We start from the raw sequence: 115657 nt of genomic DNA, 5'->3' as shown, positions 1-115657 counted from the left end.
GAGGATTTTTTTTTTTTTTTAATGCTTTTTAACCGTTTCCCCTATTGGACGCCTACTATGGGTTTCTTTTCTGATGTGAGTGGCTTCTTTCATATTTCGGGCCTGTTTCCTGAACAAAATGACTTTGTGTGCATCAGAAGTTAGTGAGGTTGATCTCTGCCTACACAGTTTACTGGGACTATTCTAGGAAAAACCCAAAACCTGTTCTAATGGCTGTCAAAGCACGTCTTTTCTACTTTAGTTGAGCACTCAAAGCAATTTATAAAACATTCCCCCAATAACAAAAGCACCTTTTTCTACCCAAGAGCTTCTTACCTAACATTCACACACATTTACGCTCTGATGGTATTGGAGAGGAACTTGGGGTTCAGTATCTTGCCCAAGGATAGTTTGGCACGCAGGCTGCAGCAGCCAGTAATCAAACCACCAACCTTACAACCTTAGTAAATGACCTGCTCTACTTCCTGAGCTACAGCCACACCAGTTGTGTGACCTCTGTAGTACAAACCTGTTGCAGTGCTGCATCTCATAGTACCATCCACATAGAAGTAACTCTCAGAAGTTCTAATCTTGATTTTGTGGCTGATTAGGAACGTACTCATATCAAGATCGTCAATCCTTAAACCTGTGAACATGTAATATTAGGTAAGATTGCTTAACAAATGACTTCAAAGTAACTGACAGACCATCACAGTGCCACATGATTGAGACAGTTTGGAACAGAGGAATCTACAGTAATGCAAAAGAGGAAGAACAATTGAAATCTAACACAGAGTTCCGATGTGGAATGATTGTGCTATTGTACAGTAGCACTTGGGATTAGACGTGATTAAATCCACTTAAATCCGCTGTTAAAACGATATGGGCTTTTTTCTGTATGTTCCACGGTTGAAATATAGGTCACACAGAGCCAAGCAGAGATGCAGAGTTGATGCACACACATGTGCAGGAGTGTTCTGTTCCCTACAAAGAAAGCGCGTGCACAAAATCCAACTACCACCACCACCTCCATCACCACTTTACCCGTCTCCCAGGGCAACAAGAGCGGAATCTACCAAGAGGCATGTTGAGAATGAAGGAGAGGAGAGGGGAGGAGAGGAGCAGGAGGAGGAAGAAGAAGAGAGAATGAAAGAACGAAGAGACCGACACAAAAGACAACCCAATCTACCAAGACTTATTCTAATAAGCTGCTAGGAGGAGGATACTATAGGGGTAATCCCTGCTGTGGGAGACCCGTCTATGGGTGAGTGTGTAAAGAGGTGGATAATGTGGCTACCGTCTGATGGATACAGATAATGGAGCACATGCTCAGACAGTTATATCTGCCCTTGGCATGTGTAAAAGAATGATGTCTGGTTTATTTGCATACAAACTACTGCCTAAACTCTATGTGACAGTTGATGCAATGACACAAACACATGTTTGCATGTAGGTTTTCATGTCGTGTCCTCCTTCAGTGTTGCACACATGAAAAAGTATTTCCTGCTTCCAATTTGTTCAGAAACCAAATTATGCAATCTACTTAGCCAACAACCCTCCAAGCTCGAGGAAATATTGATGTTTGAGGTAAGTTCTCCATAATAAACGGTTTAAATCTCATGCAGGGAAACTGAGAACAACTAGTCCCATGTCCACACAATTTTACACAGTATCATTTTTTGTACAGAGTATTCTTTGGCTAATTTGCCATAAAAGAAATCATGTCGAATTACCAAAGAGCACTAAAAGGGTTCTTTGTGAATAAGAGTGTGTTAAAAGACGCCTGTACCCTGTTTAGCCTATCCCACCACCATGAGTGACAGAAAAGTTTATTATTTGGCTTCGCTGGGTTTATTCTTCCCACAACTGTGCTCTTCACCATGCTGCGCCCCCCCGCCCACTCTACAAAAATTACTTGCTTCTATTTTCCTTATCATGGCTGCCCTACAGCATCCTGTTCCTCCCGATCAAATCTGCCCCTCCTCCTCCCCTTCAACCACCACCTCCCCCTCTCCATAGGGCTCTTGCTGGGTGGGGAGGCAGCAGTGGCAGTGCTGGCATCTGTTCGAAGGGCTGGTGCGTTGCCAGCCACCGAGCATCACTCCAGCAGCCAGAGTCACACTGTTGGATTTATCTCCAACCAACCTGTCAGCTGATGCTTTTTGTGGGCGTTAAGCTGGGCAGGCATAACCTTTTTGGGTTTTTTTTTGGGGGGGGGGGGCATTCGCAATGCCAAAGTGGCCACAAGAGACTTTGAAAATGGGGGGGGGGGCCTTCAACGCTGAGGAAGTGAGAGAAGGGAGTGGCTTTTTATTTATTAACAAAAAAAAAAAAAAAAAAAAAAAAAAAAAAATCACTTCCAGCACAAGCTGAGGGCTGAAGCTGTTAAAGAATAGAGCATAAAGCTGTTAGGAAGGGAGAGAGCAGGCAAGGGATGAAGAGTATATAAGGCACAGTGAGAGGGGCTTGAAAAAGTAGATAAAGGTAGAGTCTGAGCAGGAGAACAGATCAAGAGAGTGACAGAGAGCCCAGGAGGAAATCAAACCCACATCTGACACTTACAGGAGCACATTTCTGGTGCAGACAGAGCAGCTCAGTTGAAAGGTCAGTCTGTCACCTTGTGGCTTAAGTACCATTCTAATGCTTTTTAAAAAAAAAAACCCAAAAAAAACAAACCAACAACCCCGTACTGAATCAAAAAGTAAACCCAACCTGTTAGACTGAAGCGGAGCTCATTAAAATCCAATTCGGCTACCGTCGAGTATTGCCCACTAAATGTCCGATAATCCCAATCAGTCTCCGCAGTCAGCGACACGCGCCTGTAAATGTCACGGCATTCCTGCATGAAACTCTCGAGACAGTCAGAAGCGACTAGCATGCCAGAGGACGGAATCATGCGCTCGGTGTGCTGGTCCCTGCCATCAGTGAAGAATCAATTGGCCGCTAATGGAACCATTCAAGCAATTAGTACCATGACAAATTCATAAGCGATGATTAGTAAAGTTGGTTGTCAGTGCAATTTCCTGATAGGATCCAGTTCAGAGGCATAAACTACCAGCCCCCATTCCTCTTCCCTAACATAACACTAATACAATAACCGAAGGCCAGAAAAGCAGAAAATTAGTGGTTAGCCCCATCAAAGAGCCCGAGTACTTCAGAAGAGCCGGCATTACTCAGCATTTAGATGTCATGTAACATAACCCTGAAATGCTATCGCTCCCTTTCTAAAAGGACTCCATCTGTGAAACCACGCTAGATGAATTATGAGACTGTAAATCGCTGAGAACTGATAACCAGACTGGCATTATCTCCACACAGCCAGAGAAAGATAAAAAAAAAAAAAATCATCTTTTGAAAAAAAAGTCTGCTTATGTCAGAGGTTTGCTTAGTAAAAAAAATTCCTGTGGCCATGTGACTTTGATCCAGGATCAACAGTTTCTGCGCTCTATTGTGTAGAACAACTGAATGGGAGATTCCAGAGGGGCCCCAAGCAAAATGATTAGGAGCCAACTCTTAGTGCAACTTCATTCATTCAAAAGTTATATTTGGAATTTAATCGGTTATCTACAGCATCATGTGCATGTCTTGTCCTGGATTAGTTTCCTAGTTTCCTGGAGTTTCCTCCAGATTGCAGTATTTAGACACTGACGCCTGCCGCTGAAAATCCAGAGTTCATCCAAAGGCGCCTGCTCCTATGGAAGCAGGAACGCAGCTATACGTCACGGCAGGTTCAAACTCCAGGAAGCAGCGAGCAAAGGCATCATTACGTTTAATCAGCCAACACAAAAGACTCTGTACGGGCTACTTACGACAATTTTCCTCGTCGCTGCTGTCGGGGCAGTCATCATCTCCATCACATCTCCACACGATCGGGATGCACGCTCCACTCTTGCATTGAAACTGCCCGGTCTCACACTCTGACTGTGTGTGAGTTCCTGTGTTTTGAGGGGAATATTTAAAAAAAAAGAAGGAAGGAAGGAAGGAAGGAAGGAAGGAAGAAAGGAAGAAAGAAAGACAAACTGTCCATCACTTTCATTTCTCATTTAGAGATCACATTGTGAACGTCACAGGAGTGAATCAGAGTAACAAAAATACAACAAATTACAAATAACTTTGGGAGGTTAACTGACAAACTGGCAAACTTTCATTTCTGACTAATGAAAGTGGAAAATTGGTAAAGTTGCCCCAGTGAATAATGTTGCTGCTGTAATCAAGTATTAATTCAAGTGTTGCTCAAATGCCATCTATCCCTTTTTCCACCATGATTGTAATGGGCATGCTGTTGTTTATGTACCACTATGCCACCTTTGGTAAACTTAGGTTGCTGCCTACTACGAGTGCCCTGCTGGCACTTAAACACTAAGACCAATTTCAGGCTATTTCATCTGCTCAAAATGTTAGCTCCAATTACAAAGAATGCATCCAATGCACACCATTACAATCTCCACTCAGCGATCACATCACCACTGACAGCCTTTTTCCATCATCCAGCGAGAGCATGTGCTGCCCTTTATTTCATTCATTGTCACCTCCTACCGCCGCTCATAGCAGTCCAAATGCGGACATAAGTATGTACGCACGATGCACACAGCACATTAGCTCGGCACTTAAGAAGACGCCGATCGCACTGACAGACAACTCGTTTGTTTTGGGTTTTTTTTTTTTTTTTTCAAACAGGCAACCCAGATCCCCAGAGAAAGCGTTGCCAGTGTCCGCGCTGCGATGCAAATTCACCCCCCTATACCTCGAAACAAGTCTCCTACCTTTAGCGCAATGGAGCTCCAGGAGTAACAGATGTAATAGCACGAGCTTTCCGACCTCTGTCCACATCGTTAGATCCTGGGGGGCTCCGCGGTTGTCCGCATGTAAGTAAAATTTCCTCCCCACCCACCCAAAAAAAAAAAAAAAAAAAAAAGACAGTGTGAAGAATCTCCAGCGAGTGACTCGCTCCGTGCTGCTCTGCCAGCCTGTCTGCTCGGAGTGTGTGAGTGTGCTCAGCCCGGCTTGCTGCTTTCTCTCCCTCTGCCTCGGCTGCAATTTGAATCAGTGACGCTTATGGGCGGGATACTTTCAGCGTGTGATGGTGCCTGCGGTTAAAGTAGTAGGTAGGAAAAAAAAAAAACTACGTGGTTGGCTGCTAGCCAAAGGAGACACATCTGCAGAAAGAGCTGAGTCACAGTCATTTTTTTTATTTCCTATTGAGCACTTTAGTTGCAAACCGAAAGTAAACTGCTAAATAAATAGTTCTGTCTTCCTCATCTTGAGTTAGCTGGAATGATATATATGCCGGTAAGCTAGCCAAAAGCTTAAAAATGTAGCCAAAATTAAGGAAATGTTACAAGCAAGAGGAAGTTGCCCACCTCCACGAAACAACGGAAACCCCAGACAGGTTCTCTGAAACGTGGTTCACTTTTTCTGGAAGGGGGCGTGTTCTGTAATGCAGACCGTCTTATTTCACTAGTCATAACCCGGTAGTTTTGTGGTCTTAACCTAGCGGTTTTTTCATTGGTGTATCAGCAGGTGAAAATACAAAGGTGGCTGAATATAAGAGTTTAAGGGCTGCTGCGCAAAAACTGGAAACAAAGAACGTTCCTCAGTGACTATACAAATCCCTGAAAAATTATAATGTCCTTAAAGGTACAAAAATGCATTTTATTTATGTTATTCAACAGAAAAAAAGGATGCTGTGCTCATAAATATTCACTGTTTAGTGTGTAATTATGTCTTCCGGTCACTTGATGCGTTCTCATAAACTTAGAATTTAATCCATTAAACAGAAGCGGGCGCCAGTTTGTGAAAGCCGCTATGTTGTCACACCATCTTCAGTACAGTGGCTGAGATGGACGTCGAAATGCTGCCTAATCACGTTTCATGTATGTAGCTAGAAAATACTCGCAATTCCTCCACATTTGCTGACATCCTCTTCCTACTCACCTCAAACCTCATCTTCTGAACTGAAGTCAGGACTCTACCACACAAAAACTTGCATAAATATGCTTATTTATTCCGATGTTGTCACTTACTGTCAATTATTTTCAGCACTTATTGTCAGAAGTTGCTGTTTATGAGATTACAACATTAAGCCAATTTACGCCAGGTTCGATGTTCTAAAAAAATACATCACACAGTCGAAATAGTTTGATTAGATTCTCACATGGTATGAATGTTTATTCTTTAAGTGTTCAAGTCCAAAAGTTAGATCCATCTCAAAGAAAGTTTCACAGTTTAACCCCTGTGCCTACCAACAGAAAAGTTCAGATTTTTCATAACAACTCACTTCAGTATCGCTGTCATGGGACAGAAGTGAGCATCGATGACTCATCGACTCCTATCGGACTCCATTCACAAAGTTTTACAGCCTCCTCCAGAGTAAACAGACATGGATACCCGCCATATTGACACTGCAGCCATCTTGGCTGCTTAAGTAAACAGCAGACTGACAGTCTACAGACGATCTGATATCCTCATGTTGGCGTTGTTCCCACATCATCATAATTAATATTTTTCCAGGGTCCACATTGCAAGTGACCAATCACCCAAATGTTCTTCGAGAAACCGCCTTCTGTCCGCCGATCCAACGATCCAGCAATTTGAATTCCTTTCAAGATACTTTTCCCTTGAAATGGCTAGCTATTTGTTTGCTAGTGATAGGCAACTTCCTAACCAGTGTTCTCTAGACAGAGAATTGCATGTCAATGTATTATGATTCATTATGAAAGTACAGGTGAATATAGCTGTCATAAAAATGTTGTCAGGCAAAATTGCAGTAGCTTCCCTGATCATTTTACAAATATAAGTGAAGAGAAATCGATCTAAATAGCCTAGCCTAATGGTTGTGTGCTGAATCTATGAATCAAAATATCACCTGGAAACATAATTAACTGGCCCATAGCTGTGAAACTGGACATGAGTTCTTGATTCTATGGAGATAAACAGTAACCAAAAATTTACAAATTTGGCCTGCGCCATCATGTTAAAGTTGGCCCAGGGACATCATGTAACAGTTGTCCCTGGGCCATCGTGTAAATGTTGTCCCTGGGACATCGTGTTAAAGTTGTCCCTGGGAGATCATGTTAAAGTTGTCCCAGGGACATCGTGTTAAAGTTTGTCCCTGGGACATCATGTTAAAGTTGTCCCAGGGACATCGTGTTAAAGTTGTCCCTGGGACATCATGTAAATGTTGTCCCTGGGCCAGCATGTAAAAGTTGGCCCAGGGACATTGTGTAAAAGTTGGCAGAGACACACCATATGAAAGTTTAGGCATTTCTTTTATCCCCTGTTTGTTCAAATTTAATATTTACATTGTATTGCGAAAAAACCCAAAACAAGTTAAAATGAATTAATGAATATTGACTAATTAAACCTCTGTTATTTTTCCACCAGAAATGGACGATATAATTAGAAGAAATGTCCTGAATGATGAAAAAAAAAAGAACTGGAAAAGATACACAACTTTGTGCGCATGTGTCACAATGCCAGGAGGACCCATTCAGTGTTGTGTTAGAAAAATTGAACTCATTAACCCTTCATGGACATTATAAATGTTTCAATGTGGCCTCAGGTAAAGACAAGCAAAGAGACTATTACAAATTCAACTACATCAGAACTGGAAAAAAAAGTCAAAACAGCTACAGAGCAGTGGGCTGTAAGGCCTATGTTTCATTTAAAATACTCAAATGTTGGAAAGACCACACAGTCATCGTGCAGCGTATATATGATAAGCATGATGGGCATGATCCTTCGGACCCAAAAGACGCACATTCCAACAATATTTCCAGTGATTTGAGGAGGAAGATTGAGGAACTGCTTTCCCTTGGAACTAAGCCAGCCATCATACTAACTGAATGTCATAAATGGGCCAAAGAACATGGACACAGAGATCTTCACAACAGAGAGCATTTTGTCACAGCATAGTGTTAGAACCTGCATGATGAGGAAGAAGCACTTTAACTGTAGAGACAGTCAAAGTGTACATACCTTACTTAATGGAAAACATCAAGAACATGTTCTCTTCTATCAACCATACACATCTGACCAGGAACTAATGATTGTTTTGCAGACACCTTTAATGAAATCAAACATGGAGAACTATGCAAAACAGTTAGTATTTGTTGACACCACCCACTGTGTTAACCAGTATTCATTCCCCTTATTCATACTTGTAAGAGATGATCATGGGCGTGGAGTCCCTGTGGCCGATGCTATTGTCAGCAACGAAAGTCAGAAAACCCTGGAAAATGTTCTTGGAGTAGTTTGTGAGCATTTCCCAACTTCCCCGAGGTAAATATCACATTGACAGCTATTAATTTCAAAATAATTCCTTTTCAAAAAGCAATGCTAAAGCTGCAGCATGGGCTGCTAAAAACATTCCTTTCCATTTCTTAAAGCTATTCCTATAGGCTGTATGTAGTATTTCTTATATCTACTTGTGAGTTGAAATGTTTAATTTGGCATTGAAGTGGTGCTCTGAGATAGCAAAAACATTTTCATACTGTTTAATCTCATTTAGTGTTTTCTTTTTTTCTGTAGAGCATTTATGGTTGACAAAGACTTTGCTGAAATAAATGCTTTGCAGAAGGTTTTTCCAGAGTCAGCTATCCTTCTATGCTGGTGCCATGTTTTCTTTTCACCTTGTCTAAGATGGGCCTGAAACACATTTTTACAACTGGGTCACTGTTGTTATGATTTCCCTCATTGTGATATTCACTTACTCAGGTTAATGAATATAAAGGGATAAAATGTTGAGTGACTATGTCCATCCATTTAAGACCACAGTGCACTCATCTTCTCATCTTCTGAGGCTGCACTCTCCAGTGCAGCCTCTTGCTGAAGCAAATGAGCTGAGAGATCGCAGTTATTACAAGTAAAAGCATATAGAGAAATCAATAACCACGTTCGGTAACGATTTCAATTAAATTAAATATGTTATGTTATGTTGATCTCCAATAACGCAGTCTCAAACCATGACGAAGCCTCCACCGTGTTTTACAAGATGTAGAAGCTCACTGTTGTACCTCTGTCCTGGCCCCTTCTGTACATATTGACAATGATTTGAACCAAATTATTTAAAATTTGATTTCATCACTCCGTTAGACTTGTTGCCACTGATTTTCAACTTTTTCACAGCCACCGTTTCACTAAAAGCACTTTTGATGAGGCTTCAGTAAACTGTACATGGATGAACCGATCTACAGGGTGGGCCATTTATATGGATACACTGTAATAAAATGGGAATGGTTGGTGAAATTAAAGTCCTGTTTGTGGCACATTAGTATATGTGAGGGGGCAAACTCCTCAAGATGGGTGGTGACCATGGTGGCCATTTAGAAGTCAGCCATCTTGGATACAACTTTTGTTTTTTCAATAGGAAGAGGGCCATGTGACACATCAAACATATTGGTAATGTCAGAAGAAAAACAATGGTGTGCTTGGTTTCAACGTAACTTTATTCTTTCATGAGTTATTTACAAGTTTCTGACCACTTATAAAATGTGTTCAATGTGCTGCCCATTGTGTTGGATTGTCAATGCAACCCTCTTCTCCCACTCTTCAAACACTGATAGCAACACCGCAGGAGAAATGCCAGCACAGGCATCCAGTATCCGTAGTTTCAGGTGCTGCACATCTCGTATCTTCACACCATAGACAATTGCCTTCAGATGACCCCAAAGATAAAAGTCTAAGGGGGTCAGATCGGGAGACCTTGGGGGCCATTCAACTGGCCCACGACGACCAATCCACTTTCCAGGAAACTGTTCATCTAGGAATGCTCGGACCTGGCACCCATAATGTGGTGGTGCACCATCTTGCTGGAAAAACTCAGGGAACGTGCCAGCTTCAGTGCATAAAGAGGGAAACACATCATCATGTAGCAATTTCAAATATCCAGTGGCCTTGAGGTTTCCATTGATGAAGAATGGACCTACTATCGTTGTGCCCCATATACCACACCAAACCATCACTTTTGTTGTTCCAACAGTCTTGGAGGGATCCATCCAATGTGGGTTAGTGTCAGACCAATAGCGGTGGTTTTGTTTGTTAACTTCACCGTTCACATAAAAGTTTGCCTTATCACTGAACAAAATCTTCTGCGTGAACTGAGGGTGCTGTTCCAATTTTTGTTTTGCCCATTCTGCAAATTCTGTGCGCCGATCTGGGTCATCCTCATTGAGATGCTGCAGTAGCTGGAGTTTGTAAGGGTGCCATTTGTGAGTAGCTAATATCCGCTGAAGGGATGTTCGACTAATGCCACTCTCCAGTGACATGTGGTGAGTGCTACGCTGTGGGCTCTTGCTGAATGAAGCTAGGACAGCCACTGATGTTTCTTCATTAGTGACAGTTTTCTTGCGTTCACATGTTGGCAAATCCAACACTGAACCAGTTTCACGAAACTTAGCAAGCAGTTTGCTAACTGTAGCATGGGAGATGGGTGGTCTTGTAGGGTGTCTTGCATTGAAATCTGCTGCAATGACCCGGTTACTGTGTTCACCAGATATCAACACAATTTCGATCCGCTCCTCACGTGTTAACCTCTTCGACATGTCAATGGCTGTGAACAAAGAGAAACTTGTAAATAACTCATGGAAGAATAAAGTTACGTTGAAACCAAGCACACCATTGTTTTTCTTGTGACATTACCAATAAGTTTGATGTGTCACATGGCCCTCTTCCTATTGAAAAAACAAAAGTTGTATCCAAGATGGCCGACTTCTAAATGGCCACCATGGTCACCACCCATCTTGAGGAGTTTTCCCCCTCACATATACTAATGTGCCACAAACAGGACTTTAATATCACCAACCATTCCCATTTTATTACGGTGTATCCATATAAATGGCCCACCCTGTAGTGCATCTCTAAGGTCCCATGTCACATTATTTTTTAGGCCGGATGTTGTCTTTTGTTTTTCACTAGTCCAGTTTTGTCAGATGTTTTAAGGACACGCTAAACACCATGTCAGATAGCTCTTTAAGACTTACTCCGTACTATTTTATACCTGTCAAACTGTGTTATCCTTTGCATTTTTCATAGGTTCCACCAACAAAAATGGGAACAAATTTTATGTGTTTTAGCAACAGGCTCTTAGTAACAAAGTGCTTAAACCAAAACTGTCTTAAAAAACATACATCTGAAAATGGTCAGGTACAAGGACTGGACTTGAAATTAGTGAAGAAGCAGATAATGTCCAAAGAAAAATGTTAAAAGACCTTGAGAAAGCTTAGAGAACTGTTGCAACCTCTTAAAAATACAAAGGAGTGACTCAAAACGTTTGCACAGTACTATATTTATTACTTTCTACTTCACTTGAAGGACGCATAAGCAGTTGGTGGCCTTGTAGCGTAGAGGGTGTAAAAGTCTGTATAGTCAAAACTAAATGGAGGGCACATGGACGGTGGTTCAAAGACTTTAAACAGATGATAGCATTGGCTTGTATACTCACAGATACAGAAACCAGTGTAACGCTTGTGTAACTCTTGGCAAATAAGTTTATTACCAGAGATGCCATAATATTCTTTTAAGACTACCTTGAATCATACAGTTGCTGATAGCTGCTCATGGTCATTTTTGGCTCTCCAAATCCCCTTAAATGTTCACTTTGTGCAGAGCCTCACCTCTTTATATCATTTATAATTGAGGGGATCAGTTGTTATTCCTAGAATTTGGCTCAACCTGAATACACAGTGCAGAGCAACATGCTGACAACATAATAACTACCTGACAGCTAAATGAGAAGGCATATTGGTAATGTAAATCACACTGTTGTCCCAAACAGTCATGAGGTTGTCTTGAAAAACTGACCTTTGCCTAAATAACTGGAAAAACTGAGACCTTTTTCAGGAATAAGGACTCCCGTGTGCTCAAATCATATTCTGCTCCTACAAGTCAGAAACTGGTCACACTGAAATGTCCACTGAGCAGCACACACTATTTGTTTTGTTCTCCATGAAGTTTTTCTTTTCAGTGTACTACCATGTGGCGGGACTCGAGTGAGCACCAGATGAAAATTCATGGGAAAGTAAGCAACTTCAGTGGAATCACCACGTATTCAAATGGTCTTCTCTCCAGCGTGGTGTGAAATAAAGCAGCATTGTCTTTGCTCTGTAAATGTCTTTTTTAAAGTTTGTCAGCAACATCCGAAATGGCCATTGTAATCTAGTGATAAAAGTAAAAGATAACATATGAAGTCCTAGTGTAATTTTCCCACATACATCTAATTTTCATGCAATATGTTTCTATGGGAAACAATATAAGCTAGCTAATAAATGGGAACACCACTGGCAAATCATGTTTTATTCACTGGTAAATGCCGCAAGCTGGAGCTGTTTTTTAATACTTTCCAGTGCATTTTGCAAGGTTTATTTTGGTTCCTAATCTTCTAAAGTAAGCTTGTTGAACAGTTGAGTAACGGCCGTGCATTAATTTAAAATAACATTTTAAAAAATTTAAGCGATATATGTCATATGTTTTGTTGCAATATGAGGCTGGTGGATTTTTAGCTCCGTGGAAGGATCATAGTGAGTCGCTTAAGAATAAAACAAAGTTGGGGGTAAAGCCAGAAAAGTGACCTGACATAGTGAGAGAGAATGACGACCGAGTTCAATTTTGAACTGAATGAAAAGTGTGTGCATTGAAAGGGAACAGCTGGGTCTGCACTGCTGTTCTATGCAGCAAGAGTTCAGTTTTGATTTTCTGCAGTTCAGCATGGCTCATGTGCATGAAATGACTTTAACACATGAATCAACACATGAATAATGAATAAAACTACTGTATAAATAGAAGGGGAGGAAAAAAATACCACTCGTGCCTCTTATACATTATTCAATAAAAAAAGAGTGTGAATGAAACATTAAAAAGCTAGCACAGGTGCAGAAAATGGTTAAAAGGGGGGGGAGGGCGGGGGGTTGTTTAGCATCACTTTCACATTAACTGCATGCTAGCGGTGTTTGTTGTTCCTCGGGGGAAGGAGTACACCTCAAAAGCAAATGCATATGTTATTGCTACAGGAGACATACCAGAATAGCTAGAGAAACTCAAGAAAACTTAAACTCTTATAGTATACAAATTGTTTTTTGTTTTTTTTAAACTGTGCGTATCTGTTGTTAGATCCTCTGGGTTTATTGCACATGTTTGACTTTTCATGTACATGTGATGCCATTTTGAAGCTCAGAGGATAACACCGTGTCTGCTGCACCTGCGGCGTAGCCCTACAGTACTGGTGAGCGTGAGGATGGGCATGAATAAGAGCAGAAGAGCAGGTTTTCTGTCAAGACCTGATAGATAGATAGATGTAAGCAGCAACAACATAAAAAATTCTCAAATGAATGTCAGCGAATTAAAAGGTCACATACATAAAATTACCACCTTCCTGAATTACTGCAAGTGAGCAGCAATCTGCAGGAAAAAATCAGCTGCATTAGATGGATAGGCTTTGAGATTGGCTAAAAGTACATAAAAAACTCTTTCTGGAAGTAGTATCTGATTGGAATTGGTCAAAATCGTATTTTTTCTGCATTGCCAATAGTGAGCTCAAGCTAATAATAATTCTTGGCATTTGACGATACAGTCTGCAGCCTAGTTGATTTTTTTTTTATATGAACAATTGATCAAATGAGTGCATTCGCTCCACTGTGCTGTGAAAGTTCTCACCACTGTAACACCTGCAGATTATTATTACTCAGCTCTGTAGTTTCATTCAACTCTACAAAAGCTTTTCGCTGGTTTTCAGCGAACACTTTTGGTTTCATAGCTTTACTGTTTTGAGTTATTCTCTCCATTCTCATCGGTGCCATTTTTCAGATGTAGCTGCCAAAAGCCTGCCTCACAAAATCCCCCCGAAATCCCACGTTCAAACCTAACAACACAGGATTTAGCATTCAAAGAGGCAGATAATATTTTCTCTCAAGTTAGTAGAGTCCACACAAAGTCAAAGGTGAGTATTGGCTATTTCATCTGCAGGCCTTTAAAATGATCCCAGAGATTCCAGGTATGTCTGTGCAGTGGGAACTTGGACATCATTTTCAGAAAAATGAATTAAATTCTTTGAACTGCTCAACTGGGATAAATGTTGATTAATGAAAGAGGTTCTCAGACATTGTGATGAGATTCCTTTGCGTCGAGTCACATTCACCCGCCAAAGTGGAGAATGTCGTTGATTTCATCGGGCAGCAGCAGGTCTGAATGAAGAGAGAGTGCGATACGGAGGGCATGCTAGCAGCCTGCCATTGAATGTCTGAGGTGAGACCATGCAGCAGGGCAGTTCCACTGCAATATCATGCTGTCATGTTTCGACACTATATTTAACAATTTCGGATTTCTTCACCCCCTCTTGAGGTCCATGCTGAAATCGTGTTCATCTTTCATCCCTGCACACACAGCTGGAGCTAACACGTGCATTCATCTTTGCCGGAGGACGGTGAGTGAGTCCGACTCAGACCTTCAGACCTTTAAGAAGATTGCTTTCCTCCTCTGTCTCTTTGCCCATCTCTTTGCCTCTCTTTGCCTGCGCTCACTCTAACCAAGCTCGCTTTCTCTTCCTCTGTTTTTCATTCCCACCATTCTTCTTTCATTTTCTGCCCTTTCTTTCTTCCCCTTTTCTCTTTTCTACACTGCGCCCACTCTCTGGCACGAGACAGATAGTGCTGTCGGAGGAAGCCAACAGATCCGGTGGTCAGCAAATCTTGTGTGTTTCCCGCGGAGCATCAATGTGTGGGCTTGCATGTGTGTGTGTGTGGCACAGTACTGGATATGGGACAGGAGAGTCATCTGCTTTCCTGTCACAGCTTGTGACCCAAAAACCACAAGTGAGGTCTGGTCGATAGCTGGCCAGGTGCCTGCTGCAGGCAGAGAGGCGATAGATGAGATTTTGACGTCATTTCATCATCAGACAATATAGCAGAAAAGGTTAGGAAGCTTGCTTTAATGTGCTCTGTTAGAGGATATGTATTATTAATTTTTTAATCCTTTATTTATGATGCTGTTTTTATGTATTTTCTTGGATTTATAAAAATGAAATCAAGAACTAGCTTCTTTCAGTGATATCAATCTTAAATCACTTTTTCCCCTTTATCCTCTACAAATTTCTCACCGTCAATATTACTATTACTATTTAAATATCTATATTTCTAAACCATGACATTTGAAAATGGAATGAAAACCACTGTTTAAAAGTAATGTACAGTTAAAAAAAAGACAATTCTAAAAAGGCATTCAGTATTTTTGTAAATTACTGCCACTGTGCAATTTGTGTTATTTGGCCATTTGGGTGCTTTGTATGTGAAGTTTGGATGTTCTCCCTGTGCCTCTGTGGGCTCTCTCCAGGACACTCCCACTTCCTCCCATAGTCCAAAGATGTGCTTGTTGGTGATTCTAAATTGGCCATAGGTGTGAATGTGAGCACGAATGGTTGTCTATCTCTCTGTGCTGGCCCTGCGATAGAATGGCAACCTGTCAAAGATGCAGCTTTTCAGTTTGTAGCAGGTGGGATGGCCTTCAGCCCACTGATCAGAAACTGGGGGCAGTGCCTGCTCACATTGCTCACATCGGCACGTTGACTTTGCTTTTCAAACCTGGAGCCTGCAATCATTCTTTATTAATAATTCATATAGGTGAGGAAAAAATAGATTGTCTTTAAAAATGGACATAACCGTCACAAGTCCTGTTATGAAGGTTAAACTGAGACGTGACTGTCGCTAATAAGCAACACACTGTCATGAGGCTAAAGTGACCTATCAGATGCATACAATGCTTTATCCCATTCTACTGGGATAATTGTCAGAAATGAACATAATGCTGTATTTAGTTTGACATTAATGTAGTGACAGGACAAAAGCTCACTAGAAAAGGGTTCACTGTAATTCAGTAACACTGGACATGCTTTTGCAAATTCCTGGCCATCACAAGTTTAAGTCACTTTTGTGCTGACTTTTTAAGCGCTGGAACCACCATTTTATTATACAGACTGTGGACTGGAATAACCATCACCATGTTCACATCACTTGATCTAGAAAGCCTCTTGATTTGCAGGTCTTGAGTTGTGTTTTGAATCCACAACCCTTTCATCCCCTGACATGTGACCTTATTCTTTCTTCCACAAAAGTTGGTATTGAGCCACATGGATAAGGGCATCCACTGAGCTAGGCCACACCTGGAGCTGCCAAAAACCAGCATTTCTATCTAATGCCGAAGGGTCAACAGCTATATGTAGACACAGGAAAGAGGAGAGAAGACACCAGTGTCACGGCTGTTTGATGGAGAATTGTCCTGCTTTTGTTGCTTAAGAGCTGAAGTTGATTTATGAACCAATAAAGTGCAAATTTTGTAGAAAAATAAAATCATTTGGCAGGTAACTTCATCTGGGTCAAACCTATTGGTGGCACTTCTTTCCAAACAGCTTGTAGTGGTTAAAACACGAGTGGAGTTGAATGAACCTCACTGCCAAAAAGCCTTCATTTTTCTGGCAGCGTGACCTCTGTTTTTCAATAAAATTGCCAGGATGTTCTTTGTTTCCAAGCTTGGTATTTGCCAAGTACATAAAATTCTTACTCCAGGCTGTTTATTCTTATTTTTTTCTTGTTTTGGCTTTCAACTACAGCCACTTTGTGCATGTTTAATATATCATTACATCTCAGATATGTTTAATGCGAGATGCAACGCTGTTTGGAAGACCTGCACTTTAATTTATCAGCAACACAAATAGACAGAAATGAAAACTTCTATTTGTCTGCTCTCCCGTCCTTCACCTGCGTTTTGAAATCATTCACAGACCATCTCCCACTGCAGAATGTTTCTGGCTTTAGTGGGGCATAATCACACTGACACTGGAACTCATATCCTGCTACATCCCCCCCCCCATACATAATTCAAAGGCAGAATTTTTCTCATGCTCTAGTAATCTGGTTAAATAATTTGGGATTACATTGCCTCAGCTGCACACCAGTAAGGGGATCAGCGCTCTGCCCATGAAATGCCCTCTGTTGTATGGTACAAAGGGCATCTCAGTCGCCCATGTATTTGCAGTCTGGATAATCTCCCACTGGCTTTAGCACCGAATGCAGGCATGGTTTCATATCTGGGAAGCTTTGTTAACAGCTAATAGGCCTGTTTACTCCACCCCCCAGGCTGAGCTGTGACTTTGACGCAGACAATTTAATCAGGACCAATCAAGTCGTGGTGCAAACATAGGTTGGTTATTAAAGGGAAAATCATGGAGATTCTTTAACTTTTAATTTGTGGCTTGAAATGGCTTGAGTAATATTGGATGTAAATATGAAGCCTGTCATACGTAAAAACGAATAAGAGATTATTCTCCTTTATCTTTGGAGCTTCTTAGCTAGTTTCAAACTCAAGCTCTTGACTGGTTGAATTAAAGATGGTCTGCTCTCCTTTCCCCTGTTGTCCGTGTACCAGATGCCTCTGTGTGACTAGTTTAGTTCTCTCTCTCAACTGCCATCAGTATTCCCGCAACATAACCTGCTCCAGCGGGTCCCACCTTACACATTAGTGTAAAGGGTGAGAGGCACAGCTCATTTGGATTAGTCTCTTTGGTAGATGGAGGGATGCAAAAAGCAGAGATATCAGGGATAGAGAGAAGGCAGATAGAAAAGAGAGGAAAAGGGGACAGAGGTGAAGGTGAAGGAGGACAAAGCATCCGGAAAGAGCAGACCCAGTCTGCCCTCTTCCCTCTGATTCCTCACTTACTAGGTCCCATGGGAGAGCAGAGAGAGGGCTGAAGAGATGGTGCAGAGGGAGGTAAAAAGAGAGGTCAGATCATTAGGCAGACAGAGGTGAAAGGTCAGGTCTCTTTCTGGAGAGGATATTAGAGGAGAGGAGAGGAGAGGAGAGGAGAGGAGAGGAGAAAGCCAGATCCGTCAAAAATTCCCACAGCCTGAGCTGGCTTACCAAATATTGATTTGTACATCCATGTTGTACAGTCATGTAGTGTCTAATAGGACTTAAACTCTTAATCTTAGAGATACAACAAGATGATTAGGATTTCTGAAGAGGAAATGCAGGATAGGAGTCAGATGACTCAAGATTTACTGAAGCAAAGAACCTGCAGACATTTCCCTTGACAGCCATAACCATTTACACTATGAGTGAATACTATGAGTGTCTGTACTGTTTGTTACTCAACAGAATGCAGATATTGTCCTCCTTTCTGAAACTTGGCTGTCTAAATATATATCTGATGAACATGTCAGCATGGCTGGCTACAATATCTATCGCACCGATAGGCTTAAGAAAGGTGGTGGTGTTGCTGCTTATGTTAAGTCAAAATTTGATGCTACAATAGTTCTATCAGAATCAATTTGCAAACAATTGGAATTTTTGGCTCTGAATGTGAATATTACAAAGGGTCTTTGCATAACAGTTGCTTGTTGCTATCGACCCCCTTCTGCCTCCACAGAAGCTCTGCGCTCTTTAAACCTTTTGCTGTCCAGACTAAATTATGGTGAGCTTGTTTTGGCTGGTGACTTTAACTGGGATTGGCTCAAAACTGTTTCAGATGATTTTAAATCTTTTTGTGATTCTATCAGTCTTACCCAGCTGGTCAATTTACCCACTCGCCCGAATCTCAAAAGCCCCGAAAAGTCTACCTTGATTGACTTGATTTTGACAAATGTTCCTCATAAATTTTCATCTTTGGGTGTCTTTTGTAATGACTTAAGTGACCACTGTGTTGTTGCTGCTATTAGAAATACTAAAGTGCCCAAGTCACAACATCGTATTATTTTTAAAAGAACTCTTAAACATTTTAATGAACAAGCATTTTATCATGATTTGTCAAATTATGACTGGAAGAAAATAGGATTGATCCCTGATGTAGAATTAGCGTGGGCATTCTTTAAGGATGGGTTTATGCAAATTGTGAACAAACATGCTCCATTACGAAGATATCGGATAAAAGGTCGTGAAAACCCCTGGTTCTCCCCAGAGCTGGCAGATATCATTCATGAGCGCAACCTGGCTTGGGCCAAAGCTAGGAAAACAGGCTACCCCAGTGATTGGCTTCTTTTCAGACAACTAAGAAACAAATGTACTTCCTCTATTAAGAAAGCTAAATCAGAATATTATCTGTCTGTCACCACTGAGAACCTAAATAATCCACAGAAGTTCTGGAAAATCATTAAGTCTCTTTCATTGAGTAAAAGCTCCCACGCTCTACCCACCTATGTTCTTAAGGATTCTGTTCCTGTTTATGATAGGAGGGAGATTATGAATTGCTTTAACAAGCACTTTATATCTTCTGGCTCTTTGTTTGACTCTCTGAACCCAGTCTCTGTAGAATCTGGCACAAACCCTCCGGTGTACACTGGTCAGCCATTTAACTTTGTTCCTTTCTCTGTGCAGGAGGTCTGTAAAGCTCTTAAACTGTTAGATCCTAGAAAATCTCCAGGGCCCGACTTGCTAGATCCTTACTTCTTGAAACTGGCAGCTGATTTTGTGGCAGAGCCTCTCACAACACTTTTCAACCTCACACTGGATACGAATGAAATTCCCTCAGTATGGAAATCAGCTTTTGTTATTCCGCTATTAAAAGGGGGCGACCCAGCAGTGTTAACTAATTACAGACCAATATCTAATCTATCTGTGCTGGCCAAAGTTCTTGAAGCTCTTGTGTGTGAGCAGTTAAAGGAGTTTTTACATACCAATGCCATTTTATCTGAATATCAATCAGGCTTTAGGAAGAATCATAGTACTATCACAGCTGCAATTAGAGTGGTAAATGATATTACTATTGCACTTGATAAAAAACAACACTGTGCATCCCTTTTTATTGATTTGTCAAAAGCATTTGACACTGTTGATCATTGTATTTTAAAACTTAGACTCTTCCAGTCAGGACTCTCTGAGAGAGCAGTGGCATGGTTCTCAAACTACCTCAGTAACAGGTCTCAGTGCATAAAATCTGACGGTTTATGTTCTAACTTTCTTACAGTGCACAATGGAGTGCCACAGGGTTCTGTATTAGGTCCACTTCTATTTATCATTTACATAAACAATCTTGGTCTAAATGTGCCAGATGCAAATTTGCACTTCTATGCTGATGATACAGTTATTTACAGCTGTGGTTCAACTCTTGTCCAAGCCATTGACTCTTTGCAGAAAGCCTTTTTTGCTGTCCAGCACTCATTACTTCAGCTGAAACTTGTTCTCAACGCAGACAAAACAAAGCTCATGCTGTTTTCTAAATCAAGGAATTTGGCCCAAATAATCCCATCGGTAACCACTCTTGAAGGTAATAAAATAGAGTTGGTTCACACCTATAAATATCTGGGAATCTTAATTGATGACTCGCTCACCTTCAAACCACATGTAGAGAATCTTGTGAAAAACCTGAAGTTAAAACTGAGATTTTATTTTCAAAATAAGTTGTGTTTCTCTTTTAATACAAAGAAGCGGCTTGTTGCTGCAACATTCTTGCCTGTGCTGGATTATGGTGATATTCTATATATGAATGCTTCTGCTCAGTGTCTTCGAATGGTTGATTCTGTGTATCATGCTTCTCTGAGGTTCATCACTAACCGTAAATTTCAGACTCACCACTGTGAGTTATACTCTCAGGTAGGATGGCCTGCTTTGGTAAGTCGGAGGAACTCTCATTTATACAGTTTTATATATAAGGCAATACTTGGGTTGCTGCCTTCTTATATATGTTCCCTGCTTGCAATGAAACATGCTGGTCGGTATTCTCTTCGTCCGCATGGTTACTTGTTGCTTTCTGTTCCACTTGCCCGAACTGAACTTGGTAAAAGAGCTTTTGTCAATTTAGCACCCTTGGCTTGGAACAAACTGCAGAAGGACTGGAAAATAACTGAATTCATTTCATTAAGTGCTTTTAAATCTAAACTACGAATCCTTGAGGCCAAGTCCATAATATGCAACTGTTTTAATTAGATTGATTGTCATTTTAACTGCCTTTTTTTTTTTTTTTTTTTTTTTTTTTTTTTTAATTGAATTTTATTTTTATTTGTTTTCTTTCACTTACCTGTGTTTGAGTAATCTCTGTAACTGTGAGACACCTGCTGCTGCCTATCTTGGCCAGGTCTCCCTTGAAAAAGAGGTTTTTAATCTCAATGGGATCTTCCTGGTTAAATAAAGGTTAATAAATAAATAAATAAGAAGTGCTTAATGTGACTTTGACACTTGCTTGTCACTTAATTTCTTTCTTTCTTTCTTTGAAAAGACTCCAATAATAGCTCCAATATTCCAACTCATTTTTATAATAATCATTTACTTAATAAACATAAAAAACATTAGAAAAAGGATTTAAGCGTTTAGATGTTTCTTGAAAGAGAGTCATTCATATATATATCAATTCCAACATTGCCAGCACACATCTGAATTCATAATAAGTTACTGCACTCTGTTCTTTTGCTACAAGCATCTATTCCCGTATGAACCCCCATTCCCTCGCCATTGCCATTTAACTAACAATAGCTCCTCATAAATAGCCATTTATTTTCTTGGAGTCTCTGTCTGAGACTGTGACTGTGCGGGATGTGTATAAATGGACGAGGTCTTATTTATGTCGCAGTGAACCTTGCTCCGTCAGCAGTGGCGGCGTTCTCTCTCACCTCTGCTATTATTTCCCCACAGGGCTGATAATAACAATATCAGTACAGGATGAAAATCTGCTCATCTAAATGCAAATCATAAATGTCATTTCCAGTTATTTACTTAATGCATTGTGTCTAATTTTCGTGTACGCAGATGAAACTGTTTCCATCCAAATAAACATGCTGCTGTGGAATTTTGATACTGAAATTTCTCCCCACACCTTTCCTGCCTCAGTCTTTTATTTTGGAAAAGAAGTTTACACTGAGATTTTTAGTGCTCCTTAGCATCTTAACATTATGAAAAATCCTTAATGTCAACCTAGTTTTCTCCCCCAAGATCCTTGAGGTCTGCAGACCAAATGCTTTTGGTTGTCCATAGGTCCAGATTGAAACACAGAGGAGACCAGGCATTTGCTGTCACTGCCCCCAAACTTTAAAAAACATTGCCTTTGCATATCAGGTCCTCCCCAACACTGGATACTTTAAAAATTCGTCTAAAGACCCATTTTTATTCTCTGGCTTTTGATTCATCATGAATTTGTTACTATTATTCTTTTTATGATTTTATTCTCTTCTAAAACACTATTCTGTTTTTCTCTTATGTTTAATGCCTTGTCCATTTTATTGTACAGTACTTTGGTCAACACCTGTTGTTTTTAAAAGTGCTATATAAAACAATTTGAACTTGAACTTGAGTGTTTCTTCTTCACTTACGGTTTTCACACACGATGTGTTTACACACCACTCTGGATTTAATTATTAGTTATTATTAATCTCTCTTTCACAGCGTGTCTTTGTCTTTTTCCCTCACCCCCAGCCAGTTGTGGCAGATGGCCGCCCCTCCCTCAGCCTGGTTCTGCTGTAGGTTTTTTCCTATTAAAGGGGAGTTTTTCCTTCCCACTGTCGCCAAAGTGCATTCTCATGGGGGGGTCACCTGATTGTAGGGTCTTTACCTTACAATATAAGCACCTTGAGGCAACTGTTGTTGTGATTTGATGCTATATAAATAAAATTGAATTGAACTGAAAAATTATTAAATGCAACAATGCTGAAACTGGGCTGTTACCTTTTTTGCGCAATTAGGGAAAAAATATAATGGAAGTTAATCTTCTGTACTACTTAAAACTATACTGACTGAAGATATGAGAATGTTTTGGTGGCCATATAGCCAAACCTTACCACTGTTCTTGGCCGTACAGCTGCTGTAAACGTAGTTTAAACTTTTTAAGTTTACCTTCCCCCATGTGTGTTTGTACTGGCAGGTGGGGATCTGTCCATGAGCAACTGGATCACTGTATGATGACTTAATGGACACTTTGTCATTCTGATAATTGACCATGCGCTAAATCAGATAGTGGGACATGTTGCAAAATCATTTGTAGATGTGCTAGGGGCAGACTGGAGAAACACAGTGGAGCTCAAAACTAACATAACTGAAAAAGAAAAAACCTCTGTGGCCTTACTTTTTTCTAAAAGGTATCAGCATCAGCGGTGTTAATAATATTCACAAAGAACAGCACATTACTGTAAACAAATCCTCTGGACTGTCACAGCACTACGTTACTGTAATGTTGACTCCTTCATGGGGTATGATTGCGTTTTTGTGTTTCAGTGTGAGAAGACAAAGGAGGGGAACAGCAGAGGTCAGAAGTCATGACGGCATGAGAGCAAGATGCGTCGTCACCCACGAAAACACAGAGGATGTCCAATTATTTGCTATTCAGTGGGGATTTGACTTAAGGGCTGCAGCACTGTTAATGAAGTGAGATGGAAAGTAGGCTATAGGGATGACCTGGCTTGTCTTCAGACGAGCATTTAAGTGGAATTAAGAACAAGGGGATGAAGACAGAAAATTGAGATCGGGTCTAATCCTTCTGTTCAAGCAGTAAACAACATAGTAGGAGAGCAATAAACAAAAGAAGTAATAGTACATGTTCTGTCAGTACAGTCTAGGAGCACAGTCTTATGTAATATCATGCAATTACTGTTTGAATATTTAATTTTTACCTCTCATAAGGTTTCCTGTATGAAACCGTCAGTTGTATTTGATATTTGATATTTTCTTAGCAGTACAAAGCAACCTCCTCCCAGCTGAAAAGAAAAAAATTGATCATCAAAGCTTAGGGCTGCCAAAAAACAGACATAACCTTAACCCTCCAGCATTTGTACTGTACCTACAGAGGTGACCTTTTCAGATCTTATATTATATTTCACAATTGGGCTAAATGACAATTGGCAATAGTAAATCGAATCAATTCTAGATGGCTTAGGAGAGAAGAATGGGAGAGAGAATAAGAATGATTAATGTTGAGTCGGACTGAAGAAAAGAAATCGCAGACGGCCTCTGGTTGAACACATGCCGGAGTGAAAGAGCGAGCTGCTGACTCAGCGAGCTATATAAAAGTGAGTGATGCCACTTACCAGGGTTTGGCAGGTGGCTGCGTGTGCTTGTGTTTCCCTATGGGCCTGTGTGTTTTGGTCCAGGAGGGAGCAATGAGGCAGACATAAAGGCTACATGGAAAGACGTGGATGTAGATTGATGGCAAGCTGTGTGAGCTTTCGCTCAGGCACATGTATTTGTGATTTAATAAGTGAGTGAGGTATGTTCGATGGGAAAAGAAAAAACAAAAGAAAAGAGTAAAGCTGAGAAAGTCAGAAAATGGAAAAGGAAGATAGCTCCGGAGCACTGGCGACACGCTTGCGTTTGGTTTTCTCCGCAGCAGAAGGAGGGAAGGGGTTGAGGGGGTTGCTATACTCTTAAGAGTGATATTGCTCACAAACAACCTCCCTGGGGGATTAAGTGTAAGGACTTATACTCTGAGAACAGGGATCTGGTCTGTTCTTCTGCTGAGTCCCTCCTGCGCTCTAAGATGGGGGGGGGGCAGCTTAGACCACCACATGCTGGCAACATGTTGCCTAAGCCCAACAAGAGGCGATTAAAATAGGTCAAGTGAAGCTTTGTGGAGGAGGCCTTTGTCAACCTGTAAACCCAGGCTGAGTACCTTAAAGAATAGAGATTGGTGGGAAAAGAACGCAGCAAACATCCACTTGTTCACTGAAGCCAAAAATGTTTAAGGGCTTTTTTTTTTTATTGTTTCCTTTTGGGAATTGTAACCTTCATATCTGAGGATGCTACTGCTTTACAGATTAAAAATACAGACAATATAAATAGCAAATCCGTTTATCTTACGTTGTTTTAGCAACAGAAGCAGCTGTTTTGGGTACTAACAGCGCCAAATCAAACGTGCTGGCTTATGCCTGCATTAACAATTTCATTTTGAGAGGAAGGGGTTGGTTGGTTTCACACAGGGAGTTATCGCTCCGGGCTACAAAACAGCAACACACATGCGCCTCTAAAGAAAAACTATTTAACTCACTTTCCCCCCTTTTCCCAGCTCAAAGACAAAGTTGGCAAAATACATGCAACACCATATGCCCCGATTCCTTAAACCAATGGACTAGAGTTAAAAAAAAAAACTGGTCAGAGGCATATTCCTCTAGAGCCGCCCACATGAGCGCAGAGCTATTTGTTTCATTAGATTAGTTCCCAGGATGACTGACTGGTTTGAAAAAATCCTGACCATATGGTGTTTGCACAGCACAGAGAATCCAAAAACACACAAAGCATGTCAAGGTGCAGGGAGCTGCTGCCTGCTCACGCTTCTCTTCACAAACAAGTCCTTTATTAATAATTGCATTTGCAAAGACAATGATTCCTGTTCGCTGTAGCGGGTTTTTTTATTTGCAGCAACAACTGTAACAGCAGGAGAGCTGCACATGGCAACTATTTTACCTCTAAAGCAATTTCACTTTTTTTGCCATTAAAGACTGCTTAAAAGTGTAGGTTGACATTATAAATGTGCTGCATTTTAACCTCAGTGTTTTACAGTGATATTTGTCCCGTTTATAACAGTTCCCTTAAACGTGAAAGGCTTTATCCTCTTTACTTTTAACCAGGTACTGCATGTCTCCTGTATGACCTTTATTGCTTCCGCTGCCCATCTGTCCAGGCATCAATTCAGCCATCATTCATTCATTTAATCAGTCAATAAATCAATCAGCCAGTACGCTGGATTTCATCTACTGCATGTGAAAGAAAAGGAAAATCACTTTACTAAAAACATTAGCGCTGTAATGTGCCCAAATGTTGTAGATGAATGGAAAGGCTGTGAAAATTTTAGAGCACGCTGGAATGACAGGGCGATGCAGTGCAAGTGACAGATGGAGGCCGAACAGAGACAGATTCATTGCAGGGAGCTTTGATGTACGACTGGCTGAGCAGTACCTGTTGATCTCGCTCTCAGATGAGCTTCTTTGAAAGCTCATTCTGTGAGTGAAAAACAATTTAGCGAGGTTTTTGTTTTTGAATACATTACAGCTACACCAACTGTTTTGTGGTTTTGTTTTTTTGCATCATGCACATCCTGAAATACGCTGGGGGTCTTTGTCTGCTCTCTCGGTCGCTCTGTACTTCTCCCTCCTCAATAACAATCGTCATTACAAACCTGTTAGACAGCTGTGAAGACATCAGTCAGCCTTATCTCATGCTGAAAGTGAGACAAGAATCATGCGCGGCACGGCATGTAAACACGCATAAACACTTTCTTCTCCCTCTTTCCACCTCCTGCACACGCACACGCACGCTGTGTAACACATCACGCTCCTCCCTGTCCTCCCCCGACTCCTTTCATAACCCTCCTCTTCATGGGGCTGCTTTAAAATGATGTCACTCACAGTTCCAGCCAATTCTGCCCATGTCGCTGTTAAATCCCACTTGACAGAGGCTTTGTCTGTAGGTTGGAGCTCTCTGAGTAAACAGGCACGAGTTTGTGAAGAAGTGAGCAAAAAAGAGAGAACAAGATGGAGGTGGATTAATACACGGAAACCGGATTTTTCTTAAAGCATTTTCTTTCCCTCTAAATCTGTATTCAGTGTTGGGAAAATGTGTAGCACACGTCTTGGGTCCATAGATGTAAAGTGTTTCAACTGTCACAACCAATGACATTTGCTTTTAAAGTTCACTCTGCGGCAGGACCCAGAGCACGGTGCTTTGGGATTCTGGTGGGAGTTCTTACTTGGATCCCTTTTCCAGAATCCAGAATGAATGATGCTCAAGAGATAGAGCAGCTTGTTGACTGCTTGGAAGGTTAGAGGTTTGATCTATGTGTTGAAGCGTCCTTGGGCCAGATACTGAACCCCAAGTTGCCCCCAGTGCATCGATTGTGTCAGTGTGTGAAGTTAAACTGGAAGTGGTGGAGGATTTGCAGGCAGATGAGGCAGGTGAGTAATCCTTTTGGGAAAGAAGCTTCAGCTGGCCAAGAACTAGCAGGTTTCCTAAGAGCGACGTTAGCAAGGAAATCTCACTGGGACTCTCGAGTGTCTGATTACCACCACTGTCCAATGACAATCTGGCAAGAAGTATAGGCTTGAACTGGTCCTTAAATATAGAACAGAATTAACATGCGACAAACAGGTGTGTCGGCTAAAGACTGGGAAAAAGACTGGCAGAGAGCAAGCTGGGTCCGACCAAAACTCCACCCGAGATTAGAGAGAAACAAGTAGACTGGAGAGGGAGAAAAAATCAGCCCTGGACCATGACATCAACAAGTCATCCCAGAGGACAACAGAAAAAGACAACGTTCTAGGGATCAGTAGTAGAATAGAACAGAATAACCACTTTCTTGTCATTCAGAACATACACCAGTTAGTGCACAACAGAATTAAATGTTTGTGCATTCTTTCACCATCGAACTGTACAACACAAGTGATGAATACATCTAAATCTAAAGGTATGAAAAGAATCATATGTACAAGAATCTCAGAGAAATCTGTCTATGTACATGTACAAACCTGTACAGAATATTAGCAAAAATAAAATTATATATTGCTATATTATATTAATATATTACACAGCAATAATAGCAGCAGAAAACACGTTTTTCTACAAATGATCAATGTGCATTGCATGATCGTGCACAAACCCAGCAGTACCAAAAGTTGCTGGAGATGTGTCATATTTGGCTCATGCAGCCAGCAGCCTTGTTAAGGAAAAAAGATCCAATCTATAAATAGCCCTGTCACCTAAAAAAAATCGGTGCTTTTTATACAGCGCAGGTGTCAGAAACATGTGCATGTGTATCTCTGCCGAGCATGATGCAAATGATTGAAGCGGTGCAATGTTCTATCAGCCGCGTTAACTCCAAAGGTGTGTGCGTGCATGCTGGATGATTGGAAGGGTTTGGGGGAGGTAGACTGATAATGTATCATTCCTGCAATGTCACCCACAGAATGATACAAATGTCTGAAAAGATAAAATTGACTCGATGCAACATATTCATGGAGAAAGTTTCAAAAGTTTCTTATCGCGGGCTGTGATCGTGCATGCTGTACCTCTGAACATTTCCACTGAATGACAAGAAAAAAAGGAAATCACGGTTTCTAGCATTGAATTATGATGTAATCCACTGCAACGCTGCCTTTCTAATAATGAGCTCCAACTTCAAACATATTTGCGTCAAATTCATTTTATGTTGCATTTTAAGGGTGTATTGTGTTGAAGTTGAAAAAATACTTTTGACCTTTTTTTTAACTAAAAAGTGTCTCTAATATTTTGTCCAGCCACAACAGCTGACAACTAACCAAGTAAAAAAATAACAACCTCACACAGCCCTCCTACATATGTGGTTTCAACTTGGGGGTTGTATCTTGCCCAAAGATATCTGGCATGCAGACTAGAGCAGCCAGGGATCAAACCACCAATCTTCTGATTAGTAGATGACCTGCTCTACCTCCTGAGCTACATCCACCACACAAACAACCCTACAATATACAATATATGATGACCAACTTATAGTCATGAAGAAAAAAAAATGTAAATCTGAATGATATATCAGGTGAGAAATCACTGAAAATATCACCATGGGATTTCTACAATCCTCTGCAGCATTTAATCTGTCTCCGTCACACTTTGTTTTGGCCTCAGCTGGCCCGAACAGAGCCAAAGCTGCTTTACCGGATATATGGCCCAGATAGAGTTCCAGATCTACTACATGGCCTGCTTTGGTATTTTCATCATGTTGCTGCTGCATGAACACCTCCCAAGTTCAAGTCTTTTCCCCCCTCCCTTCAAATTTACTGAAAGTGTAACACAAAATGTAGGTTCTGGGTTTGCAACTGGAGGACTTTGTTAAATTTAAGCTGCAGATGTTTTCCTGTTTCTATTCTTGTGTTTTCGGTTCTAGAAAGACTATTTTGACAATCTGAATCTGGCAACAATTGATGTCCCTGTAACTTTAAAAACTGTAAAGATTCAAAGTGCTCTAGGAAAAGAAAGGTCAGCTCTTATTGGTGCAAATAGATGGGGAGTGGAAAAGCGGGACGGAAGAGAGGGAGGGTGGAGTGGCATGGGGAGAGGGAACAAATTAGAAAAGGAGTGTCAGGTGCAAGAAGGGGATGGTCCTCCTGCTGTTAGTTGAATGGAGGACTGCTGAGATACAGGTCACGGGATGGCATTCAGTTGCCATAGGCAACCATGGCACATCCGCTAATGAGACAGATATGAACACATACAGAAAAAAGAAACAGAAAGATGAGTCAGTCTGAAACAAATGGTGCCAAAGGGGAAAAAAAGAATATGACCAGCAAATATCCTTAACTGTAGGTATCTGTTTAAAAACTGAGCACTTAGTTTGATGCCTGCTCAGAGCTCTCAGACGGTGGGAAAGGGAAAAGTGTGCAGTTTGGATTGGAGTCAGAGATCAAGTTGGTGTTTAAATTCACCCCTTTAGCATAAACCTGTAATATTACTCCTATACCACCAATATCCCCTCTGTCAAGCACAGCCTCTCTGTTAAACCATTTTTATTGAACTGGTTCATTAAAAGTTCATTTCCAGTTTAAACATTTAATTCTCACTTTGCTCAGTCGTTTTCTGAGCTGGAGGCTAAAGACCAGTTCTCATCTCTTTCATGCTGATAAGGATGAGTGATGGGATTTAACACTGAGCCAGGGCACTGATCCAGGCATCTAGCCTCATGCCCTCTCCTAGTCCCAAATCCCACTCCAACACCACTGTAACAACAGCCCTGGAGTTGGAGCTTAATAATATGACACTGGATTCAATCTATTTTTACTAATATTTTGTCCTCACTACTTTTTTGGTGTTGTGATAGAAGTTGTCAGGTAGAATAACCTTGAAACTGAGCTTCATGTCATTTTTTTATGATTATGAGTGGATATTTCCTCTCTGTCAAAGTGGGTCACAGTACTGATTATATTGATGGCAAGAGCCCAAGAGAATTTACACACTACTTACGATCACCAGCTTAATATTGTGTTGGTCCCCCTTTGCTACTAAATCAGCCTGACCCATCGAAGCATGGATCCCACTCAATCTCTAAAGGTGTGCTGCGGTATCTGGCAACAAGATATTAGCAACAGATCCTTTAAGTCCTGTATATTGCCAGCCAGTCCAAAAGATCCTTGATTGGACTGAGATCTGGGAAATTTGGAGGCCAAGTTTCCTCAAACCATACATCAGCCATTTTTGCTTTCAGGCAGGGCACAGTATCCTGCAGAAAGACGCGACAATTATCATGGAATACCGGGTGTACATGGTCTCCAAGAGTGCTAAAGTAGGTGTAACGTGTCATAGTAGCACCCAGGAATGACAAAATGGACCAGCCTTCAGTCCCTAAGTCCATCAGTGAGTCTTGGCCATTCATGACGCTGTCATTGCTTCACCACTATTCCTTTCTTGGACCACTTTTGATAGATACTGACCCCAGCAGACCAGGAACTATGGTTGTACTGTGACCGAGCAGACCCAATAGATCTAAAAACAAACAAACAAAAAAAGCCCATCTCCTTCTGCTTCAGGTCCACAAATCACATGGACTGGCAAATTCCCCTCTCAGGTATCCTTTACAGGATACCACCAGTTATTCCTCTTCTTCCATCGAAACCTTCATTAAGCAAGATAGACAAGGTATGAGACAGTACAGGGTGCCCTTACCAGAAGATATAGCAGAGGGGTGGAAAGGCTGTAACCCTAAGAAAGAGAGATGGACTAAGAATAGACAGAGAAAGGACAGAGATTGCCAGTAAAAACTGCCAGAGAAGAGAGAAAGGAGACAAAGGTGAGTCAACATGTGTAATTATTACTGTGACCAAAATGCTGGAAAATGCTCAATTATGCCTGAAGAGTAGATAGAGTGACTATGTGAGAGAGAAAGTGAAAATTTATGGAAAGGGAAAGGAAAAGAGGAAAAACTGCTAGATGAATAAATGGAAGCAGATAAGCAGACAGACAGGAGGACAGAAATTAAGACAAAGAAAAATGATTCGAACTTTGAAACCCAAAGAGAAGCTTCAGAAAGGAAACGAGTTTTCAATGAAACAATTACTCTACAAGCAAACAGCTCAGTCTAAAGGTTATCTTCTTATAATGACTGAATTCTTTCTTCTTCCTGACTGCTACAATCTAGATAGAGGAGCGTAAATTAGCCCGTTTCTTCCCCTTTTTTACTTTGTTTCTGCACAGCCTTTGTGATGGCAAGATAAAAAGAAATGGAGTGAGAAACTGCCAGGGGGAAATTTCTCAAAAGGTGATGAATTTTGATGATATCAAATCTTCATGAGAAAATAAGAGCTGCGAGGAAATGGAATCACTCAGGCCTTACCGAAAAATTGCATCATTTAAATGTCAGATTTACATTCCTTCTGAAAAGATCCGTTTTCTGAACTGATGATGGCCTTGATGCTTTGACACTTGGTGCTCATTTTGAAGGATTTCGTTTGTTGACATAGATATGAAAAACTGTTTCAGTCATTAAAACAGCATGAGGTCACGTAAGGACGTAAGGTGATTAGAGCTTGAAAGTTTGAGTTTGATTTGATGATGAAAATGCAGAAAATATTTCATCACACATGCACACACTGCAAAGTAAATTTTGCACATGCATATACACAGGCCTACCTTCCCACTCCGGCCATCCGACCATGTCGTATTCTACCCTGCTTTTAATTCAGTACAGGCTAAGGCACAATGGTAATCCATGTCTTAAATCTCTGTGAAGAGTAAAATTAAGATATCGTAATTAGAAACAAACATACACACAGTGGGGGAAATAGTTATTTGACCCCCTGCTGTATTTGTGGGTTTGCTTATTTTTTATGGTAGCTTAATTTTAATGGTGAGAGACACACATTAGATACAAATTTATTTGCATGTTAGTGAGTGAAATAAATATTTGATCCTCTACAGTCGTGGCTCCCACACATTCGCTGTGTGCCCATGCCTTCCTGATCCCATCCCGTTATGTGTACAAAGCACAGATCCACAGAATCATTTTCTTCCCTTCCAACCTTTCCACCAGCATAGACAAGACCAAAGAGCTGTCAAAGGACATCAGGGACAAGACTGTAGACCTGCACAAAGGTGGAATGGCCTACAAGACTATCGGCAAGAAGCTTGATGAGAAGACTGCCCAGTCGCCCTTGGTCTGAAGCTCCTAGCAAGATCTTGCCTCATGGGGTGAGGATGGTCATGAGAAAGGTGGTGGATCAGCCCCAAACTACCTGGGAGGAACTTGTTAATGACCTGAAGGCAGTTGGAACCACAGTCCCCAACAACACCATGGATAACATGCTACACCATAAAAAGTACTTTGCGGTTGCTCTTTGGCATCAACATTATCCTTTGAGGCTGTTTTTCTGCAAAGGGTACAGGAAGACTTCTTCGCATTTAGGGGCCAATGAATGAAAACCTCCTCCCCTCCAGTGCACCATGTGCAGTTCAGTCTCACAAAACTGTCGTTAACTTCCACATGAAAAACAATGCCAACTTTATGATCTTTAGCTGGAAACAGTTCAGTCAGTTCACTAATATCATAAGCATGTCCAGAAAACACGCTTTTATAGCATTCAGTCACACAGGAGGGAATTTCCTTTGAGTTCAGTTAGTCACATTACAACAGTCTGTTGTTCAACATCAGTCTTATGTAATCCTGGGCAAAAGTTGAAATGCAGACATTTCAAAACCAGTTTCAGAATTGTTTTTGCAGGGAAATTGAGGACATGATATCGAAAAACATACTGTACACATTTAGAGTAATACCTGGGGGAGAGGGGGAGGTGAGTGCAAACAGAAAAAAAAGAACAGTAAGTGTGACCTAGTGACGATTAAAGAAAAGGAGTGAACAAAGGTGGATCTGGGACAGAAATAAATGACACACCTGAGGGAACTGAACAGGGAGCTTAAAGAAGACAAGCCACTGCAAGACTCTGTAATTGGACAAGGTGCTGGTCAGACAGAGGAACAGAACGAACTGTACTGACACAGTGACAGTCACAGGGAGTCACTGACAGACAGATGAAAGCACAGGTGTGCTCACACACAGATGCCCCAGTGCACTGACACAGTTATTATAGAGGACACAGGGAGATGCAGGATTGTGACACGGTGAGGGTTTTGTACAAAAAGCTGCCTCTGCAAACAAAAAAAGCACCAAAATCCCATATGGGAGTCGACACTGTGGTTTGTGCACCAGTTACAGCATTCATTTTGCCATGAAATATTGCTGATGTGTGCATGCAATCCCTGGTTTGTGGTTTTTTTTAATATATGTTTTTTTACTAGAACACTTAAATACAGGCATACCTGCATCCACAGACACACTCTTTTCCCATTTGTTTCAACATTATGTCATTTTGCGGTGGAATAAAACGGTTAAATTTCCCAGCTTTACAGTCCTCTGAGAGATTTTCTTTGGAATAAATTGTACTCTCATTCACATGTAGGGAAAAACACACAAAGTGGAGTTCCACCTGTACCTCTAAACGTGTAGCCTATTACCATCCCACACAGGTGTGCGTAGAGGCTCACACTGGAGGCCTCATTAGCAATCCAGCTGCTTTGACTTTTCTATAAATAATCCTCTGCCTGACTACCCACAAAGTCCAGAAACCTTAAAGAAATTGAAACCAAATACAAATCAAAAATATTATCAGTTGCACCTTTTGTATTATGGTATTATGCCATACTATAACAACACACTAATAAAAAAAAGAAAATAAAGAATTTGATGCTGAAATACCAATAAAGTTATCTATTAATTTATTACTGATTATTTTAATTTCATTATATACTTTAAAAAAATATAACAATATGAAATATATTTTTACAAATCTGAATATACATTCACTATTTTCACACTTTTGTAGTAATATGTGCTTTGGTCCCCCAGGAAACATGCAGTGCAGTTTTAGTGTCCTTCTTTCCAGGTGAAAATAATAAAGTAATTAACTGAGACTGAAGAAGGTGTTCATGCCAAAGTCTATACTGAAGTAAGGTCAAGGCCAAAGTAATGTCTGCAGGCCATCATAACATGTTGCTGAAATGAGTACATTTGTCTTCAGACATGAGTAGTTACTGTGGTTTAAACATTTTTGGCTTGCAATCCCTGTGAGAATATTTTTGGACCACTAATCACATCCGTGTGGGTGAAAGGAATATAATAAAAGAAAACACAGATTTTTTGACAGTAATCAACTTTTCATGCGTACAAAGATTATTTAAATTCCATTTCTAATGTGCAAAAAAATGCAGAAAGTGTGAGTTTTCAGATCGCTGAGTTCACCAGTCTGCAAAAACTGCTTTGAGAATGGCGTTCCTCAACATAAACTTGTGAAGACATTCAATATCTCACCATCTATAATACAAAGTAACAGATTGAGAGAATCTGAAGAAGTCTCTGTGCACAAGGGACAATCAATATTTAATGACTATGATCAATTAAAAACATGATAATGATTCTGCTGTGGAAATCACTCAGTGGGCTCAAATATACCCTTTCATAAATCACTGTCTGTGAACACAGTTTGCCGTGCCATTCAGCTTAATGCTCAGTCATGTAAAGAAGAAGCCATATGTGAACATGATGCTGTCTTCTCCGTGCCAGTGCTCTTTTAAAATAGACTGAAACAAAGTGGAAAAGTGTTCTGTGGTTAGATAAATCCAAATTTGAAATTCTTTTTAAAGAGTGGAGAGAACATCCTGCTTGTTATCAGTACTCAGCCGACATCTCTAATTCTTTTGGGGTTTATTAGTGTCTATGAAATCAGCAGCTTGCACATCTGGAAAGGCGTCATCGATGTTGAAAATCAGGTTTTAGAGCAACATTTGCTTCCATCAGGCAATATCTCTTTCAGGGAAGGCTTTGTATATTGCAGTAATACAATGGTGGACTGCATACTGCATATAACACAAAAGCAGGGCTTTTTTGTAAAAGAGCCTGGATGCTGAACTGACCTGCCTGCCGTCCAGACCTTTCACCAATTAAAAACATTTTCAGCATCATGGAACAAAACCATTTCTACAAAAAGATTCAGGACTGTTGAACAACTTGAATCCTCTATTACGCAGGAATGGGACAACATTTCTCTCCCAAAAAATCTACCAATTTGTCTCCTCTGTTCCCAGACGTGGTATGTTTACAGTGGTAAACATGGCTGTGTGCCACATTTCTGAGATGTGTTGCCTCAAATTCAAAATGATCTGATTTTTTCTTGAAATGGGAGTTTTTTAAGTTTAAACATCTGATCTTTTCTATGTTCCAGTGTTCTACAGTAACATATCATTTTATGAGATTAGAGACTAGTAAAAATTTCCTACACTGTTAACTACACGGCCAACACTGTTAACTGACACAACTGTGCTGTTTGCTAAACTCCCAGTAGACATCTGGGAAGTCAGTACTCAGACAGTCCATCAGGTTGCAGACGCTGACCATGTCTCTCATCCCTGATGTCACACCTCGGTGTCAGTGTTACAGACCCATGGGTGGACTGGCTTTTCAACTGTAAAGCCGGATCGATGAATACTCAGACTGCAGGGCTACGCTATAAGGAGGGGGACGAACACCCTCACCTTCTAACCTTCACCGCATCATAACGAAACAGTACAAGTCAGGAGGGGAGGCTGTAGAGGGAGGGAGACAGAGAGAAAGAATATTTGAAAAGCCTGACATGAATGAATGATAGGTAGCAGATAGATAAAGAAGACCTTAGACCTCCGCTCATCTGCCAGCACAAACGTTCTCTCCATCCATCAGTCTGCTGGTGCAGAGACAACCCTGAGGTAATGTGGGAACACTGATGCCTCTCATTGATAGATGTTTGTAGAATGATGGAGAGAGAGAATAGATAGATAGATAGATACAGTAGATAGATAGATACTATGAGTTAAATGCTAACATTCTCACAACGCCAACACCAAAACCGATGCTAATTAGCCGATTAGCACACATTTTCCATGTTAGCTATCTTAGTTCAGTAGATTAGCATACTAAGATTTGCAAATTAGCTGTTAGTTGTGTAGATGCTTAGTTCTAATCATTAACAATGCATGATAACCTTGCTTCTGGCAAGGCTACAAGTTTTAGCTGAGATGAAAATCATCAAAGCATTAAAACAATATCTTGCATCCCAAATTTTTAATCCAGACATCCTTTTAACCATATGCAAAAATCAATATTTTGAATTTCTTAGTGGAAGTTGAACCCACCTCTCTCCTCGGGGTTCTTGAAAATCCCAAAATGAGGTTTTAATCAAAGGTCTATCTTGACAGGAAGAAAAGCAGGTTGAAACTCAAGTGATTTCTGAGGAGTACTTACTGGCATCTTCTATTCATGGAATTAAAATCTTAATTCTCATTTCAGTAAATCAATGCTGAAGAGGCTGACTGAGCTTAATTAAGGAGTCTGTGTTGTAGGGAAAAAAACATTAATTGACATCCTCCAGAGTGTTTTGTCTGTCTCTCAGTAGAAGCTAATCAGCATAAACTGCAGAAACCCAAGTAAACAGCTGACAGAATATTATGACTGTTCATTCACAACTGTACATGGCTTTCTACTAATGAGGGAACATTCGTGAATGAAAACGCATGCAGTTTCAACTTTAAATCGCTCACTGGCTCTGTGTGCAAACACAAAGCACTAAGACTTATTTTTGAGCATATTGCAGGGGGAATGAAGCAGTGAAGGAAAAACTGAGTGCAGTATGAGTGATTCGTACTTCCCTTTGGCTTGAATGTGTCCAGCAAGTCACAATAGGTGACTGTCAGCTGAAAATGCCCGAAAACGCCATCATTTTGATCTTCAACAAATCTCTCCCTGGGCACTAAAAGAGCGCTGGCTGGTGGAAAAAGCCATGACTGGGTCACTTTGTGCTGAAACTATAGTTACTACACACTAAAAGCTTGTTTCTAGACTGTAGCATTTTTAAAATAGGTCATTGTTTTTCTGGTAGGTTACTTAATGTTGTTACTTTCTGTTGTGCATGTCTGTGTGTTTTATTGAGGCAATTTGTATATTCCTTAGGAAGGATTGTCAGATATTCTTTCTTTACAGTGGACTTAATAGTTCAGTGTTCTCTTATGTCACTGTCGTGACATCATCGATATTGACATTGTTCTTACCACAAATATTTGGCACTATTAAATGGGATCCCTGAACGCACTGCATATTTATTGTTCCTTTGCTTCTGCTGCATCAGTTTTTTCAGTATTTGCATACAGAATAGAGCCAAAATTAGACTAAAGCCGTTATAGTTGATTTTCTGACTAGACTCATTTACTGCGTCTGCAGGGGAGATGACCCTGTGACCCCTGTGGCTGTCTCGTTAAAACATTATTTCAGTTCATGTTTGTTGAGATTTGCTTCTTTTGGAAATGATGTCTCCTCTGAGCAAGCAGCACCAGTTATATACAAGCAAGTGTGTAATTTGAATATACATGCAGGAGCATCATTTTCACACACAAGAACCATTTTGACTGTTAATGTTTTATTTTAAAGAAATGGAGTGCAGAACAACCTGAAGGTTTGGCATAGCAGTGCAGTACTTACCTCTGTTGCATTATAAGAAGAAGGTACAAATAAAAAATTTATTTAGCGAGGGCCTTTGAGTGGACTGTTCTGCCTGTGTACAATGAATGATTTCTTCACTTTTTCTTCACTTCCTTCAAACCTTCGAAGGATCAGGTCTGCCAGGACTCTCAATCAGTCGCTGAGACTCAAAGTGACTTGTCTGCCTAAACAGGGCAATAAAATGTTAATAGAACAGAGTCAATCTGCTGTCAAGCTGGCAGTTATATGCAATCTGTTTGCGGTAATACAGCAATTAACTGTAATAAATTGGTAAAAATATGTTGCAAATCTGTTGCCATCTGTATGAAACTCATATTAACTGGGACAGCAATTAAACAGTTTTTAAATAGGAATAAAACTAGAACACAACCAGTTGGCAACCCTTTCAGTCAAGTCTCCTACTGCCAAAGGATGCGTTGCAGGTGAGTTGCACTCATCAGACTGACTCACACTGACATGTTGGCAATCTGTCTGTTCTATAAAGGACATGGCCATTATTTGCAAACCTTTGCCAATCTGTCTGAGAGTTACCACAATCAGTTTGCGTTGCAGGAGAAATGGACAAGCGTAGATCTGAGGGAGTTTGGCAAGGATCAAATGTGATGGCTAGAGGACTGGGTTGGAGCGTATCCAAAACTGAAGCTCTTGTGGGGTGTTCCTGGTCTGCAGTGGTCAGTATCTATGAAAAAGAGATCCAAGGAAGGAACAGTGGTGAACCAGCAACAGGGCCATAGGCAACCAAGGCTCATTAATCCACTTGGGGAACGAAGGCTGGTCCTTGTGGTCCGAACCAACAGACAAAAAAGTCTATGCTGGTTCTGACAGAAAGGTGTGAGAGTACTCTGTGCATTGTAGTTTTTTGTGTATGGAGCTACATAGCCACAACCCGTCAGGGTGCCCATGCTGACCCTCGTTCACCAGTGAAAGCACCAACAATAGAGACATGAGCATCAGAACTGGACCACAGAAGGATGAAGATGGTCGTCCAGTCTCATATTCCCTGATGGCTGTGGCCTCTTTCAGCAGGATAATGCGCCCTGCCACAGGAGGTAAAAATTCTTCAGGAATGGTTCGAGGAGCACAAAAACAAATCTGACGTATTGACTTTTCCTCCAAAGTCTCTAAGCTGTCAATCCAATCAAGCATCTCTAATATGTGCTGCACAAGTCTGAACCCTTAAGTTCTCACCTCAAAACTTACAGAACTTGAAGGATCTGTTGCTAACATCTTGGTCCCAGATACCAGAGCACACCTTCAGGTTCCTAGTGGAGTCCGTGCCATGAAGCATCATTGGTCATTATCATACAGGGAAACCAAATTAACATCCACTACAAGAGCATAGTTAGTATAGGTCACTTACTGTGACTGTACTTCTTTTAAGATACCAGAAAGCTACATAAAGCTGTGATGTCAAAAGAAAGTTAAAACATGTAGTTCTGAATCGCTCCTTTGAAAAGACTTGTCTCGCTTTGCGTAATGGAGATATTGTTGGTTGTCTGGTTAAGAAGGTAGCAGGATATCAATACTGTTTTTTTCTTTCTTTCTTTTTTAAAACCTACTTTAATCCTTTCAGAGATTACACAGCAGTCTAAAAATAATTTTAACAGGAGAAGGATTACATGTTGAAAGAAGCCATCTCATTTAGCATTATTTATTCTGGCTATAATCTCAAAGGACAGAAAGAAAATTAATTTCAGATGACCTGCTTGGTTTACATCTGTGTACAGACCACAGAGCTGCACAGTAGCACTGGACTGGGAGAGAGAGAACCCTCTGGGTGATACACATCTGTATGTCACTGCCTGCATGAGTTTGAAATGTGAATTAAATGGTACGCATCATGGGCCAACACACAGCACGCTGACAACAAGCATGCTTGGAGATACAACAGACACACATACAGATAAATGCATACGCATGCAAATGCATATTTCGGCCCCTTCAGCAAAGTAATATATATAACTGTCTGCATATGTTTTGGTTATGCATAAATACAGCATCAGAAAGAAGAAAAAATAAAAAATACCCCTCCACCCTCTTCCATACACACACTATACCTAGACACTAATCCACTCTCACTTGCTCACATGCAACTCCATGCAGTCCTACACTGACTCACTGACACAGTCATGCAAGGGGCGAGACTTCGAAAACCCACAGGACTGAAGCCACAGGCCAAATGTGTTTAGTGACTCCTTTTTTACTCAGACGCCTTTCCGCGTGATATGGCGGCTAATGCGATATAATTAAGATTGCATTGCACAGACACATTCTGAGGGCTGACACACATCTAGAGGGCAAAAAGTCCTTTTTATTCCGAGTGCCGAGAGAGGTTGAGGGGACCGAGGTAAAAATGGATGCGGAGTAGCAAGGAATATGCCGCTGATGCAAATCAGCAGTGGTATTCAGGCATGAGTGTGGAGTGGGAAAGTAATGTATGGAGTCTGAGTGCCTGCTTCACAGAGATAAAATGAAATCTCATCGTTAAACGATGTCACAGTTCAGCCCACTGCATTTTTGCCTAACAACTGTTTGCTGCTCTGGAATTAGAGACTCACTAATTTGTCACAGCAAATGGTGACAAAATGCTTAGTAGATTAACTGATTTGTGGGAAAACTTAATGAACTATAGCCTTGAAGATTAGCTAATTGTAGCCTCGCAAATGTAAGATGCTCTGCTTCACACTTTTCTATATCATCGTACATTTGGCTTCTTTGTTGTGTTCCTGCTACAAGCTGAGTTAATATAAACATTTGTCAGTGTTGAAAATGGTCCATTTGGAGGCTCTAATATTAGTTAACTCGAGGCACAACTCTCAAACCCATGAAGGATAGGCTGGAGTGCTGCACAGAGAGCTATATCAGCATGTACAAGTGCCCACATAGAGATAAATATAAACCTGTGTAGTGCCGCTGTCGACTACAACCAAAGCCTCTCATCTGAGTTGGCAACTTGCTGCGGATCCCATCAAGACACTTGTGACCTTGTTCATAATCCAGATCAGACTGCAGAACATGTAACATTTGGAAAATAACATGAAAAGTTCATCTCAGTCCAACAGCAATGTTTTTATAGAACGTGCGTCACAGTATTCTTAAAACGTAACTCATAAACCTAATGTAAATACATTTATTCCATCTTCCACTTCTGCCAGATAAATGTCTTTGTGTCTGACATGAAATGAAATCCAGTGCAAACTTTGCCTGGCATTTGCACAAGGGAATACAAAACTAGAAAATGGCTCTGATATGTAAATATGGTGCAGAGGAATTTTTAGACATGCAAAATGTGTCCCCCTGGTTTGATGCCATGATCGATTGTGACAGCCTCCTGTCTCATCTCACTGTTGCCATGGGCCATAGCAAATGTGAGATGTCTCTCTCTCTCCCAACTTCTCATATAGACACTTGGTCTCATATTTAAATCCACTGGGCACATTTATTCTGTAATCTTTTAATAAGCAGGGTGTGGCAGGGCGCAGCAGTTCGTGGTGCATCTGTGTGGGAGGCTGACACACCAGAGCTCAATCAGCTCATAACGCCTCCACTATATTAAACGTGCCAGACCTAAGGTTAATGTTGTTGTTGTTGTGTAGGACACAGCTGGAAAGCTGCTGCCGTGAGTTGTTGGATACAGCAACCGGGAATAAAAAGTGTTTAAAAGTGCGAGTATGTGGTCGGATCCGTCTTCACTGCCACACAGGGGTAATATTGTGAAGAGATTTATTTTATCTAAACCACAATCTTTTCCAAAACCTAACTAAGGAGTTTTAGTGGCTAAACAAAACAAACTAAAAGTTTTTGAAAGACTGGGAAATTTGTGATTACACCATCACCGCTTCTTTCTTTATATAGACTGCTTAGAGACTTTATTGGTTTCAGCATTGGCAATCGCCAAAGCCTGTGTTTTAAGGCAGCAGGGCTAAACAGACAGCTCTCAGATACTGATGTTTAATGCTTTTGGGACACTTGAGAAAATATAATGATCTTTATTAAGATTAGGTCTAAACCGTGTGGGGAATTCAGTCTTAAAAAGACATGGTGAATAAAAACACACAAAAGAATTGGGAATTATGAGTTCTCCAACTAGATGCTCACATTAAAAAACACACACTCCGTCTAGTAGGTACATCTGTTCAACTGCTTCTTAATACAAAAATCTAATTAGCCAGTCACATGCATAACTCAGCGCATTTAGTCATGAAGACATTGTTAAAATGACCTGCTAAAGTTCAAAGTGAGCATCAGAGTGGGGAATAAAGGTGATGTATAAAGGTGAAGTTATTTTGAAGTTCTTATTTTGGTTGGTACCAGGCAGGCTGCTCTAAATATTTGAAAAACTGCTGATCTGCAGGGTTCTCTGTAGGATTTACAGAGAACAGTCTGAAAAAGAAAAAAATGTCCAGTCAATGGCAATTGTCTGGGTCAAAAGGGATTACTGATACTAGTAAGAGCAGAATGGTTAGAGTGCTTTGAGCCAGTAACTAAAATAACCACTTGTTACAACTAAAATGCACAAAATGTTACACATTTATGAGCTACAGCAGCAGAAGACCACATCGACTCCCACTCCTGTCAGCTAAGAACAGAAAACTCAGGCTCCAATTTGCAGTGTAGTCATCTTCTGATGACTGCTTCCAATAAACAAAGCTCAAATAATCTACTGGTTTCTTGAAGATGACAGTGAGTTCATTGTACCCACAGTCTCTAGATTTAAAGCCAATAGATTGCATTTGGGATGTCATGGAATGGGATAGACCTGCATATACACCCACACTGATACCTGCCACTAATACCATTTCGAGTCCTCATACCTAAATAACAGAAGTGGTCTTATGTTACCCTGTGTTTCAGATTACAATTACGCTTAATTGCTCGACTAAAGACACAGCAAAAGCTATTTTATAATATCTGTCTTGACTGAAAAGTTACAAAGGCTGTTTGATATAATAACTATAATGATTTCATGGAGATAAAAGTTTTTTCAAACCTCAGTTTCAATCCCTTCTTTGATGTAAACTAAAGAGAAGTTTGTTTGAATCACTCAGTCAGGCTTTTATTTGTTAGTCAACGACTGAAGCTCAAGGCTATTAGATAAAAGTGCTGGAATTTGCATGTCTAATTTTGGCAGAAGATTGTTTTTTATTCAAGAAAAGTGAATGTACTTTCACGCATTAAATGAAAACAAAAAAAGAAACCCTCTCTAAAATAACTGCCTTTATGTTTTGGGTACACAAATGTCCACTATCTCCAAAAACAAAAGAGAGAGGGGGGACTAGAAACCATCCAACCATTATTACTTCTCTTTTCATCCTTTACCTTTGTCCTCTGTTATATATTTGTTACTACTTTCCTTACTACATTCACCAAGTTTTCCTTTCTTTCCTCCAAACATTCTTATGAACACTCTTTAAATGTGTGTACCCCCTTTCAAGTCAGTTCATACATCTTATTTTGCATCGATCTGTCTCACTATCCACATATATTTCTGTCTCTTGGCATCTGTCCCTCCATCCGTCCCTCCCACTTCACCTGCATCTGTTATTCCACATGGCCCTATTATCATTTCAAAGAGGGACAGTGAGCTCTGCCTCTGAGCAGCCCTTCCTTGAAGTATCACGTTGATTTTAAATGAGGGTCCTCATGAACAGTCAACAAGGGGCTGGCTAGTTCATCATGAAAGATGCAACAGGAAAGGATTCATGTGTAACACAGACAGGCTGGCTTGGTAGAGAATATGATGGTGCCAGTGTGAGATCAAAGGCTCTCCAGCGTATAAACTCCACACATTCAGAAAATTGCAGACCCATTGGCAATTTTCACAGTAGATGCGGTGAGGATCATTGTTGGGAATTTGGTGTGCTACACTGATTGTCAGTCTGAGATCATTTTTATTTCTCAGTAGTTTAGTTTTGTGGTTGTCTGCATCTGATCCATCTGTGCACTTGTTTGGGCTTGTTTTGTCTGATTTAACCACACTTCCCTCATTTGGCAGCATGGCTCCTAACTTCAACCTGAGGGCAGTGGAAGTCTAATTAGCCAGAATCAAAGAAAGCACCTGTGAGAGGTTAGAGGTGCTCCAGCAGTGTAATGTTATTTTTTAAAGGTAACTTGTTACACTACAAGACTACTGCCATTAAAAAGCAATCTTTTCCCTCACATCATTCCCTCCTGAGAACAGTAAGTAATGCTGTGAGTACCTTTGCATTTATAAAAATGAAGCACACCAAGCTTACATAGTTTGTTGTATTCCCCTGAGGCTGTGTAGCCTGACTTAGCGTGTTTACCTGATTGCATATCACGCTGATAATGGCAGTATTTCCTTCACTACATAAGTAACAGCAAAACTCTTAATTTCCCTTGAAGTAACATTTAGTTAGCAGTTGCTGCTTAAGAGCTGTGGCAAAGTTTTCCTAAAGCTGGAAGTGATTCATTTGTCCCACATTGCTTTGACGCAGTAGCGGTTTTAGATACGGGCGACACGGGCGGTTGCCCGGGGCGGCATCGTGGTGGGGGGCGGCATCACGGGCATCGGCAAAAAAAAAAAAAAAAAAAAAAATTGCTCGTACTCATGCTGCCCCGACATCAGCCAGCGCATATTGGGAATGGCATAGGCACCGATCGGTTATCTATCGCCCATTTGCTGGGAGTAAGGGCGCCCTCCGTTTGCGAGGTGCGCCTGCTGCTTGCGGCACAGGAAGGAGAAGGCGGGGCGGCGGGGGATTCTCTGGCTGGCTGGAGCAGCCTCTAATAACCAACTCGCAAAATAAAACAAAATAAAAACAAACCAACAAACACGAAAACACCAGACATTATGATACAGATTTATAATTTGCACCGATGTTTTTTCGAAATTCTATACATGAATAGAAGGCCGGGGACTGAGCCTGCCTATTTGCCTGACGCGCTGTCAACTTTACGCAATAATGCAAGAGGTGGAATTGCTTGCTTGTTTATTAAAGTGCTTGAAAAGTTTACAGAGCAATGTGATCGGCTCGCGATTCAAACTCTTAAAACATCACAGGCTCTAATGCAACAAGGGGAAACTCGTTGGCTGCGGTCAACAAAAACTACGGCTACCCAGCCCTGCTCTGTCAAAATCAAACTAGTGAGTGAGAGTGACAGACTGACAACGCCCTCTTAATGTCACCGCTAGCACCCACGTGACTCCCGTTACACATCACCATAGCAACCAAACAAATGAAAACCCAATGATCATTAAAATTCAATACATTTAATTATGGCTCCTACAAGGAGAAAGAGCAAAAGACACAGGTAAGCAGATGTGTCATTGGATAATGGCAGGTCATGTATCCTAAAACATTAAGAATCAGAATACTTTCTTAATCCCTAAGGAAATTATGTGGGTTACAGTTCCTCCAAGAAGAAATGGTAAAAATAGTAACAGTAACAGACTAAACTCCAAACAATATATACAATAATATAATATTAATTAGTCAGTGTCAATTGTTGATTTGTCCTGTTCTCATTGTATGACGAATTATGATGTCTGTTTAGTAGCCGTTTGCATACAATGCATACTCTCTCTCTCTTCATGTGTGTGTGCGTGTGTGTGTGTGTGTGTGTGTGTGGGGGGGGGGGGGGGGGTGCCAGGGGGGGGCGCCAGAGGGGGTGTTCGCCCAGGGCGCCAAACAGGCTAGGACCGCCACTGCTTTGACGCTAATGGCTGGTCGCTTGCCATTTTCCAAGCTCCAGTTGTTTAGGTAACTATCCAATTACTACCAGGTCATATGTCACTCAGTGGTATTTTATGTTCTCATTAGTAGTTGCTTCAATCGCTCACCTAGGATTTGGAAAAAGTTTATCTTGGGTCCCACCAACTTTGCGCCACCGATAGTTGTCTTACGTGTGGTCATTTGCAGTCGCTTCCTTGACTTTCTATGGTCTCTGGTCACCATGTTGCTGCAAATCGCTGCCAGTGTAGACACAGCTTAAGGCCCCATGCACACCTCGAGACCAACCTGGCAACCACCATGACTTACGAAAAATGAGTATTCTCCATTGGTTGGAAGTGGTTGCTCGAAGTTGTTCGCTGTCACTGTAAAATCAACGGCTAATGCCCAAGTAACACTAGCCTAGAGACTAGTCAGTGACCACCTGGGAGCTATTGGTCACCTGGCTTGCTGGCGAGTGACCGCAGGTGGTTGTTTACTGTTGCCGACTCAGGACCATGCAAAATACTCCAAATACTTGTGCAGGGTTAAAGCTTTCCTGTCTGCCATCATACTGGCTGACTTTAACATGCTCACAGACAAAATCATAGCATTTGATAGATTTGATAGATTCAAAGCATAATAGAATCAGAGGTAGAAGGAAACACTGTCAATAAATTGGGGATATTTTTCTTTTTATACAACGAAAGGAACAAGAAAATATTTTTCAATGGTAACAAGTTTCTTATTGCGAAACGAATTTGTTTTGATATGCATTACAATGAAAAAGTAATTTAATATCCTATTTCGTAACTTGTTACACTGGTCTTCAGGCCTATAATGCTTATTGCTAAGTATCTACAATATAAGCATCCACACAAATGAAAAAAAAAAATCAGCTGTTGATCCATATGCCAAGACACCTGTTTTAAGCTTGTAATGTGATTCTACATGTCGCTGCCATTTTTGAAACCCAGCAACAAGGGAAATGGCTCCACACAAACCAACACCGTGTTCCAGCAAAGAGGTGCAGATGCTCACAGTTTAGCACCAGCATTTTGTTGCATACAATTCACGTCATAGGCCTTTTGGATGCTTGCTATAACAAGCCGAACCATGCTGAGGTGGTACTCATTTGTAATGGAGAAAGACCGAAACCAAGTAGAGCACAGTCAAGTCGGGCTGAGGAGGTACTAGTGGAAAAGAAGCATTTGTTGTAACCACCCATTTTGTCTATTTGTCTACCCAGTAGATGTGTAAAAATAATCATGAGCCTGTTCTGTTGCTGCATGACCTCTACAACCACTTTCACTACCCACGCACCTTTTCTGTATTGTAATGGCAAAAACACCAGGAAGTAAGTAAGAAATAAAAATACAAAATTAGACTGAACTGATATTTATTGACATTTGAGACCTCAACAAACTAAAAAACCAAAAAAACCAAAAAGATTTACAGCAAAGCCGCACCACACTTTGTGCTTTCTGAGCCTTCAGTTAAGATTTCACAGCCTCGTGTTTCATATGCTGTTGTTCAGCCAGCGAGTGTCTTGGCGCTTAAATATTTTGGAACTGCTGTTCAAGCACTGCCATCAGTATCACTTTGGCAGCATTAGAGGCCATTGTAGGCAGAGCTCGGCTTCCTGTCTTCTAGAGGGAAATCAATTGAGTTCTCTGGCAGAGTAGACATAATGCACACATGGGGCCATTAAAAACCTCCACACAAGCTCATGCACACCTAAACATGTACACAAATAAATGTATATTGATGACCTTTAGGAAAGACCCTGACAACCTCAGAGCTTGTGTGCCTTTTTTTTGCCTTTCCACTTTCCCCTGACACAAAGAAATGCACTAATGAGGGCATAGATGTTAACAATATTTGTAGGGAACCTAATGATTACATTTCTATGCAGCCCTGCTTTAGGGAGCTTGCTGGATGGCACATTGAAAAGAAAAACAAAACATTGTGGAGGTCATTGATGAATCATTTCCCAACAAAATCTCTTCTGCAGACATTTTATATAGTGTAAAGTGGGCAGGAAACACACACACACACACACACACACACACACACACACACATATATACCCAAGCTGACAGATCTGCATCTTGGGGCTGCGTGACCCCCTCTTCCCCAGAAAATGATGGTGTTGATCTTGACAGCTTAAATGTGTGACTGACATATGTAGTAAGAGCCCGAGGTTAGCGGTACGACCTTGTCTTTCCTCACATCTTTGTTGTCCCCGGCAGCGTGCTTGTTTGTGCGCATGTATGAAATGCCCTGGTGTCTCTGTGTACAGCTGGGAACATGACTCCCCCTCACTTTGTTTCAAACAAGCTGCACAAAAATGTTCAGGGACTTTGCCAGCGTGCACTGTCAGCTGGCAGAATAATAAAAGTAATATGTGTTTGTCTCTGTTTTTACTGTTTTCTCTGTTGGCTTCACAACAAAATGCAAGTTCTTGTGGAAGAAAGAGTCACATTTAAACAGACTAAAATTCAGTCAAACACGTAGACGTTGCAGGGCGGGTATGGTGCGATGAGTAAAGATTGTGATGTTTCTATAACACATCTGAGCGACAATCACAGAGGACACAGTGCCTGGACTTGTCAATGAATGACCTTTAAATGAGTAGGAATGAGATGACCCCCGACTTAACATACACAGCTTTGAAACTAATTATATCCACACATTCATCATCCTGGTATCATATTTTTAGTTTTTTTCATCTAACACCACAACTTTTATTTAAACCGTAATTCCAGCCTTACTGTGTGTTAATTGTCTCTGTAAACATACACATAGTATTTGAAGAGAAGACAGGAGGTGTGAAATGCGTCTAAACTCAACGATTCAATTCAATTTATTTTTCATTCCATTTTACTTACTTTGTGTCAAATTGCCTCAGGATGCTTTATATTGTAAGTTAAAAACCCCACAATAATGCAACGGAAACAGACAAAACCCAACAATCAAATGACCCCCTTTGAGCAAGGACTTGGCAACAGTGGGAAGGAAAAAATCTCTATAACAGGAAGAAACCTGTGGCAGAACCATCCATCTGCTGTGATTGGTTGGGGGTGATGGGAGGAAGATAGGACAAGAGATACGGCGTGGAAGAGAGCCAGAGATTTATAATAACTAATGATTAAATTCAGAGTTGTGTATAAACACATGGAGAGTGTAAAAAGGTGAGTGAAAAAGAAACTCTCAGCGCATCATTGGAAGCCCCCAGCAGCCTATGCCTATTGCAACATAACTAAGGGAGGATTTGGGGTCACCTGATCCAGCCCTAACTATAAGCTTTGTCAAAAAGGAACGTTTTAAGCATAATCTTGAAAGAAGAGAGGGTGTCTGTCTCCTGAATCCAAACTTGGAGCTGGCTCCAGGGAAAAAGGGCCTAAAAGCTGAAGGCTATACCTCTCATTCTACTTTTAAATACCATAGGAACCACGAGTAAACCAGGAGCCTTAGAGTGAAGTACTCCACTGGGATCATATAGCACTATGACGCATCCAGTGTCTTCTGGTGTTTCTCTAGACTTTACATTTTATTCCTCCATCAGCAGCTAAATGCCAGTTTCATTTCCTCATTTGATTGCTCTAGTCTCTGCTTTTGTTGCTGTAACCACGTATGTCTTTGTGGCTAAACATTGTTGTCCTATGTGTGTGAGAAATAAAATCAGTCAATCAAAACTGCTATGCCAACTTCTCCAATATCTTTGAAACCTTCACATTTGTTAGATCTGTTCTCTATTGTGGAGCGAACAGGATGACAAACCTGTTTCATCTATAAATATGAAGGACCACAAGCATTTTACACCAGAGTTCACCAGCTTTAAACATGGCCGTTATAAATTCTGGGATTTCCACTCTTTTTCTCCAAATAGAAACACTTGCTGGTGTTATCTCTATCTGTTTTCATAATTTCATAGGATTTTGTTTCCCATTAATAAAACCTGCTCATTAAATAATATTGGGCTGAGTGCATTACAGTGTAATATTCCCTTAAACCCCTGCTAGATATTAAATGGAGACGATACATCTTAAATTAGTTTCCCACTCTTTTTCAAGGATGCCTTATTTCATCTCATTTGTACTTTCTTTATCCTGTTAGCCATAATTTATTTTATCTTATGAATATGATTTAAGATAATCAGATAAAAAAATCAAAATATTATCATCATTTTCAATGGATAGTGCTGTGAAAGCTACCTGCCTTATGATCTTCAGGCAACAGTCCGATCGTGTCATCTGTTTGGAGAAGCTGTCTAAAGTGCTAAGCATGATGAGGCACTTGGAAACCAAACATCCAATCAAGAGAGACAACTGGCATAATTCTAACTTCTAAAGCACTGAACTAGAAGCCAAAAGATGATTACTTGGGTTGACGGATGCAAGGAAGTATGTTAGTGAAGTGGCAACAGTTTTCTGACAAAACAATCAAAAGAAGGAAACATATCAAACATCATGAGAGGATGCAATGACTAATAAACTGATAATAACAGCATGTTAACATGTTTGTCTATTATTATATTTGACATGAAAGAAGAAACAGATCAAACTCTATTGCACGTATACTTCTTCAAACTATGCTTCTTGCTCATATGTACAGTATTTTATAGCAGCCCTCATCACCATGATTTGGACTCTGAGAGTCCCAAAAAACATATCTTTTTGAGATTTCTCTAAATCCAATAGTACTGGCAATAGCAGAAACCAATCTTCAAAGTATAATTAAATCCCGCTGCCTTTGATACTCTTGCCTGCCAGGGGTTCGATCCATCTAAAGACGATAAGAAATGCCACTCCCCTCCATTCACTGGATAAGAAATGTAATAGTGTTTGAGCAGGAAGAGATCAGATTTACTGTGCGGGGACATTCGGACAAATTTGAAAAATACTGACAACCTTCATCACAATCGGAGGTGTTTGGATGCATTTTTTAAAATATCCATTATATACATAATGGATAAAAAATGCACATTTATGATAAATATGTGTTATACACCATGAGAGAACAATTATTTTTTTCCATTTCTTTGTCTATTATTTTTTTCTTGTTTTCTTTTCCAAGAACATGGTACAGCACAGATGGGCTACAGCAGCATTTCTGTAGCACATGTGTGTTAAAAAAATCTGTGATCAAACGACGGCTAGGTGATAATCCGTCATCCACATGATAAAATTAAAATCAGTGTCAGCAACAAAGGATGCATTTGTCATTCAGTGAATAACAGCGGCAACAAAGACACGCTGAGTCGTCTCGATGCAGTCAAATCCCGTCATAGAACAACATGTTGTTGCTCACAAGCCGAGTCAAACAGCAAACGATGCTCTGCGTTAATCTGTCAAACACTATGAGAGATTAGTAGATGTTTTCTTCATCAGCCACTCAGTGCTTGTTTCTGAAGTGTGGCTGACTTTTTTTTTTGCATCTTAAACGGATCTTTGTCCCGGTTGCTCCTTCAGCATCAGCAAGTCAGGCTGGACAAGTGGAAAACAGACTAACCAAAAGAGCTTCGATATATTTTTACCATTAAGAAAACCTTACTGCCAAACTTGTAAGAGGAGCAGTAATCCTTTTCTGTTAACTGCACCGGATTGATATAACCTATAGAGGCAATAAAAACTGTAAACTGGTGAGATATAGGTAATGGGATAATGAAGTGATCTTTGCTGAGATGTATGGAAAGTGATTAGGAATCAGTTTAAAATATATATATATCTTGTTTCCCATCTCCCTTGAGTGTGTAAGAGAGCAATGTGGAGAAATAAAATAGGCTCAGGGCGGAGCAGCAGAGCGCCTTATATGATAGTTATTTAAAATGACATGGCCATCACCACCACTGTCTGATAGAATTGATTTTCTCGATCTCATTTTATTTCTCCATCTGTTCTGGCACTGCCCTCTCTGATATGTATGCACCAGTGCCTCCGGTCCATCTCCAACCTCAAGAAGTCCTAAATGAGCTGAAGCTTTGGCCGATGTAGCTCGCAATCCGGCGTTTCTGTCTTGCCAGACAGTGTCATTCGCCCAGTCATGTTCATTCTTTGTCTTGTGTTTTTAAATTCAAATACACTCTGATTTATTGCTACACAGGACTGATTTTGCAATGTAGTTGTATACAACATGAGCACTCCTCCCGATAGGCAAGGGCTATACTAATGATGTTTAATGATCTTTTTAATACCACATACTGACATCACCCTGCTTTTATTACACTCTGATGTCAGTCTTTCCTAATTCATGTGACATTGACCTTTGACCTATGACTCTGAAGCATTGCATCTGAAAATTGTGCATTTTTTTAAAATTATCCTCATTACCCATATGACTGGAATCAGCTGAAATCTTTGGCTCTGTAAGCTGTAAAAACTTAAGATTTTAAGATGTATTAATGCAGTGTGTGATTTTGCTAAACTTTGATGACATCATTGTGACATTGTCACAGCCTTTCATATGATATGTTACTCGATATGGTTTCTTAAAACTTTTGTTTCCACAGTCAACTTTGACCTTGGCACTAACAGTGAAGGTCTAGGTCAAATGTTTAGCTAAACTAGCTACTCATCCCCCCCAAGGTCTAGTATGTTATTGTGAAGTTTTAACATAAACCATAAAAAATTGTGGGTGATATAAAAGTTTTCACTGGTTTTCAGCAAACTTCACTCAGCTCGAGCTGTTACTGGTATCTACCATCACACAAAATTTTAAAATGTGCATGCTATACTGCTAATAAACAGACAGGCAGACAGACAAACAGAGCTAATTTCATACTTTCTGCTTTCCGGGGGAGAATCTGAAGCCTCGTTGATTAAAAGTGACCAATTATGTATTGCTTGTGTCAGAAACCACTTCTGTATTTAATTTATATTTATTTGGCACAAATAGTGCCAATGATACTTATATATATGTGGAAAGTAGTGTAATGTGTACCGCCATTGCTTTCTCTCCAATAAGCAGTAAACATTTAACTTCCCTCAATAACAACCATTTCTACTGAGGTGTAGTGTTAGGGTTTTTTCTTCCACATCGCAATGATGATAAAATAAAATGACAGGGTGCAGGCTTAGATTTAGGGTATACTGGGTCTGGAACTGCATATCAACTCAAACATTTGCTCTGAATATTGGGGGATTTGACTGAAACGCCTGAGGAGATCCAATGTATTTAATAAAAGTGGAAGTTTAAGCACACAGACTTTGGTGTGAAATTCATGCTCCCCATTCCCCAGGAGGCAGATGGAGAGCAAAAATTAAAACATTTTCTTCTTCAAAAGCGATATGCGGCAGGGTTGTGTAACAGTGTGTTGGTTTAGAGAGTTAGAGCGCGAGGTAGAAGGGAAGGAAAAAAAATAAATGATGCAGACGCAGGATGAAAGAGCATCACAAATAGAAAGGGTTTTTTAAGAGTTATAGGTTTTCATTAAGATGCTCATCAAATTATCCATTAAACACATCTGCAAACTTCCCATTCCAATTATGCCTGTATGTAAAATAAAAGGTTTACTGTATACAACTGTATCCTTGGTTATGTTGGGGGTGCATGTCAGATACACTGGTTAATGCCATTAAAACATAAAAGGCGCTACATTAATAATGAGTGCAACTTTAACTCAGATTATTACTAATTACGTTAATTCGTATTTTCCACTTGGAAACAATCAAATTCAGTGCGTTGCAATCTAACCTGGGGCCATAGCAATATAGCTCCATTGTCAGAAACAGAGAACACTGTTGTTCCCTTTATTAAGATGTTTGCTCACAGCAACACTGTACCAGCAAGTACAGCCATAACAATAAGTGATTACTAACCCTAAGCACATTATTTGGCTTGCTCATTAAAATCGGACTCGTTAGATGGCGTTGATAAAATCCAGTGTTCCATAGGCAGGCCTAATCCTCGAATCTGCTTTCATTGCTGAGAAAGAAACACATCTGAATGGCTTGAAGCACCTTTCCATATCTTCCTATGGTCCTTTCTTTTGTTCTCCTGTTGTGTCCCCCTCTTACTCTCATTTGCCTCTTCACTGTTTCGAAAGGGAATTAAATCATCTGCACTTATTTGATGTTCCAGCGAATAATTTTTTTTTTTTTATCTATCTATCTATCTATCTATCTATCTATCTATCTATCTATCTATCTATCTATCTATCTATCTATCTATATATATGATACACATGTATTATGCTTAACCTAAGCTTTCACTGAATGTACTGGGTGTAATAGCAATTTATCATCTATCCATATAAGCATACAGTATGCTGCAAAAGCTTATGATTGCCAGTTTTGCTCCTGCCAATCTAACAGATTGTGTTCTGATGTGAAGGGAAAACTCTCCTCATCCTCATCCTCTCTCTCATTCTATATCCATATGCTTCTGTTGGGTCGGATAATCCATAAATACAGGGTTAATTTCCCCGGCTATATGGATGACATGCCACTATGTGTTCCAGTGACAGGTAGTAATCTAAGTGCAGTCTCAGATCTTGTGGCTTGTCTCTCTGATGTTAAATGCTGTGTGTCATAAAAATTCCTTTTCAGGTCAGTGATTTTTGTACTTGGCCCCCAAAGCTGACCTGTAATTTTGGAACAAAACAAACAAAACAAACCCTGGAAATCTCTCCATCAGCATTAGGAATCAACTTGCAGTCTGGGTAATGTAAAAGCTTACCACGTTTGTTACAAGTAATAAATATTGCACAAATTATTATAATTACTGAACCTTGAAAAACTCATCCAAGCTTCACGTTTGGACTGTTTTAAGTATCAGACGTCCACTTCCTATCTCCAGCTTATTCAAAACTCAGACTGCCAGACTTTTAAGACTTTTAAAGGAACAACACCACGCCACTCTCATCCTTGCTGCAGTACACTGGCTACTGGTTATAATGGCTATACCCATTTAATGTCTTGAGGGTTTTGATGAGCTTTTTGCTGTCTAAGAAAATAAACATCTAATGATGTCACCAGGGTAGCCTCTGTTTAGGATTTGATGTTGGTGATTTTTAGCAGAAATCAGATGACGTCATTTGGGTAATACATATAAGTTTGAAAATGATGGGCAATTTTACCAGATAGGGGCATCTAGTGAAAAAGTGCTGTTGGCCGCATATTTAGAAACACCGCATCTTAATCACACAAGTGACAAAAAATTGAAAATTCTAATAAGTAAGAGTGAGAAAGGGGAGAGAGAGGGGGAGGGAGTAAACAAACAGAGAGAGACAGGGACAAATACAGAGATGTGATTAAATGCCTGAGAGCCAGAAGGGTATATCCATTCCACTTGTCACCAGACAGTCACACCGTTGCAGCCAATGAGAAACCAACACATGCTAATTGCCAGTTAGGCAGCCTGTCAGTCATTTGGAAATGCCTCCTGAATCAAATTTGCATAATTTCCTAAAAATCTGGCGCAGCCGGCATGGGATGACACTCAGCAGCCAAAGCTGTGGCTGAGTTTTTGTTGTCACATTTGACTTCAGTGAATAGCCATTACGCTCCCATCCAAAAATTCCTGTTTGAAATATTCTAATCTTCTCTCGTCTGTATGCCTTTTTCTTCTTTTTTTGCATTTGTACGTGCATGCATGATCATGCGTGTGTGTGTATGTGTGTGTGTCAGCGTGCATCGAAGTGTGTACACCCCAGTGATTTGTGGTTGATAATTGCAAGGAGGGGGCTAATAACAATGGTGTCAGGCTGGACTGAGGAGACTTCATTATTAATATCTTGTTTCACAGGCTAAACACTGGGCAAAACATGCACACACTCAGCACAGACACTCATCTACATCCTATTCTGGGTTGTCATCACAGCAGAAGACAGTAAGAGAGAGTGATGAAAGGAGGAAGCTGAGGAAATGAACAAACTGGGTGGACAAATTGACTCTGGGCATGTTATGTGTGAGTGTGCTTAAATACGTCTGGATGTGACTGTGTGTATGCTTTTGAATTATAATTCAGATGTCGTCGAAGTTTGTGTCAGACGCCTGCAGATGCAAATGTGCCCTATGCTAATTTTTTGATCTGACAACTGCAACAAAAGCATCTGTCCCCATAGCTCCTTGTGTGTCGATCAAATAATGTCACCTCATTCTTCCCTCGTGACCCCCAAACTGCAACATCACTGTCACTCAGACCATAACAAATGTTTATTTAGACATCCACCAATGACTTACTGTGATGGGATGGGTAGAATGCACCAATCCAAGTCTAAATGGACTTGGGTGGCAGCGTGGGGAGATGGGGTGGTGGTGGTGGGGGAGAGCCATTATTATGCTCACAGCTATCTGGTCAGGAGATTTTTTTTCCTTCAACCTTCCCGGTTAAATTAGATTTTTTTGACTTGTAAACACAGTCAAACAGTAAAAGAAGAGTGAGGCTGTTGCTGTTGTTTGTGAATATATATATATATTCATACACTGCTCAAAAATAATGAAAGGAAAGGTTTTTAATTAGAGTGCAGCATCAAATCAGTTAACCTTTTGGGATATTGACTTGACCAGTTAACTAGAAGAGTGGGTTGTTAATCAGTTTCAATTGCTTTGGTGTTAATGGAATTAACAGCAGGTCCACCAGAGGGACAACCCCCAAAACAGGAATGGTTTTTACAGCTGAAGGACACTGACATTTTTCCCTCTTTGTCTTTTCTTTCTTGTGGTGATAACAGAGGTTGCACAGGTTGCATAGGTAGATAAACTACACATCAGTACGTGCCATTGCTAGAAGGTTTACTGTGCCTCTCAGTACAGTCTTGAAGCACGGAGGAGATTCCAGGAGACCGGCCGTTACTCTAGGAGAGCTGGACAGGGCTGTAGAAAATGCTTCACCCTTCATCAGAACCGATATCTGGACCTTTGTGCAAGGAGGAGCAAGATGCCCACAGTCAAAGCTACAAAATGACCTCCAGTAGGCCACTTGTGTGAATGTCTCTGACCAAAAAAATCAGAAACAAACTTCATGAGGGTAGCCTGAAGGCCAGACGCCCTCTAGTTGACCCTTTGCTCACTGCCTGACACTGTGGAGTCTGATTGACATTTGCCATAGTGTAGCAGAAATGGCAGGTCTGGCACTAGTGCCCTGTGCTTTCCACAGATGAAAGCAGGTTTACCTTGAGGACATGTGAGAGACACGAAAGGGTTTGGAGAAGCTGTGGAGAACGTTATGTTGCCTGTAAAATTGTTCAGCATGGTTTGGAGGTGAGTCAGTGTAGAAAAGGTAGACAAAAGTACTGTTTTTTAAATCTGTGGTAGGTGGCATCAAAGTGACGGATCTGCTCATCCTAAAAGAATATATATATATGAAAATATAAAAGCTTTAGAACCATCAAAAGGCAACAACTGAAGTAATATAGGACTGACAGCACACTGGTAATAAATGTCCCGGGGGATATCGCATCTCAAAGGAAAGACTCAGGACTTTGTCTCATAGATCACAGTCAGATGCAATCTCATGCTCAGCATTGAAATAATAGCTTTCTTGAAAACGACTCATTTTCCTTTCTTTCTGCACTAATTCAGATTTTCTTCCCCAAATATGTCAGACACTTGTATGAAACTTTTATTATTGTATATATTTGTGTCTGTGTGCAGTTTTGTATATGTATCTGTATGGCTGTGTGAACATGAGTGTGTTAGGCTGCCAAGATGAACAAGAAGTGCCACTGAAGTGGAAAATTAGTCACTGTAAACATGTAGTTAAGTAGACCGGGTCAGGGATGTCCCTGTAAGTTAAATTAGTTATTGTGCATCCTGCCATCTTTTTCCCCAGACATGCTCATATAAACAGAGCTTCTTCAGTGTGCCCCACATCCCCACCTTTTATTCCAGTGACAGAAGTGTTGCCATATTAATGGCAGGAAAAACAGGAACAAATCAGGCAACATCTTTTGTTGTTGTCAAGTTTTGAATTTAGAGTGTTTTGATTATTTTTACTTGCTACCTGTGCTCATTTTAATAATTTGAGGTATTAATTCTTGCATTGAATTTTGGGTACCAATTAAGATTGCCTTATTGTTTCACAGATTGCTCAGAAAACAAGCAAATCCAATTTTATTTGAAATTGTATTTCAAAATAGGATAAAACTTTTTTATCCAAAAGATTTATTTTCTTAAAAAGCTACTTCTATTAACAAGGTAATTTTTATATTCAAAGTACATAACGGGAGACAAATTTTAATAGAAAAGATATTGCTTTTTCTTCTTTTTTAATCACAATTTGTAGTCTTTTTTAGTAATTTGTAAGATGCATTTTCTAACATGTAAACTAATTTAATTAGCTTAGTTTTTGATTAATGTTTCTAATATGAAGGTTCTTTAGTTTAATAGATGTAGTAGCTAACAAGTGAACAACCTTTGACCTAGACCTAGATTTTAGTTTCTAATATTTGGTTTGTATTAAGCTATAGCTCCATCCAATATTGAATTTGTTGTATTTGTGTGTTTGGGTACACAGTTCTTACCTTGTCGGTTCTTCCTCAGTGATGTCTCCTGTGTTTATATCTTTGTCCTTCAGCGTTTCCTGTCTTAATATTTAATGTGAATTTTGGGCTGTTCCCTGTTTTACTTTGAATGTTAGTTTTCTTTCTTGTCCCTGTCTTCCCCCGAATCCCCTGATTCGCTCTCACCAGTGTTCCGCTGTTCTGCCGCCCTTTGTATTACTTTCCATGATCTTCTATCTCCTATATGATCCTACATCAACTCTTAAAGGCTTGTTTTTTTCTGTTTTAGTCTGCTGTTTGCATCCTGCATTTGGGTCCACATAAAAATGACAGTTAAGTGGTGAAATCGCAACGATTTTAGATATAAGAATATTTCCATGACTTTGCACCTATAGCCAGTTTGGAAACTTGGAAAAAAACAACAACTACCCAACAAAATGGTTGGAAGGTTTGGTAATTATTTCACACACTGAAGCAAATGAATGATGTTTGCGTAAAATACACAGTGATTCCTCATTCCCTAGGTTTCCTGGGTTGTGGTTATATTTTAATGTTTATAGAACAGTAAAATTATTGTAAACCTATTTGTTGCCAACAAGAGAAAGGCAATGAATAAAACTGTCTAAGGATCTGGTTACTACTGATGCTCATCAGGGATAAACAAAGACATTAGATACTACTGAGAAAATTTAGACCCTTGTACTAGGTCACTTAGGTTGAAGGCATCTTCCAGAAACGATGACACTATTTTCCAGAGAATATATTCTTCAGTGAGTGATGATTTTCTACCAGGTAAACACTAATCTCAAACATACCCTAACCTTTATGCTTCACATCTGCTCTGAAACAGGTTAGATCTGCAATGAAAATTACGATGGCAATGTACCTCTGTAAGAAGTGAAACACCTTTATGGTACTGAAAAACCCAGGGACACCTCTGAAGTTACCTGGATAGGCCCAAATCCTGCTTCGTAGTACAGGCCTTTCTTTCCATTCTTATCATTTTCATTCTACCCAAGCAAGTGGTCCAACTCTGGCACTGATCAGCTTTAACTTGCATTATTTTTTATTGTATTTTGTTACTTTTATTCTCTTTATATTAACACTGGAACCCAGTGATGGTTTCAAATCTCTTGATATTATTTCATTACTCAAAGAACATTAGCAGTTTCACATCATGCTATTACAGATTTACAATGTATGTTAGTTTCTTTTACCTCTTACTGGAATTAATACCCATCAGTGGAGAGATGGTAAGGATCCAAATGCAGTACACATAGGCAGGTTGAAAATACACAAAGGAGGAGCCTTTATTGGCTAAAATAAAAGGCAAGAGGCGGGGGGACTATATATACACACTGGGGACGAATTACACAATAGGACACAGCTGGGAACTGAGCGCAGGTGAGCAGGTCGATAACGGGTGAAAACAATAAATACAAGGAAGCAAATGACAAAGAAGGAAAAAGGACAAAAAGTAAAACTAGTGCAAGGCACAAGAGAAAAAAACTAACCTTTGAAGTACGGTGGGAAATGTTGCAAAGATACAAAACACTGAGACCTGAAGGCTCAGACTAAATGAGATGATTGGGAAAGTGTGACACAGCAGGACACAAGGTGCTGACTAATAAACAGAAACGCAGAGGACTCTAGAGACTAGATGGAATAATATAAACAAAACTGCATCTGTAAAGCGTGTGATATAATTTAATGGATGATTCATAATTACAATACATGACAGACAACACCAACAAGTCTCTAAGGCCAAAATATGCCTGTATATGTTTTTGTTAAATTAATTCCATATGTGTGGATGGCTTCTCTTATGTAATTTTGAAATATATAAAAAGGTACTCTTACCTGCTCCTCTATTTATCAAGGGTATACCACTGCAGATGGATCCATGTGTTGTTCTAGATGTCCTCCCTGATGCAACCCTTCTATTTATCTTGTCTTGGGAATAGCACTGCAAGTACTGGCTTGTGACCCAATAGGAAAGAGTAAACAGAAGACCCTTTGTATCATTGATGACCAGATTAAAATAGTCAGTATACCATGCAACCCATACCTATGCATGCTAACTTCACTTTCCTGTGTTCTGATGTTATTATCTATATCTATCATCAGTAATATCTGCCTGAAAAGAGGTATAAAACTTTATTTAAATGCTAATGTCTTTTGACAGATTAGCATACACAGGAGCAATATATTTTCTACTGTTTGACTAGGCTCACAGCTGAGCTATTTCACTCAGTACAGATTCACTCTGAAGCATTTGCTCAGCCATCTATGACTTCATTTAAAAGAAAATGGCTCAAAATTTCTTGTGTGACGATTTATTACTGTTTGCCCGGGAATTCTATTCAACCTTTCCCGTCACTGAGAAGAACAGAGGGCAGGTTCAAGTGCAGGAATTTGATGTGTGATGACTGGTTGACAGTCTCTAATCAAATCTTCCATAATATCTATGTGCAGTAATGGTGGCAACATCAAATGAACAGTAAAATCTTATAGAACAAAACCAAAATGTTTTACAATCTAAATACAGAAGTATGGGATAAATCTGTCACTCCAGGTTGAAATAGTTTGTGGGGAAATGTGTATGTGCACAAGTTTGTAATGTGTTCAACACGTTTCCCCTCGCAGGGCATCAAATACCGCAGTTCTGTCAAAGCTGCTCGTGTCTCTGCATAGGATGTCCTTTGGTGGTGTGATGCACCAGCTGAGGCAAAAATTAGATGCCGACAGCAAATGCTTCAACTACATATAGAAGTACTTCATTTATTCATATTTTTTTTTATCCGTATGTCACGAGGTGGGATTGAGACACAGTTGAAATGCTAATGAATTATCTGTTGGACAAGTTTGGAATATAGATAGAGCTTCAAAAACGGATGAGAAGCATTTGATCTCGAGTTCTAGCTGAAGTACTCACTTTTAAGGCAGCAGAACAGTCATGAAAGATCAATAACCTCACCTTAATTCCTCGAAATATTATGAAATCATGATGAAATTACATTTTTCTTTATTTGCCAGATTCTCAGTCATCCCACATTATCTCACACTCACAGAGAGGGCATTTGAAGTTTTTTAATCAGTATTCATCAAAGGACCACAACACCCTGCCAAGTACCCCAGGTAAGGTTTTTACAGCCAGGCATGCACTGTGGCTCACAGGAGGGCCGAAGTGGAGGGAGCAAAAGCAGTGGCTCAGTGCCAGTTTAGCAAGTGCTTCAGGCTATGTCCTTTATTAGAGCGATCATGATATTTGGTGATTTTAAAAATCAGATATAGCAACTGATTTTTTTCCCTCTCAGACACACGAAAATAACATTGTTGCATGTAGTGATTTATTAACTCTTCTACATGTTGCCTGATGGTTGTTGGTTGTTGTTTGTGACGCTCTAAAAATTTGTGTTCCCAACAGCTAAGTTCTAAAGTGCCCTGCAGTGGATAATCTATGCAACAATAACACATCACAAGGATGAAAGCTGTTTCTTCCATCTCTTCTTTACTTTTTAAATTTTCATTTACAAATACAATGTTTGCAAATAGATTGGGAAAAAGTTAATATCAGCTGATAATATCGGCCCACTGATAAATCTGCCAGGCTTTATTCTTTATATCCAGGATCCACACAACTCTACAGTGTCTTAGCTTCTTTAAAACAAGCACATTTGGGAAGGATGGGACGTGTTTTGGTTTTAAAACAGTTGGGTTTGTGAAGACGGTTTTGGCGACAATATCGCAGACACACTTGTTCACCTTCCCCATGGGGTCTTTGTTGTCAGTTCGAGCAAAGAAATCTGTGCACTTACTTTCCACCACTGCTGTTCTTCCTGTAGTATTTTCTCCTGATAAGCAACCAACACTCTGCTTCCTGTTTGAATGTGGCCTCACTATCAGCCCAGATTTGATCGCTGCTGCTTGTATAACTGCCTTCTCTGAACAGCTTTATTATCATTCTTATTCTTCTTGTGCACTGACACAAACAACAATGAAATATTTTGTACATTTTTGCCATATTAAAAACTGTGAGTTACACATGTATGAATGTGTTGTGTATTTAAGATTATGCACATCATGTGGCTACATGATACATAAATAAATAACAACAGCACAACAACACTACTGAGAGAAGAAAGTAGGAAAAATAAATGAAGATAAAGATATTAATGAAAATATAAATAGAAACAGTGATTAAATGAAGGCACTAGGCTATCACCTTGGGCCATGGGAATTATCATTTATTTTAAGTGCTATTACTATTCTTATTATTATTTTACTGTTATTTGACATTAAGAATTTCTTTTACAAAGCCATCCCTACGGTGGCCCTGAAAGGCCAAACAGACTGCAACTTAAGAAAACACCAGCAATAAGAAAAACACTGCAAAAGCACACAAAACACAACGGAAATGGGAAAAACGAAAACGGAAATAGGAAAAAACAGATTTCCAAAAGCACAAGGGAAGTGTTTCTGGGGAGACAATAACCCACGGACCAGTTGGTGGAACCAAAATATGCTAAGAATTGCACTGGGAGACACTTAAAAGAAGTGGAGGATTTATCGGTTTTGTGAGGAAAGAAAGATGAGAGGTCAGTGTGTTAGCCTAACTATTAGCCTAAAAAAATGTGATCAGTATTATATGAATCATGAGATTAAAACACACTTACCTAGCATGTTTTGGTTCCTGCAAGTTGACCCTGCAAGTTCGGTTCCTGCAAGTTCCTTAAGTTGCAGTCCGTTTGGCCTCTCAGGGCCACCGTACATCCCCCTCAGAAGCAGCACAGTTTACAGACGTACATACAAGATAAATTTTATATGAAAGTAAAGGGGTGCATTACTGTCTCCCACTTACTATGTGAGAGTGAAAAGGAGGACCCGTGTGGACACGGAAGGAGACGAAACTGGGTTCAAACAAAAAGCGAGCCGTTTATTATGGCTGGAAAACATGAATACAAAAATAAAGTAAAGGTGGGTAGGACGAAAACTAAACTAAAACCTAAACTAGCAAAACAAAACCACGATAACTATGACTAACACTAAACACAGACGACCTGACAAAGACTGAATGAAACACACAGACTAAATACACACAGGATGTGATCGGGGGAAGTGGAAACGCATGGGAAATTAGCTGACTGGAATGAACATAATGACGCCACAGGGGAAAAGTAAAACTAAGCACATCTAACATAGAAACACAAGACTTTCAAAATAAAACCGGAAACACTGAGACGTAGATATGACAACACAAGCTTGACAATATGTAACACAGACAAGAAATGCATACGGCTAACACAGAAGAACTGCGTGAAACATAACCTAGACTAAAACTTGAGGCAAACTAATAATAATCCAAGAACTTAAAATATAACATAAGAAATCAAAAACAAACTGAAAATGCTTGGTCACAGCCTCAGCACCTGACACTTACAGATGTCCATCGCAAGACATCATTTAATAATCATAAAGGGACAATATGACTTGGAACATGTTTTAGACATAAAAAGACGTAAAAATCACACTGATGTGGAGGTTCCAAAAACCCATATACAATTATGATATGGTTGGCATTACAGGCTTAGTGATAATATGAAAAAAATAACTGACTTTAACAGGGGGTCTAAATATTTTGACAGAGAAAGGGGCTCAAAGCACGATGTAACGACAATCTTTATTCTCAAATGTATAAAAGATGCATTAAAGTCACAGTCTCTCCCTTTGTATTCGCTGTGCGCAGAGTTGTTTTGGTTCAGTTGACACCTATCAAATATTAATTACTTCATTTCTTTTGAAGTTGGAAGAATTCAAGCTGCTCTGGTTGAGTCTCGTCTGTTGCAGACTTCAAAGTATCGACCTGTGATGTCCAGGCTTCTGCGTCTTGCATCATATTTATTCAGTTTTTTTCCCGTCCCTCTCTTTTCCACAGACCGGAGCCGTGCAGGATACGCTGCTTTTCAACTGTCTGAGGAAAGGTGGTGGGGGTGGGCTGTAAATGAACAGCTTACAGTATCCGTTTCCTCTGAGCCTTCTTCCTGTGTCTCCTCTCGCCTTTCTTACCATATGGAGGGTGGTATGGCATCATTATCAAGAGGGAGGCAACCATCCAGTCAGAGAAATCGACAATTAGGAACCAATAAAGTGGAAAAGCATATTCTCTATGCTAATGAGTTTCCCAGCAGCCGCAGTAGATTCTGATTAGGCCCCACCACTTTGCAGACGTTACTATTACTGTTACTTATTCCATTTATGTAAAACCCAATTTATTTATTTCATTGTAGTGTTTATCAGGACCACAATACGGGGGCCTGAGCGCCTTTGGTGGGCTTTGAAAAAGAAGTGACAGACGAGGAAAGAAAGCTAATTTGATTCATGAGTAGATTTAATGGAAGAAACAGTGAAGCGTGAGAGCATCTATAATGTATCCCCAGCGACTGTTCCCTATACGCTCTCCCCCTGCTGTCACAGGCGGTGAATGGAGAGCAGACACGGGAAGACGATCTCGTTTTCAAGCTTAAAGGAGCAGACAGGGGAGATACCAAGTGTAACATAGGCTGCAGAGGGAAGTTCAACCTGTGCCTGCCTCCGACGCAACTATGATGATCAAACGCATGAATGTGAAGACCGAGCTCGCCATTAGAAGTGATGCGGCGGCACAGCCCCTCTCTTTCTGCTGCCTGCTGTCTTTTTGTTTTGTGTCAAAAGCAATTTAAAACCACATGTCAATTAATGCTGTCTAATTGGTATCAGACGACACTTCCAGAAACATGAGATACCACAGAGCTTTGATGTTTTAGATTATTTTTCTTTTTTTAAATTTGTACCCTGCACAGCTGTGATTGTCTTTATTAGTTTTTGTGTATTTGTGTAGTTTTGCATCCTGCTGGAATAAAATAACATTAGAAGCCATTTAAAACGCCGCCCCGGTGCCAAAAGACATCCGAGAATTATCTCACATTTTGTCATAATGATGCGATTTGCATTGCAAAGCATCTGTCGGAGGCCTCTGCTGAATCTGCCAGAGACCTCATCACCTCTACTGTAAGCAAAATTTGGAGTTTCTGACTTACAAATAGCTCGACTCATAACGAGCACAGAGGAGGTGAGATTTGCCACGTGCTATTTTAAACCTGCAAATACAGCTTTATGTTTTTCAGACCCTGTCATCAATAAATTTGAGTAATATATTTATTAGAATCCAAGAAATCTTTTTCTCATCCACTACCGAGGCGCTTCTCTTGCAGGAAAAGTGCAATGTAAGCCAAAAGAATGAAAGACTGGTCGTTATTTTCAATTATTTGAAATGCATTCAGATACATTTTTGCTTATGCTGAACTTTGGTGCAGGAAGTGCTGCTTAACTGAAAGCTTATTCAACTAGAAGCTTATTACACTTTCATAGCTGGACAACGGAGAGTGTTTGGCTTTGTGTCTGAAGGGATATTGCAGGCCATTCATTAAGGCACGCTTTCAGGGAGATACCTGAGACAAGCTCAAAGACAAAAGAGCCAATAAACCAGCAGAAACACATCCAATCTGATAACGGAAGAAAAAGTAGCGACTAATTTGAGATCCTCTTGTTCTCATGATATCACAACTCTAGTATCTCATCTTTGGCTGTAAGAGGTGCCTTTGAATCTCATCCCAGCCAGGAAGACAATGTGAGAGGTTGTAAAACTGTAGTAAAACTAAAAGTAAGGGGAGTGTGGCGACGGTGCTCTTCGTCAACCGTCCTCTATGGATGCTCAGAAGTTGTCTATAAGGAGAAAATGATGCGGGTGAAAGGACAGGTGAGAAAATGGTGAGAGGAAGAAAAATGTATTTAAAAAAAGGGGCTGTGTGTACATGGTGCACGGCTGTGTCAGCATTATTTAAAAGATCTCATTAACCTGAGCCTGAAAGCGACAAAATCAATAGTCAGTGCAGGAACACAAAGCATTTCAAGGAGCCAGAAGTGCTCCGCATTTAGTCCTCAGGTTCATGATGAGAAGTGGGGTTAAATTCATTGAACAGAGATAACACAGAGGCTGTCTAGGTCAGGGGTCACCTGTCTTCTATTGACTTGGCCTGAAACCAGATCTGGCAAACAACACACACTGATCAGGGATTGTGAATTTGTGTAATGATGTTGGATCACCTTGATCTTGAATATCCACAGTCTGCTTTATTTGTGTGAGGAAAGTCATCTCAGCTGCTCTACAGCTCCAGCATCTGAAACCATGTAAGTGCTTTAAGCGCTTTAAACCCCAGCAACAAAATAAAGGAAGCGTATGGCAACAGCGGGAAGGAAAAACTCCCTTTTAACAGGAAGAAACAGGCTCTTTGGAAGGGCAGCCATCTGCTGCGACTGGTTACCCTTGTGACGAAAGTCTGGCTTTGTTTTTCCTGTTTGTCTGTGTGCAGGTGTGTATCTGTGTGCAGTAGGAGCTGAAATGAAATAAATAAAATTGCTGTTTTAGGTGCACTCTGCCACCTACTTTTTCCTTTCAGTTCTTCCTATAAATGCAAGGAGTCCTTTTCCACTTTTTCTCAGTGGATGACAATTGCTTGATTAGGTCTACCTGTTCTGTCTGGCAGTCTGTTCTTATACATCACCAAAAGGAGACTGACTGACAAGTTGGCACTAAAACATATAGTCTCAGATCACTGACACAGACCTTTGGCCCAAGTTGTTCTGGTACAATGCACGAACAAGTCATGTTTTCAGTCAGACAACAAATAGCTGCTTTGGTATTGGTCAGCATCTCACTTATTCAAGCTTCAAGTGAAATGTTGGTGGGTTGACAGTAGAAGTTCCATAAAAAAACCATTATCCTCCGAGCCATTTTGTTTGAGCGTCACTCTAATAGCATCATTGGTCTTCATTTATGTTCACGAGATCATGACAAACTTGTCACATAGCATTAGTGTCATTTTTACCTTCAATTTGAGCACTGTATCCAACACCTGCGCCACTGCAATCCACCGAGTGACTAAAATACGACGGCAGATTTGCACTGTGACATCGCTGGCGAAGGAAGAGTTTTTCAGCGCTGTCAAAACATAAGGTGAAGCGTTTCTCTGCTACACAAAGTCAGGGAATAAAATGAAATGTTAAATCAGTTTAATCAATTTCAAATTCATGGTTCTTCTTCAAATAAAAGCAAACACATTTAGCGCTTACGTGAAGCTGTAAAACTAATTGTCTGTGGGCAAATATCGACTTTTAGATTATAGTCCACGTTTGTTTCATTTCTTTCATTTTGTTCATAGCCTACCAGCATCTACTTTCTTTGAAACACAGCGGGGCTGCTGTAATTGTATTCACAGATACAATATGGAGGCTTCAGAAAGAAAAGTTTGAATTGAAAGTGACGGGGAAAAACAGAAAAAATGAGGAGAAAAAAGGGGAATAAGAATAGAATAAAGGGCAGGATAAACTCAAGGGCAGATGGAGATGTTGAAGCCAACAGCACATAGTGTCGGCTCAAATGGACCATGAGGGGGCAACTTCTGGCTCCTGGAGGATTTTCTTCAGGTCATCAAGCATCACATCATGGAGAGGCGAACGCAGCCATGGTCACGGCTATAGCCACGGAAACACAGGCAAAGCCAAAACCCTGCTCTGTTATTTCCACATTCATGACTCATCCTAAACCGAAAGTCTTCCTCTTTATTCTCTCCTTCATTTTCTCTGTGTGACTGGGCTAAACAGTAAACTGTGACCATACTCTGGCTTGACTTAGAGAAGCATGAAATATATGAAACCTCAGTTGTGCCCCCATTAAAACATCTGAATATTTCTGGCCCCGATAGATTTTCTGCTCCACTGTCTGACTCCATCCGCAGATCTCTCTTGCCCACACCGGTGCAAAAATATCAGCGTACCCTAGAAGTATAAGTCAGGTACACTCTGTGCTTTAGATAAAGCCAGATACTGTCACTGTTCTGTCACCGGCGCTGATGCTGCAAAGCTTTTGCCCTTTTGACACCCGGATATAATCGTGACTTGCAATTGCGGATGTGTGCATTTTGTAAACCCCCTAAACCCGGGGTAGGCAACTCCAGGCCTCAAGGGCCCGTGTCCTGCAGGTTTTAGATATCACCCTGGGTCAACACACCTGAATCACATGATTCGTTCATTACCAGGCCTCTGGAGAACTTCAGGACATGTTGAGGTGGTCATTTAGCCATTTGAATCACCTGTGTTGGATCAAGGACACATCTAAAACCTGCAGGACACTGGCCCTCAAGGCCTGGAGTTACCCACCCCTGCCATAAATGCAATACGACATCACAAAACACTTACCTGACTAATCTATTGATTAGAGAAATAGGGTGGACATAATATCATAGACTGGCCCATCAGTGCTCAAATAGCTTTTGAAGTCCATCAATACCTTCATTCTTTTTCTCTTTTCCAATTCAGGGTCATGAGGTACACCCTGGACAGGTCGCCAGGAATCATTCACACTTAGGGGGCCATTTTTAGAATGACCAATTAACCTAACCCCACTAACTGCATGTTTTTGGACCGGGGAAGGACTCTAAAGAACCCACGCAAACAGGGAGAGAACATGCAAACTCCACACAGATGGTAGATTCAAACCGAGGACCTTCTCGCTGTGAGGCAACCGTGCTGACCAGCACACCACCATGCTACCGTTTGGAAGTGTTCTATAATATGACTGAAGGTGAGTATGAAGGCAAGCCATCACTCTTCTTGGTGTTTGTGCTTCCGAGTGATGCTGCTTCTTGACCACGGTTCAACCTCTTCGAAGGGAAGGAATAAATCTAATCCTTTCTCAGTCTTGCCAGCCAGGCCAGGCGGCTCTCACAGAGAGTCAAGCCCGAGGCATAGATTATATCCTTTTCATCTGTTGCCAAAGTTTAAGACTTGAATAAAAACCACTTTGGGCCAGGTTAAAGGAGGCGATTTAAACAGTCATGGGAGACTTCTCATTCTGGTTCTTGTTAATAATGCTCCTGTTATCGTGGACTGAATATTAAAAAAAAAAAAGTCCCTAAATGACCTCATTGTGTCTAATAAGGTGACGTTCTAAGTACTTTTATTTAAGCAGGTGTTTGTTTCATCTTAACAGGCTTGACAAACTCAAATACTCTCTGAGGTGCAGGTTAAACCTCCCTTGAAAAAAACTGTCGGCTTAATGGCCCCTGCCTTTCGCTGATAACCGCCGAGGCGTCTCCCGCTCTTTGGAAGCAGGTGGATAAAACAGCTAAAGCCTTTGTGTAAAGGCACCGTGAAACATAGCCCAGTGTCTTTTTTTATTTTGTTCTTTGAAGTGAATTGACATTCAGCTCAGGATTTTGTTTGAGCATGCACCTTCCCTCCCAAACTCCTCTGTTTTTAAAATTTTCTTTCTTTAAACTTCAGCACGTTATTTAAAGTCGGAGCCGTCCCCTCGTCCTTGAGAGCGACTTACAGGTCGTCTGTCTTTCGCGTTTCGTTTGAATTCCCTCTACAAGCTGATTGAGGGTGTCAGTCATAGAGGGAGAGGACACGCTGGCAGGTCGAATGGTGGGAGCCAAGGAGTCTGTCAAACTCCATCGCTGCTATGAAAATGGAACCAGGAGAGCACAACTCTCAGTACAACCGCGGGACATTGAAGAGAGTGCACGGAGGAGGAGGATGTGTGACTAGAATGCCAGAGCACCATGTCACAGCTGATGACAGTCAATTTTTCTGAAAGTCAAGGGGCTTTGAGAAGCGCACTCCATTGCAGGCAGCAGCAGAGCTGATGGTATTAATAAGGGGAGCACTTACCTGTTTTCCAGGGACATACCGTACAACAGCGTGCATGTCCCACCAATTATCTACCAAGCAACTGTGCCCTTTAACCCATCTATCCATTTCTGGTCTGTTCTCATCTCCCAGAAAATGTAGAGCTTTTGTGTAGCAGAGGTAGCAATACAATGATGTTGTGTTTTATCCCTGGAAAAAAAAGAGAAAAAAATGAAAAGGTTTGTGCTACAGTATAACATTGTGTGAGTTCGGTATATGGTACTAAGATTTTAAACAAGTTGTTCCAGCATCCTTCTTCTTCTTCTCTCCAGATTTGGCTTCATTCAAAACATGAAGTCAGTCTCCTCCTGTTTTGAACCCAAAATGTTTCAAATATTATGTATGATCCATGCTCATATGTGTCATTTGATGCTTTTAGAGATTTCTATTCAAAGAAATCTCTGTGCTGAAATGTTATATTAAACTTTACGGGCAGATCTCTGTGGTCCAGGCCTGACCAATAAAGTCACTGTGATTCCTCAGCTTATTGTGATGCATTTCGACCATAGGTTACACTAATTGACACAGTTTAATAATGAAAAACTTAAATGCCCATATTGCCAGTAGTTCATTGCAGTATGAACTCAGTTTATTCTGATCACAGTATTTTAGTGCTTCTGCAGCAATCGTAGTAGCCAGCATGACTGAGGAGGACACAGAGAAGTTGGGCCTGTGCAGGTCAGACTTTAGGAAGTACCCCACGTGTATCTTTAAAACTAAGAAGAGATCATTCAACAGCGTTTGCAGCTAGTTTTAAAGCATGACCCTCCTCGAAAAATGCAAAACAAATGGAAAAGTTTTGAGGATATTGTAGGCAAATATCAGTTCAGTGATCAACTTCTGTACCTAGAGAAAATGCCTCTCCTGCTTTGCCTCTGCAGTCTAAGAGTATGGTTTTGTACTTTAATCACTGCAGCTATATTTATGTGTGAGTGTAATATGCTAGCACTGTCTATTTATTTTTAAGTAGGATGGCAAAGTGACTTAAGCTGAAAAAATGATTGTCCATCCGCTTCATATGGTCCGCTGCTGACCCTGGAGCTCTCACTGTAAGAGCTAACATCTCAAATATATAAAAAAAATTGCACATTTTGGGGATATTCTATATCTGCTGCTGTTTTTGTTCTTCCTTCTTTTTCAGATATGTAAAACAAGTCATTCTTGTCAAAGGTGTAGCAGCTAGTATGTGTGTTCACATGATGGTGAAGTCGGGAAAAAAAATAATATATCAGAAGAATACTTGCTGAATTTTGTGCAACATTCAGAAGAACCAAAGAGCTTATTGTAGTATTTCCCTTTACTGTTTTGACATTATATCTCATTTTATTGATATTTTTCTTAGACTTATCAATTAAGTGGCAGATCACATGAAACATTTATACAGTACTGTTTTCAATTATTTATTTATTTTCTTTTTGAAGAAACCTACTGGAGTTTTTGTGAAAGCCACTTGGACACCAGCAGTTCCTCCGAGCGCTGCGGCCTCTAGGGACCAGCTTTCTTTGATATGACCTTCCTTTCATTCTTTGTGTGCTTTCTTTGATACACATGGGGTCACCATGGCTGGTGCTTTTTATCTCACATAGATGTGTATAATGCAGATAAAAGCTCTGGGGGCGTGATAGTGACAGGACTTTTGAGCAACAGAAGATGGCCAAATACAGTGCACCAGAAAACTATTTACAACCTTTCACTTGATCCACAGTGCATCATTTTACAGCCTTATTCTGAAATGAATTCAATTCATTTTTTACCTCAAACTTTTTCACACAAAAGCCCATAATATAAAGCGCCTTGAGGCGACTTTTGTTGTGATTTGGCGCTATATAAATAAAATTGAATTGAATTGAATTGAATTAATGACAAAGTGAAAAATTTGCTTGAAATTCTTGCAAATTTATAGAAAATAAAAAACTGAAATATAACATTTGCACAAGTATTTATAAACTTGTCAAGGCTCAGAGGCCCGTGAAGTGGAATGGACTCATGCGCAGAACCAAAGACCGGAAGCTTGAAGTGATTTGCGAAAACAAAAACTTTTATTTACAAGAATTCTTAACTTAAATATTCAAGACAAAAACAAGATTAAGCTTTGTGCAAAAGCTTGGTGTCTGTGAAGTGCGGGGCTTAGGCTAAGCATGGAACTGTCAGGTCACTAAACTGCTGAGGGCTGGAGTGGGGCAGGTGGAAACTGTGGCAGACCAGGGGCACTGAAACGAAGGAGAGGATAATCAGAACAGTCCAAGGAGTTGTGAGAGTTTCCCCATTTTACAAGCTGGGATGGCTTACGTGTTGGCAGGCGGAGATAAGCTGGAGGTGGAGGTGAGGCGAGGTCCGGGCGAGTCCTGAGTCCTATACGGGTGCGCAGGGAGGCAGGCAGGTGAGAATGGCAGTTTGCCTGAAAAGGATTGAGCAGCAGCTGAACGGAATCCAGAAGCGAGGCTATGGCAGGGTTTGGATGACGAGTCCAGGTACCGACTAGGAGGCAGGAAGAGAGAGGTAAGTAATGCACACTGAGAGATACACAGAAACATGAGGCTGTGAACTAACTGAGGTTAGCAGACAATCTGGCGAAGACTCATTGTTTGCGCTGCTCCTAAATACTGCCAGAATAATTGCCTGCAGCTGAGGAACGGGGAGGGGCAAGAAGGGCTCCACCCAGAGGAGGAGAGCTGATGCTGTGGAAAGTTACTCAGACTCGCCCAGACCATGACAAAACTGAGCTCAGTTGCAGAAACCATACAAGCTTGGCACGTCTATTTTTGGTCAATTTCTCCAATGCAGAATCTCTCAAGCTACATCAGGTTGGATAGGGAGCGTCAGTGCACAGACATTTTCAGATGATCAAAGATCTTCAGTTAGATTCAAGTCTGGCTGGTCCACTCAAGGACATTCACAGAGTGGTCTTAAAGTCACTCCTTTGTTATCTTGGCTGTGTGCTGTTGGAAGATCACCCTTTTCCAGAGTTCCAGAATGCTCTGGAGCAGGTTATCATCAAGGAAGTTTCTGTACATACATCTTTCCCTCAGCCCTCACTGGTCTCTCAGTTCCTGCTCCCAAAAAACATCCCCACAGCGAGATGCTGCCACCACCATGCTTCACTGTAAGGATGGCATTGGCCAGGTGATGTGTGGTGCCTTGTTTCCTTGAGATGTGGCATTCAGGCCAAAGAATTCAATTTTTGTTTCATCAGACCAGAGAATTTTGTTTCTCATGGTCAGAGAGTCCTTCAGGTGCCTTTTGGCAAACTCCAGGTGGGATGTCATGTGCTTTTTGCTGAGGAGTGGCTTCTAACTGCCCACTCTACCATACAGGCCTGATTGGCCGAGCGCTGCAGAAACGGTTGTCCTGCTGGAAGGTTCTCCTCTCCACCAGACAATGTTGGAGCTGACCATCATGTTCTTGGTCACCCTTCTATCCTGTTTGTTCAGTATGGTCGGTTGACCATCTCTAGGGAAAAGTCCTAATGATTCCTAACATTTTTACAGATGATGGAGGTTAGTCACTGTGTTTGTTGGGAACTTTAAAATGCTGCATATATTTTTCTGCACCTTTCCCCAGATCTGTGCCTTGACACAATGCTAGCTTGGAAATCTGCAGACCATTCCTTGGATTTTATGGCTTGGTTTGGGCTCTGACATGCACTGTCAACTATGGGACTTATAAAGACAGCTGTGTGGCTTTCCAAACCATCTCCAGTAAACTGATTTTATCACAGGTGAATTTCAGTCAAGTTGTAAAAACATCTGTAAAGTGATCGGTGGAAATAGGATGCACCTGAGCTCAATTTTGAGTGTCATGGTAAAAGCTGTGACTCATGTACATCTTATATTTTTGTTTTTTAATAAATTTAAAGTGATTTATTGCTTATTGATCTATTGTGCATAGTCAAATGTCAAATATTGTCAAATATTTCACTATTTTGGGAACAACATGTCTTTTAAAAGGTGCTGATGGACTGAAAAATACATTTATGACTTACTGTAACACATTTGTCCACTGTGGCAGAGCTCCAGATTGGTGCTTATTGACACGACAAAATGTTAGATCATCACAATGTCTGCTGCTGTCCTACATGTCTGTTATTAAATATTCACTTTTCCTATGTTGGGCTCAGGTGGCTCTTACCAAAAGCTTTACCATCTGATCTTTTGGCCCTTTATGAGCTCACAACTACAATCTCCTGACTGAGCACGTCTGGCTTTGTCTAAATCTAGGATCAAGACCAAAGATGACTGGCCCTTTCCCATCTGAGACCCTGAGACTAAGACATGGCATGGAAAAAAAATCTATCTATAAATCTATAAATCTATCTATCTATCTATCTATCTATCTATCTATCTGAGAGAGAGAGATTTTTAAGAGATTTTAAGAATTGTCATTATAAGTAAATTATCATTAAGTATGATGATAAAACTGACAAGCAGTCGTCAGGAGCTACACTTGTAGATGCTTACAGCCACCTGAGGTAGTCCAGTCAGATGATGCAGAGATAACAAAGATGTCAAATGACCAAGAAAGTCCAAAATTGCCCCGGGTGTAATTACAAAGCGCCTCCAGTAGGGAGCAGGCTTTTCATAGCATTTTAGCAGAGTGTGTGGTGCCCATGCAGACAAGGAGCTCTTTTCAAACTGAGCGCTGAATTAGAGGAAGGAGGCGCACCAGCTTTCATTTAAATCTGCAAAAACATGCACTATTCGTGACAACTCATTGGCAAATGCAACAGCATTTACTGATGTTGACATTATAATAAAATATACGAAACCATATTAATTCTCAAAGATATGACAAAGAGATTAATTTCCCCTCGTTAAACCAATGTTAAAACACTTATCTACACATTTACTCAACCCTTACTGAGAGGGAATATTTTTGCATTTAAATTTTTTTTCATTTTAGATTATTCCGATTTAGACTCAGAAATGGTAAATGAGCCTAACATCAAGAGAACCATTAAATCATTGAATTATTTAACGTTTTATTAATAAATATGAGTATGAAGATGACTACTTGGTAATATGAAAATGTCTTCTTGTTTCACTCTCTCAGCCTACTCTCCCGGAGGCGCGTGCGCAATTAGCCCATATTGTAGAAGCCTGATAAAAATATAACAGCTCCCACATGCACCACTAACTGCACGTGACCTTATTGTATATTTTATATTAAATCCACCACCTAACCCACCTATATGTTAGAATTTACTACTGAAAGGCGTTGGACATTTATGCTAAAAAACACATTTTTTAGCATAAAAAACTGAGATCTTGCGCCGAGCGGCAAGATGCTCAAGATGGTCAGGCAAGTTGCCAAAATCTCTCTCTTGAAAGATGAGAACAGCTTGGAAGGTGGGCAGGGCAGGGCAGGTATAGGCGTTTATAGGGAGAGGGAAACGCTTTTGCTGTAGATTGGGCTTCCCCGAAATCTTTGCGGATGAGTCCCGCGCCAGGAGCTCGGCATTGTGGCCCGGTCTCCTGTCTGCTTCTTCTTGGAAACGGCGTCAGAGAGCAGCTGAGCAAAGGCTTAACATTTCAAACGTCTGGCGGTAGGCTGTAAAGTTTCCACCCCGAAAACAGTGTCATGCGGCAGTAGCAGCAGGGTTGGTGCAGGACACCTCGGGCATGCGTTGGTGCTGTAGGAATGAGTTTTCTGTAAAGCTTTGCGCACAGCCACTCCAAACCAGGGGCCTCTATTTTTTTTATTTATTTTTTTGCTCATTTAGGAAGGAGCTGTTCTGTTTCTGTTTACGTATAATTCTCCTGATTGAAGTGTTACATATATATATATATATATATATATATATTGGAAGAATTCTATTTAAACACCCTCCTGTTGAAACTGAGCTGCATTGTATTGTGCCTCGAGAATCCTGTTTAACCATTTGTGTAAAGGTTAACTCAGTCAAGCACCAGGAAAGCAGATTCACAGCGGAATTCCCTCAGTATTAGTCATAGATGTCCGCTCAGCTGGGAGGAGGCCTGCAGCCGGAGACCACAGTAAAACTTGAGGAACTAAAATCTGAAGAAGTTTTTGATGTGACAAGTCCTCCCGGATGTCCCCGGGACGGAGGAGAAAATAAAGTGGTTCTGTTCCCGGAGGGACAGCAGCAGCAGCCCCAGATGAAGCCACGCAAGATGACTCGCAGTCCAAAATGCGCCCGCTGTCGAAACCACGGCGTCGTTTCTTGTCTGAAAGGCCACAAACGGTTTTGCCGCTGGAGGGACTGCCGCTGCGCCTGCTGCCTGCTGGTGGTGGAGCGCCAGCGCGTCATGGCAGCGCAGGTCGCTCTCAGACGGCAGCAGGCTGCGGAGGTGAGACGAGCACAGGGGCAGGTCAGTGAAAGAAGAAAGATAGCAGAGGCAACCAAAAACAAACAAACAAACAAAAACGTATCCATGGCATCCTATAGATGATTATTATGGAGCAAGTACGCATGCCATGGTTGATGAAAGGGCAAAATCAGTAGGAAGCAAAAGTTGATTCCGATCGTCTGGACTAGAAAAGCTGAGGATGAGCCTGAGGCAGTGAGGGTGACAACACGTTTTAATATCACCTTTGGATAGTCGTCCCTGTATCTGTTCCTATAGCGACACAAAGGGAATATAATACATTTTATTAGGTCGTTTAGAAAAAAAATCTGTTCACAGTCTGTGTTGTACAGATAGTACTACTGTTCAGTCGATACAATAATTATATATCGAGCAAGGGACAACTTTTTAAAATCTCGATGAACGTGCAGAACTATATCTTTTATATTTTAAATACTTGCATTGTTTTCATGTAACAGCATTTATATGCTCAAATGTTAAACATTGAAGCCCTGTTTTGTTCTAATTTTAATGAGTGGTTTGAGCTTTAAAGAGAGAGCGTCAAGTGCTCATGATAGAAAAGGAATATAAGAAACCAGCTCAGTGGGTTATATCACAAATAAAAAGAAAAGCACAGAAATGAAAAGAAGCAAATTAGACAATAATAATAATAACAATAATGATAACATCCCTTAGAATAATGAGTGCCTCTTACTTTGCTAATTTGGCATTTATAGGAAAAATTACGTTGATGTTATTACTGAAGACAAAATTCTAAATCCTCTTTTTTTTTTAAAAAAAGGATTTAAACTAATTATATACATATCGTATAATAATGGATTTTATAAATAGCAGCTATAGATACAACTGGGTACTTGGGTGCTTCTCTACGCAAAATAGCATACCAATTCCACATAGTCAGCAATCCTAATAGCAGCAATGCTGGAGTTAAAAGGACAAATTCTCTCTGTCTCTGTCTTAATCCCAGAGATTCTCTTTGGCTCTTACATCATGTACTGTTTTCCTTTAATTACCTTCTAAATGTCTGACTGTAAGATAATTATGTCCAAATGTCTTATTCCTGTTCACATGTTTCTCTCAGGGCAAGAAGGGGGTCAGGTGTGCAGCTCCACTGCGCAGAACGGCATATCAGTGTTACACCAGAGCGACCGAGTCGAGCATCGTGGCCAAGAGCATCCTGCAGGGTAAAGTTTAATTAGCGTCTCCTTAATCGTGTCTCGCTTTATTCCCAGATTTTCATGTTCTGTACATGAATGAATCTTTACGTGTAGACAACTTCTGCTTTTGATTTAATGGTATTTAAGTTCATGCAACATCATAAATTAAGCTTTCCATGGAGCACATGATCATTCACCTACTCCATGGCGTCAAAGCTGGAAGAGAAATAAAATTGTGCAGACATAGTTTCCCTGTAGGTTTCCCCCAGCTTTAACCAGTAGAAACTCAATTTTAACTCTAACTGGTATTGTGGGAAACACAGCTTTTTTTCCCCAAATAAATGTATGTTTGTCCCCAAATGGTGACAGTGACCTTCTCAGTGACATTTGCAGCCCCTGTATAGAAACGTGTAATTGCATCAGCATTTGCAGGTCCTGCTGTAGTCAGTGTGCCACGGGTATTCCTTTTGGTTGGACTAGACACACTTCATTTATCCAAACAAACCCCCCCATCATCGAGACTTCACTATTTCATAACAACAGGCCATTATTGTAATACACTGTGTGCATTATTACCTGCTGGCTTGCAGTCAAGACCTGCTGGAGGCTTTGTCTTCTTTATAGCCCTCTCTGTCTTCCCTGTGCTCTCAGTAAAGCAACAGTGACGCAGCTAACCAACTGCATTATTAAAATAATAAACAACTAAGTGCTCAGACGTAAAAACAGCAATTAATTGGTCGGAACAATATCATTATCCATAAATTGACTGCATAAACAAATGTGTAACGGCAACATGTGGCTTTGCTCCCACGTTCAGGGATCAAACCTGCTGTGCCTCCAGAGGACGACACCCCTTGCTGGTCGAAGCAGACGCAACGTGACCAAACACACTTTATGTGCCCCTCCATCAGCGCCCGGATGAGGAAGAGACGAGCGTTTGCAGACAAAGAGCTGGAGAATGTGATGCTGGAGCATGAACTGAGACAGAGGGAGCTGCAGAGTGACCTTTTCCCCCCCTCGGCCCTCCTCCCCATGCTTCACCCTCCACCCTTGCCCATCTCCCCTGGTCTCCACTGCTGCCCTCCCAGCAAGGATCCCACGACTGAAGGGCAATCTAGCTATGTGCCCCTGTGCAAATACAAGCCCTTTTATGAGTGTGACTTCCAGCTTTATCAGTTCTTTCCCCTGAAGAGCAGGTACTCCACAGGAAATGACTATAATGACTTCTTGTTATGTCAGAGCTCCCAGCAAAGCAGACAGGAGAAGGAGGTGCAGAATGGATGGAAAGACAGCGAGAAGACAAAACAAGCAGAGGTCATTCCTTCGACATCCATACAAAGACTCCGAAATGATGGCAAGGCCATGTCATGTGCTATTCCTGTCAAATCCCCTTCAAAACGAGCAGAAATAATGGACTCAAATGGCTCTTCAACAGTCACACTTGCTATTTCTGCATCAGATCAGGGTGTCCTGGGTCAGCCAGACATCAGCGCACCCAGCAGGACTTTTGATCCCAGACCTTTGACGGCTAAGAGCTGGAGCTCAGACACTCCTGCCGACCAGGCAGCTCCTCATGCCGACTCTGTTAAGAGCCCTCACGGCGGCTCAATCAGGACTCCGGCTGTGAGGCCATTACCTTTTTCTGTAGAGGCTTTGCTGAGGGCCTGACAGACAACTGCAAGCAAAGTATAGTGCATACTTTATTATGCACAATCCAACCCGAACTGTCTGAATATAATTACAAAAACGGATTTTGTGGTACAGGTTTGGAAAAGCTATTCTGTAAAGTGCCAAAAGTGAAAGATTTTTTAAAAGCTATTTCTATAGAGTAAAATCACAGTGTTTGTATTTTTTATTTCCATGAAAAGGTATTTTACTATATTTTATCTATTGAAAAAATAATGCTAAAAGATATGTATATGTGCTACAATACCATATTTGTATTTACATTCTGGGCTAATCACATCTTGCACCATGCATACTTTGAAAAAGTGTTTTCTTTTTTATCATCCCATGTCAGTAGTGCCATAAAAATCTACTGAACCACTCTGTCTGGACTCTCTTTCTTCAGTCACGCTTTATTGTCTTTATCCTCAGAAGAAATACGGAATACAGACATAAAACAAAGTCAATGAAAAAGTCAAGTGCTTGTTGAACTTGTGCCCATTCCTTACTCGATGCTCTGATTTTTAACTCGCAGTGCAGATGTCCCTGGCTGATTTCTGTGCTGCTCTCACAGGGCTGTTTAGGGTCTAAACAAGGTGCTGCTGCTCAGAAATAGCTCACACCTAAAAATGACAAAGAAAGGAGCACTAGATGAAGCTGGTTGTTTGTCAAAGAGACAGTTAAAGCACAAAGACTTTCATAAACAGCTTAACATTTATCTACTCCCCCCCCCCTTTTTTTTTCTTTTTTTACCAAGGAATAAATGCACTATGCTTTAAATATTTATCAGCATTTGATAAGCTTTGCTGTTCTTCAGACTGAATACATGTTGCCACTCTGACATTATGACTGTATAAATATTGATCACACAGCACGCGGTTCAATATTTCACACAGTATCATTTCATCACACCAGCAGACTGAGGGGATATGGGAAATGCTCACCAAAAGGTTGACTGGGAGGCTGCCAGTGTTGCCTAGGCGACATTGTTCTTTATTGTATGCTGAGCCTGACGCCAGCCGAGTTTGTTTGAACACGCATTTGATCTATATCCGGTTTTTACTTCTTTCTCTTCTCCAGTTTTTTTGTTCTGCTCTGTAATCTCGCAGAGATGGAGGTCAGATACTTTTGACAACTCGGGACCTTGTGGCGTCAACACAGAGGTGATAGCGCAGAGGCTTTGTTTGCGAGAGTCTACCAGCATATCGGAGTGCCTCTCTCCCCCGTGTCTTTTCACAGACAGACAGGGAAGGGAGATTGGCACAAAAAAGGGGGAAAAAGAAGATGAGATGTTGAGCATGCAGTCGCAGAAGGTGGGGCGTCCTGTTTTATTGCGCGCTATCTGTGTCATTTTTTTTTTAACAAAAATTAAAACCCGTTCTTTTCCAGGGAACACAAATGGCCAATTTCACAAAAGATACGCATCAGTCACCGAGAGCTGATAATGACTTCTGTGAAGAATAACACAAATGATCTAAATCAGCTTCTCTTCACCTGGAGGAAAAAAGTTCATTTATCCGCTTCCTTTCGTTTTTGCAGTGTCCCTGTAGCCAAGCTTTGTGTCAGCTTAATAGGCAGCGAGTTCTCTGAAATGTCAATCACTCTCCAAAGTTCTTGTTAGGACTGTGGAAAAACAGATTAGCCTTAATTATAATCTGTGCTCTGTGGATATGATATTGCACCTCCCTCCAAAAAATCCATCCAGAAGCAGAAGACTGAACGGGTTGCACTGCATTTAAAATACACTTCTGCATTGGAGGTCACTTCATGGGCTGAAAACTGATGCTGGTGAAGACATCATATTGCTGGACAAATACATGTTAAAACTTAAGCCCCCTCTCAGTATTATTTATAAATAAGATTCAAGTATTCAAGCATTCTCTGGACCCAAATTAATTTAATGCAATCCAATCCAACTTTAAATCTAGGGAAGTTTAACAAAGTACAACAGTTAAAAGACAGCAATAAAATACAAAAACACATATTAAGATGCATCAATAAATAAAAATAAAACAGAAAATTAAAAGTCTGATGAGAAAAACATTAGATGACGGAGGCAAAGAAACTGCTCTGTGGTGTGATAAATCTGAATTTGAATTATGATTGACCACATCCAGGAAAAATGAAGAAAGAATGTGTGTGTGTGTAAGTTGGGGAGGTGGGGGGTGGTCTGTGGTATCAGGCCAGTTTGCTGACAAAGTCATTCCAACAGGTTAAAACACGTTTTCGAGTCTTCTCAACCCCTCTCCTTAACTCCTGCCCTCCGCTTTGGTCGGCCACCTCTTGCACTCTTGCGGTTCAGTCTTGCGTTGTGTCCAATTTCCATTTCAGCCAGATCAATTTCATTCAGTTCAGGGTAGAAAAGATTAGCTTTGGCATTTCCTGTAAGTCTGATATTTATATTGTCATCTTACAGACTGCATCATTAGCAGCAGTAGGAAAAGCAAACGTTGCAGACACTTTAATCCATGAGCCAGAAGGAGCTAATTGAGACGTGACAAAGAGCAATCTCCAGTTTTACATGCATTCAAAAACAAACCAGTTCACCTTCGATCTATTTTTCATCCTTGAAGGTTCTTTAAAAAAATAAATAAATAAAAAAAAATTCAATGTATAACCAAGAAATTGCAGTCTGTACCTACACCAGCATAGGCCTATTCCTTTACTAGGACAAAGCCATCACACTACAAGTTTACTGTACAGTACTATCAAAATGATCTTTTTCCCCAATTGCCTTCATTTACTTTCCCACCTTTCCGTGTTTATGCCAGGTGTGTACACAGGTAGACGTGCAAAGAAGGTAAATTCTCATCAAGGGATTGTTATGATTATGTTTTTAATAGCTACACTCCAGCCTCACGTTAAGACCTGACTGACACAGCCTGAACTCTCTGCTTGTTTGGTATGACCGGTTAGCTCCCCCCTTGGACAGATCATCAGCAACATTTAGTATCAGGGTTCAGTGGAAAGCCTTTGATCGTCCTGCCAGCTCCCCTCATTACAGAACGAGAGTGGGCTAAGAGCATATGTCTTGGCCCGGCAAGGTCATTACCCCTGGCACTTCTAAAAGAGATACAATCTGAATTTAATGGTGTCGTTATAAGATGTGAGGGCAGGGGAAAGTACTCTTCAGGTTGGTGAACATCCTTCGGTCTGAATAGAAATAAACAGCATTTCTACTCACAGGGTCTTTAGTAGTCATCTTGTTGGCCTGTAAAAAATAAATTCATTTGACGAGGTGTGAAAACTCAGGTATAAAATTGAGTATATTTGGATAACAAATACTAAATTTCAAACATATTTCACTGAAACAAAACTGCTATCTGAATGTTTACCCATCCAAAAACCACTAAGATGACAGATTTCCACATCTTGCCAAGAGCCTGGATAATACTACTACTACAAATAATAATAGGAGCTTAGAGCTAAGATCGGTGTTTTGGGTTTATTTAATTCTTTATGACTCAAGTTTTATTGTTTTATTACTTCTGAGTGTTCTACAAACATAAACCTTGTTCATTAAAAACAAAAAATGTATAAAATAAAATTAAAAAACAGTGTTATACTTATTATAATCCTTCATGTCCGGCACACAATCCACAGCTCTGGGCAGAGAAGAAAGTGCCCTTTTTCTCAATACAAAAACTCAAATTTCCTGTATGTTTTATGTGTTTGTATATCTCCAAGACACTATATTTAGTGTTCTGATTAATGTTATCATTACATTCCAGTCTGCATTCCCTCCATTTATTTTTAACAAGTAGAATGCAACATTGAGTATCATGGTTCAGGGCAGCGCGTTTGATCTGTCTGCCAACTTGCACTTTGGATTTGTTCCTCTCCTACCCTGCCCTGCAACAGCCCTGCATGCTCTCTGGTGTTTGGTAGCCAAGCCTGACTCAGAGATACTGGTGTAGGGTTTCGTTGCTTACTTGTGTGTATCTGTGTAAGTGTGTGTGTGTGCTGCGTGTGTTACAGACAGAGGTGCAGCAGTCTTGCAATGATTTGTAGATACCGACCAGTAATGAAAGCATCTACCGTGCTACACTGCATGAATCAGCTCACAGTGATTTTGATGCTTTACAGAGACCACTAAAAATACAACAGTCTGCTGTTTGACTGTTTCTAAAGCACAACTGAACCCAAATGGTAGAAAGGTGTGCCTTCACCTCTTTGACTAAAAAGCTTAGTGTTGCATTTCAATCACAGTGGCCGCTTGAGTAATTTCTTTAGATGTTAGAGAACCATGCCAGGAATCAGTCATAGAGGATTTTCTAAATTTGACCAAGATAACTGAGATCTTTGTGTTTTGTTGTTTGATCTACAGAGTTTATTTTTTTTAAGTCTGGATCATAGTAAGAAGATATATGATCTCTGCAAGTATCAGTTCAAGACATGACATGAAATACCTTATGAGGGATAGATGGTAAAAACAGAAAAACAAGACAAGATCAATAGATCACCAGACAGCCTGCCTAACTCTGTCTGCACAGACCCATTCTGTGCACTGCAGTCCTTACTTTTAAATGAAGGACAACTTTACTCGCCCTCCCAGAAAAAAGGGGGGTAAGAAGCCAGGTTTTTAGAGGAAACAAAAAAATGCTTATACTGTAAGTATATTTAGGCAATTCTTGGCAATTCATAAGTAAGCTTAGGTAGTGCATGAGTATTTCTAATTATAGCATAACTTCATGTATTTTACAGGAACAGAAATAGTTACATAAAAGCATAAGAAATTCATTAATACTCTGTAGTAGTACTGGGGGATTTAAAGGAAAGGAGACACAATTATACTCTAAATAATTTTAAATACTGCATAATTTCTTGGTAATTCTGAGGAAAAACAAACAATATTTCCCCATCTTCCATTGTAAGTACACTGTATTTTCATTATGGAGTGGGCTAACCTCGCCTAACTTACAGGAAAGAGACACTCCTGTACACCCCTTTTAAAAAATATGCTTGAACAGTGACTGTGAAAGAATAAATATAAGTTGGCTCTATCACTGTAAGATCACATAGCAAAGTTTCATATTTATTCTTTTTTAGGTTGATAAGTGACAGCACATTTATGTTGGTAAAATGAAAGGACAAGGGAGTAATAGAAAATCCATCATGCACACATGAATGTTATATAGATGTGCGAGTGGATGTGTTAAGATGAATCCACTCCATATTACATCTTGCAAACTGAAGAATACATCGTATTTTAGATGTAAGTTTGCAAAACTTTCATGAAATTGCACACTGCGTCCTTTGTATCCTGTAAAAACCTATTCTAGTGTACCAGTATTTAGGTATTTGTAGGTAAATGCATTTAGATTTCAAATAAAATAGAATTCCATTTAATATATGGGGAATTGCACCATTGCTTGCGGACCATATAATAAAGTATTACCAAAAAAAACAGATATCATTGCTTTGTGTGATTGTGATACTCAAGCCTATGTTTGTTCTGCTTCAGCAGATTTATCAGGATCAGACAATTCAGTCACAGGTGAAAGTGGTCTGTTTTTAACTTTTCATGGTACTTTAAGGTAGCAAATTCTCCATAAATTCTGTCATCGGAAGACAGAAACAACAAGGCTTTAATAGCAAACAAGAGTCTGGTCTGCCCTGTGACACAGACATTCCTAATTGAACATAGTTGGGTTCCCGTCTGACCACCGCCACCCTTCATTTAACAGAAGAACAAACATACAGGCTCTCAGCTTAAAAGACAGCTCTGTGTGTAACTGAGTCTGCTGTGGTTGGACTAGAAATTTCACAGCTTTAAAAACATCTTTGAAACAGGCAGTGTAGAGTTCTCTCCCCACTTACCCCCATCCTGTAGTATTTGGGATTTTCCATCCAGTGATGTGTGTGTGTGTACAGTATTTGTGTGCTCGTATATGCGTGTGTGTGTGCGTAGCGGCCCTGTCGCTATTCCAGCGGCCTTGGGGACGACCGAGGGTGCCCGTGGCTGCAGCTGTGTGGCGATCCAGTTACCATCACATGGTGCAGCTTGGCTCCTGAAGAACTACCTCTGCAATATTAGAAACCGAAGGAGACCACAAGACCACACTTTCTCTCACCTCTCTCTCTCTCGCTCTCTCACTAGCTGTCTCAGCCTCCAAAGAGCATTAAAACACTGAAGGAAAAACTGAAACAACAGCCTGCAACAAGCTTGCAATCCTGTGTAAGCATAACATCAAAATTATAGTGAAAATTATGCAACTTTAAGCATTTGTCAACAACTTCCTGCTGTTTAATGAATCATTTATTGAGCCACAATATTGCAGCATGCCCAGGATGGGTTTTATAAGTTGGATGCTACTGAACGATGTTGCTTAATCCCTTTTACCCCTTTCCTTCTCATTAATATGCTTTTTCCCTGCTTATCATTGCTCATCCCTTTCCTGCCCGCGGTACACAGAATGAGGTACTTTTTAGAGAAGTGAACCCAAACAGAGCGAAGGGGAAAAGGGGAATAGCGCCATAATCTCTTTCATCAGATATGAATGTTTAGCATATAAATACATTGTAATGCAGGTTTCCAAAAACCTTCTAGCTGTGATCAGCTCCACTCAGCTTTAGCTTAACCTTTGCAGGTCTGTACCTCCGCCTCAGTGCTCTTACCTTTATAATATAAAACCAGCACATGCCAGGCAAGTTCAGGAACTTTATAGACCGAGGGTGGCAGCAATAACATCATGCAAAAACAGCTCAAAATGCCCCCCCTTCATTAAAGCAGTGTTTATCCAGCTTGCTTCGGGTTTTATTCTATAGAAAATTCTGCAAACCCAAACTTAAACAATTCCACTGACCACATTCTGACTCCCGGTAATCCAATCCACCCTGATGTTATTCGTGTCCTGATCTGTACCCCCTCCTTATGCTAACATATTGGCACTCTTTAACAAGTGATTGATTATCCCTGAGGCCTATAAGGGAAGGACAGTGGAGTTTAATGACATATAAAACTGTGTTTTGATGTGAGGTTCACGGACCTTTAAGAATAACAGCTGGCACAGGCAGATCGCTGGGAGGGAGTGGCAACTGTTCAAGGAAAAGTGTCAAGTTAAGATGGCGTGATAGCAGGAACCCTGCGGCTCGCTATAACCCACGACAACCTGCCAAGATCAGCAACATGTTTTAAAGCATTTTACTTTCCCTTTTAGTCAAAACAGATTATGCTCAGAGATGGACCCCTCGACCATGCAAGTGTCTGAGGTATTAAAAACACAGAGAGGAAAGAGGATGACATGCAATTGACTTTAATAGCGTTTACAGTATAAATAGGGTCAGTAAAAAGATGTTATTAAACATCTCGAGTGTCAGCGGCGCACGTGTTAAAACCATTTACGGGGAACAAAGTGTCTATTTCAAGTTGGTGTTTTGACTGGTGGTGGAGTAGATGCCACTGTGTCTGTCTCCTTGCTCAGTTCCCTCACGACTGGTTCGAAAATGTTTTTTTGTTTTGAAATGAAACATTTCCCTGAATCCAGATGGTGCATCCTCCTTAGAAATACAACCATGACAGATCCCAGAACTATTGCCCTCGCTCCCTCCCGGCCAGTCATGGTACATTTATAAAAAATTCTCCGGTTCCCTGATATTGTCAGGCATGCGTACAAGCATCCAGCACGATTTTTCTCCCACACTGAGATCTGATGTGGTTTCAAAGAGTTCCTTTAATTTTTTGAGCAGTGTATGACACGGTAATGGGGGCTGATGGAGGATTGATAAGCTCAGCTGATGTCTATTGCAATCTAATTTGCATCTCTCTCGGGTCCAGTGGACTGCTGACTTTGAACCAACATGATGTTATGAATCATGGATCTAAGTGTCTCAGTGTATAAAGAACTTCCAAGAAGCAAACAGGTGGAATACGTTCAGAATTCAGGAACGAAACTCTCCCATAAACCTAGGCTTCAAAGGTTAAATATTAAATATTTAAATAAGAGAAATGGGATGCTTCACGCTAAAAAAAACAACCTGAGAACAAACATGTTATACAACAACTAATAAACCATTCTGCAGTTACAGCTCATTCCAAATGCAGCAGCTTATGTGCTGGGAATGCAAAGAGGTCAAAGAAACTTTTAATTTCAAAACTTATTTAACACACAAATTTTCAGACACTCATCACATACATCATAAAGAGTACTCTTAAGCATTTGAGTTAAAGTCAACTAGACTTCATGAAGCCTCTTATGAGGCTTCTTCAGGTCTAAAGCACTGATTGGGAGACACAGGCATCACCTTGGAGATAGTGCTTAGAGTTGTTGACCTTTGAGTCTTTAAAGGTCACCTGAGCCAAGGTGTAAATCAAAGTGTGGGTCTTTAGATTGAAGGTGTGAAGCCTTTCTGAGATACCTCATCACTGTGCCATTACGTGACTTGGTAAGGTCACACGGGTCAAGGTCTGAGTAGTTGCTTAGGAAAAGATCCCAAAAGTCCATCATAGGTGGCTAATAGCATGGTCATTCATAGTCTTGTTGGTCCGATGTGTAACCTTCAGAGTCCTCATCTCATCTCATAGTAGATGTACAGATGAGTTTTGTCCTGATAATTGTAAGACTACCAACCTACAAAAAATAACTAGCAGTACACAGCCTTGCAGAATATCTCCTAAGGAGACTTCCAAATTTTAAAAAATAGCCATAATGGTGTCCGAGCAGTGGTCACCACAGTTCATTGCTTGGCTTCTTCATATTTTTTAAAAGTTCGTTTCATAAACTGGAGGACTGGAATTGATTTTGCACTATTCGGACCTTAAATCAGGTATTTTTGTTGTGACCACAGAAAAGAGGAAGTAAGGTGGAATAAAAAATGGCTCAAGTAAAGGCCAAATTTATTCGTTCCTCTTCAGATTAGTAATTATTAGACCACAATACCTTGTCTTGTTGTTATAACTGATTTAGCTTTGTAACTGACCCCAAGGTTGGAGCTACAAGTATTTCATGACCTGCACACAGCTAGTAAAAGAAATCTTGGGGAAAAAAATCCTGTCTGACAGGTTTCTGTCTTTCCAACAAAATCTTAAATCACAGGAGCAAACCAACACTGCTGTGAAACAAAATGAGTGGGATTCACCATGATGTGTGTGGTTTGATGCTGGATCTCTGCCTCTCCAAAACCTCAACGCCTGAGGAAAATGCAGCCATCTCTCAATCCACTTGAGCGGAATTGCCTCCTGTTTCAGAGTAACAAGATTTTTCAAGGTGGTGGTGTGTTAGGGGTGAGGGAGAGCAGCATCTGTGGAGGAGAAATTTTAGATTTCCACAACCACAGCGCAGATAAAGTGTTGTTGAGCATGCTTGCATGGATATGGGAGCATGACTGCTGTCATGCTGTCTTGTTATTGAGTCTCTCTGAAGTTACTCGCTCTCTTTCTCCTTCTAACACTCACTCATGCTCACACACAAAACTCTTGTAAGACAATAATAGGAACGAAACAGCACTCTTTTTCTCTCTTTTTTAACAGCCAGCTCTATGTCAATATTGCTCTTTCCCTAGCAGTGATCACACACAACCCTATGTCTCAATTTCCTTCTACACACAGCCAGCTCCCAAATCCAACACTCACACAAATGCGCACTGTCTTTTAAAAAAAATATTCCCATTAAGTTGAGCGCCTAAATATCCTAGGTGTAGCACACACACTTGACTGCTACCTTCTCCAGCCAGGCTACACTCTTGCCACTGATGGATTTTTTTCCCCAAAATATTTGCTCTGTAACACAAGCTAGTCTGTCTTGTGTTTTCACTTCAAACAAAGCTATTAATCACCTTAATCGCCCTCAATTAACCCCTTATGCCAGATGCTCGCTCTGCACGTCACACAAGTGACTGCTCATTCAGTCACCTCTGCCAAACAGGTGATGAATCACCACCACAAGGCAATCTCCGCCACTGGCTAATTCACATGATATCACTGCTTCAGATGACAAAACATTAGCTGGAGGGAAATGGTGGAAACAGCCACGGGGGGGCCCAATAGAGATTAGCGATACAGAAGGGTAAAAGCATACGCCCAAAGCTGTGTGTATCTACGTGCTGCATGTAGGAGGAGAGGGAATCCCTGAAGCACAGAAACACAAAAAAAGCATAGTGCCGGAAAAGAGAGAAGAACAGTTTCATTTTCCAAATTCTTTAAGGCAATTTAGTTCCAATCTTTACTTTCCCACAAAGATTGTTTTTCTCCCAACACTGCAGCAGGAAAACAATAAAAAGGGAACAAAACACAAGAACAATGTAAGAGTGAACAAGACAACAGTCTGTGAGATTAGTGATGTATTTTCAGCTTTCTGGGATGCTCACAAATCTATTTGGTGTTTTACTACAACCAAAACTACATTAACAATTACAATCAAATAACTGAGAATAGCTGGAAGCAACAAATACTATGTCGATGTAATAAACTCTAACAGCTGCTACCAAAACAACCAGGTAGATAATTTGTTCCTGCAGTGTGTGAAACGATCCAAGCTTATTCGCAACAATTTGGTGTGACAGTGTAGCTCATCATTTTTATATTATATTTGTCATGTGACACAGCTATTGTAGAAGGTACAAAGACAGTGAAACATCATGGCCTAGGTTTGACTGAGTGCTTTTTAAGGTTAGAAGACCTAAACTTAAAAACGTACAAACTGACTTTGGTTTGAACCAGAAGAAGAGATGCCGGTTTCTCCTGTTAAAGTCTGACCTTTTCCTGACCCATCCATCCTCCCTGACCTCATTCCTACGTACACTCTGATTCCCTCCATTGCTTAGAGGGCTTTGTCACTGAGACAAAGATTAGCTTAAATGACTGACACGCTAATGTTTCAGAAAGATCACGTAATAACAGGCTTCAACCCAGCCATGAGGTAGCAAGGCTGCAATTACAACTGCAATCACAGATGCTGGTGGTGTTGTAGATTTCCCCCAGTGCTGACTCCCAGTGATCTTCTGAGCACTGGAGTCTACATGCTGGAGGGCCTCCTGGTCAGCTGCAGTGCAGCTGAGTTAGTAAAATAAAATGTAATATGTTAAGATGCTCTCTATAGAGCAAAAGTAAAAAGTAACCAGCATCTTTCTTGGAGTCCATGGAAAGAAAAGCTGCTGCTGTGCCTTCTTTACCTGTGTAGTAGTATTTTTGAGCTATGTGAGGTCCTCTAACACATGAACTCCCAGGTCCCTGATACTGGACACCTGCTCAACACTCACACCATGGATGAGGACTGGAGTGTGATCTGCAACATTCAGAGACAAATTATTCACTAAGCACCAGTCCACCTGATTGTTTACTTCTCCTCTGTAAGCCAGTTTGTTGTTGTCAGTGATGAGATCAACCTCTCTATGGTGTTAGTGTTGTACATGGGGACACAGTCATCGATATTGAAGAGGGAGAATGGGATTAAGCAGTGTACCGGTGCTCAGATGTTTAGGGGCCCAGTGTCAAACCTTGAGCTCACTCTGACAAAAAATGGGCTCAGATGAACAGTGTTTCTGTCACACTGTTGGAGGATTAATCAATTAAATTTCACATTACAGGCATGGTGGAATGCCAGCACTGTCACCTCACAGGAAGAAGATCCTTTTCTCTGTGGAGTTTGTTCTCCCTGTGTCTGTCTGGGCACTCTGGTTTCCTCCTTACTGAATAGTTCCACTCAAATATTAAATTTCTGTTCTGCTTTAACATAAAATGAATAAAAAAATACTGCAGCACATCAACTTAAGGCTCATCTTGACCCATAAAGGCAACAGGATAACCAGCTTTTTTTAGAGATTAGGTATCTTACCCACGGGATCATCTTTTATCCTTGTACCGCTGATTGCTCATTGGGTTACTCGCACTGGGTCTGCTGCCAAATGTTTGATATCCAAGATGGAAGTATGCTCCTTTGAACACAGCTTGTGGTGCTCTTCTGCTATAGCCTTTCATGAGCTGGATCACCACAGATGATGCCAACCATGCTTGTTGACAGCGAGGAAGACAAGTGCAGATTTAATCAGACCCACATGTAGCAGTCTGTGGGTGATATTCACATTGCAGGGTGTTGTCTTTCTTTATGAAACATCAAGGGGAATTAAAAGGGGATGGGTAAGTTGTTGGGTTGTATCAAAGTGCTTGTAGAAGGCTATAAACAGATGGTGGACAACATGAGAGACTTAATTAGAAATTCATTCAAATAAACTCTTTTACAGCAGTGTTCGGACAAGGCAGCTAAGCTTAACATGCCTTCGGGAACTCAGTCAAGCAGTTTAGTGCCTTCCTCAATAGGCATGAACAGTTTTTAATATTAAAAGAAACAAAATATCAAGTGAGATCCTAATTAGCTAAGCAAGGGACCACAGAAGTTAGTGGATAATCCATCACCTGCTCACCCGGTATAAAATATTCAAAGATTAGAAGGAACACTGAATCCACTCCCACTCATCCAGCTAGGATTAAAACCATCTGTCATAACAATAGCACAATAAATACTCCCCCAAATCTGAGGCTAATAAAAGAGGGGAAAAGTGGGAGCAAAAAAGACAAGACTCATGAGATCTTATACATTTTATGACACCTAGCCCCGTTCCCCCAGGAATGACTTTCATTGTGTAAGTTAATCATTTGTAATCCCAAACTTCAGTGCTAGTGCAGTATACAAACCCAAAACTGGGTACTTGCATGAGTCATCCTACACACACTCACACACACACACACAAACACTCAATTAACTTGTTTAACGTTATTAAAATCTTGTAAATTTTGCATTTTCAATAATAATAATAGTGATGATTCCAGCTGTGTGCATCAACAGACTAATTGAATAATTTTCAATTTTCGGATTTATGAAAAAAAGCCCTTTTTTCATAATGACTCTTGCTATTGTGCTTTTCTCTGACAGCAATTTTATTTCACATACAGCAGTTATATACAGATAGGTATCCAAAGTGGCCATGTGGATTTACAGTGTTTACAGTGGAAATAAATGTCTGATGACTGATGTCTGATATGAATTCTATAGCATTTTATTTCAAATAAGCTTGCGCTATTCCGACTTGCAATTTTCTGGCAAAGTGAGCTTCTGCTTTGAGTCCAGTTTATAATGGATCCACAGTCCATGTCCAGGCGAAATTGATGTAAGTTTAAGGTGGCCTAAATTGGCTTGAAATTGCAGCGTGCGGTTACCACTATTTTCTAACAATCAATCAAACTGATGAGTGTGGCAGAAAAAGCCCGAGAGTCTAACAGAAGAGCTGTAGTCACTCCAGATTAGGAACATATTCACAGACAGTGGCTACACTGTTACAGGCAAAAAGAAAAGAAAGATGGAGAGACAGCAGGCTGAGAGACAGCGGTGGAAGGATTTAGTCGCGTGTCTCTCCTCACTACGTAACCGGTTATTACAGCAGGGCAGCGAAGGCTCGGAGGCCCCCTGACTATCATTTATCAATCATCATAGGAGGAGGGAAAGACCTTCCTTCCCTCTGTGAGTTTCCACTTGCAGTAGTTATGTTCCTGAGCACTAAATCACTGCCCTATAGCGAGTCACTGACACCCTAGCGAGAGTGAACCATGAGTGAATGAATGGCGGGAATTAGGTTGCTGTTAAGTCACTGAGCCGAATCACTGACAGATAAATGAGAAAACATAGTAGTGACGGTGCTGACAAATGGGGCTACTTTCCTCTCACAAAATTAGAGTGCATTATAGTTTGTGGATGGATTAGTGGCAAAAATAGGACTGACGTTACCAAGCTCCGTTCAGTTTTCCGAGGGTTCAACCATCAGCGGTGATGCTAAGTAAACTGAGATCATATTACATGAAAGTGCATGTCAAGTGTTACAACATATGTTGTAACACTTTGTATACTTTAGAATTGTTTTTTTTCCTTGAAATTCAGAACATTTTTCTTATGACCCACCTGATATGGATATGATGTAAAGGTCTTGCTTCTATTCATGTATTACATGTTTATTGTGAACATTTTCAGTTCTTTGATTCATCACAACGTCTGAAAAAATATCACTGTAAGCTCCCCAAAGAACATTAAACGTCCCCTTTATTATTTTTCTTCCAAGAAAGAAAATGAATCATCATCATCATCATAATCAGCTTCTTTTCTTATGTGCCAGACTCTAAAACGGCGCTTGTGTGTGCAAGTGAAAGCAAATGTGAGGGGAAGATAGAGACAGACAGATAGAAATGAAGAGTGTGGAGACAGCAAGGCTGCTGATTGTCAGACTGCGTGTCAGACCCGACGCCTGCCCCTCTTCCTGTGCTCTTTCCCTGTCATCCGGCAATCTGCCCCATCACAAATCTCAGACGCATCACTGTTCTTACACACACACACACAAAATCAGACTCAGAAACTCTGACTCTGGTTTTTGTGTGAGAACAATGTGTGTTCAGTCTGAGAAATAGTTTTCTGTACTGACACATGAGCTTTTGTTTGTTGCTGAGATAAAATAACCAAAAATGTGTTTAAAAATAACAGCGAGCATATATTCCAAGAGCTGAGAGTCTTTGTTACAAAATAAATATGACAGAAAGGACCGTAAAGATATGTTTCCTGAAGGAAAATTGTTCTTATTTTGGTCTGCTGCAAAAAGTAAAGGAGACACGGGCAAGATTAGATAATCTTAAATCTCTTAGATCCAAAGAAATGAATGTTGTTTGTTGCCTGGTGACGGCTTTGTTTATTCTAGGTTTATGCTATCCGCCTTCTGTGCTAAATGTATGTCCAGGCTGCTGGAGAACAAGATGAGAAACAGAGAAAATATACAGTCAAATGATGTGAATTCTTGTTACCAACTTAAAATGAGTCATTGTTCCCTGGGAATCATCAGGTCAGGGGCAAAAAGGAAAGCTTCTGACGCTAATGAAGAAAGACATTTGTCAGATCAAAACCACAGAAACAACCAGCTATTACTCAGCAGTGATGCCTGAAGGTAGGTTTGTTTGTCACATGTCTTGTTCTGGGTCCTGCAAAGCCAATGCCATTCGAAAACACAGAATTGCATGCATCGCAAGACAAATTTACCTCTGTAAGTGACACACAGAGAAGTTAGTCTTGCACAGACACACACTGTCTCTCCAGCTGTGTCAACAGGTGCACATTTATTTAGTTGTGATTCAGTATTTGACATCACGATGGTAGTTACATAGGGACAGTGTTTAAATTTGTGTGTAAATGTGTTTTTTGAGGTTGATAGGTATAATGACTGTAATTAATGATACTGCTCCACTGGCAACACCTCATGATTTGTCACCACTTATACTGCCATTCAAATACACAGCATATAACTAATAACCTCAGTGAACAAGCGTACCAATACTGCATGTAGAGTCATGTGAAAAAACAAGTTTTCACAGGGCTCTGTGCAGTCCTAACTACACAATTACTGCTTCCATAGGAATTAAGAGGGTAAGTAGCCACCGCAACCAGGTGCTGTTATTCAAATGCACATGATTTACTGATCATTAGCAAGTGTAGGGACCAATAAAAAGCAGATGTTTTGGCAGTTAGAGATCAGGAGTATTTAGCACACTGTCACAATCTTCATGGGAAGTGAAGCAAGAACAGAAAACAAGAAAAAAGAAAAAAACAACAAAAAAAGGGCTTTGGTTTTATCAATCCACAGGACAGATAAAACCAAAGTGCACAGCACCATGTTAGGTGGAAACCAAACACGGCATATCAGCACAAACACATCATCCTAGCTCTTAAGCACGGTGGTGGAGGGGTGAATATTTGAGCTTGTTTTGCATCCACAGGCTGAAAACAAAAGAATGAAAGTTCAGGAATTGTCCAGACGCCATCTGACTGAAATGCTGTGATTGGAAATTAAGAGAGCTGCACAGAAACTATTGCAATTGTAACATTGTAGCAAAGAGTTGATCAAAATTCCCCCACAATGTTGTGAGAGTCACACAGAACATGATTAGTTAGAAGTTATTGCTGCTAAAGGTGGTTTGATAACGTACTTGCTTTTACAGTCCTGTGTGTTCTTTTTCACATGACTGTATGTGGGAGGAAAAACAATTTCTGCTTATGTGTAAGAATCTTAGCGAGTGTGAATGTCAGTATACTGTTAGTATAACACAATAAAAGAAATAGAGGGAGAGGGCGACAGAGAGAAAGAGAGATGGAGCTCTGGGAATGAGCTCGCAACATCTGTCACTTTGGAGAGCATCATAGCTGCCAGGAGGGAATGGACGATATTCCACATGGGACAAATTAGGACACCGAAGAGGGAAAAATAAAAGACAACCCCCCCCCCCCCCCCCCCCGCCCCCGAAGGAGTCATTTTTGCTGAAGTGTGCCACTACGTCTTACTAACAAATGGGTTTTATTTTCTATTTGGTGGTGCCCCAAAAGTCTTTTGGGTTTCAATAATAAACCCTCACACTGCTTTTCCTCAGGGAGAGATTTCTCCTGGACATATTACTGCAGGCTGAAATTAATGTGGCAACATAATAGTCCAACATAATGTAAATACTATAATGTAATGCAATACACATCACCTGTGGCACACAGTCACAAAAAAATGGGTTTTGGCTGTTTGGGCAAATTATTTCATAGTGATTTATGTTCTTGTGTGAGATTGACTTTTACACGCTGAAATTTCACTCCAATGCAAACAGTGCCATTGCTCGCGGTTTGGTCAGAAGGATGAAACGCCATTAAAACTTTTAACTATCATATACATTTATGTGAAGCGATTAAGTTGTCTTGTTTGCTGTAACACACAAGAAGGCCGATGGAAGCCCGTGCTCACTGTAACCACGTTTTATTGAACCCAAATGACACTGGGTTTGTGATTTTCATTACACAGCCAGGAGGAATATAAGGTGTAATTAGAGAGACGTGAACCTTAGTTTGAAAATGAAAATGTGCCTGGTTATGTATATCCATGCATGCTATATATTTAGTTGCAGAAATCATAAAAGAGTTCACAGCCTGCGCACTTGCACACACACACACACACACACACACAGAGATCCAGAGGGAATGTAATGAGTGTGTCTACACTCTCCAGAGAGATACATGGAGATATATTCTTTCACAAACCCACCCAGCTGTCACATTACTGGCTTCAAGCTGTTACTTGGTAGATAAGAAATTTAAATAAAACGCTTGCGCTACACAGAAAAAAAAACCTCAAACTTTAAAGTGAGTCTAAGAGCCAAACTATATCTATATTTGAAATCAGCTCACACTATAACAAACACTGAGCGATAAATAGCTGATTACATGCTATACAAGCCTCTGAGCTGTTGTAACAAACCGCAGAGATACAGCAGAGTTTGAGCCACAAGTTTATAAAACATCTGTGCACGAATCTGTTTCATTTTTTTGTTTACTGTGTTGAAATCAGAAAAGGTTAAAAGGAAAATTTGTTGTCCTTGAGATGAATCAGACATAAAAAATGGATTTTTAAAAAATTGGGTATAGAAGACACAAATGTATACTAGGTGAATATATTTTCAGTCCTCGAAGGAAAAAGTAGTCCTTACTCCTTTCAAACCTAATTTAAAATAATAAAAAATCAGAATGTCTTAAACATTTTAAAGCTTCATTTTGTTATAATAAATGTGTTGACCCGATCCGTGTGCACTAGTGAATTTAAAGGACAGAACTTGATGTTAATTGCATAAAAACTGGTTAGCATTTCTTATCCTTGTGCTTGAAGGTTTAGGGTTAGGGTTAGGCCCCAAACAGATCCGCTCGTGTAAATTAAACACTGAAAACTACTCTTGCCCAAAAATATTCTTATGACCTCTAAATGCATTCCATCACCCAAAACAGTTATCATTATTCCAAACAGAAGCCTGCAAAGAGCGAAAGGTTTTTGCAAGTAATTCCAGCAAAAGCATCTCCAAACACACACAGATGCACACTCAGTCTTGGTCGCTGCATCCTTTGCTGTCTTTAGAGGCCAGTCATGGCAGAACACAAGCCCCATCTCTGACGTGCCTGGACAAAGGAGGCCTCTCCAGATGAATCTCTGTGTGAAGTGGGGGTCACCGCTGTTGGCTGTAACATAATCTCTGTGTTTGGATGGTGAAGAGTGACAGAAAGCAAGATGAGCAGTGATCCCAGAAAAGAATGAAAGGAGGGAAATGATGGAGGAGTTATGTTAGTACCTGGGTACCACTTTAGTGCAACTGAAGATTACTTTCATTTAGTTTCAAGAATAAATAACTTAATGCTGTTTCAACGTGGTATATCAGGAGTGACTGAAGTTGGTGAAACCTCGCATCATAAGTAGCAAACAAACAGGTATGCCCCCCCATTTTTAAATTTATAGAAAATGCACCCACATCGTCTTCTTAACTAGTAATTTTGCTGAATAGTGAGTCACTCAAACTTGGGCCTTTTGATAGCAAAATTTGGACTCAAATGAGTGGCGGATCAGTCTTTTACTAGGCTGTTGTCTTCTTCCAGAGTTTGTGTCCCTGTCCTAAACTTTTACCTTTCTCTCCGTCGCTCTCTGTATTCGAAGCAACGCAACACAAATGCACATAGAGAAGCAATACATCACCGGCAGCTGGTGCTGTGTCAACAAATGCAATCAGTTAAAGATGAAACCCATTACGAGTCATAATGTGGCTGGAATGAGGCCCTGCACATAAACAGCCTCCACTGTTGTTCCATGTCTCAGCATACACTTCACTTTGCCAGCACTTTATTTTGTGACACATTACCGTATCAGAGACGCACACGTTAACACCTGCACATACACACACTCACATGCAGACACGGGCCCGTTTTAATGGGAGAGCTGTAAAAAGATGGACTGAGACACTGCCAGGTGAAAAGTGTGATGATGGGTTGTTGGCAGCAACTCCTGGCTGAGTACCAGCCGTCCATGTAAAGCCATGTAAGCCCTCCAGGTGTGTGTATACTGGACGTGCGCACAAGCTTGTGTGTGTGTATGTGAATGCATGAAGATACATATTGCACATGTTCTCAGTCTTGCTACAGGAAAATGCCAGTCAGCGGTTTAGCCATCGCGGGAGAGCACAGGGGAACATTTAACCCACTTCCCCTTGATGCGGCACCTCTCTTTTCACTCTACACACACACACATAAACCCAATCCTGTTTTGCATGATGTCGCCAGGCATTATACAGCATAAGAAGCAAATGTCAGCTAAGCCATTTTTTTTCTGATGCTTACGTGTGTAGGAGCCGTGATCCGGATGTGGATGAGACATTGGTTCATTTTTTTTCCAGTTAAGCCATGACTTTGAAAGCCAGGAATCCTTGAAGGGAAAAGTACACTGCTTCACTCTGGAATGGCGTGTGAAGACAATAGAAGCGGTGCAATGGTCGGCCTACGTGTTGACCCGAAGTCTAGCAGAGTTCTGCAGCGATCGATCTCCAAACTCTCATGGCTCTGAGGCTGAAATACGAATGATTATTTCAGAATAAAGAAAGGCGAAGGATAAGCAGCATTTCTGGAAGCACAAAACACAGTTATTAAAGTTTATTTTTTTGTGAGCGTGCTCGCTATTACTGAGATAACGCACCTTAACCACGCAAAAAACATTTGACAGATATCTCCACAAGTCTTCTTTCAAGTGTTTGCCCTGACAGATGAAAAACAATCTGGATTTTCTTTTTCTTTTTTTTTCTTTTTACCGTCTAGAGTTTCTTTATGATGGACAAGCTCGATTTCTAGCGGCTATTTCACTACTGACCTGCATTGTGAAGGGCTCCAAACGCTGTAGTTTTAATGAGCTGTCTGTCTGGGAGTCCATTTGCTTTTAATAAGCTCATCAATCTCTATATGCTCTCCTCCAGGCACAGCCAAATCAAAAAACGATTGCGGTTCCCATCTTTCACCTTACAGTCAGACACTCCTATTGATAAATAGTCCAGCTTAATTGAAGCCCAGAAAAGAAGTTGTTTACTTTCCTTTCCTTTTTTTTTTTTAATCTGTATTCGGCCTCAAGTTTTTCCGGTTAAAGCAGTTTTGAGACAGAGATGTCTGAAAAGCGGAATATGAAAGAAATGATGAGTTTGTGAAGAGATGATAGAGTTTGTGGGTGATCCTGAGAGATGAAGAGGAGTAAAATGGAGAAAATGAGAGGAGAATTGCATCACCTTTTCCTGGCTGATGAAATAGCTTAAAACTTAAGGTGATGACACCACGCCTGGCCGCCTCGCCGTGAAAGTCTGGTCAGCCATTTTCTTGCTCTGCAGCAGATAATGATTATTCAAACAGGGTCTGACGGCACCTGTCTTCGAGTATCTCGGTGGAAGCCACTGGAAGTGTTGCCTAAAACCTCCCGTCCTGCATTAGCATAGATTAAAGACATTTTTCCGAATATTGAAGTGTCAGTGAGGCAAGATTTTTTCATTTTGCTTTCACAAGCACCTTTTTTTTAAACTTTATCCCACCATTACCTAGACCGTCACTTTGAACTTCTGTTTCATCTTTCATAAAACTTTGACCGGCTTCCACAAATTCTCAAATAACACTTTGCAGTTATTTAGCTCAGCAACAGAAAGACTGGGATTTTATTTGGAGAACACTGGAATTGTATCCCTTTCCCAAAACTTCCTCATTGCATATTTAATTTCTTGATAATTTTTTACTTTACCAGGAAAATGCCTGCCGTATGGATGGTTTTTGCCAGGCCTTCTCATCCAACCTGGCCTCACAGAAGCGCCTGTGCAAGAATGGTCAAAAATTAAAGAAGAAACATTTTAATGGAAAAAAGACTTACACATAAACATCCATGGGTTTATTACATTGACAAGAATGATGCAGTGTAACAGAGAAGGGAATGAGGAAGACTGTTCCTTCAAAAGATTTGGTTTTTCAAGCATTCAAAATATTTGTTAGGCTTCAAGGATGCACAATGCATTCTGGGAGGAAGACATATATTTTCTGCAAATTTAAACTGAAATAAAAAACCCACGTTAGTAAGCACTTTGTGCACCTAGATGCCTAAAAGCATCTAGGTGCACAAAGTGCAAAAATATGAAAAAAGCATTTCATATTTTTTGAAAAGCAGTTTTTATTGCTAGAATTTATAATAGGTTGAGTTTAAAGACAAAAATGTGGACAAAGGTGATTTTTTTTTAAAGCACATTATTTTACACTTTGCCAACTTAGATGTCTGTTGTTACTTCGAGACGAGTGTCTTTAACTCCAGAAACCAGCTTCTCAAGTGTCAAGCTTCTCCCAGTTCCTCGTGAAAACGCTGAGCCGCAGCCGCAATTTGACCCCTCTTTTGTCGCTCGGTTAAAGTGCTAGCCGTTGACAGATCTGACATTTAGTTGGACAAGAAGAGAAAGGGGACCGGGAACTTAGTTCTGATTTCTCAAACTTCCAAAACGATCCACTTACAAGTGCAGGTGTGTAGAGGAAATATCCCCTTTAGAATATGTAGCACACCCAGTATTTAGCCTGGCTACACGTTTCCTGTAAAAGTTACAGAAAAGGGATTTTTTTTTCAGCAGATAATGAGTTTTGCCAACTTGCATGGGGAAAAGCTTTTGTTTTTACAACATGCATCACTGTCACCTCATATTTCTGATACATTTTATGCTTCCTTAATCTTACCACTCTTATGGTTTGCTGTTACAGGTTTGTGACTCACTTTTCTCACCTGGCATGTAGAAACATAATCTTTTGTGTGACCTTGTGTGAGCCAATGTCACACCTTATTATATCTGTGCTGATACAGATTCAGCAATGGCCAGCTCTACCTTGGACCTTACACTGCAAGTTATATACGGCCCGTTTTAGGTTTCCTAATTGATGGCTTGACATATTTATTATCCCAGCGTGTCATGGCTGGTTTGGAGTCTTTCACTAAGCTCATGTTGGGAGTGATTAAGTGGCCCTCTTCACTTTCAGTGTCTCATATCCATGTCAGATGAAAATCTCCTATCTTGGAGAAGGACTTCAGCAAAACTGTGAGCTTGTTTTATAACTTTATTTTATTATTTTTTATTAGTCCTTTATTTATCCAGGTAAAAAAATATTATTTAAAAAAAGGAGAAAAGAAAAATATCAAAGCGCCTTACAGCCTCACAAGCATGAAACCTCTGAGCTGATGGAGAATGGTGTAAAATTTCTGGAGGATAACAAAAAAAGTGTTTCCGTTAGCTTTAAAATGAAAGATCTCCTCAGCGTAGCGACGGTCTGTTGAGTGCTGAAGTCTGTCTTGAGCTCCTTTCACTTGATGGGAGTGAATGAGTGCCAAGCCGTGACACAGCCAGACCCTTTTTCCCAAACAAAGTGGACCTCTTTGGCCAGGAATTTGACATGAGTGATAACCCCATCGCTCTCTCCCAACAATCTCCCTATTCAAGAGATCTGAGCCATGGACACTTGGGTTTGTGTTATTAGCCCTGGAGCTACAGAGGGTTAATGATGTAAAACCAGCAAGGCAGTAAACATCATAGTGGAAGAGAGAACTGCTTATCTAAAGGTCAGAGAATTTACAGGGACACCGACGACATTAGGCATCATTTAGATTTTTAAAGATTCCAATGAATTATAAGAAAAATAAACCAGACTGCAATGACAGGAACAAAATGAGATAAAACACTCACAACTACTGGCTACTTGATTGACCTTGCATGAGATCTCTGCCGCCACTGGTGTCAAAGTGTGTGTTGGAACTGGTAAATGAGAGGCAGTGCTTTGTAAACCATTTTGTTGCAAATGCGGTGTAAGTGGATATCAACAGGATTAAGTTAGGCAAACATGAAGTCACTTTAGCATCTTGACTATTTCAAGTTGCCAAAGTGTTGGCGCATGTCCTTGCAGATATGCAAGAGACCCATAAGCATTTTTCAGAGGCCTGCTTCAAACATGAAATATTACTAAAAGCACACAAAAATGTGGATTTAGAAGCAGCAAGAAATGACAGTGTTGCATACAACTCAGAGTTCATTCACTTACCTGGGTGAGGAGATAAGGTGAGTATAATACAAAGCAAGTTTTATCTAACATGTTGCCAAATGCATAAGCAATTTTTAGCACGATTTGTTCTGCAATTTATCATTTCGTGCTGAAATTATAAAGTCAAAAGAAAATTAAATGTCTGTCAGTTCTGGCTCCACTGGTCAGACTTTTTTTTATACTCACAATCGTAACGAGTGGTTATTTTCTCTAAATGTATATCTTGATATTTAAAAATATCAATGTTGCATGAATAAAGCGTATCAGCTTCAAGTACTGCAAATCCACTATTTGGCAACAGTTCCCATTAAGGTAATTTTACTGTCAAGTGTTAAGCCCACCAGCAGTACTTTTAATAATCACAGGCTCATCAGTTCTCCTCTACGTATCTCTTGACTTGCAGCGATACTGTCTATTGACATTTTTTGAAATAGTAGCTGGTTTATCTTGGTCTTATTGCCGAGAATATGAAAAATCCCTGAATGACAAGATACTTAAGCGCTGGGCTGAAAAGCAGTCATTATGGAGATGATTGTCTGAGCAAATGCAATGACGGGGATTCATGGCTCACGTCTCTTTCTCAGGCTAAATTTACTGATGTTGTCCAAAATTATTCTCTCATAAGATGTTTCGAAGCCAGGAGGGGAAGACTGCTATTAAGTCTCAATGTGATCTGTTCTGTTATTTCACAGTAGCACTGAAAATATCACTGCATTAAAATAATGTGGAATCACTTTTTTATAAAGGGGATTGTTTCATGTTGTGATAAGGCTTTGGTGAGCTGTCAGGCCAGACGGTTTTATAAAACCTTGAAATTGTTTTTCACGTTCCTGAGGCAATTCTTTCTCCTGCTATAAACTAATTGGGATAGAATTTTTTCCAAACAAATTAAAAGGTTGGATGTGTCTGCAAACTCATTTCAACTTGCCGAAATGAGACTTTCGCTTCTTTCTTGAATAAGCTGCAGACATTCTTATCTTCTGCTCCCCAACTTTTAATCTCTAAAATAACATTATCTTAAAGTCAAAAAACAGTTGACAGCAAAGTGATTTTGCTTTGAGATCGCCACAGCGGGTAGCTCTGTATGTTTATTGTGAAATGTGGGAGAAATTCTGCGTTTAATAACTTGACTGACACAGAAAATATGGTGAAAATCAGTTGCAAGCGCATGCAGTCAAATGAGGAAAACAAACCAAATGAGGATTGATGTAGGGAAGCAGGTAATCAAACACGCAGCTGCAGGGTAGCCATAGTGAAGCAAAAAAAGTGATTATAGTCAGATAACTAGAAACAGGTACAAAAAATGGTTTGGGTGCTACAGCTGCTTGTAAACACACACAATTTAGCCAAGTGGCACCGAAAAGTGAACTCCATTTACACTGGGAGGTTGATGAGGGACTAGGGGATGGCTGCCTGAGCAGCTGCCAGTTGAGTGGGTCATGATGGCTCGAGTAAACTAGACAGGAAAACAAGAGCTGCTTAACAAGGCTGCCTTTTTTTTTTTTTAACTTGGATTATACTATTGTTAAATAGTTTTAATTTTATCTTCTGTTTTTAGAATGTGTTATCACATTATCCTTATCTATCTCAGTTTTTACAGTTTTGTTTTAAGGTGGCCTTTAGCACTAGTGCTCCATGATAACCGAATGTATTCTTGAAGTTTATTTTTTTGGACATTGGCTGATTTTTCACTCATTTTCAGTCCATTTCTTGTACCTGACAGTTTTCAGAAGACTGTTTTTTCTTTTGTTTGTTACTGACCTATGAACCAGTCCAAGCATAAAAAAGGTGCCTAACTCAAGGGATGAACCAATGTTGTGACAACACATAAGTTAGCAAAGAACTAAGCTTTAATTATATATTTAGGCACTTTGTTTTGGGGCAGCCTGTCACAAAAATTCATATTTCTTTATCTGAATGTATGAAAAATGCCAAAGACAACACTGTTTGATTGATATGAAATAGTGAAGTTGCTATTAGGTATTAGATAAAAACTTGGTATATCTCAGGATGGTGTGCGATGTGTCCTTAAAAAATATTATGAAACTGGACAAGTGGAGGACAAAAAAAAGAAGTGGCAGGTCTAAAAAAGCTACAGCAGATGAAGATTACTTGAAAGTCATGTCCTTGAGAAAAAGAGAGATATATCTGGCCCCTTTAGTTAATCCATTTGCTATTTACCATAGTCTCATCAGAAATGGTCTCGCTGTCAAGAAGCCATTCTTATAAAGCAAAAAGGGAAGGAACGGCTGAGGTATGTTAAACTAGGCAAGAACTGGACTGAAAAGTAGTAGCAGCAAGTCTTAAGGAGTGAATCCAAATTTGAAATTTTGGGTTATCAGTATATATGAGGAGGTTAGGAGGGAGATTAAACAGGGAGTGTCTAAAGCTTTCTGTAAAACACTACTGTGTTTTACAGAAGTAGTGCACTTCAGTCAGTGGTGTCGGGGATCCTGTCAAAACTGATGGAATTCTGACCATAGAAGAGATTTTGATCTATCATGTAATGCAATCTGATCCCAACCACACTGTCAATGGAAATACCGCCATATACCTCCATATAAACCCTTTCCAGTTCTATGTCTATATATAAACTCCCCACGCACAACTGGGTGTTTGTTCTCATTTGTTTGTATGTGTCTGAGGCCTTCCCCAAACCGCAGCTTTAATCTGCTATTATCTACCTGAAATACCATTGTAAATTCTGTTAAATAATGTTCTGTGTAGAGTTCATGATGTGGATGATTGATTTATAATGGGTTACATAATTTCATGAATATATATTTACTGTTAAAAACGTCTTTATTTGAAATGTACATGTGTAAAGTGTAAGAGCTAGTGTCTCATGTGAACACCCTTAGCGAGAGTACACGAGACTTTTCATGCACTGCGAGGGAGCAGATGTCTTTCATGAAGCGCTGTTAAGCTAAAGGTTTATTGAAAGAACAGCAACACAAGGACTTAAAGACCTCTTTTCAGGACAAGCAGTCAATGAGGTATTTGTCATTTGAGAAATGTTTTGTTTGTGTTTGGACTTAACATGTGTACTGTAAAGTTGCTAATTGGTTTGTACTGTTCACTCGTGACCAGTTCTCACGGCGTACTGGCATACTGGTGATGGTGAAGCTAAGGAGAAGAGAAAGCCCAAGTAATAAACGCCTATTTCAAAGAACCGACCTGTGTCTGTGTTGTCGTGAAGAGAGCTGCAACCATCAAACCTAACTGAGGATGATGTCCCAGCTAGTCAAACGCAGTAAAACCAGACCTGGGTAGAAGGACACACAGTAGAACACGACCAGTCATGGATTGGCCTCCCCACAGCCCAGACCTCAACATTAATGAAGCAGTACAGGATGAGCTTCACAAAGAAAATAACAAAAAGTATCCAACATCAAAAGCAGAGCTTTGAATATCCTTCAGGAAGCCTGGAGAACTACACCCGAAGAAGCGAGTCAAGGCTGTGCTGAAGAATAAACGTGCTCATACAGTTACTGACATTTATACTGTACTTCTGTGTATGTTGGCATGTTCTGATAAATCACAACAGTTATTTTCAATTTTCCTAGCAAAATATAAAGAAATGTTGGGTGGCTCAAGACTTTGCAAAGTTAGGGTGCATTCTTGGAATTTCCTAATAAGATTAATGCAAAAATTATATGTTGAGAGCTAAAGTTGAATGGACTCCAAATGAGCTGCTAGCATAGCATCTGTTCAACATGCACCAAAATTAGGTTTGAAAAAAAAGCCCAAACATTAATTACCAAATAAATGAATATTTAATCTAGTCTAGACTTGGTGAGAATTGCAATTTAAATGTTTTTTTTTCCTGTTTTAAAAAAATCCAAGACAAATGCTACATGAAAAATAGAAAAATACAAGCCTGAAAAATAAATTATTACCATCATGAATCATTGCACATATGTTTTTCAGAATTTTGGTTTAATGCAGGAAATTCAGTTGTCTTCTGTGATACATGATTTAGCCACTACATGTAGCTTTCCATTAAGTGTTGCATGTAAAAAGTGATACATCTGACACAAATGTGTCCAAGTAATAAATGCTGATTCCAGAGGGGAGATGGGACATTCATTTCTAGAGGGTGTATACCTGGCCTGGGCATTTGTACAAGAGGAACTATTGTGTATTTTAGAGCATGTTTCCTCTCCTGAACACAAATCCTTTCATTCAGCAACCCTCCATAACACACCTGCTCACATAATCAGATCACATCTGGAGCGCTGATAAAAACAGATGAATTGCTAACGCATGACTTTGCTTGTATGTGTGCAACTCTACATGTCAAATAAACTCTGGGTGGGATTGTCTTCACCAGAAGACCAAACACACACATTAGTGGTGATAAGAGGCACTGAGGTAGAGAGTGAAAACACAATCTCTTCAGCAAATTGATGGAGCATGAGTCATAGAGCACAAGCAGTCTCTCACAATTAGAAGCATTCATGTTTTCTCTCCTCTATGCTGTACGAGACAGTTTTTGTGTTGTTGTAGTGTGTGCCACTAGGGGTCACTTTTTGTGACTTGAGAGTATGGTATGTTTTTATGGTACGGTATTTAAGGTGGACACATGTAACTATTGTCAGGTGTGGTTGGTTTGAAGGAGTAAATGGTTTGTGACTGCTGCACCGTTGTAATTTATGTTAAATGACATTGGATACGAAGAGAACTGTTGAACAACAAATGCAACCAATAGAAATCAATACAGGTGTTAAACAGACAAGATAAGTACGGCTGGAGTTAATGGACTATGTCAAGTTTCATTCGTAACAGTAGCACCGCGTAGCCCCTGCCATCAAACACCTTAGTGGCTTCAAGCGTAGGCTTAGCCTCTAAATGTGCATTCATACTGCCCTTTGCACAAACCTAGGGAAGCACTATTTTTCCACCATTTACCCAACTTATGTTTAGCTAATCACTGGCCTGCGCTAGCAGTCAAAGCACAGAAAAGCCATCCATGTGATACTCTCACACGAGGCCATTGCTGCTCATGATTGCAAGCTTCTGCAGTCAAGAAACTAAAATTTTTTAAGAAATAATAATAGCAAAAGAAAAGCAATGCCAGAGATTTTTATTCACCTTTCTTTCTGGCATTGAAACAGCCAAACATCTGTTTTTGTTGTCCAGAGCCACCACAGACTAACTCCCACAACCAACAGTGAGGCCTGTTAGAAGCCACCTTCACAGTTATATACAGTAACTGCAAGCGTCTGTGTTCAGAGGCAGATGTTTTTGAGGTTCAAGTGTCTGTTTTCTATATACATTTTAGGAAACTCAGCACAGCACTCACAGTCCTCAATGTGAAAATGTCCTCATTGTACTATTTCCTTTTCTGCCACAATCAAAGCACTCTCAGTTGAAAATAGTTACATTTTTGGAAAAGTTATATACTCATCAGTGTCATTTGTTTGTAGCCAACTGTTTAAAATTAAGATGTCATAGTAAATTCGGATAACCAATCTTGGCTGTGAGTTTCTTCTAATAAATGTAGACGTTTTCTATTTTCTAATACTGAGGAAGAAAGATCTTGAACCTAACAACAATAAGCCACTGTCAGCAAATACAGACCATATGTTTTATGCAGCATCTCTTTGGGGAACCATTTCTCCTCAGCTGTTAGTACACAGACAGATAACAGTACAACCATATGACAAACTGCTCCATCAGCAATTAAAAAAAAAACCAAAACCTTTTCAACCATACCAGATTTTTTGTTATCAGGTGAGAGTTACAAACATACGGTTCCAAGCTTATTATGAGTAACATGTACTCCACTTATCGCTTGCCATTTCAAAGAGACAAAAAAAGGATTACAAATTAGACCTTTTAACCATTTAATATAGAAATATACATTCATCAATTTGTAAGTACTTATTTTTCTTTAGGAAAAAAGGTTTAACGTTGGGTTGTTGTTTTCTTTTTTCTATTTCTTTTTGGTTTGGTGCATAAATTTTCATACAGGAACAACATTATACTCCTCTGGCTTATGTAGCTGACAGTGACTAGTTAGGACTCCTGGCAACATCAGTCACGACTAAATATGTGTTCCCTGAGTGGTTGTTGGAGGTTGCTGGCTGTCGCTGGGTGAAATCAGTTGCAAGGAGGGACGCGTACCATGACAGTGATAAGTATCATGCAACCCTTTCAAAATAAAAGTTGTGCCTTCAATCCTGAAACTAACACTTCAGAATGTGTAGCTTTTACTTTGGAGGCGAATAATCTCAGTTTCCAGTTTGCATCCCAATCATCGCAGTTTTACTATCACTTCATGAGGATTTGAGTGTTTGTAGACAACACGGTGTCCTCCATACAAACTTTGTAGTACAACCACACCACCTGTGTCCTGTGCTTGTGTGAGTGAGACTTAACTATAGGTAATGCTAATGAGCAATCAAAATTTTATTATGCTTAATAAAACATGTAAAGCTGCATAAATTACTTATGTGTAAGTTTGGGGTGTATACTATTTCTGCTATCATAGAGCTACAGGTAGTCTAGCCTAATGTTTACGGCACTAATCTCTGCTGTTGTCTGTCCTACCTGAGAAAGTTGTCTTTCCTAAGACAAAACAGGAGATTACAGACAAGAGCAATGGTGACACAGAGCTACCATCTGATGAGAAGACAGCTTTCCCACGACCATGATGTCTCCAGTTAGCCCCGCACACCTACATGACTATCAAAACAAACTGGAGAGCGCAGACATGTAAGTGTGTGTTTATCTATTTTTGGAAGAACACAAGCTCAGCTATCACCTTTTGTTTCCAGAGCAAGGTGGACAGACAGTCGCAGAGGGGAGCTGAACGTGAGCATGCTTCTGCGTAAAGGTGCCCCGTGTCTCCAAACACGACTTGTTTAAAATAGAGAATAAAAATCTATAATCAGATAAGCAAACAACCACAGTCCCACTGCAGGGATGGAAAAAAAAGAAAATGAGAGATAAACCTGTGATAAATTATTATCACAGTACGTGAGGAGACAAAGGGGTGACATGAGTGGGATTTTATCTGCTGTTAGATTAGTGTTCTGGTTGACGGGCAGCCACAGACGGAGCAGGCAAGGGGGTCCAAAGACAAACCACAAAACCACTTTCTCACGAACTTGACTAAACACATTTGTTGAGCTTCTTGTGTCCCCCCATAAAAAATCCTCAGAGCTTTCTTGTAAAAGAAACTTAAATTAACATTTGAATTTTTACATTATCCCTAGGAATTAATCTAAATGTATACCAAACATTGCTCAGCTTTGGCAGGTTACCGCACTCCTTAATCATTTGCTCATCACTGGTTATACTGGTGTATTTTCATTGAAAGCAGCTTTAAAATTCCATTCTGCTATTTATTTGAGCAACAGAAAATCAATTTCCATTTTTATTAAGTGGTGCTTGATTTTAAAAAAAAGAAAAGAAGAAGAAGCACAGATTCCTTTGAATTTCAGTCACAGAAATTCCATACAAAGGTCACCAGCTAGCAGGATGAGGCAGTGGGGGTGGGAGGGAACACGGGGGGATTTCATTAAGGTTAAAACCTCAGCAAACACTTCCTCCTCTTGAAAAATATCAGCACCTTTCATTAGCCATCATACATGTTAGAGGGGATAAGACAGAGTGTGACGAGACACAGTGTGCACCTCTCATTTGTTTTATGTTGGAGTGGTGGTTGGGAAAATGGCTGAATAATACATGACATGGTGTTTTTAATTAGCAGGCAGTGGAGGGCACTTGCTAATTAAAATAGAGTCTTGTTATGAAAGGTCAGGGGATCGCGTTGGGGCCTGGGAGTTTGTTTAAAAGGAAGCAAGTGATCTCTGAGATAAATGCAGGCTCCTGAATGAAGCCAGTCACATTCCAGTTGAAACTGAGTCTCATTCTGTGTGCTTGTCTTATCTTTTTTCAGTGTCTGCGAGATCATTTGTAGATCATTTGGGCAAATTAAGTTGAGATTTCTTTCATGAAAGGAGGTTTTCACGGCTTGATCAAAGAAGCTCCAACAAAAATATCTCATCGCGTTTGCTGTTACTCTTTGAATATATTTTCAAATTGATGGTGTGGTGCTGTTCAGACCTACTGTCTTCTCATTTTCTCCAAATTGTATTGTTATCTGAGCTGCACACACAGAATAGTTGATGAGCGGACAGAAATGTGCCTCTGCTCTAAACCAGTTTGGCCAGTAAAGTCACTGTTTGCTTTCCTTCTAAAACAGATGAGGGGAATTGAATTCCAGTGATGATGAAAAGTCATCTGATACATTATTAATTTTAATATTTAAAACTGGAAAATGGAAATTGTGTCACAAGAAATGAGTCGGCTGAATTCATGGTTTGATGGAAACCAGTTAACATTAAATTTGAACCCAAAAAGCTGATCCTGTTTCTTTGGACATAGCGTTGCCTAAAATCATTGTTAGTCAGCGGTGCTGGTTTCTGTCATTATGCAAATGATGAAATATTTCTCTCACTGCTGTGTCCAGCTGAATAGAATTAACTTTCTGTGATTTTCTTACCTGGATGATTGATCACGCATCGAGACATAAATTTACTTACTGTTCAAATTTTATGTAATTTGGAAACTGTATAAAAGATACTGGAGTAAAAATTATGATATATATCGTTGAGAAAAAGCAACACCTTTAACTAGTCGATTACTGTTCACTTCTGTTACCTTGTTTAGATTACTGTTTAAAAGTCTGGGGCAACACATTCAAAAGTTCAAGTCAATCATTATGGAAACTTCCAAAAACAGAGCAGTCGGGATGGTTCATCGTGCAGGATTTAGAGTCTGCACTTACATTCTATTTTTTTGAAGTTCATGCACCTCATAAAATAAATTGCATATAATATGCTACCAGGAAATCTGCAGAGGATGCTTTTTGACAGAGATGGGGACAGTAACCACAGGGGAAAGTTAAACTTGAAGTGTCTTAATTGACAAACAATATAATGTGATATAGATAGTTAATTTCCATTTGTGGAGTAAAACTGTGGAACAGTTTTCCAGCAGGACTACAGCAATTCCATCCATCCATCCATCCATCCATCCATCCATCCATCAGTCCATCCATCCATCCATTCTGTTGTACTCTTGCAGTTTAGAAAGAAAACATAACAAATGAAATCATGAAATATCACAGGAACCTGGAGCCGCGACTAAACAATGACTGTAAAAAACTACAGTCATTGACAAAGCAACACAATCATTTAATTTACTTTAAGAATAGCACCAAATTTGCTAAGAGTCCATTTTTATTTACACAGACAGCACATAGACACTGTGACATCAACCAGTGGGTCATGAAGTGCCACTGGTAAACCACCTTGTGTTTAAAAACCAGATGTGGCATTAAGAGGTGGATCTGACTGAGAATGAAAAAGGAGCATTTCCATGAGGTTTGTCATACATGAGGTTTGTCATCTTATATTTTGGCCAAATTAAATGTTCAAAAAAGTTAAGAGACAAACATAAAAAAAGAATTTGCCTGATAACCATCTGAACGCTGGCAAAAGAATGTTTTAAATGCCACAATTTCAAAATTGTGTTCACGAGGCAGGCTGACAAAGCAGCATGGCAGGATAATAATTTCATCACAGTTCACATCACTTTGTTTCATCATTAATATCTCTTCTAAACCATATTAAAGCCAAACAAAATGATCCCTTCCCGCTGACACTCAGGGACAAAAGAGATTAGATCCACTTTCCTAACATGAATTAGTTAACATAAATGCCATAAAATGATTCCTTTCTACCTGCATGCCACACGGGGAGAATGGGAAAGAGTTGTCATATTTGATTAAATCACGCACCATCTGTAGTACCTTCCTTTGGCAAGTAGAGTTTGAACAAACTCACAAACTGGCCTTTGACTGTTCTCTGCCTGAGGAGCTCAGTGGCTGCTTTGATGATAACGTGGTCCGACACTGTGACAGGAGCCAGGGAACGAGGCTTGACACCGCAAGCCCTCCCATCCTCCGTTATACATATTGCTCAGTCTTCCTCGCTCACGTACACAAACACCACAGGGGACTTGTCACCCACCCACGCTGCAATCTACCGCCCTGCCGTTCCACATTTTGAGTTATTACCTGTTTCTATTATATCGTTCACACAGTGCCAATAATGCACGAATCGAGTTATGAGACGGGAACCAAGAGCTGAACATTTCAGCCTTTATTAAGCTGTCTGTTACTGCAAGAGGAAGCGTCCGCGCACGTACACACACAGAGTTAAAGTTCCCACAATCAACACAGACAGAAACTGGAGAGCATAAAAGCACAGTGATCGCTTCAGAGATGAGCAGATGGGACGGTGTGAAGGGAGAAAGAGCTGGAGGAAGAGGAAGGTGAAGAGGGGAACTCAAATGAAACAGGAAATTAAATAAGATATCCTAATGTGAGGAGACAATTGGTAAGAAGTCATCAGACAGCGTAGGCCACAGCAGCCTTGAAAGTTTATCAGTGCCTTCACAGGAATCACACAACCATAAGTACAATTTAATAAATGTGAAAGGGTCGTTATTCATGTGTGAATTGTAACGTCACAGAGTGCAGGGACAGTCAAAGGCGGTACAAGGAAATGTGAAAAATGCCACTTCACTTTTTTGTGGTTTTTTAACACACTGCACTTGTCACTGGGTCACTTTTCTTCTTTGTCATTCCAGTTGCATTCTTACAAATTTGTTTCCAGTTAGTGTGACACGCTCAAGGCCAATAAACCTTCACAAACATATTTGTGCAGTCGCCGGCTTGTGCGTGCTCGGCAAAAACGCATCAACATGTTTGTGTTTGTGTGCGTAACTCGGAAAATCCTGGTGAGTGAACCGAGCAAAATGCCTGAACTGTCAGCTGTCGCCCCAAGAGAACATGTACAAACTAAGATCACACTGTAAACAGGGGTGGCTATATTTTCTCAGTGTGGACATGCAATGCAGGTGATTCACTTTCACGTTTGTCTCGTCACAAAATACTCCAGTTTGCACTTAGAGGCTTGGAGACCTTTAGTGAGATTTTCTAGAGATTACCTCCTAAAATTTGGAGGTGTTTGATGGGCATTTTCTTTATTTGCAGTCAAACTATTCCCACAAAACCTCATCGGTTGTCAAGCAACACAGTGTGACTGGGCATCATACAATCATATTCTATCCAGAGTTTGTTCTTCAACCAGGCACAAATATGGCCTTTTCTTTGCATTTTGCCTAGAAGTCCAGCATCCAGGAGTCATGCTGGTTGATTCTGAGACTGGTGTTTTGTACATGCCATTTAATGACGTTATCAGCTGAGGACCTGTCAGGTGTTTGTTTTATCACAGTAGAGATGGAAACATTGCCTTCTTGCCCAGGTTTGCCTTCCCTTTCTTTTCCTAGAGCTAGTATGCAGCATTCTGTAAAGGGAGTAGTACACTCCTTCTTCAGTTTTCATGAAATTTATTTCAATCTGGAGCACCAGGGCTGGTGACAGACACTCAGCTAGCAGATTTTATTTCTTCGTTTTCAGTGAAGAATTGCCCATTTGTAGCAAACACAGCCTTGAAGGCCTAATAAATGGGCCACTGTACACCTACATTGATTTTCCAGTAGTCATCAATAACCATTTCCAGTATTTCAGATTCATTGAAAGTCATTTTCATTCAAAAAAAGAGTGTTTTGTTTTTTGGAATATAATGATATTTCTAGACTGATGGGTTTAGCTCTTTCTCCACGAATTGATGGGAGTGTTTGTTACAGGCAAACATTTTCAGCATGGTTTAGTGGTTTGGATGAAATCCAGTGTAAACTGGACTTCCCATGCCCTTGCATCAGAAGAAGGGCATAAGAAGCATCCTGGCTCATAGCCAAAGGATGTGCAGGATTTTGATCAGCCTCCACCTTTCCTGAAGGCATCAAGTCACAGGTATTTTCTGTAACTTTGATTTTTATGATTGATAGTGCAGAAAAATGTTGGTTCTTAAAAATTAACGTTTGCTCTTAATTTAATGGAATATTAACAAAAAGCAGGTAGTTATTCAGTGTCATCAAATTTATTTCCATATCTTCTTTATCTTTAGGTTCTAATTAATATGTTGTAAAGACTAGTCAGCACTTTCTGAGGGCAAAGTGCTCCACACTAAATATATTCAAAATCCTTGACTAAAGGAGCTAGTAGAGTTTCAAATGAAAAGACTCACAACATTGCCTAATTTAGGCTATAATTTTCTAATCGAACACAAATGGAGTTCAGAAATGGGATTACATGAAAGATGTCACATCTGCTCTCTAGCAACATTTCCTTGTAACACTCAAATGTTTTTGGATTCTCATCTTTCTTTTAAATGGAAGGTTTTATCTCTTTGCAGAATTCATTAGGAGGATCTTTTCGAAAGTGATGTTGAATAGCAATTGCACTATGCAAATGCTAATGATTTAGACTGCATAGAGTTCAGCCTGACAGAATCCAGCCAAAGCAAAGCATCTTAAAAATTTCACATTAAAATGTACTACGAAAGTGAGAAATATATATTTGAGTAAGCAAATCAGTCTTAAATTGTGAAACCAGAAGCAGGATGATTTCAGCCTAACCCCGGTGATTTCACTGAATTAATTACACTGACCGTCACACACATGGTGAGTCTGTATTACACATAATCATACATAGAAATTGTATATTGTTTGCCCAGCCACTAAGTATCCAGGAGGTAAGAGTAGTGGTGAAATGACCTCATCAAACAGACTGACAGAGAATTAACAGGCAACAATACTGGCAAGTTAATTATGTGTATTTAATAATTAATAAATGTCATAATAAATCACTAGTGAAAGCTTCTTTGATTTGAATTGGCAGCTTAAAACCAACCAATTCAAAACATCTTCAATTTTTATTTTATTTCTTTAACTGTCAGATGCAAGCGTCACTTCTCTTTGCTGATATCACAGACTGAATTATTGAGGATTTAGAAAAATAATAACAATGAAAAGAAAAGTAGTTAGTTAGTTATTTTTTCCTCCAAAATAAAAGACATTTGATTTAATAATTGGTCTAATATAAACTGTTACTGTTACCAATCCACCATGACCAAATCTGAGAGCATGGCGCCATCGCGTGTTCGAGTCTCGCAACTGTAGCCAGCATGAGGTGGTGTTTACTGTTGCTAGGTAACGCGCATAGGTAGCTTAACACCAGTGAAAGGCTTTCTGCTGATTATCCAACCCTTTTCTCTTAACATGGCAGATAAAGATAAACTGGATTTGGTCCATCGGGACGCGATTCACGCTGAGCGGGTCCGGAAAGAGCAAAGACACCAGAAGCTCCACACGGAGTTCAGCATCAACCCCCACAGGAAATGTAAGTAAGCTAATCTCCCTTCTTGCTCCGTTTCTCGCCCTCACATGAAAAATTATGATAAAAATAAGAACTATCACTTACTCAAAAGTGTGAGTGGCCAGGGGTTTTTTTTCCCTTCAAAGGGCTTTTGACTTTCACTGTGATTAGGGGACCAAAATCAGGGCCGGCGCCAGCACTTCAACAGTGCTTGCAAACAAGGTAACTCTATGATTCAGTGTCCAACATGCTCATTAGGAAGAGCCAGACACTAAAAAGCACGAGTGCTGTGCACTTCATGGCAGTTTCGTCCTCTTTTGTAGAGCTCTGTATGATTGTTGTACTTTATACCTCCTTTTCTTACGTATGTGTGTACTGTGTTGCAGTGCATGTCCTGCCAGACAAACCCATGTGTAGGAGAACGACAGAAGTGATTCCAGAGGACGGTAAATTTCCATTGAAGTTAAATATGAGAAATACTCTATCCATCTCTTCCGTTTATATAAAAATTAAAAAAACAAATTGGTTTTATAATTTGATTTTTTTGGCCTCCAGAGGATTTCATCAAGGCTTTCCGCAAGGCCCACGAAGTTCCTACCAAGAAGTACTCTATGCCACTCACTGAGAGTCAGGAGATAGGATGGATGTCAACTCCACTGGTAAAACTCTGTTAGTGGATTTTGGAATGAATTGTAGCTTAAATGTGTGAAAAATTAACAGGGACAACCCCAACACTACTATACGATATCATGAAATGCCCTTGTGTAAATTGTGAAGAATGTGCCCCCCCCCCACTGTAAACGACAGTTATTGGTGGAATAACTGGAAAAATGGGAACACAGTTAACATGTCTAAACATTCCTCTTTTAATTAGGGAAACACTTATTTTAAATTCCTGGGCTGACAATGATGCTTAGAATAACACACACAATACAGATATTTGTTTA

General features: G+C 40.3%; 3 protein-coding genes across 12 annotated transcripts in view; 2 read left to right on the top strand and 1 right to left on the bottom strand.

The window, feature by feature from the left end:
• Positions 1-5370, bottom strand: part of lrp8 (low density lipoprotein receptor-related protein 8, apolipoprotein e receptor) — a 170775-nt gene extending 165405 nt beyond the window's left edge. For 3 of the 8 annotated variants that reach the window (XM_019346928.2, XM_019346929.2, XM_019346930.2), the window contains exons 1-2: positions 4743-5369; positions 3789-3914 (exon numbers count right to left, since the gene is read on the bottom strand). In XM_019346928.2, coding sequence (XP_019202473.1) covers positions 3789-3914; positions 4743-4809 — 193 coding nt within the window. In that variant the 5' untranslated portion in view covers positions 4810-5369. Of the gene's footprint in view, positions 1-3788; positions 3915-4742 lie in introns of all 8 variants that reach the window. The other 5 variants (XM_019346921.2, XM_019346925.2, XM_019346923.2 and 2 more) reach the window with 3 other exon arrangements.
• Positions 5371-13820: 8450 nt separating this feature from the next.
• Positions 13821-78896, top strand: dmrt2b (doublesex and mab-3 related transcription factor 2b). 3 transcript variants are annotated; one of them, XM_025899319.1, is made up of 3 exons: positions 13821-14392; positions 76775-76877; positions 77668-78896. In XM_025899319.1, the coding sequence occupies exons 1-3, from the start codon at positions 14252-14254 to the stop codon at positions 78516-78518; spliced, it is 1095 nt and encodes a 364-aa protein (XP_025755104.1). In that variant the 5' UTR covers positions 13821-14251; the 3' UTR covers positions 78519-78896.
• Positions 78897-114504: 35608 nt separating this feature from the next.
• Positions 114505-115657, top strand: part of cfap144 (cilia and flagella associated protein 144) — a 1717-nt gene continuing 564 nt past the window's right edge. The window contains exons 1-3 of the mRNA XM_003452348.5: positions 114505-114734; positions 115097-115156; positions 115266-115369. Of these exons, the coding sequence (XP_003452396.2) occupies positions 114614-114734; positions 115097-115156; positions 115266-115369 (285 nt within the window). The 5' untranslated portion in view covers positions 114505-114613. The remainder of the gene's footprint in view (positions 114735-115096; positions 115157-115265; positions 115370-115657) is intronic.

Source organism: Oreochromis niloticus, linkage group LG17 (genome assembly GCF_001858045.2).
Source record: "Oreochromis niloticus isolate F11D_XX linkage group LG17, O_niloticus_UMD_NMBU, whole genome shotgun sequence".
In the NCBI taxonomy this organism is placed as follows: Eukaryota; Metazoa; Chordata; class Actinopteri; order Cichliformes; family Cichlidae; genus Oreochromis; species Oreochromis niloticus.
The sequence above is the reverse complement of the archived record's forward strand: the minus strand, read 5'-3'. Positions and strand labels throughout refer to the sequence as shown.

Coding starts and splice junctions, on each gene's coding strand:
- dmrt2b (XM_005457082.4), top strand. CDS start 75,319: ATGTCCGCTCAGCTGGGAGGAGGCCTGCAGCCGGAGACCACAGTAAAA. Junction 75,676..76,774: donor GACGGCAGCAGGCTGCGGAG/GTGAGACGAGCA, acceptor TGTTTCTCTCAG/GGCAAGAAGGGGGTCAGGTG. Junction 76,878..77,667: donor GGCCAAGAGCATCCTGCAGG/GTAAAGTTTAAT, acceptor TCCCACGTTCAG/GGATCAAACCTGCTGTGCCT.